This window comes from Carcharhinus amblyrhynchos, chromosome 7 (genome assembly GCF_965287045.1).
Source record: "Carcharhinus amblyrhynchos chromosome 7, sCarAmb.v2.hapA, whole genome shotgun sequence".
Classification (NCBI taxonomy): domain Eukaryota; kingdom Metazoa; phylum Chordata; class Chondrichthyes; order Carcharhiniformes; family Carcharhinidae; genus Carcharhinus; species Carcharhinus amblyrhynchos.
Window position 1 is genome coordinate 4,419,273 of NC_137330.1, and position 133,342 is coordinate 4,552,614.

The 133,342-nt window shown below is 42.9% G+C and overlaps 8 protein-coding genes and 1 long non-coding RNA gene across 10 annotated transcripts; 5 read left to right on the forward strand and 4 right to left on the reverse strand.

Annotated features, from left to right (window-relative positions):
* Nucleotides 1-21,691: 21,691 nt before the first annotated feature.
* Nucleotides 21,692-22,080, forward strand: LOC145345396 (late histone H2B.L4-like). The gene has a single exon (XM_080193212.1). It carries the CDS (start codon nt 21,692-21,694, stop codon nt 22,067-22,069), a length of 378 nt encoding a protein of 125 aa, XP_080049338.1. The 3' UTR covers nt 22,070-22,080.
* A 1,193-nt stretch (nt 22,081-23,273) lies between these two features.
* On the forward strand, nt 23,274-23,996 carry LOC145344727 (histone H2A-like). The gene has a single exon (XM_080191834.1). The coding sequence runs from the start codon at nt 23,413-23,415 to the stop codon at nt 23,797-23,799; it is 387 nt and encodes a 128-aa protein (XP_080047960.1). The 5' UTR covers nt 23,274-23,412; the 3' UTR covers nt 23,800-23,996.
* Nucleotides 23,997-24,667: 671 nt separating this feature from the next.
* LOC145345327 (histone H3) lies at nt 24,668-25,078 on the reverse strand. Its single transcript, XM_080193143.1, has one exon. It carries the CDS (start codon nt 25,076-25,078, stop codon nt 24,668-24,670), a length of 411 nt encoding a protein of 136 aa, XP_080049269.1.
* Nucleotides 25,079-26,655: 1,577 nt separating this feature from the next.
* Nucleotides 26,656-26,967, reverse strand: LOC145344729 (histone H4). The gene has a single exon (XM_080191836.1). The coding sequence runs from the start codon at nt 26,965-26,967 to the stop codon at nt 26,656-26,658; it is 312 nt and encodes a 103-aa protein (XP_080047962.1).
* Nucleotides 26,968-27,856: 889 nt separating this feature from the next.
* Nucleotides 27,857-28,512, reverse strand: LOC145345328 (histone H1-like). Its single transcript, XM_080193144.1, has one exon. It carries the CDS (start codon nt 28,510-28,512, stop codon nt 27,889-27,891), a length of 624 nt encoding a protein of 207 aa, XP_080049270.1. The 3' UTR covers nt 27,857-27,888.
* An 18,906-nt stretch (nt 28,513-47,418) lies between these two features.
* On the forward strand, nt 47,419-47,796 carry LOC145344737 (histone H2B type 1-B-like). The gene has a single exon (XM_080191845.1). It carries the CDS (start codon nt 47,419-47,421, stop codon nt 47,794-47,796), a length of 378 nt encoding a protein of 125 aa, XP_080047971.1.
* Nucleotides 47,797-48,843: 1,047 nt separating this feature from the next.
* Nucleotides 48,844-49,230, forward strand: LOC145344735 (histone H2A-like). The gene has a single exon (XM_080191842.1). The coding sequence runs from the start codon at nt 48,844-48,846 to the stop codon at nt 49,228-49,230; it is 387 nt and encodes a 128-aa protein (XP_080047968.1).
* Nucleotides 49,231-50,102: 872 nt separating this feature from the next.
* Nucleotides 50,103-50,414, reverse strand: LOC145345397 (histone H4). The gene has a single exon (XM_080193214.1). The coding sequence runs from the start codon at nt 50,412-50,414 to the stop codon at nt 50,103-50,105; it is 312 nt and encodes a 103-aa protein (XP_080049340.1).
* Nucleotides 50,415-51,485: 1,071 nt separating this feature from the next.
* On the forward strand, nt 51,486-86,653 carry LOC145345398 (uncharacterized). Of its 2 annotated transcripts, none has more exons than XR_013887056.1 (4): nt 51,486-51,552; nt 56,731-56,871; nt 58,574-58,740; nt 86,534-86,653. It is a non-coding gene; the product is annotated as an uncharacterized LOC145345398 (long non-coding RNA). The 2 variants fall into 2 exon arrangements; XR_013887057.1 differs by lacking the exon at nt 86,534-86,653 and adding an exon at nt 75,139-75,338.
* Nucleotides 86,654-133,342: the final 46,689 nt, after the last annotated feature.

Below are 133,342 nucleotides of genomic sequence, written 5' to 3' on the forward strand. Positions count from 1 at the left end.
ATCGATGAAATGTTCCCCACAGTTCCAACTTCCTTTCTGGAACTGTGAGGAAATTGAACAGGGGAACTGAGGAAATTGGAACAGAAACAGAAAATGCTGCAAATTCTCAGCAGGTTTGACAGCATCTGTGGAGAGAGAATGGGGCGAATATTTGGAGCCTTCCTCTTCCTAACTGGAAACGTTGGCTCTATTCTCTCTCCACAGATGCTGTCAGAGCTGCTGAGATTTTGCAGCATTTTCTGGTGTAGTTTCAGATTGCAGCATCCGCTGTATTTTGCCCTTTATATTGACTCAGCAAATTGCATTTGTTCTCGGAATGATTGTGGAGAGAGAGGCGCATGCGCCATGGTGCACGGCCCTCAGCCCGGATGCCCTGACGCATGCGCGCTGCCCTCCCCTGGCCCCGCCCATTTCCTCAGTCAGCGGAAATCCTTTGTTTGAAACTGACTGAAATGGAAATGTCAGCGCCCAGGTCAGCGAGGGAACAGCGTTCACATCCCAGCAGCACATCCATTGGGGAGTGTGGACACAGAGGGGCTCAGAGATCCTCACTGACTCGGGGGAAGTTCAGGGAGATTCGGGAGCTGTTTGTAAGAGGCAGAGCGGAGCAGGAACCTGTTCCGGGATTGGAGTGAGCCGGGGGGAATGGAGAGGAGTTCTTGGGACTGTGTGAGACACTGCTGAGGGAGTCACAAGGTGAATAAGCTGCTAGTGAAAATGACCGGGCTTTTCTCTGCTCAAACCTGTGATGTATAATCCCGGTTCAGCTCCTGTTTCAGCTTGTTTGTTGGCATTGTCCAGTGAATGGGGGAAAACAGGCGGGACAGTGAGGATGGGAATAATTGCGGTAGACAGAGGGGAACCGGTGGATGTGGTGTTTCTCGATTTTCAGAAGGCGTTTGATAAGAACATAAGAAATAGGAGTAGGAGTAGGCCATCTAGCCCTTCGAGCCTGACCCGCCATTCAATAAAATCATGGCTGATCTGTCGTGGCTCAGTTCCACATTCCCGCCCTCTCCCCATAACCCTTAATCCCCTCTCTTATCAAAAACCCATCAACCCGCTTCTTAGAAATATTTAGCGAGGTAGCCTCCACCACTTCAACGGGCAGAGAATTCCAGAGTGCATCATCATGTATTATCTACTTGGAACCACAAAGCAGGACAATATGTTGTATATACAACATGCAACCACATCCTAATATCAGCATTCCACATTTAGGCAGGTCTTACAACAAGATTGCATTATAAAAATTTAAAGATATACTAAAATATCAATTACTACTTGTGGTAACATGCCTTTTAAGGGGCAATCCTTTGCAGGCCAGGTGATCGGGTCCTATGGAGAGGCTGTATGGGAAGTCAGTCCAACCTGGGCGCACATCCTGGGAGGAGGAAGACCTTCAGTTGGAGCTAGGGAGGAGAAGAGAGTATTCTTTGTCAGACACCTATATTGTATACGTAAGTTATTATTAGCTAATGAACCCTTCGTTGTTGGAGCGACATCGAGTCGCCTCCCTCTATTACACTGGCAACGAGAAAAACTCAGCCGTTGGGAGATCGCAGTGTGCATTTAGAGGGGGAGACAGGTCCAAATGCCCTTCAAATGACTAATTGGAAGATAGAGTCTTTTGACCCAGAAGTTGAAAACTGAGGACATTATATATCGAAAGGGTGCATTATTTCTTCAGGATCACTACAGGTGATACTACTGTCTATGGCCTACAAACCTACAGATTGGCAAGGAGCATATACTCTGATGCCCTGGAAATAAACGTGGCATTTTCCCCTCCCACCCACCACAAGAATTGTAGTGTGTGGGACTTGGATGATCCAAAGTTCTGTTGACCTAAGAACATAAGAAATAGGAGCAGGAGTAGGCCATCTTGCCCTTCGAGCCTGCCCCGCCATTCAATAAGATCATGGCTGATCTGAAGTGGATCAGTTCCACTTTCCCGCACTCTCCCCATAACCCTTAATTCCCTTGTCTACCAAAAACCTATCTACCCGTGACTTAAATATATTAAGTGAGGTAGCCTCCACCACTTCAACAGGCAGAGAATTCCAGAGTTTAACCACTCTTTAAGTGAAGAAGTTCCTCCTCAACTCCGATCTAAACTGCGCCCCCCCCCCTTATCTTGAGGCTGTGCCCTCTAATTCTGCTATCCTTTCTAAGCAGGAAGAATCTCTCTACCTCTACCTTATCCATCCCCTTCATTATCTTGTACGTCTCTATAAGATCTCTCCTCATCCTTCTAAACTGCAATGAGTACAGACCCAGTCTATTTAGTCTCTCTTCATAGACCAACCCCCTCATCTCCGGTATCAGCCCAGTGAGCCTCCTCTGCACTCCCTCCAAGGCCAAAATATCCTTGCGTAAGTGCGGCGACCAAAACTGCACACAGTGTTCCAGCTGCGGCCTCAGCAGTACTCTACAGTTGCAGCAAGACCTCCCTACTTTTATATTCTATCCCCCTCGCTATAAAGACTAGCATCCCATTCGCCTTCTTGATCACCTCCTGCACCTGCAGACTGGGTTTTTGCGACTCATGCACAAGGACCCCCAGGTCTACCCGCACCACAGCATGCTGCAGCTTTTCTCCCTTTAAATAGGAATCCCTCCTACTATTATTCCTGCCAAAGTGGATAACCTCACACTTGCTAACATTGTACTCCATCTGCCAGGTCCTCACCCACTCGCTCAGCCTATCCAGGTCCCTCTGCAGACTTTCCACACCCTCCGTACAATTTGCTTTTCCACTCATCTTTGTGTCATCAGCAAATTTCGTCACCCCACACTCAGCCCCCTCCTCCATATCATCTATATAAATGGTAAATAGCTGAGGCCCCAGCACCGATCCCTGCGGCATTCCACTGGTCACCATCCGCCAATCAGAACAGCACCCACTGACACCAACTCTCTGCTTCCTATTAGACAGTCAATCCTCTATCCACGCTAACACCTTACCCCCAACTCCATGCACCTTAGCCTTCTGTAGCAACCTTTTATGAAGCACCTTATCAAACACCTTTTGGAAATCTAAAAACACCACATCCACCAGTTCCCCTCTGTCTACCGCACTAGTCACATCCTCATAGAAATCCAATAAATTCGTCAAACACGACTTCCCCTTAACGAATCCGTGCTGTGTCTGCTCTATCAAACCATTCTTTTCTAGGTGCCTCGCTATTTCTTCTTCGATGACGGATTCAAGCATTTTTCCAACTACAGATGTTAAACTAACCGGCCTACACAAAAGGTTGCTTCAGAAGGTTAGGGGGCATGGAGTTGGGGGTAAGGTGTTAGCGTGGATAGAGGATTGGTTGTCTAATAAGAACATAAGAAATAGGAGCAGGAGTAGGCCATCTAGCCCTTCGAGCCTGCCCCGCCATTCAATAAGATCATGGCTGATCTGTCGTGGCTCAGTTCCACTTTCCCGCCCTCTCCCCATAACCCTTAATCCCCTCTCTTATGAAAAACCCATCAACCCGCGTCTTAAAAATATTTAGCGAGGCAGCCTCCACCACTTCAACGGGCAGAGAATTCCAGAGATTCACCACCCTTTGAGTGAAGAAGTTCCTCCTCAACTCCGTTCTGAACCGCCCCCCCTTTATCTTGAGGCTGTGCCCCCTAGTCCTACTGTCTTTTTTGAGCGGGAAGAGTCTCTCCACCTCTATCCTATCCATCCCATTCATCATCTTATACGTCTCAATGAGATCTCCCCTCATTCTTCTAAACTCTAACGAGTACAAGCCTAGTTTATTCAGCCTCTCCTCATAGCTCAACCCTCTCAACTCCGGTATCAGCCTAGTAAACCTCCTCTGCACTCCCTCCAAGGCCAAAATATCTTTGCGCTGCTGCGGCACCCAAAACTGCACACAGTACTCCAGCTGCGGCCTCACCAATGCCCTATACAGCTGCAGCAAGACCTCCCTACTTTTATATTCAATCCCCCTCGCTATGAAGGCCAGCATCCCATTCGCCTTCCTGACCACATGCTGCACCTGCAAGCTGGGTTTTTGCGACTCATGCACAAGGACCCCGAGGTCCCTCTGCACCGTCGCCTGCTGCAGTTTTTCACCACGTAAGTAATAGTCCTTCCTACCATTCTTCCTACCAAAGTGGACCACCTCACACTTGCCAACATTAAATTCCATTTGCCATTTCCTGGCCCATTCGCCCAGCCTATCTAGATCCTTCTGCAGACTCTCCACACCCTCCACACAATTTGCCGGTAACTAATGGAGTGCCGCAGGGATCGGTGCTGGGGCCTCAGCTATTTACCATTTATATAGATGATCTAGAGGAAGGGGCTGAGTGTAGGGTGACGAAATTTGCTGATGACACAAAGATAAGTGGAAAAGCAAATTGTACGGAGGGTGTGGAAAGTCTGCAGAGGGATCTGGATAGGCTGAGCGAGTGGGTGAGGACCTGGCAGATGGAGTACAAGTGTGAGGTTATCCACTTTGGCAGGAATAATAGTAGGAGGGATTCCTATTTAAAGGGAGAAAAGCTGCAGCATGCTATGGTGCAGGTAGACCTGGGGGTCCTTGTGCAAAAACCCTGTCTGCAGGTGCATGAGGTGATCAAGAAGGCGAATGGGATGCTGGTCTTTATAGCGAGGGAGATAGAATATAAAAGCAGGGAGGTCTTGCTGCAACTGTACAGGGCATTGGTGAGGCCGCAGCTGGAGTACTGTGTGCAGTTTTGGTCGCCGCACTTGCGCAAGGATATTTTGGCCTTGGAGGGAGTGCAGAGGAGGTTCACTGGGCTGATACCGGAGATGAGGGGGTTAGACTATGAAGAGAGACTAAATAGACTGGGTCTGTACTCGTTGGAGTTTAGGAGGATGAGGGGGGATCTTCTAGAGACGTATAAGATAATGAAAGGGATGGATAGGATAGAAGTAGAGAGATTCTTCCCGCTTAGAAAGGACAGCAGGACTAGAGGGCACAGCCTCAAGATAAGGGGGGGTGGTGGTGGTGGGGGGGGGGGGCAGTTTAGAACGGAGTTGAGGAGGAGCTTCTTCACTCAAAGGGTGGTGAATCTCTGGAATTCTCTGCCCGTTGAAGTGGTGGAGGCTACCTCGCTAAATATATTTAAAACACGGGTAGATGGGTTTTTGACAGACAAGGGAACTAAGGGTTATGCGGAGAAAGCAGGAAAGTGGAACTGAGCCACTTCAGATCAGCCATGATCTTATTGAATGGCGGGGCAGGCTCCAAGGGCTAGATGGCCTACTCCTGCTCCTATTTCTTATGTTCTTGTGTTCTTAATCGTGTAACTGACACGGATCGGAGGCATCAGCTCATTCAACTGAGAAAGGAGAAAAAAATGTGTTAGCAGTGGCTGTTTGTTTCACTAAATGGTGAGTGCAATGGGAAATGGAGTGCAATGGGTCCACTTTGGTAGGAATAATGGTAGGAAGGATTATTACTTACGTGGAGAAAAACTGCAGCAGGCGATGGTGCAGAGGGACCTCGGGGTCCTTGTGCATGAGTCGCAAAAACCCCGCCTGCAGGTGCAGCAGGTGGTCAGGAAGACGAATGGGATGCTGGCCTTCATAGCGAGGGGGATTGAATATAAAAGTAGGGAGGTCTTGCTGCAGCTGTATAGGGCATTGGTGAGGCTGCAGCTGGAGTACTGTGTGCAGTTTTGGGTGCCGCACCTGCGCAAAGATATTTTGGCCTTGGAGGGAGTGCAGAGGAGGTTTACTAGGCTGATACCGGAGTTGAGGGGGTTGAGCTATGAGGAGAGGCTGAATAGATTAGGCTTGTACTCGTTTGAGTTTAGAAGAATGAGGGGAGATCTCATTGAGACGTATAAGATGATGAATGGGATGGATAGGATAGAGGTGGAGAGACTCTTCCCGCTCAGAAAGGATAGTAGGACTAGGGGGCATAGCCTCAAGATAAAAGGGGGGCGGTTTAGAACAGAGTTGAGGAGGAACTTCTTCATTCAAAGGGTGGTGAATCTCTGGAATTCTCTGCCCGTTGAGGTGGTGGAGGCTGCCTTGCTCAATATTTTTAAGACGCGGGTTGATGGGTTTTTGATAAGCGAGGGGATTAAGGGTTATGGGGAGGGGGCGGGAATGTGGAACTGAGCCACGACAGATCAGCCATGATCTTATTGAATGGCGGGGCAGGCTCGAAGGGCTAGTTGGCCTACTCCTGCTCCTATTTCTTATGTTGTTATGAAATCGTAACTAGATCTGAGGGAACCTCACTCTCCACCCGGGTAGTGACATCCTCTGAACGGTACTAGTGTGGAGATTCTAAATGTTGTCAAGTGTTATCAAAACACCAAAACTAACGGATGGATTGAGGTTGTGTGTGGGGAAGTAGAATCAGAAACCTTTCTTATTGCTGGTTATGATTCGTAGAACAGTTTTTTTCATAACTGATTACCAATTGTAAAATGTTCTTGTACCTTTCATTGGCATCGACTGAGCTTGACTTAAAAGATATATATTTTCTTTCTCTAGGTGAACGTATGAAGAAACAATTTCCAAGTTGTGGATTCATCACAGAAAAAAGTAAGTTGCCCTGTCTCCTTCTAACTGCCAGTAGGTACAATATTCATCTTAAAGTGCGGAGATACAGACAGAGCATCAGTTCCATTGTAACAGAGAATATAAAAGGTCAGAATTTCATTGCTGTCAGGTTCTAGGTAAACATATTCAATCCTACAATCATGTACTAAAGTACAGGTGGAATATTTTTCCACAGTTCACTACTGGTTAGTATTACTGAGGGCAGGTCAGTCAGTGTCAATCCAAAATCATAAGCATTATCACATAATCATAGTATGCAGAAGTGGCCCTTTGTCCCTTTGACTGTGGACCAACAAAACTAAACCTTCAATAATCCCACTTTCCACCCTTAGCCCATAAGCTTGACAGTTATGACATTCAAGAGTTCATTTTAATTGTTGGCTTTTTCCCCACCTCTACTACCCTCCCAGGCAGTGCATTTGAGACTCTCAACTCCCTCTGGGTAAACAAATCTTTCCTCGAGTCACATTGAAAGGTGGATCTATCGTCCCACAAGTGTAGACCTTCAGCTGGCAATAAAATACCAGATTGATTGAAATGTACAGAATTAATCCAAGCATTCTACCTAGTCACCACAAAAAGCAACACATTAAATTCCATTGCACGGATCTCAAATTTTGTCTTCAAGTTTCATATTGTTTCACCTGCAGTAATACAGCATAAGCCAGCTCACAGTTCTCACTCATGGTCATAATACCGGAATACAGCAAATTAAAAGGAATGTTATATTAGAATTAGCTCAACAGATTTAGACTGGTACAGAAATTAAAATAACATCAGTCACATAGGAGAGATAATCTGATGGAAAATAAACCCCATTTCCCATAATAAACACAGACAGTTACAATGCAAAACCAATATACACATACTAGAACAGAGAGATAGAACAGACATTGATGGCTGCAGTGAAAAATAAAATGTATTGAAAAGTTTCTAGTGCACATCATGATGGAGAGCAGTCACTTGCATACCAGAAGCTGAGGTTGCATTCTTATACCAAGGCTCCTGTGTGAAATGTTCAACAGAAGCAATTGATTCAAATGTCATAGGTAAAGAGCAAGGCCACACACACACCACTATGAAATATTTTTATGTTTGCTGATAAGCATGAGCATTCACAGATTGAATACTGAGTTGAAGATAAATGTCTGCACACCAATAATAGTTCACAGATATTAATGGAACACACAAATTGACAAGAACAAGACATAAACATGTGTGCATAACGGCACAGAAAACATCAAACATTTAATATTAAATGCAGAATTAACTTGGCACTCATGCAAATTGTATGAAAGGATGTAAAAAAAAATGCCCAGAATTCAGACATTGAGAAAGGGGGTGATTCATTGATATTCAAAAGCTACACAACATCTAAAACTGACAATTGCTGACTAAAATCAAATCTACATATCAGTGATTGACAGATGCAGAATGTACAAACAAGGCTCTGATTCAAAACAGAACAGCTCCTGAAAACCAGAAATGCCCAGGGACAATGAAACACCAGCCTTCAATTACCAGGAACTGACAGGGAATTTGAAAAGTCACATTTGGACGTCAGAAACTGAGATGTGATAAATGCAGAAATATATCAATTTCACAAAACTGAATATTCTCATGACAGTTCTGAACTTACATCCAATGTTATAAAGTGTTATGCCAGGTGTTATGTACTGTTATGACAGATCTAGATCACAATGCTATAGACAAACAAAGGTATTTATTCTCTTCTGTCAAACAAGATTGGACATTTTCATATTTTAGGATAGTCAGACATTGCAAAAACCATCACATGCACTGTAATAAGACCAAAGACAAGGGCATTGAAGCAAAATCACTCTTCCTTCCCACAAAACAAGAGATACAGAGTAAAATACATAAATGTAACACAACGACTGAGAGGTAGAGAACTAAGGAAGGCATCTGTCAGAATGATGAAGAGAGAAAGCAAGCCCTCATGGCAGAAAATGATCGACACAAAATGAGTAAAAATCAGAACTGAAAACTGATAGTGATGTTGCAACAAGTACACAACATGAAATAAGACCAGAAACATGGCTGATGAGGCTGACGTACACAGACTGAACGCAGATTCCAATGACATCGACAGACAGCCACAATATTACACCCACAACACAGACAAAGAGGTGCAGAATGAAACCACTCGTCCACAACATAAATATGAATACAGAAAGAAAACACTTCTCAAGATAAGAAGGATAAAGTTAGTCCAAAAGCACACATTGATGGCCCTGATACAACAACTATTAAACATGTACATACAACTGTAATGTGCACAGTGAATGGGAAGCACAGTTGAGAAAGGTGAATATGCACAGTATAAATGGAACTCGAATATCAGATGTTGACAATAAAACTGAAAATGATAGTTATGAAGTAAAGGCAATACCCACATACCAGAATCCAACAAGCAAAGATCAAACACCTACAATCTCAAACCAGAGATTGACAGTAAATGATGAATTCATTGACACATAGAAGAAAGGATCAGGAGGAGGCCATTTGACCTTTCAAAACTGCTCCCCCATTCATTATGATCATGGCTGATCATCCAACTCAATAGCCTCATCCTGATTTCTCCCCATAGCCTTTGATCCCATTGCCCCAAAGTGCTATAACTGGCTACCTCTTGAATACATTCAATATTTTGGCATCAACTACTTCCTGTGGTAATGAATTTCACAGGCTCATCACTCTTTCGGTGAAGAGACGCCTCCTCACCTCTGTTCTAATTGGTGTACCCTGAATCCTCAAACTGTGACCTCTGGCTTTGGACTCCTCCCCCACCGGGAACTACTCCTTACATCTACCCTATCTAGTCCTGTTAGCATTTTATAAGTCTCTATAAGATTCTCTCTTATTCTCTGAACTCCAGCAAAAACAATCCTAACCTCATCAACCTATCCTCACACATCAGTACTGCCATCCCCGGAATCAGCCTACTAATCCTACTTCGCTGCATTCCCTCAAGAGCAAGAACATCCTTCCACAGAAAAGGAGACCAAAACTGCACACAATACTCTAAGTGTGACCTGAAACTGCACACAATTCTCTAGGTGTGGCCCAAAACTTCAGTACTATAAGTGTAGCCTCACAAAGGCTCTGTACAATTACAACAACACAATCCTGCTCCTGCAGGCGAAAGCCCTGCAATGAAGGCCAACATACCATTTGCCTTCTTTATCGCCTGCTGCACATGCATGCTTACCTTTAATGACTGGTGCACAAGGACACCAGGTCCCACTGCACATTCCCCTCTCCCACTTTACAGCCATTCAGGTAGTAATCTGCCATCTTGTTTTTGCTTCCAAAGTGAATAAACTCACATTCATCCTTCTTCATTATCCAAGAGACACAGGATAAATTCATGGATACATATTGACCCTGGCATTTACAGCGTATGTGCAATTGTAGTACAAAACATAATGTCAATTAAGCACATAACTCTTAATTAGCACATTATTTGCAGAATATCTGCCACATTTATCTTGCAGAGAGTGGTAAATGCAGAATAATACTCACATTCAATGACACATATATCAAATTGTTGCATAGGAGTAATTAACAATATGCAAGGTAAAATTCCTGTACAAAAACATAATGTTCAAAATCCACAGTAAGATAATGGAACTTGACAGACACAGAGGGATCCCCCATTCACTTGGCCTCATTTTAAAAGATGTAGAAGAGAAAACATTCTCCAAAACCAGAAAACAACACGTACAGAAATTTCAACCCCGCTGTACACACATGCACACGCTAGCTCCAAGTGCAGCATCAGGCCGACTGTTTACCAGTTTGTGTTCACGGATGACAAGATTCAACTTTTTGTGGATTGTTGTTGCCATCTGCTGGTTGAAAATGAGCACTAGGTACATATTCATTCAGCAAGAAAGGACTTGGAATAATGTAACAGGAAACCGGTACTATTAGATTAACCTGTTCGCAAACCCTTATATTAATCAAATTTAGAGTCCTAAAGATCGAGGGTATGAAGCATTTCTATAAATGTAGAGCATGTAGTTTAGTGTGAAGTCAATGATCAGATAGCTGTGAGAAGGGTTGCCTTCCAAGCCACTGACCATAGTTTGATTTCCAGCTTTTGCAGTGATCCCATTTTTTCTATAGTTTTAATGCATTCAATTAAAATATTTCCAGCATTGAAATAGGTCGCTTTTAAAATAAGAACAACAGAATAATCTTATCATGAATATGTTTTCAATGTAAAAGTATGTTTGTTTCTTGAATAGAAATGTTTTTATAACAAAAATATTGGCCTGCAAATTAATAAATGAATTTGAAGAAAACATAATTGTTTAAATAGTAAGTTATTGAAACAGACAAGAAAAATTCAAGCAAACCTGTACAATGAATTCTTCTGATGTCTTCTGAAGTTTGTAATTGACTTATTTTTAAGACGCGGGTTGATGGGTTTTTGATAAGAGAGGGGATTAAGGGTTATGGGGAGAGGGCGGGAATGTGGAACTGAGCCACGACAGATCAGCCATGATCTTATTGAATGGCGGGGCAGGCTCGAAGGGCCAGATGGCCTACTTCTGCTCCTATTTCTTATGTTCTTATTATGTTCTTATAATAGTATCAATTTAAAAGACAGAACACCTGAAATGGTGAGTTAATTCTGATACAATGTGGATAAACTGACACTGACAAATTACACAGATACTGCCAGATTATCAGGCCCAATGTAACAAAGAAAATAATTATTCAGTCCCACACTGTGCCCAAGGTCAGAGATCACTTTTCAAACCAAGAGTAAACTAGAATGCCATTGGGTGACTTATTAAAATTTCCCTGTAACGCAGGTAAGAGGTGGAGACATCAATCATAGAATTTAAAAACACCAGATTGAAATATCCTGTGTGATATTGGTTAGAAAACAAATAGCTGTTCTAGAGTGGACAAAATAGAACCTATAGACAGGAGCTGTAAAAATTTCAATGAAGTACCCAAGAATTCAGCCAAGGCCACACGTTGCATACCAGTCCAATGTAAAAAAAAACACATAATAGAGAATTGAAAGGGAAATGCCAGTTCCTTTCCTGCAGAATTACATGTGGGATCAAGGTTCTGATTGACACATCCACATTCTATTATGCACATAGTTTCAAAGAACAGTACAGCACAGGAACAGGGCCTTTGGCCCATTAAGTCTGTGCGGATGCAGATGCCTCTCTGACCTAGTATTTTCTTGCCTCTATGTGGTCCATCTCCATCTATTCCCATCTATTCATGTATCTATCCAGATGTTTGTTGAACATTTTGAGAGAATCTGTTTCCACCACCGTCTCTGGCAGCACGTCTCAGGCATTCACCACCCTCTGTGTGAATAACTTGCCCTTTACATGTCTTTTAGATTTTTTCCCTCTCAGTTTCAAACTATTCCCCCAAGCAACTGGCCCTTCAGCTCTGGGAGAAAGGCTCTGAATGTCCACTCTATCCAAGCCTGTCATAATTTTGCAAACTTAGATGCTCCAATGAAAATAATCCAATGTATCTCCAGAGTCCATATCCTCCAAACCAGGCAATTTCCTGGTAATTCTCTTCTGCACCCTTTCCAATACATGAACGTCCTTCCAGTAGTGTGGCAAGCAGATTTGTACACAATACTCCAAAATGTAGCCTAACCAAAGTCTTTTGCAGTTGCAACAATATTTTCTAATTCCCATGCTTAAAGCCTGGACTGGTGAAGTCCAGCATGCCATATGCTTACTTGACCACATTGTCTGGCTGAGTTTATATCTTTAGAGAACTGAACTTTCAAAATGAATACCATTCCACAACTCAAATACAGCTAGTGAGATTAATCTCTTACTATAACACACACCAAATCCATAATATAATTTATAACAAACATATATTGATATGTTGCAATGTTAAACAAATAGTTTCCAGTAGAATGCATGATATAAAAATAAAATTCAGATACAGAATATCCTACACTCATATACAACAAAAACAGATACAGATTGAAAACTACACTTATATAGATAGGCAGAGAATCAAATCTGTAAAATGAATCTGCCATTCACATTTTTGCCTCAGACAGACACAAGAACAACACCTTCCAAAACATACCAGAGAGAGAGAGAAAAAAAGCAATATAATGATTCCTACGCATGCTCACGGTACTAGTGGCTGACAGATTGAGGATGCAGCCCTTAGTTATAGAAACTGCCAAGACTGAAATCTACATAAGAAATCCCAGGGTCACATATACTCTCTGAAACTGAAGAATGGGGGAAATGATTTTGTTCATAAAATCTGCATGCATACAGAATCTATCCTCCAATCAAATACAGTGTGGTCCAAATATGATGGAATATGTCAGGCACTGAAAGATATAGACGGTAGCACGTTAACACCCAACGGCAGAAACATAAGATGTTTAAATGAATCATACACTCACTGTCAGCTGGAACTTGATGAGAACTGAATTAATCCACACTCATATTTATGTTGAGAGAAATAGAACCAAGCCCATGCTTTCAGAAGACCCCAAAACTGGCAAGTCATGCAATAATCTCACCTCATTGAGATTACGAGAAAAACACGCACAGAGCTGTAGCCACAGTAATATTCACAGTCAATATTTTTCAAAGTCCAATAGACACAGGTCGGAATCCGTAGTGAGTGAAATAGCATGCCACAGATTGAATGACACTTAATAAATCGAACACAAATGTTTTGACTGAATCACAATCAACTTCAGCTTTACAAATTCAAATGTGCAGGTTAAGTGGACTGTCCATGTTAAATTGTCCCTTAGTGTCCCAGGATGTGTATGTTAGAGGAAGTGATGGGGTAAATATATGGGGCTTTGGGAATAAGGCCTGGATGGGACTGTTTTTGGTGCAGACTCAATAGGCTAGATGGCCCCTTTCTGCACTGCAGGGATTCTAAGATTCTATGGTTCTATTTGTCCCAGACAGATTCTACTGGAACCCACTCTCACAGGTTCTACCAAGTAAAGGGTGGTTTAATCCCAGTTTTGCTTCATTACAAGTACTGAGTTATACACAAAGAGGTACAATACACAACTTCACAAATGCTAAGTGAAAATGGTCTGTACAAAGTTGTGCAAATTGTTCAGCATTCAGAGGGAGGAGAAAAAATTGAACAAACACATATGATGCAATTCTTGAGAGCAACCATGGAACAAAAAGATTTCTACTCTCGAGAATGGAAAACAACATGCAGAGTACCATAGACTGATGGATATAGAAGGAAACTATTATTCTGACACTGAGACAAATAATATCACTGCCCACTTGCAGAATGATAAATTCTAAAACTGAGAATCCCATAAAAAGGTCTGAGAGCCACTTTGCTCTAGCCACTTTTCTCTAGCAACTAGTTTCATCACCCAAGTTTCCAACTGATATAGATCAGTTGGAGACTTGGGCAGAGAGATGGCAGATGGAGTTTAATTTGGACAAATATGAGTTAATGCATTTTGGAAGGTCTAATACAGATAGGGAATACACAGTAAATGGCAGAACGCTTAAGAGTATTGATAGACAAAGGGATTTGGGTGTACAGGTACACAGGTCACTGAAAGAGGCAGTGCAGATGGAGAAGGTAGTCAAGAAGGCATACGGCATGCTTGTCTTCATCGGCCGGAGTATTGAGTTTAAAAATTGGCAAGTCGTGTTGCAGCTTTATAGAACCTTAGTTAGGCTGCACTTAGAATATGGTGTCCAATTCTGGTCACCACACTACCAGAAAGATGCGGAGCCTTTGAAGAGTGTACAGAAAGATTTACCAGGATGTTACCCGGTATGGAGGGCATTAGCTACGAGGAGAGGTTGGAGAAACTTGGTTTGTTCTCTCTGGAGCAACGGAGGTTGAGGGCAGACCTGATAGAAGTCAACAAGATTATGAGAGACATGGACAGAGTGGATAATCAAAAGCTTTCTTCCAAAGCGGAAGAGTCAGTTACTAGGGGGCATTGGTTTAAAGTGAAAGGGGCAAGATTTAAAGGAGACATAGGAGGCAGATTTTTTACACAGAGAGTAGTGGGTGCATGGAACTCGTTGCCTGGGGAGGCAGGGGAAGTGGATAAGGTAGTGATTTTTAAGGGGTGTCTTGTCAAGTACATGTATAGGATGGGAATAGAGGGTTATAATCCCTGGGAGGGTAGAGTGTTTTAGTTAAGTTGGACAGTATGGTTCATGTAGGCTTGGAGGCTCGTAGGGCCTGTTCCTGCACTGTAATTTTCTTTGTACTTTGTTCTTAACAATACTCACATTTGAAACTGTCAGCAAATGTTTACTAAATTTGTACTGGGTTCAGAGTGTCCTCTGATGAGTGACTGAATTAATTAGGATCATTTTCCCTAGAGTTTGCTCTGTTAAGAAGCTGAACGACATGGGACAACAGTTTGATAAATCAGTATCAAATCCAACATCATTCATCTTTAACTTTCAACAGCCCTCTCCAGCAACTGAATTCAGACAACTATTTTTCTCAACTCCTTTTTCTTGTATCACATATGACTATATGGCCCTGTATACCTCACCCAGGTTTCTATTACATTAATCAAGAAAATACCACAAGATCCTCTTCTTCAAGGCACTCAAATACATGAATAGGATGGGAATAGATGGATACAGTCCCCAGAAGGGTAGGGGGTTTTAGTTCAGTCAGGCAGCATGGTCTGTGCAGGCTTGGTGGGGCGAAGGGCCTGCTCCTGTGCTGTAATCTTCTTTGTTCTTTGGGAAACAAAAGCTTATTCAATCTTCTGCTAAATAAGGATTTGCATGATTAAAAAGGAGTAATTGTTCTGCTTTCCAGCATCTGCTGTATTCCTTTCAAACAAGCCGAATATTCATAACGAACCCTTGAATTTTGAAGCAGTTCCACTTAAACATAAAATATAGTAATAGCGTAGTATCATCACACCAAGGAATGGATATGATTCTATCCTCTCCATTCTGAGTATTGGCTTTGGAAGTTTAAGAATGGAGCAAAAAACATCATTTTTGTGAACTTCAGTCCTGCAGTAAAATTGGACAAGTCCAAACTTCCTTGGAAAAGTGACGCCTAAGAGGAGGTCTAGTAGAGGCTTTCAAAACCTGAGGGGCATGGGCAGAGTTACTTCTGAGAAATTACACCCCCTCGTCCCCCCACAATGCCAAAATCAGGAGAGTGGGGACACAGAACTGAAATGACTGCTTGTCAATGTGAATGAAAAATATTTTGATGCAGGGCATGGTTACAGACTGCAATGCACTGCCTGAAAGCATGATAGAGACTGGCTCAAATAAAGAGTTTGTATTCAGAATAAGCTCTGATATGAAAAGAAAGATTGTGCAATGTTTCTAAGGGAAGGCAGGAGATTGGGGACTGGGTGAGTTGCAGACCTGGAGACAGTATAGACAGGATGAGTCAAGTGGCCCACTACACTGCCAAACTTCTGTCATTCTGACGTTGCAAGAAGTCTCACAACACCAGATTCGAGTCAAACCAGTTTATTTGATAGTAATCCCACAAGCTTTCGGAAACGGTGTTCCTTCGTCAGGTGTGTGGAAGGTTCTGAACAAAGAACAAAGAAAAACACAGCACGGGAAATAGGCCCTTCGGCCCAACGAGCTCGCACTGCTATCTTAAAAATGTTTTTCCTCCTCCACCCTTGACCCATGTCTATGCTTATGGTACCCCCATTGGAAACCAGATTAAGGGGAGAATAATTTAGGGATAATTTGTTACACCAGTCAGCCTAAGAGCACAGCTTTGGGGTGTGGGAGGAAACCGGAGCACCCGGAGGAAACCCACACAACCACCGGGAGAACGCGCAAACTCCTACAGACACTGGCCCAAATCCATGTATCTGCACAGCTAACGGTGATAGTCACTGAGCTGTTGTGCCCACCTGCTGGTCCAGTTTATTTGATAGTAATCCCGCAAGCTTTCGGAAACGGTGTTCCTTCGTCAGGTGTGTGGAATGTTCTGATCAGAGAAACACAAATGCCGCAAAGTACTAGGCTACTCTCGATACATCCAACAGTAGCCCATGCACAACCCATCATGTGCATGCCCCTCATTAGACAACACGGTGGACCGACACACCTGTGGAGTAAAAGAGAAAAACATCAACACGTAACGGTTGATTTCCAGGAACGTCCTGAGGCTCTGATCCTTATTTAAAACTGTCTCCTATAACCCTCCATCCCTGTTTCACTCATGTGTCTATCTAAGTAAACCTTAAACAAGTCCAGCATGCCTGCCTCCACCACCTTACTTGGCAGTGCATTCCATACCCCCACGACCCTCAGTGTGAAAAACCTTCCTCTAGTATCCAAATTATACTTCTCTCCCCTCTCACCTTAAGCCCGTGGCCCTTCGTGATATTTGTCTCCAATCTAGGAAAAAGCCTGCCACTGTTTACTCTACCTATACCCTTCATTATTTTATACACCTCTATCAGATCCCCCCTTAATCTCCGTCTTTCTAAGGAGAAGAGCCCTAGTTTACCCAATCTTTCCTCATAACCCAGTCCTTTCATACCAGGCAGCATCCTGGTAAACCTCCTCTGCACTGTCTCCAGGGTCTCCACATCCTTCCGGTAGTAAGGTGACCAGAACTGGACGCAGTACTCCAAATGCGGTCTAACCAACGTTCTGTACAACTGTAGCATTAGACACCAGCTCTTGTACTCTATACCTCTTCCTATAAAGGCTAGTATGCCATAAGCTTTCTTTGCAACCTTCTCCACCTGTGTTGCCACCTTCATAGACTTGTGCATTTGCACTCCCAGGTTCTTCTGCATTCCTACACTCTTAATTGGTCTACCCTTTATCATGTAACTCCCCTCTACATTATTCCTTCCAAAATGCATCACCTCGCATTTATCAGGATTAAATTCCATCTGCCATCTATCTGCCCAATATACCAGCCTATCTATATCCTGCTGTGTCACCTGACAGTCCTCCTCATTATCCGCCAATCCTGCCATCTTGGTGTCATCTGCAAACTAGCTGATCACACCACGTACGCCCTCTTCCAAGTCATTTATATGTATTATGAATAGAAGAGGTCAGTCACCTGTGGCACACCACTGGTGACTGACCTCCAGCTAGGAAAGGACCCTTCCACTACTACTCTCTGTCTCCTGTTACCAAGATGTGGATGTGCCGGCATTGGACTATTACCCAGCCAGTTTTCAATCCATCTAGATACCTGTCCCTGTATCCCATGAGCCTTAACCTATAATAATAGAGGGAGTAGGGGGCGTGAGTATGGTTGGTGGCGTTGCGGCAAATAGGGTCCAGGTGAAGGCTGGGATGAAAGCGCTTTATCTGAATGCACGAAGCATTCGGAATAAAGTGGATGAGCTGGTGGCGCAGATCGACACAAATGGATACGATCTGGTGGCCATTACAGAGACGTGGCTGCAGGGTGACAGGGACTGGGAGCTGAATGTACAGGGCTATCAAGTGTTTAGGAAGGATAGGCAGGAGGGAAAAGGGGGGGGCGTAGCTCTGCTGATTAAGGACAGCATCACGGTGGTAGCAAGGGATGATATTGGAGCCAAGGAGCAGAGGGTGGAATCGTTGTGGGTGGAGATTAGGAACAGCAAAGGGAGGAAGACGCTGGTGGGTGTCGTCTATAGGCCCCCAAATAATGATCTGGAGGTGGGGCGGGCTGTTAACGCGCAAATAAGTGCGGCGTGCAGGAATGGGACGGCCGTAGTTATGGGGGATTTCAATCTGCATATTGATTGGTCGACCCATGTTGGACGCGGGGGGCTCGAGGAAGAGTTCTTGGAATGCTGCCGGGATAGTTTCCTCGAACAGTGTGTGTTGGAGCCGACGAGGGAGTGAGCTATCTTGGATCTGGTGCTATGTAATGAGGCGGGTAGAATTAGGGACCTTGTAGTGAAGGATCCTCTTGGGGAGAGTGATCATTGTATGGTGGAGTTTCTGGTGCAGATGGAGGAGGAGAAAGTGGGTTCCCGGACACGCGTCCTTTGTTTGAATAGAGGGGAGTACAGTAGGATGAGAGAAGAATTGGTGAATGTGGACTGGGGGAGCGCGTTGGAGGGAGGGTCTGTTAAGGAGCAGTGGAGGATCTTTAAGGAGATCTTTCTTGGTGCTCAGTGGAAATTTATTCTGATGGTCAAGAAGGATAGTAGGAGGAGAGGTAATAAGCCGTGGATAACGAAGGAGGTGAAGGAAAGTGTTAAACTAAAAGCGGAGGAATTTAGAGTAGCAAAGAGTAGTGGGCGAGAAGAGGATTGGGAGAGGTTTAAATGTCAACAAAGATTGACAAAGAAGTTGATAAAGAAGGGTAGGAGAAACTATGAAGCTGGGCTAGCGCTTAATATAAAAAAGGATAGCAAGAGTTTTTATAAATATATAAAAAGGAAGAGGCTGGCTAGGGTGAATGTTGGTCCTTTAGAGGATGAGAAAGGGGACCTAGTGGTAGGGGATGGGGATATGGCTAAGGTATTGAATAACTTTTTTGTTTCTGTCTTCACGGAGGAGGACGTGAATAATTTGCCGGGTGTTAGCGATGGAAAGGTGGTAGTACTGGAGAGTCTTAATGACATTACTGTTACTAGAGAGGCGGTGCTCGACAGACTGGAGGGGCTGATTGTGGACAAGTCCCCAGGACTGGATGAAATGCATCCGAGGGTTCTGAAAGAAATGGCGGAGGTGATAGTGGATGCCTTGGTGGTTATTTTCCAGATGTCGCTGGATTCCGGGGAAGTGCCGGATGATTGGAAAACGGCTAATGTTACGCCGTTGTTTAAGAAGGGTGCCAGGCAAAAGGCGGGGAATTATAGGCCGGTTAGTTTAACGTCTGTGGTAGGTAAAATGTTAGAATCTGTCATTAAGGAGGAAATTGCGAGGCATCTTGAAGGGAATTGCTTGATAGAGCAGACGCAGCACGGTTTCGTTAAAGGGAAGTCGTGTCTGACAAGTTTACTGGAGTTCTATGAGGATGTGTCTAGGGCGGTGGATAGAGGAGAGCCGGTGGATGTGGTCTTTCTAGATTTTCAGAAGGCGTTTGACAAAGTACCTCCCAAGAGGTTATTGCAGAAGGTCGAGGGACGTGGGGTTGGGGGTAGGGTGTTAGCGTGGATAGAGGATTGGTTGTCAAATAGGAGGCAGAGAGTGGGGGTCAACGGGTGCTATTCGGATTGGCGGATGGTGACTAGTGGAGTGCCCCAGGGGTCAGTGCTGGGGCCTCAGCTTTTTACCATTTATATAGATGATCTGGAGGAGGGAACCGACTGTAGGGTGTCGAAATTTGCTGATGACACCAAGATTGGGGGAACGGCAAATTGTGCGGAGGGTGTGGAGAGTCTACAGAAGGATCTAGATAGGCTGGGCGAATGGGCCAGGAAATGGCAAATGGAATTTAATGTTGGCAAGTGTGAGGTGGTCCACTTTGGTAGGAAGAATGGTAGGAAGGACTATTACTTACGTGGCGAAAAACTGCAGCAGGCGACGGTGCAGAGGGACCTCGGGGTCCTTGTGTATGAGTCGCAAAAACCCAGCTTGCAGGTGCAGCAGGTGGTCAGGAAGGCGAATGGGATGCTGGCCTTCATAGCGAGGGGGATTGAATATAAAAGTAGGGAGGTCTTGCTGCAGCTGTATAGGGCATTGGTGAGGCTGCAGCTGGAGTACTGTGTGCAGTTTTGGGCGCCGCACCTGCGCAAAGATATTTTGGCCTTGGAGGGAGTGCAGAGGAGGTTTACTAGGCTGATACCGGAGTTGAGGGGGTTGAGCTATGAGGAGAGGCTGAATAAACTGGGCTTGTACTCGTTAGAGTTTAGAAGAATGAGGGGAGATCTCATTGAGACGTATAAGATGATGAATGGGATGGATAGGATAGAGGTGGAAAGACTCTTCCCGCTCAGAAAAGACAGTAGGACTAGGGGGCACAGCCTCAAGATAAAAGGGGGGCGGTTTAGAATGGAGTTGAGGAGGAACTTCTTCACTCAAAGGGTGGTGAATCTCTGGAATTCTCTGCCCGTTGAAGTGGTAGAGGCTGCCTCGCTAAATATTTTTAAGACGCGGGTTGATGGGTTTTTGATAGGAGAGGGGATTAAGGGTTATAGGGAGAGGGCGGGAAAGTGGAACTGAGCAGCGACAGATCAGCCATGACCTTATTGAATGGCGGGGCAGGCTCGAAGGGCTGGATGGCCTACTCCTGCTCCTATTTCTTATGTTCTTATGTTATGTTCTTATAACCTTTTCAACCAACCTACCATGAGGGACTTTGTCAAACGCCTTACTGAAATCCATATAGACGACATCAACAGCTCGTCCTTCGTCAACCGTTTTTGTCACCTCCTCAAAAAATTCTACCAGATTCGTAGGGTAAGACCTCCCCTTAAAGCCATGCTGCGTATCCCTAATCAGGTCGCAATGCTCCAAATGCGTATACATCCTATCCCTAAGAATCTTTTCCAACAACTTTCCTACCACTGACATCAAACTCACCTGCCTATAATTACCAGGGTTATCCCTACTGCCCTTTTTAAACAGCGGTACCACATTAGCTATCCTGCAGTCCTCTAGGACTTCACCTGTGTCCAGAGACAAAAAGTCACACACAGTTTACAGAATACTGAGTAGAATGCAAGTCTTTACAGCTAATCTGTTATTCAAGTCTTAAAGATGCAGACAATGTGAGTGAAGATAGCATTAGCATAGGTTAAAGAGATGTGTATTGTCTCCAGACAGGACAGTGACTGGGATTTTACAAGCCCAGGCAAGTCATGGGGGTTACAGATAGTGCGACATGAACCCAGATCCCGGTTGAGGTCGTCCTCATCTGTGCGGAACTTGGCTATGAGACTCTGCTCAGCGACTCTGCGCTGTCGTGTGTCGTGAAGGCCGCCTTGGCGAATGCTAACCTGACATTCTGACAGTGTGGCTGTGACAAGCAGTGAATCTGATTGGTTACTTTCCATAGCCAATCAGTGACAGATAGCACATTACGATTTGACATCAGCGTGAATCAGCCAATGGGAAAATTGTCCTCCCCGATCCTTTATTTGCATTGAGCCTTGTCTGAGTCTATGAATAGTGAGGTCCGGGGCTTTTCCTGGCTGTTGCGTTTCTGAAATCGAAGCTGAGAATGGCAGAAGATAAGAAGCAGCAAATTTCCAAGAAGGGCGGCAAGAAAGCCCTGAAGAAACCGACAACTAAGACTGGCAAGAAGAAGAGGCGAAGCAGGAGGGAGAGTTATGGCATCTACATCTACAAAGTGATGAAGCAGGTTCACCCCGACACCGGCATCTCGTCCAGGGCCATGAGCATCATGAACTCCTTCGTCAACGACATTTTCGAGCGCATCGCGGGCGAGGCTTCTCGACTGGCCCATTACAACAAGCGCAGCACCATCAGCTCCCGGGAGATCCAGACCGCCGTGCGCCTGCTGCTGCCCGGGGAACTGGCCAAGCACGCCGTGTCGGAGGGAACAAAGGCCGTGACCAAGTACACCAGCTCCAAGTAAAACTACACAATGCACTGAAAAATAATAAAGGCTCTTTTAAGAGCCACCCACAACTTCCATTAAGAAGCTAAGCCTTTTTAGTAATTCGATGTTAATTTTTCAATTAAACACTTTGAAATTGATTTTCTATAATGAGGAATGCAGAATGAGAATTCGGTGCATCTTTGTATCCTGTTTGTAAACTGTCAGCATTTAGTGGCTGCTCGGTGACTCTGGCTGCGTTCTGATATCTGCTCTTGACGCTGGCTTTGACAGACAGCGAATAGATCGCGAAAGAGTCCATTTCTGTGTTCGACTACGCTCACGATAGTCGATCAGTTTATTAAACTTCAACCTTACTGGTGTCGAAACTTCAATCTCCATACTGACAACAAAACGAAAACTCCGCTTTTGACACTGAATTTGTAACCGATTTCAAACTGGATACAATATTGGCCTGTTACCAGAATGAGACATTCTGCCGCACGACCAGAGTGTTTTAAATAACTGCCAGATTAATATTGATTAAACTGCGGATTGTAAAAATGAATTTGGAATTTGTGATTAAAATTTAGACCATTAGAAAGAGGGAGGAATACATTATAAAACTTGTTGATTCAATATTTAAACTTAGGGCTAAATCCGCTTGCAACTTATTCCTTAATTTACAATTATATCGACGGCTGACTTTTAAATGTTTAGGTTCTGCCAGTTTGGCGCCTTTATTTTGGGTTTGAATTAAAACTCAGAATGCCGGATAAACTCAGCAAGTCTGGCAGAATCTGGGGAGAAACAGAATTAAGGATCCGGATTGGAATAACCCTTGTGAAGATCTCAAACATTAATACAGTTTCTCCATCGACGCTGCTGGGTTTATCCAACATTATCTGATGTTATTCAGATTTCCCGCAGTATTTTACTGCAATTAATTTTCGGCTTCTTGTCAGTTGCAGAGAAATTCCACTCAAGATCAGAAACTTCCTGATAAAGGAAAATTTTAGATGAGGAAGAGAAATGGAATGTATCTAATCTTGAACTGAAATTTAAACTACTTATCAACGTTTTTTTTAAAAAAATCTTGATCCAGTTCGCCTGTGTATTTTGGCGCTCATTTAAAATTTGAAATAAAGAATCGGTTGGAATTTGAGAATTTGGCGCCCTTACTTTCCGCCCTCAGCACCGTGGCCTTTCCCGATTGGTGCTTTAAACAGATATCTGATTGGACATTGTGGAGAAGGTCTCATTAGGGTTTTCCCCATAGCCAATCAGGAATGTGTGCACCGCCATCCCTCCCCAAGCTATAAGAGAAGTGAATCTGGGCGGCTTTTCTCATTCTCTGTTAAAGTCTTTGTGAGATTGTGATAATGTCTGGAAGAGGAAAGACCGGTGGCAAAGTTCGAACCAAGGCTAAGTCTCGCTCCTCCCGGGCTGGACTGCAGTTCCCGGTGGGCCGTGTTCACAGGCTCCTGAGAAAGGGCAACTATGCGGAGCGTGTGGGTGCCGGAGCCCCGGTCTACCTGGCTGCTGTGCTCGAGTATCTGACGGCTGAAATTCTGGAGTTGGCCGGCAACGCGGCCCGGGACAACAAGAAAACCCGCATCATCCCCAGACACCTCCAGCTGGCCGTGCGCAACGACGAGGAGCTCAACAAGCTGCTGGGAGGAGTGACCATCGCTCAGGGCGGAGTGTTGCCTAATATCCAGGCCGTACTGCTGCCCAAGAAAACCGCCGCGGCATCGAAGACCAAGTAAAGCGACAACTCTGAAATTTAACAATCCCAAAGGCTCTTTTCAGAGCCACCCACTTTCTCTGAAAGGGCGACCCATTTTCCATCCGACTCTGACTAGAATGAGCTGCACTGATAAGCTATCACTTTGTCCGTGAAAGAGCGGGGAAAATCACTGCTTTTGAAAGTAACAAAATGTTTGAAAATAAGCGCGGACGTGCTTCTGTGTCAGCCACTCAAATTGAACGTATGTGTTAAACTTAAGTCTCCATCAACACTTTGCAGCTATGTATGTATAAATCAATATTGTGAACCACCCTCCATTCATTTATTATGTCTTGTTTCTCTTACTGGAAATAACATAGGGATCATTCTGCATTTCTCAGGCGGTATTAAGGAAGGGATGATGAATTCTGCATTGCCTAGTCTCTGGACCGGATTCTTAAATCGTTATTCATATATCTGACCCCAGGAGTCCTGGGTTTAGGAAATCTTACAGCCGACAATTTTCTGTATTAGGAACACAACTCGAGCTGCGTGTAAAATATTTTCCATCGGTATAAAATATCCAGGCTACATAAGCGCGGGAAAAGCAATTTGCATCGATCAGTTTCAAATGTGTATTTAGTAATCAGATATCTGACCATGGGTGAATGTGGGACCCAGTGAATGTTTATATCTCTGGTGCTCGATGTGAATAGGGGGGGGGGGAAGGGTGTCATTTTATTAGGAATTATGTTTTAAACATCAACCTCTCAGCAGATAACAAACCTATGACATAGTGAGATAAACACAACTTCCGTAACGATATACAATCCGTGCTGCAGCTCTTTTTCTGAAGGACTTGGTGGCTCTGAAAAGAGCCTTTGTTTGATTGGGGTTGAACTGAGGCTTTAAGCTCGCTCCCCGCGGATGCGGCGGGCCAGCTGGATGTCTTTGGGCATGATGGTGACTCGCTTGGCGTGGATGGCGCACAGGTTGGTGTCCTCAAAGAGCCCCACCAGGTAAGCCTCGCTGGCCTCCTGCAAGGCCATGACGGCCGAGCTCTGGAAGCGCAGGTCGGTCTTGAAGTCCTGAGCGATCTCCCGCACCAGGCGCTGGAAGGGCAGCTTGCGGATCAGCAGCTCGGTGGATTTCTGGTAGCGGCGGATCTCCCGCAGAGCCACAGTACCGGGCCGGTAGCGGTGAGGCTTCTTCACTCCGCCCGTGGCTGGAGCGCTCTTGCGGGCAGCTTTGGTAGCCAGCTGCTTGCGGGGAGCTTTCCCGCCGGTTGACTTGCGCGCTGTCTGCTTGGTTCGGGCCATCTGTTCAAACGCAGTAACTCGGAATGTCAGAGCGGCTTCCAGCCTCCCTTTTTCAACCGGCTGAAGCACCGCCCGCCGCCACTGATTGGCTCCCGCCACAGCCCCTATCCAATCACCCTCATAGCAACCACAGGCTGCCAGCTCTGATTGGCTGAGCTCGGATGGCGCCTGATTTTCAAAATTCACCGCCAATTTCACTGCAAACTTTTCCTCACTGCCTCAGCACCAAAAATACATTCAGATTCATTCCGTGATAGACCCAGAACAGGCTGGGAGCAAACTCCCAGAGAGAGGCGCAAAACAGTGTCTCACACACACACTTCACCGTGAAGGATGGCTTCTGTGTATGGGGGTGGGGGGTGGGGGGTGGGGGGGGGGGATCCTGTGGATTCAAAAAGTGGTTAAACAAGCTTTAGACGGTCGAAGGGAGGAAAATTGCTGCAGGCCGATTGAAGGAATGGAATAAAAGATACATCAGCTTAAAATATTCACAAGTGTGAATGGTAATGAATGATTAATCGAAAAGTGCAACAAATTTTGCAATCTGACACATTGTGTTCACTATTTTTCTATCCCAAAGTCACTGTACCTTTCCATCCTCACACACATTTTGAACCCGGCAGCAATAATTGTCATGATGTGGGTCTGCCGGCGTTGGACTGGCGTAAACACAGTAAAAAGTCTGACAACACCAGGTTTTAGTCACTAAAACCTGGTGTTGTCAGACTTTTTACAGCAATAATTGTCACATTGTTGTTTAATGGGACACACAAACGGTGAATGCGCAATGTACCGATTCAGAACAGTTGAAATATAATCGAAAAAGGCGATGCTGCGAAACATTTAAATACTCGCCCCTGCTTCTAAATGTGAGCGGTCTGGAACAAGCGGCAATGATGTTGATTGCTGTGTAACGGGATTGTCACAGGGACAATGCAGAATAACCCGATTCCTAGACATGAGAAAACTGCATGAAATTCTATGTATAGAAAGAGCCCGCTGCTGTACGGAGGTCAGTGCTCTGAATGTGAGGATGTACGCGGCTCTGAAAAGAGCCTTTCGGTTTTGTGAGAAGTGGGTGGATTTGTTCAGCCGCCGAATCTATTGAGAACGTTTTAATATTAAATGATCAACAGGAAATTACAGCAATAATATTCTATCCATTATTATTCTACCCCGCAGCCAAAATATGTTTTCTATCAGATACACATGCGAGAATCCGACATACTCATTTTAACAGGCGCCAATAACATTCAGAATAAAAAAGGGCTGCGCATGCTGGGGTATGAAACAAAAACCGCTAAGTGCTGGAAAATTCCGGGTCTGACACTATCTGTTGGGATAGAACACAGCGCTGGCGAAGTCACGGGTGGTCCAACGCTTAAATGGTTAGATAACGGAACAGGAGACAGCTTCACTCAAAATGCTCCGATTCCTTAACAGCTAACACATGACCAGAAAATTGATTATGACAAATGTGTCGAATTACTACTGTACCAAGGTCAGTACTCTCAATGTGAGAATGTGGGTGGCCCTGAAAAGAGCCTTTGGGTTTTGTGAGAAGTGAGTGGATTTGTTTAACCGCCGAATCCATAGAGAGTGCGGCCCTGGCGTTTCAGAGCGTACACCACATCCATGGCGGTGACCGTCTTGCGCTTGGCGTGCTCGGTGTAGGTGACCGCATCCCTGATCACATTCTCCAGGAAAACCTTCAGCACCCCGCGGGTCTCCTCGTAGATCAAGCCCGAGATCCGCTTGACGCCGCCACGGCGAGCCAGGCGGCGGATGGCTGGCTTGGTGATGCCCTGGATGTTATCACGAAGCACTTTGCGGTGCCGCTTTGCTCCGCCTTTCCCCAGTCCTTTGCCTCCTTTCCCTCTGCCAGACATGATTCCTCTTCAGTCAAATCGTTGCTGAATGAAAGAGGAGGTGCTGCAGCTCCCTTTATTATACAGCTCACCCCGACCTGACTGAGAAAGAGAGAGAAAGGCGGGACGGGGAGGAGACTGAGAGACAGACAGAGCAGTGAAATGTCTTTCACCATCCAGCTGCTCCTCCTCCTGCCCGAACCGATATTTTAGATTCAAATTCAAACAGAAGTGAAAAGAGCGCGAGGAACAAAACGTACAAACTGGAATATCAGATACAAGCGAGTTAGAAACCCGGGTCTACTCAATCCAGACAAGTAACAAGTCGAACTTCCTGACCCCATTTCAATCCCAGCTCCTATTCTATTCCCGACAACTCCTCTCACAAAAAAAAATCACTGCGGATGCTGGGATCTGAAACAAAAAGAAAATTCTGGAAAATCGCAGATCTGGCAGCATCTGTAATGAGAAAAAATGACGAACTTTCCAGTCCTGATGACCCTTTGTTAAAACTGCGCTCCCAAACAGGTTGAGAATTTTATTCAGATCTCTCCCAGCGGATAAAATGTGTTTGGGGTTTGATTTGTGAGGTGGACTTTCTCGCCAGGATTCCTTTGACACCCTCACCCTGAATCTGTGAATAAATAACACAAAGTGTTGAGTGTTCCCCCGGAGCCATTCCTGGGTTAGGGAGAAGCAGCAACATCCCTGTGTGTGAGTGCAGATTGAGGGGGGAGGGGGGGGCGGGCCTAGAACATGTCAGCGAGTGAGCGGGAGTACTGGATTAACATTTCTATCTGAAATCTGCTCCCAGCGCGGGGGCAGCGATTCATTGGCCGCGGGGGGGGGGGGGGGGGGGGGGGTTCAGCTCTTCCCTGAGAGAGGTGGGTGGCTCTGAGAAGAGCCTTTGGGTTCACAGGTTTGGGATTTGCTCGGCGAATTTCACTTCTTTCCTGCTTTCTTAGACTTTGCTGCAGCCGCTTTGGGTTTGGCCTTCGATGTCTTTACCTTCGTGACCTTCTTCACAGCAATCTTTTTCTTGGGGGATGCTTTCTTCACGCTCTTTTTTGGAGTTGTCGTTTTCTTGACTGTTTTCTTGACTATGGCTTTCTTGGCTGCTGGTTTCTTTGTTGCCGATTTCTTTGTTGCTGGTTTCTTTGTTGCTTTCTTGGCCACCGCTTTCTTCACTGGGGTTTTCTTGGCCGCTCCTGCCTTTACCTTCTTGACAGTTTTCCGCTCCGCTGTTTTCTGAGCGAGTTTGTAGGAGCCGGAGGCGCCAATACCACTCAGCTGAGTCAGCTTTCCATTTTCCACATTCCTCTTTAAACTTTGCCTGATCTGGCTCCCCCGCTTGCCCACGTCCACCCCTTTGCCCCGCAGCGCCTTCTTGATGGCGGCAGTGGACATCCCCTTGCGATCCTTGCATTCCGCCACTATCTGGAGGATCAGATCGCCCACACTGGGACCTGTTGCTTTCTTCCGGGAAGCCGCTGCCTTCTTCTTCTTGGCTGCCTTGCCTGTGGCGGCTGCTGCAGGAGCCGTTTCGGCGGCTGCACTGTCGCTCATGTCCGGAACTCTTCACCAAATCTCTCCGTCAATGTGAACTGGATGAGAAATGAAGCGTTTGGTGGCGGCACTGAGCAACTTAAAGGCAGCGAGCGGACGGGGCGGAGACAAGCTGCTGTCAGCTCCAGGCTGCTGCTGCCTTCTCTGTGTTTCTCTCTCGTCCCAAACTCTCAATTTCCACTCAAATTCCGGCTCCACACTGGCCCAGGTTCAATCCTCATTGTGTCTGACACCTTAATGCCTGTTGTGGAAAAGATTCCACCCGGATTGAAGGCTGCATTTGGGAGTAAATCCCGTTTCTCTGCTGTACTGTTCGCCTCTCTCACGCCATCGCCGTCATCTCCCTTACTTTTGGACTGAAATCTAAAAATCAACATGGAAATTACACTGAAATCTAACTTTGAGAAGTATTAGGGATACAGGGGGACAATTTGATTCAAAAATATGTTTGTTTCACATGGGAATTTTGCGGAGATCTCACAATCTGAACGGACACACAAACACAGTGATATTCTCCTGTTTCCCCCGCCCCTATCACACACTCTCTCCTGCACAATATTCACATCTACACAATCCCAGGCTAAAGTATTTTTGTAATTTAAACTTCCCAGGGCATACTGTCCCTCCTTTCCACACTTTCCGTGTTATGTTGATTAATTGTAAATTCTCCCTTCACTTTGTTAGTCTCTCTGTATTTCCTGCCCCACATACTGTGTGTTAATCTCACTCCCCAGAGCAGCCAATCAGATGTGTTTTCATGAATTTACACTGATCACGCATCTTTCTTCAAGGTGAAAATACAAATGATTTCTTCACTAAAACTCGAGGTTTTCCAGTTTGAGTTTATCCTCCTGCACTGCTCAGTATCACTAAACCCTATACTCAAACAATAGAGAAGACCAGTTAAAGATCAATCCCAAAGCCGCTGATAGTGGAGTTGTTGACAGTCACAGGTAAACACGAACCATTCCGATTCGAACTGAAGATTTAAGAACTAATGATTAAATCTGGGACATTCTGAGAACATGTGACAGAGACCATCTCACTCCAAACACTGCAGCAATGTTCACGGTATGTGCTAGTGTTACACATGTTAGCATTTTGTCCACAACCCATGCAGTGACATACTGGAAATGACAGAGAGAGAAGAAGGGGCACGAAGAAAGAGGCAAGAAGAGAGAAGGGGAGATGGAGAAAAAAGAAATAGGGAGATAGAGGAACAATGAGGCAGACAGTTGGAGAAAGAATGAGAAAGACATCAAGAAACACCAAGGGATAGAGATAGAGGGAGTGATAGGGAGACAATAAGAGATACTTACAGTCAGAGAGAGAGAGAGTGGGAGGGAGAGGCAAACACACGCAGCAAAAGATTAAGACAGAGAAAAACGAAACAGAGAGATAGGGGGCAGGAAGGCAAAGACAGAGAATGGGAAACAGAGAGAGACAAACAGAGGCAGGGAGAGACAGAGTGTGAGAGATAGTGAGACAGTAGAAACGCACATAGAAAGACGTTGAGAGCCACACAGAGATGGCAGGTACAGTGATAGAGAAATGGAGATAAATTGAGAGAGGTCGAGCAGAAGAGAGACATATGGGGATAAAGAAATGATCAAGAAACTTAAAGAATTAGAGACAAGGGGGGGGGGCGGAGAATAAAACTTCAATATTAATTTGAAGTTAAACGTGTCACAAGTGAACTTAAGAAAAACACTGTAATGAGCTTTCTGTGAAGGTCCCCGAATTGCCAAACTCTGGTGCCTGTTTGAGTACACTGAGTGATAATTAAGCATAGCCAATTCATGTAACCACCACGCCTTTCAGACTGTGGGTGGAAACCGAAACACTCGGAGGAAACCAGTGCCAACCTGAGGAGAACGTGCAAATTCCTCACAGTGACCCAAGGTGGGGATCGATCCCAGATCCCTGGCACTGTGAGGTGGTACTGTATTCCTGTACCGGGCCCTGTATCAATATCAGAATGAAAAACCATATTACAATCACAAATGCATTACTAGAGGATGTTACTTGAGGTATGAATAGAACACTAGAATACATACATATCACAGTCCATAACTGCATCACAAGCATACTCAAAGGGGGATAAATTGTTTTGGGAACAGATCAGAGTCGGGAACTTTGTAAGCCAGGGGACTGTATATACCAGGAGAACATTTAAAACCAGGGGACTGTGTCAAAAAAATGAGTGTGCAAACGAGGGGACTGTCTACAAATGGGGGAAATACAAACAAGGGGACAGTTAAATACAGGGGTATGTATCAATGCATGGAAATATGCAAAATCAGCACAGTGCACAAATTAGGGGAGTTTGCATCCCTGGGAGTGTGCACACCAGGGAGGAGCATAAACCACAGTAGTGTGCAATACAGGGGAGTGTATAAACTGGCAGGTTGTGTAACACAGAGGAGAATGTAACCTAGGGATTGTGCAAACCAGAGGAATGTGTGAAACAGTGGAGTGTCTGAAGTCAGGGAATGTGAGTCTCAGGGGAGTGATTGTACCAAGGAAACGTGTAAAGCCAAGGGAATGTATTTCTCAGGGATTATTTATCCCGAAGAGTGTGTGACCCTCGGAGATTTACCTATTGAATTCAAATTAAAATTGGAAAAGGGTGGGAATTCAAATAATAGTCCTAGTTTTTGACAAGGTTGCATATGGCAGACTACTCTGTAAAGTTAAAGCACATGGGATTGCAGGTAATGTCTTGAGATGGAAAGACACTAGTTAGCAGATAGGAAGGAAAGGGTTGGTATAAATGTTTCTTTTTCTGATTGGCAGCGACTATTCGTGTTCCACAGGGATCCGTGCTAGGACCCAAACTGTTCACGATGATTTGGAAACTGGAATTGAATGTATTCAGTCTAATGTACAGAATCAGGGACTGAGAGACACAGAAATAATCCTGCATTCACACACAAAGAAAGAGACTGATTGAGTCAAGGCTAACGTATTTCACTTCAGACAGAAGTTAAAGAAAGCACAGAATGAAACAAAAGGTGTTTCAGAGAATGACATTGTGTCTCTACTTTAGACTTCCGGAAGACTTTTGACAAGGTCTCACATACCAGATTATTATGTGAAGTTAAATTGCAAGGGTTGTGGGTAGTATCTTGAGATGGAGAGAAAGTCTTTTCACAGGTGGGAAGCATAAAGTTGGCAAAACTGGATCTTACTCCAATTGACAAGCAGTAACTAGTGGGGTATCAATGGGATCTCTGTCAGCGCCCCAATTGTTCAGATTATATGTTAATAATTTGGAAGATAATAAATATATAATATCCAAATTTGCAGCTGATACAAAGTTGTGTAGGAGAGTGTTCAGTGTGACTTGGACAGGCTGAGTGTGTGGTCATGTGAATGTCAGTTGCAGTGTAATGTGTATAAATGTGAGGTTTTTGATTTGATTTATTATTGTCACATGCATTACCGCAGTGAAAAATATTGTTTCTTGCAGGCTATACAAAGCTTACCGTTTATAAAGAGGGAAACAACAGAGTGCGAAATGTAGTGTTACGGTCAGAGCTAGGGTGTAGAGAAAGATCAGTTTAATGCAAGGTAAGTCCATTTAAAAGTCTGACAGCATCAGGGAAGAAGCTGTTCTTGAGTCAGTTGGTATATGACTCAGACTTTTATATCTTTTTTCCTTAAGGAAGAAACTGGAAGAGAGAATATCCGAGGTGTGTGGGGTCCCTAATTATGCTGGCTGCTTTGCCGAGGCAGCAGGAAGCGTAGACAGAGTGAACGGATGGGAGGGGGGGTGTGGGGGGAGGGGTGGCTGATTTGCTGGATGGATTGGGCTACATTCACATCCTTTTGGAGTTTCTTGTGGTCTTGGGCAGAGCAGGAGCCACAAAAGCTTTGATACAACCAGAAAGAATACTTCCTATGGTGCAACTGTAAAAGATCATAGAATCATAGAAACCCTACAGTGCAGAAAAAGACCATCTGGCCTATCGAGTTTGCACCAACCACAATCCCACCGAGGCCCTACCCCCATATCCCTACACATTTACCCACTAATCCCTCTAACCTACGCACCTCAGGACACTAAGGGACAATTTTAGCATAGCCAATGAAACTAATCCGCACATCTTTGGACTGTGGGAGGAAACCAGAGCATCCAGAGGAAACCCACACAGACACGAGGAGAATGTGTAAATTCCACACTGACAGTGACCCAAGCTGAGAATCGAACCCAGGTCCCTGGAACTGTGAAGCAGCAGTGCTACGGTGCCCAGGAGACACCAGATTAATCCCAAACTACTGCAATGTGTCAGAGGATGAGGTCAATAATGTTTGAAATGTATGACTAATATTCTCCGCAATTATCTAGAATATTTTGATCAAATTTTTTGATAGATGCTCAGGGATCAACATTATCAATCTGACTAAATTAATCTAAGCTATTCTGATCAGATATTAACTTCTGTGATATCACAGCAAACACACCAATTCGGACTGAGGATGTATTGGTGAGGATGCACTGATGAACAGTAAAGACAATGCAGAGAATGATCTCCGTTTGAATTTCAGTCAGGGATTATCCAGCAGTTTGAACCGTTCTGTGCATTCCCCTCACCGCCCAGCTTCCTTTGCTCAAACTGCGAGCAAATCAAACCGGGGAACCGATTAAATTGGAACAAAAACAGCAAATGTTGGAAATTCTGGGCAGGTTTGACAGCATCTGTGGAGGGAGAATAGAGCGAATGTTTGACGCCTTTCTCTTCCTAACTCGAAACATTGGCTCTATTCTCTCTCCACAGACCTCATCCTCTGACACATTACAGGAGTTTGGGATTAATCTGGTGTCTGCCTGAAGTACAGGATCGGTAAGAGTTGTCACAATTTCTCTCACCGCTTCAGAAGCATCCAGAGTGAAGTGAGCCTGTTTAAAGCAGACTTATTTTTCAATCACAAAATTCTCAACTGATCCGGGAGAGTTTTGCAGGAATAGAGTAGGAGCCGGGATTGAAATAGGAGAAGACCTTTTAATTTGTTTTAGAATCCATTGTACTTAGGCGGGAATGTTACTGACAAGTCTGGATTGAAAGGATCCTGGCTTCTAACTAGCTTGTCTGATATTCCAATTTGCACGTTTCGATCAACACACTTTTTTACCTTCTGTTTAGAATTTGATGCTGTCAGAGCTGCTGAGATTTTGCAGCATTTTCTGGTGTGGTTTCAGATTGCAGCATCCGCTGTATTTTGCCCTTTATTATAACTCAGCAAATTGCATTTGTTCTCTGAATGAGCGAGGAGAGAGGCGCATGCGCGATGCTGCCCTGCTCGCAGCTGTGATGCCCTGACGCATGCGCGCTGCCCTCCCCTGGCCCCGCCCATTTCCTCAGTCAGCGGAAATCCTTTGTTTGAAACTGACTGAAATGGAAATGTCAGCGCCCAGGTCAGCGAGGGAACAGCGTTCACATCCCAGCAGCACATCCATTGGGGAGTGTGGACACAGAGGGGCTCAGAGATCCTCACTGACTCGGGGGAAGTTCAGGGAGATTCGGGAGCTGTTTGTAAGAGGCAGAGCGGAGCAGGAACCTGTTCCGGGATTGGAGTGAGCCGGGGGGAATGGAGAGGAGTTCCTGGGACTGTGTGAGACACTGCTGAGGGAGTCACAAGGTGAATAAGCTGCTAGTGAAAATGACCAGGCTTTTCTCTGCTCACTGGCAAATGGAATTTAATGTTGGCAAGTGCGAGGTGGTCCACTTTGGTAGGAAGGACTATTACTTACGTGGCGAAAAACTGCAGCAGGCGACGGTGCAGAGGGACCTCGGGGTCCTTGTGCATGAGTCGCAAAAACCCAGCTTGCAGGTGCAGCAGGTGGTCAGGAAGGCGAATGGGGTGCTGGCCTTCATAGCGAGGGGGATTGAATATAAAAGTAGGGAGGTCTTGCTGCAGCTGTATAGGGCATTGGTGAGGCCGCAGCTGGAGTACTGTGTGCAGTTTTAGTCGCCGCACTTACGCAAGGATATTTTGGCCTTGGAGGGAGTGCAGAGGAGGTTTACTAGGCTGATACCGGAGTTGAGGGGGTTGAGCTATGAGGAGAGGCTGAATAAACTAGGCTTGTACTCGTTAGAGTTTAGAAGAATGAGGGGAGATCTCATTGAGATGTATAAGATGATGAATGGGATGGATAGGATAGAGGTGGAGAGACTCTTCCCACTCAGAAAGGACAATAGGACGGGGGGGGGGGGCGGTTTAGAATGGAGTTGAGGAGGAACTTCTTCACTCAAAGGGTGGTGAATCTCTGGAATTCTCTGCCCGTTGAAGTGGTGGAGGCTGCCTCGCTAAATAATTTTAAGACGCGGGTTGATGGGTTTTTGATAAGCGAGGGGATTAAGGGTTATGGGGAGAGGGCGGGAATGTGGAACTGAGCCACGACAGATCAGCCATGATCTTATTGAATGGTGGGGCAGGCTCGAAGGGCTGGATGGCCTACTCCTGCTCCTATTTCTTATGTTCTTATGTTCTAAACCTGTGATGTATAATCCCGGTTCAGCTCCTGTTTCAGCTTGTTTGTTGGCATTGTCCAGTGAATGGTGGAAACAGGCGGGACAGTGAGGTTGGGAACAACCCTGTAACTGACCCGGATCGGCGGCACCAGCTCATCCAGCTGAGAAAGGAGAATGAAATGTGTTAGCAGCGGCTGTTGGTTTCAGTAAATGGTGAGTTCAGTGGGAAATTGTAACCTGATCTGTGAAAATCTCACTGTATCCCCGGTAGTGACATCCTCTGAGCGGTACTGGTATGGACAGATTCTAATTCTTGTCAAGTGTTATCAAAGCACCAAAAATAACAGTTGGATAGAGGCTATGTGTGGGGTAGTGGAATCAGGAACCTTTTTTATTGTTGGTTATGATCTGTAGAACACATATTTCTTACTGATTATCAATTGAAAATTGAATTTGACTCTTTCATCGACGTTGTTTGAGCTTGAGTTACAAGATATATTTTCTTCCTGTAAATGAATATATAAACAACTAATTTCAAATGTGCAGATTCATCGTAGAAGAATAAAGTCCCCTGTCTCCTTCTAATTGCCTGTAAGTACAATGTTAATCCTAGAGTGCAGACACAGACAGAACATCAGTTCCAATATTGCAGAGAACACAAAGAGTTAGAATTTCATTGATCTCAAGTGCTAGGTAAACATATTCAATCCAACAATTGTACCCTATTGTTTTCCCTATTCACTCCAGCTCACTATCAGTGAGCGCAGGTAAGTCGCTCTAAGTCCAAAGTCCGAAGAATTATCACATAGTCAGAGTGCACAGAAGTGGCCCTTTGGCCCACTGAGTCTAGTCCAGTAAAACTTTGACAAAGGGTCATGTGGATTAGAAACATCAGCTCTTTTCTCTCCATACATATGCTTCCAGACCTGTTTAAATTTTCCAGCATTTTCTCTTTTTGTTGCTAACAAAAACTAAACCTACAGTAATCCCTGTTTCCAATCCTTTACCATAACATTGACTGTTATGACATTTAAATGTTCATCCAGGTACATTTTAAAAGATTCAGTTTTACCTGCCTGTACTACCCTCACAGATACTGCATTCCAGACTCATCACCATCTGGGTAAAAGAATCTTTCCACAAATCACATTGAAAGCTGTTCCTGTCATCTCACAAGAATAGATCTTCAGCTGCCAACAAAATATTAGATATTTCAGCTAATTGAAATGTACAGAATTAATCCAAGCATTCTACCCAGTCATCACATAAAGCAACACATTAAATTCCATTATAAGGATCTCAAACTTTATTTTGATATTGTTTCACCTTCAGTAAATGTGCCACATCACTATTCTCATTAATGGTCATAATATCAGATTACACCAAATAAATATGTTATATTGGAACTTGCTGAGCAGATTCTTGATTAATAAGGGGATCAAGGGTTATGGGGAAAAGGCAGGAGAATGGGGATGAGTAAAATATCAGCCATGATTGAATGGTGGAGGAGACTCGACGGACTGAGTGGCCTAATTCTGCTTCCATGTCTTATGGACATGTACAGAAAGATAAAATAACATCAGTCACATAGGAGAGATAAACTGATGGAAAATAAATTGTGGTGTTTGGGGTAGTGGAATTAGAAACCTTTTGTTTTATTGTTGATTGTAATCTATAGAACATGTTTTTTTAACTGGTTGTAAAATAATCTTGTACCTTTCATTGACATCAACTGAGCTTGACTTAAAAGATATATTTTTTTTCCTCTAGGTGAATATATGAAGAAATAATTTCCAAGTTGTGGATTCATCACAGAAAAATAAGTTCCCCTGTCTTCTTCTAACTGCCAGTAGGTACAATATTATTCTTAAAGTGCAGAAACACAGAAAGGCATCAGTTCCACTGTAACAGAGAACATAAAGAGTCAGAATTTCATTGATCTCAGGTTCTAGGTAAACATATTCAATCCTACAATCATGCAGTAAACTACAGGTGGAATATTTTTCCCCAATTCACTCGTGGGTAGTATCACTAAGGGCAGGTTAGTCAGTTTCAGTCCAGAATCCGAAGCATTATCACATAAACACAGTATACAGAAGTGGCCCTTTTTCCCATTGACTGCGGACCAACAAAACTAAATCTACAATAATCCCACTTGCCACTCCTTGGCCCATAAGCTTGACAGTTATGACATTCAAGAATTCATTTTAATTGTTAGCTTTTTTCCCCGTCTCTACTACCCTCCCAGGCCGTGCATTTGAGACTCTTCCCATCTTCTGGGTGAAAGAATCTTTCCTCAAATTACATTGCAAGGTGGACATATTGTCTCAAGGGTAGATCTTCAGCTGCCAATGAAAAATCAGATTCTGCAGCTGATTGAAATGTATAGAATTAATCTGAGCATTTTACCCAGTCATCACATAAAGCAACACATCAAATTCCATTACAAGGATCTCAAACTTTATCTTCAATTCCCATATTGTTTCACCTTAAGTAACACACTATGTGCCAGATCACTATTCTTACTAATAGTCATAATACCACATCACAGCAAGTAAACACATGTTATACTGGAGCTTGCTCGACTGGTTCTTGATTAATAAGGGGATCAGGGTAATGGGGAAAAGTCAGGAGAATGGGGATGAGAAAAAATATCAGCCATGATTGAATGGTGGATGAGGTATGATGGTCTGAGTGGCCTAATTCTGCTTCTATGTCTTATGGACATGGTCTTATGTCTTATGGAATAAAATAACATCACTCACTTAGGAGAGATAATCTAATGGAAAATAAACGTGGTTTCTGATAATAATGACCAACAGTTACAATGTGAAACCCATACACACATGAGAGAGACAGAGAGATAGAGCAGTCACTGATTGCTGTAGTTTTAAAAAAAAACTTATTGAATAAGTATTGAAAACTTTCTCAGGCAAACTAAAATGGAGAACAATCACACTTGCACACTAGAAGCTGATTGTTACGTTCTTATCCCAAGGCTCTTGTGTGAAATGTTAAACAGAAATGTTTGATTCACAATGTCACAAATACAGAATAAAAACACACCACCATGAAATAATTTGATGATAGCTGAGAAACATGAACACTTACAGTTTGAATGCTGATTTGAAGACAATTGTCCATACACCAATAATAGTTAACAGATATTAATGGAGCACACACATTCACAAGCACAAGACACACAAGTGTGTGTGCACAAGGAAACAGAAAACATCTTGCATTTACTATTAGATGCAGAATTAACTTGACAATCGTACAAATTAAATTAAAGAATGCGAAAACATGCTTTTACTTCAGACACTGAGAAAGCCAGTGATTCATTGATATATGAAATAAATGCCGAATGAAACCAATTTCACACAACTGAAAATTCCCATGACAATTCTGAACTTACATCCAACGTTTTAAAATGTTATGTCAAATGTAACATAGTGTTATGACAAATGTAAATCATAATGCTATGGACAAACAAAGGCATTCTCTTCTGCCAAACATGCTTTGACATGTACGTCTTTTTAGGAAAGTCAGACATTGCAAAAACCATCACATGCAGTATAATAAAGTCAAAACAAAATCAATCATTCTTCCTTCCCACAAAACAAGAGGTACAGAATAAAATACATAAATGCAACACTGACTGTGAGCTAGAGAGCTGAATAAGCAGGGCATCGTTCAAAATGATGGAGAGAGAGAAAACACACTGTCATGACAGAAAATGATTGTCTCAAAATGAGTAAAGATCTATAATGGAAACAGACAGTGATGTTACAATGAGAAAAGTACGCAGCATGAAATAACACCACAAACACAACAGATACAACTATCAGCTACAGCCCGAACCCAGATTCCAATGACATAGACAGACATTCACAATGTGAAACCCACAACACAGACAAAGAGGTGCAGAATGAAAACACTTATCTACAACATAAATATAAATACAGGAATAGCACACTTCTCAAGATAAGAAGGATAAAGTTAGTCCGAAAGCATTTATTGATAACTATGGCAAAATAACAAGTAAACATGTACATACGATGTAATACATAGAGTGAACTGGGAGGCACAAGTGAGAAAGCTGAAATTTTTTTTTTAAATAGTTTTCAAAAAATTGGCAAGTGATGTTGTAGCTTTAAACAACCTTAGTAAAGCTGCACATGGTATTTTCATTCAGTTCTGGTCACCACATTACCAGAAAGGATATGGAGGATTTGGAGGGAGTACAGAAAAAATTTACCAGGACATTGCTGAGTATGGAGGGCATTGGCTATGAGGAGAAGCTGGAGAAACTTTGTTAGTTCTCACTGAAACAATGGAGGTTGAAGGGAGACCTGATAGATGTCTACAAGATTATGAGAGGCATGGACAAAGTAGATAGTCAAAAGCTTTTTCCCAGGGTGGAAGAGTCAACTACAAGGGGACATGGCAATTTTTTTTGTTAGAGAGAGAGGTTGGTGCCTGGAACTCACTGCCAGGGGAGGTAGTGGAAGCAGATATGATAGTCTTTTAAGGGGCATCTTGACAAATACGTGAATAGGATGAGAATGGAGGAATATGGTCGCCAGAAGGATAGGGGGGTTTACTTCAGTTAGGCAGCTTGGTCAGTGCAGACTTGGAGGGCCAATTGGCCTCTTCCTGTGCTGTAATTTTCGTTGTTCCTTGTTCTTTGAATGCTCACACAGTAAATTGGAAAGTTGAACTCAAATATCAGAGGAAATGACAGACATGAAGTAAAAGCAATACCCACATACCAGAATCCAATAGGCAAAGATTAAACCCCTACAGTTTCGTACCAAAGATTCACAGGAAATGATGAAATCCTCGTTCATTCACTATTACCCAAAGGATACAAAATAAATTCATGGACACATGTGACTCTGACATTTATAAAGAGAATGTACACTTTCAGTTATATATCAGAGAGTTAAAAATGCTAAATGAAACCCACACATATACATATCAGAAACAGTGAATTAAAGCATGTTAGCTCCTAATGAGGCACATTATTTGCAGATTAACAACCATATTTATGTTACAGAGAATGGTAAATTCAGAATAAAACTCCCAGTCATTGACACATATATCAAATAAGTAATTGTTGCACAACAGCAACCAACAATGTGCAGAGCAAAATTTCCATACAAAAACATGTTGTTTAAAAGCCGATAAAGGAAATTGACAGACACAGAGAGATCCCACATTTACTTGGCTTCATTTAGAAATGTAGAAGAGAAGATGTTCTCCCAAACCAGGAAATAACAGGTGCAGAAACTCCAACCCCCAATGTACACACATGCACGCTCCAAGTGCAGCATCCGGTCAATTGCTTTCACAGATGGACAGATCAACTTACTGTAGACTCTTGTTACTATCTGATGGTTGAAAATGAGCGATAAAACAATGTACCTATTCATTCAGAAATATTTTAACCTGGAGTGAAGTAACAGGAAACTGATACTGTCAGATTCAACTGCTCACTAAACATTATGTTCATCAAATTTAAAGTTCTAAAAATCGAGGGAATGAAACAATTCTATAAATGTAGTGTGAGGTACAATGATCAGATAGCTGTGAGAAGGGCTGCCTTCCAAGCCACTGAGCATAGTTTGATTTCCCCATATTTTCGTTACTTCTAATTTATTTAATTAACTATTTGCAGCATTGAAGTAGATCACTTTTAAAATAAGAACATCAAAGTGGTCTTATCATAAGCATGTTTTCAATATAAAATTGTGTTTGTTTATTGAATAAAAGTTTTATTGTAACAAAGGTACAGGCTTGTAAATTAATAAATGAATTTAAAGTAAAAAAAACTGTAATTGATTGAAACATGCAAGAAAAATGCAAGCAAACTCAGGCAATAGATACTCCTGATGCCTGCTGAAGGCAGTAATTGAGAGAGATACATAACAGTATCAATTTAAAAAGACAGAACTTAAACACCGGAAATGCCGAGATAACTCTGACACAATGTAGATAAAGTATCACTCGCAAAGTACACAGATACTGCCTGATCATCAGGCCAATGGAACAAAGAATATAATTATATGGTCTGATGCTGTTCCCATGGTAAAGAACAATTTACAATCAAAGAGTAAAACAGAGCACCAATGGGTGACTTTTGAAAATTTCCCTCTAACCCAGATGAGGGGAGAAAACTTAAATCATTGAATTTAAAAAGCTAGATTTAAATATTCTGTGTGATATTGGTCAGAAGTATAGTAATCTGTAGCTAAAATAGATAAAGTATAATTTACAGACAGAAACTGTATAAATTACTCAAGAATTCGGCCAAGGCCTTGTGTTCCATACAAGTGCAAGATTAAAAAAAAATTGCAGTACGTTATTGAAAACTGAAGGAGAAATGACAATTCCTTCGCTGCACATTGTGGGAATTACGTGAGGCCATGGATCTGATTGACATATCCACATTTTATTATTCACATAGTTTCAAAATGAATACCATTCCACAACTCAAATACAGCTAGTGAGATTAATCTATTACTATAACATACATCAAATCCATGTTATGAATTATCACAAACAGATATCAATGTGTTAAGATGTTGAACAAATAAATTCCAACATAATGGCAGGTATAAAAACGAAGTTCAGATACATGGTCCAAAGATGATGCAATGTATCAGGCACTAGAAGACATAGATGGCAGCATATTATCACCCAATGGCAGAAACACAATATATTTAAATGAATCATACATCTAATGTCAGCCTGAACTTGATGAGTACTGAATTAATCCACATTAATATTTGTTTTGAGAGAGTGACAGAAACAGATTCATGTCCACGCTCTCAGAATCTCCAAGAAACGGACAAGCCATGCAATAATCCACCTCATTGAGATTATGAGAAAAATGCACACAGAGCTATAACCACAGTAATATTCGATACATTTCAAAGTTGAATATACACAGAGCTGAATCCACAGTCAAATAACATGCCACAGACTGAATGACACAAAAGAAACCCACCTCAATGGCTTTGACTGAATCATAATCAACATTTGTTCCGGACAGATTCTATTGGAATCCACTCTCATAGGATGAGCAAAGAAAATTACAGCACAGGAATAGGCCCTTTGGCCTCCAAGCCTGCACTGACCATACTGCTCAACTGAACTAAAACCCTTCTGGGGCCCATATCCCTCTATTCCCCTCCTATTCATATATTTGTCAAGACACCCCTTAAAAGCCGCTACCACATCCATTTCCACTACCTTCTCTGGCAATGAGTTCCAGGCACCCACTACTCTGTGTAAAAACTGTCTCACATATTCCCTTTAAACATTGTCCCTCGCACCTTAAGCCTGTGCCCCTTCGTAATTGGCTCTTCCACCTTGGGGAAAAAAAGCTTCTGACTATTCACTCTGTCCATCCCTCTTATAATCTTGTAGACTTCCATCAGGTCACCCCTCAACCTCCATCGTTCCAGTGAGAAGAAAACAAGTTTCTCCAACTTCTCCTCATAGCTAATACTCTCCATACCAGACAACATCCTGGTAAATCTTTTCTGTATCCTCTTCAAAGCTGCTATCCTTCTGGTAGTGTGGCGACCAAAATTGAATTCTATATTCCAAGTGCGTCCAAGCTACAGTTCTATAAAGCTGCAACGTGACTTGCCAATTTTTAAACTCAGTGCCCCAGCTGATGAAGTTAAGCATGCCGTATGCCTTCTCGATTACCTCCTCCACCTGCATTGCTATTTTCAGTGACCTGTGTACCTGTACACCCAGATCCCTTTGCCTATCAATACTCTTAAAGGTTCAGCCATTTACTGTATATTTCCTATCTGTATTAGAACTTCCAAAATGCATTACCTCATTTTTGTCTGAATGAAACTCCATTTGCCATCTCTCTGCCCAAGTCTCCAACTGATCTATATTGTGCTGTATCCTCTGATAGTCCTCATTGCTATCCACAAATCCACCAACCTTGCTGTTGTCTGCAAACTAATCAAACTAGTTACATTTTCCTCCATATCATATATATAGCTCTGATCTCTGAGGAATGCCACTTGTCACAGCTCTCCATTCAGAAATGCATCCTTCCACTGCTGGCCTCTGTCTTCTTTGGCCGAGCCAGTTTTGTATCCACCTTGCCAGCTCACCTCTGATCCCATGCGACTTCACCTTCTGCACCATTCTGCCATGAGGGACTTTGTCAAAGACCTTACTGAAGTCCATGTAGATACCATTCACTGCCCTACCCTCATCAATCATCTTCATCACTTCCTCAAAAAAAAAATCATGTTTGTGAGACACGACCTCCCCTTCACAAAACCATGTAGTCTCTCGCTAATACGTCACTTATTTCCAAGTGGGAATAAATCCTGTCTCAAAGAATCCTCTCCAATAATTTCCCTACCACTGATGTAAAGCTCACCAGCCTGTAATTACCTGGATTATTCTTGCTACCCTTCTTAAACAAAGAAACAACATTGGCTGTTCTCCAGTCCTTTGGGACCTCCCCTATAGTCAGTGAGGATACAAAGATTTCTCTCAAGGCCCCAGCAATTTCCTCACTTGCCTCTCTCAGTATTCTGGGGTATATCCCATCAGGCCCTGGGGACTTGTCTATTTTAATGTTTCTCAAGAATCCCAATACCACCTCCTTTTTGATTTCAACATCCTTTCCCAGACTCATCATCCAGCAAATCCTTCTCTTTGGTGAATACTGACACAAAGTACTCATTTAATACCCCACCCATTTCCTCTGGCTCCACGCATAGATCATGGAAGTGTCAGTTACTAGGGGGCACAGGTTTAAGGTGTGAAGGGCAAGGTTTAAAGGAGATATGAGGCATATCCAGGTTATACTGGATAATTTTAGAGACTGATTTAATTCCAGTTTTGATACATTACAAATAATGAGTGATACACAGAGAGATAAAATACACAACTTCACGTATAAAATGTGAAAATAGTGTGTGCAGAGTAATGCAAACCATTCAGCATCCACAGGGAGGAGAAACCAGAAAATGAACGCCCTATTATACAATCCTTAAGAACAATTATCAATCAAAAGAATTTCTACTCTCAAGAATAAAAACAAAACATGCAGAGTACCACAGAATGACTGATATAGAAGTAAAACTTTATTCTGGCAGTGAGACAAACAAAAGCAACATCCACTTGCAGAATGATAAATTCTAAAACCCAGAATCCCATAAAGATATTTGAGAACCAGATTACTATTGTTAACAATACTCACAAGGTGTTGATTAAATTAATACTTGGGTTTAGGGTGCCCTATGATGAGAGACTGAGTTAATTAGTATTTTGTTCCCTAGAGTTTAGTCTCTTGAGAAGATGAAGGATATGGGGCAGTGAGAAATCCAACATCATTCATGATCACATTGAATGGTGGGGCAGAACTGGTGGGCCACGTGCTCTAATCCTATGCAATTTATTGTTTTCCTGTAACAGGTACACTGTACAACCCACTTTAAAAGGCAAGAAGAAAAATCCATTCACAATTGAGGGAAGGACAGTGAATAATGGGCATATCCACATTCCAGAGAGAGAGTGATAGAGTTTGAAAAGCCTCAGTCAATTATAGAATAAATGCTTGCAAAATTATGACAATTATGATGAAGTAGCTAATAGGTAGAGAATAAAATCCAGACACAGGCAATCACATACAAGTGAAATTTTACTCTCTCATGCCAGAAAATCACAGATATTGAGTACAATCACAATCAGTGAACCAAACTGATTAGGGAAACTCAGCATGGCTTTAAGTGAAAAATCATGTCTCAAGTTTAACTGAGTTTTCTGAAGGGGTAACCAAGAAGGTAGATGAAGGCAGTGCAGTTGATGTTGTCTACATGGACTTTAGCAAGGCCTCTGACAAAGTACCACACAGTAGGTTGTTGCATAAAGTTAAATCTCATAGGATCCGGGGGTGGGGGGGGGATGTGGGGGAGGGGGTTGTGGGGTTGGGTATCTAAATGGATATAAAATTGGCTTCTTCACGGAAGCCAGAGAGTGGTTGTAGAGAGTTGCTTTTCAAACTGGAGGCCTGAGACCAGCGGTGTGCCTCAGGGATCAGTGCTGGGTCCACTGTTATTTGTCATTTATATTAATGATTTGGATGAGAATATAGGTGGCATGGTTAGTATTTTGCAGATGATACAAGATTAGTGGCATAGTGAACAGTGAAAAAAGTTATCTCCGATTGCAACATGATTTTGAACAATTGGGCTAGTGGGCTGACAAATGGCAGAGGGTGTTTAATTTAGATAAATGCAAGGTGGTGCTTTTTGGTAGATTGAACCAGGGCAGGACTTATTCAGTTAGTGGTAGGGCACTGGGGAGGGTTACAGAACAAAGAGTTCTAGGGGGTACGTGATCATAGCTCCTTGAAAATGGAGTCACAGGTGGACAGAGTGCTGAAGAAGGCATGCCTGGTTTCATCGATCAGAACATTGAATACAGGAGTTGGGACATCTTGTTGAAGTCGTACAAGACATTGGTAAGGCCATGCTTGGAACACGGTGTATGGTTCTGGTCACCCTACTATAGAAAGGATGTCATTAAACTAGAAAGAGTGCAGAAAACATTTACTCGGATGTGACCCAGACTTGGTGTTTTGAGTTATAAGGAGATGCTGGATAGACTTTTTTTTGGAGCGTAGAAGGATGAGGAGTGATCTTATAGAGATCTATAAAATAATAAGGGGCATAGATCAGCTTTAAAATCAATATATTTTCCCAAAAGTAGGGGAGTCTAAAACTAGAGGGCATAGGTTTAAGATGAGAGGGGAGAATTACAAAAGTGTCCTGAGGGGCAACTTTTTCACAGAGGATGGTAAGTGTCTGGAACAGAGGTAGTAGTCGAGGCTGATACGATTTTGTCTTTTAAAATGCATTTAAAAGTTACATGGGTATGATGGGTATAGAGTGAAATGGGCTAAATGCGAGCAATTGGGATTAGCTTAGGGTTAAAAAACAAGGTGGCATGGACAAGCTGGGCCAAAGGGCCGGTTTCTATGCTATAAACCTCTCTGACTCTCTAAAAGATGACAAGGTTTGGAACCATTACAATTACTATTAGAAACCAAAATGAAATAACATACTCTCACACACGTGGATAACTGTATCAGGTTGGCTCACACTGCCATAATTATCAAAGTCTGACAGTGACAGAGAACATCCCACGTCTTCTGTGCACTGGCATGAACAGAGTTTAAAAAAAAACATGATTTGCAGCGACTGGTAGATTCATTTCAAAACACCCAGACACAGAACCATAGAATCCCAACTGTGCAAAAAGAGGCGGCACCAATCCTCCAAGCATCCTGACCAAACACTACCCTCGACCCTATTCCCATAAACCCATTTACAATGTTTAAGTTATTTAATTTGGAAAATGGGAGGAATCCAGAGCTCCTGGATGAAACCTGTGGAGAAAGAGAGTTAATAATGAAACGTGCCTGTTAGAGATTGTAAATTGTGGAATAGTATCGGTGGTAATAATGAAACATAGAAAACTAATGCAAAATAAAAAGACATATATGCTCGAAGGTCGGATAGATGGCAGATTTTTTTTCAGTCAGATTTTTGTCAATGACCCCATACCCGTGTCAGCTTGTGTCCAATATGCACATGAGCCGCAGTTTCATTATGTAAATGCTGCAGTACAGAAGCAGGCCATTCGGCCCATCGAGGCTCTAACTACTCAGAAAAAATATTTTACCCACATTCCTTTCTCCGTAATGTATTTACTCAGTCAATCCTCTATCAAACCTACACATGTTGGGACACTAAGGCAATTTAACATGGCCAATAAATCTAACCTGTGCATTTTTGGATTGTAGGTATAAACCGGAGCGCCCGGGGGAAACCCATGCAGACACAGTGAGAACGTACAAACTCCACGCAGGCAATTACCCGAGGGCGGATTTGATCCCGGATCTCTAGCGCTATGAGGGCGCAGTGATAACCAGCTTTTGGGATTGAACCCAAATATTCTGGACTGCGACGTCCAGGCGACATAATGAAAAAAGGAGCAGTTTTTGCTGGTGAGGAAGGGAAGAGAGATGAACGGTGTCAGCAGTATTTTATAGAGCGATGTGGTTTTACCAGCAGAGAGAATGCGCTGGTATCGCCAGAGAAATTGAGAAAGTTTGGGAATTGTTTGAATAAGGAGGCGGCAGGGGGAGTGAAGGATGGGACTGCAGAGTGAATATGTGGATGTGAGGAGCAGTAACTGTGATTGGTTAATTCGTATAACCAATCAAGTAAGCAGAAAACCCCGCATCATTACAGATTAGCCAATGGTGAACAAGTCTATCGTCCATCCCTCATTTGCATACTTGTCTGGGTTAGCCGATAAATGAGAAGTTGAAGCTGGTATTTTGCTTATTCTGTGTCTGCAGTCTGAGAGCACCATGCCTGAAGAAAAGAAACTTCAAGCTTCCAAGAAGGGCGCCAAAAAAGCCCAGAAGAAGCCGGTAACAAAAAGCGGTAAGAAGAGGAGGAAGTCCAGGAAGGAGAGTTACGGCATCTACATCTACAAAGTGATGAAGCAGGTTCACCCCGACACCGGCATCTCCTCCAGGGCCATGAGCATCATGAACTCCTTCGTCAACGACATCTTCGAGCGCATCGCGGGCGAGGCTTCCCGCCTGGCCCATTACAACAAGCGCAGCACCATCAGCTCCCGGGAGATCCAGACCGCCGTGCGCCTGCTGCTTCCTGGGGAACTGGCCAAGCACGCCGTGTCGGAGGGAACAAAGGCCGTGACCAAATACACCAGCTCCAAGTAAAACTGTACAATGCGCTGAAAAAAAAAATCCACAACCAAACGGCTCTTTTAAGAGCCACCCACAAGTTCTGTGAGAAAGCTATCCTATTTTCGTTTTTGAAATCACTTAAAATACTTTTTGCATTTGCGTTTCAATCAAAGTCCAGGATAGAGAACTCACCTGTTTGGTTATGAGTCTGTTAACTGTTTCTCATGAATAATGTGGTTGCTGACTCCCTGAGCACTTCTCAGAGCAGCCGATATTTGCATATGGAATATTCGGTAGGAAGCTGACAAAGTGGCCCTTGACTTTACGCCCTCCGATTTTCAATTCGGATTTCCCGCAGTCTGTTATTTCAATTCGGCTTCTTGCCAGTTCGAGAAATCCCACACACAGATGTACAGCATGATGGTACATTAGTACTGCCTCACAGGGACGCGGGTTCAATTCCAGCCTCGGGTCACTGTCTGTGTAGTTTGCACAATTTCCCTGTGAATACGTGGGTTTTCTCCTACAGTCCAAAAATCTTATGGCGGGTTAAGTGGATTGGTTATGCTAAATTACCCCTGAAGGTCGGGGGATTAACGTGGGGTTACAAAGGTATAGCCTGGGTCGCATTGTTGTCGCTGCAGGTTCACTGGGCCGAATGGCCTCCTTCGCACTGTAGGGTTTCTATGATAAATTCAGAAACTGACGAATAAAGGCAAACTTTTAAATTAGGGACAGAAATTGAGTGTATTATAATCTTGAACTGAAATCTGAATTACGCCTTTTTAACAATTCCGAATCGACCTTTCCTGAGTATTTTGGCGCTCATTTGAAATTTGAAATAAAGAATCGGTTGGAATTTGAGAATTTGGCGCCCTTACTTTCCGCCCTCAGCACCGGGGCCTTTCCCGATTGGTGCTTTAAACAGATATCTGATTGGACATTGTGGAGAAGGTCTCATTTGGTTTTCCCCATAGCCAATCAGCGATGTGTGCACCGCCATCCCTCCCCAAGCTATAAGAGAAGTGAATCTGTGCGGATTTTCTCATTCTCTGTTAAAGTCTTTGTGAGATTGTGATAATGTCTGGAAGAGGAAAGACCGGCGGGAAAGCTCGCACCAAGCCCAAGTCTCGCTCCTCCCGGGCTGGACTGCAGTTCCCGGTGGGCCGTGTTCACAGGCTCCTGAGAAAGGGCAACTATGCGGAGCGTGTGGGTGCCGGAGCCCCGGTCTACCTGGCTGCTGTGCTCGAGTATCTGACGGCTGAAATCCTGGAGTTGGCCGGCAACGCGGCCCGGGACAACAAGAAAACCCGCATCATCCCCAGACACCTCCAGCTGGCCGTGCGCAACGATGAGGAGCTCAACAAGCTGCTGGGAGGAGTGACCATCGCTCAGGGCGGGGTGCTGCCTAATATCCAGGCTGTGCTGCTGCCCAAGAAAACCGCTGCGGCACCGAAGACCAAGTGAAACGACCATTGTGAAATCTTAACAACCCCAAAGGCTCTTTTCAGAGTCACCCACTTTCTCTGTGAAAGGGCGATCCATTCTCCGTTAGATTGGTGGCGATTATTTGAGAATTCCTCACAAAAGAGAAACGAGCAGGATTGAGAAGCTACCAGTTTATGTGACATGGCGGGTTAAACGTGTGGAACTTGATGTTTGTACAAGAAATTACCGCGTGTGAAAGAAACAAAAAATGTTTGAAACTTTGTATTGATACGTTTCTGTACTAACCCCTCAAACTAAATGGGTTGTGAGTCAATTTTCCCACAACTCCTTGCAGCCACTGAATGTCAGAGATATTGGATAAAACCCAATATGCACCATTATCCTGTTATATTGAGATCCACTCTAACGTCCATTCAGTCCTGTCATGTTCTTGAGTCAATAATCTCAGCAATATGTTTAATGTTTCGTCCCTGTCACTGGAAATAACATTGAGTTAATTCTGCATTTCCGAGGCAGTGTACATCGAATCCTGCAAGGGACCAACTTCCAGAATGAATGTGCACTGTAAATGGTGATTCATATATCTGACTTAAGGCGTGTGTGAGAATTACGGAATCCTTATATTCCTGATTCGCGTAGTAATCGAGTGTTTCTCCGCATAACATATTAACAATTGCAATTGAATTACTTTCCTCTTCATACATAACAAATGCACGTCACAACAATCTAAGAATGAGAAAATAAACCACCGAAATATAATTCAAGTCTTTACCTGACAGACACACTGGCTCTGAAAAGGGCCTTTGTTGGACTGGGGGCTGCTCTCAATGTGAGGATATGGGTGGCCCTGAAAAGGGCCTTTGGGTTTTTTGAGAATTGGGTGGATTTGTTTAGCCGCCGAATCCATAGAGAGTGCGGCCCTGGCGTTTCAGAGCGTATACCACATCCATAGCGGTGACCGTCTTGCGCTTGGCGTGCTCGGTGTAGGTGACCGCATCCCTGATCACATTCTCCAGGAAAACCTTCAGCACCCCGCGGGTCTCCTCGTAGATCAAGCCCGAGATCCGCTTGACCCCGCCACGGCGAGCCAGGCGGCGGATGGCTGGCTTGGTGATGCCCTGGATGTTATCACGAAGCACTTTGCGGTGTCGCTTTGCTCCGCCTTTCCCTAGTCCTTTGCCTCCTTTCCCTCTGCCAGACATGATTCTTCTTCAGTCAAATCGCTGCTGAATGAGAGAGGAGCTGCCGCAGTTTCCTTTATTATACAGCTCGCCCCGACCTGACTGAGAAAGAGAGAGAGAGGCGGGACGGGGAGGAGACTGAGCAGTCTGTGAATTTTGAATAGTTACTGAGAGCAAAAATTCATTGGTTTACGTTACTGCATGTTTTGTCGGACAGAGTAGGGTAAGAAGAAAGGTGAAGCTTTTACATGAAGATACCTCTGCGGCATTGTGACACAATGGTTAACACTACTGCCTCACAGTGCCAGGTTCGATTCCTAGCTTGGATCACTGTCTGAAGTTTGTACATTCTTCCCGTGTTTGCGTGGGTTTCTTTCGGGTGCTCCGGCTTTCTCACTAACTGGTGAAATCGACTAGTTACATCCTCAAAAAATTCCAGTAGATTCGTCATGCGTGATTTCCTTTTGTAAATTCACGCTGACTTTGATTATATTTTATTGACTTCTGCTCCTAATTAAGTTTCGCCAGTTAGAGAAACGCGGCAGTGCAGATGAGCTTCCAAGGCTACCTTTGCCTGGAGAATAGGCTGAAATGTAAAGATATAAATGTACTTAATAGAAATAGCCTGAACCTCTGTTTCTCCCTCTCTCTTGTCCCTGAACCATTCTTTCTGTTTCAGTCTCTCTGAACCATTCTCTCTGCTTCACTCTCGCTTCACTCTCGATAGGTTTTTTCAAGAGACTTCTGGATGAGTACATGGAGCTTAATGCAATTGAGGGTTATAGGTAAGCCTAGTAGGTATGGATATCATCGGCGCAACTTGTGGGCTGAAGGGCCTGTTTGTGCTGTAGTTTTTCTATGTCCACTCTCTCTGAGCCACTCTCCTGGTCCACTCTGTCTCGTCCCTGAACCATTCTCTCCATTTCACTCTCTCCCCCTCTCTCACTCTGTTGGGTTTGAATGGTTGATTGACATCTTGATTCGCCAATCAGCTGGGAAAGTGGTGATTCCGCCCATCGACCCGTTCGTCCGCGGCAGTGACGTCACCAGAACTGCGCATGAGCAGAATCTCACCAGAAACAGGTAAGGAGCGGCGTCGATTCGCGCGCATGTTCAGCACTGCTGTTTGAGGGTGAGGGCGAGCGGTTTGAAATTCAGGGTGAGAGTTTGAATTAATTTAATCTGAATACAGAGAATTAACCGGGTTTTCACACCGGGTATATCTGGGGTTACTGATGATGTTTGAAAACATAGACTATTTCTGGAAATTAATCTTCAGCCTGGAGAGAAAATGGCGAATTTCCGCTTTTTACAAGAAATGAAACAAAATCTGAGACAGAAAAACAGTAAATCATCCGACAGCCGGTAACCCGGGGAGGAGCCGGCGTGTGAGCCGAGAGTATTTGATTTGATTTATTATTGCCACATGTATTCTATACAGTGGAAAATATTGTTTCTTGCGCCGTATAAAAAAGCATACTGTTCAACGAGAAGGAGAGAGTGCAAAATGTAGTGTTATGGTCATAACTAGGCAGGAGAGGACTATCAACTTAGTGCGAGGTAAGTCCATTCAAAAGTCTGACCAGCAGGGGAAAAGCTGTGCTTGAGTCGGTCGGTATGTGACCTCAGAGTTTTGTACGTTTTTCTGAGGGAAGGAGGTGGAAGAGGGTATGTTTGGTGTTGCGTGCAGGCCTTGATTATGCTGGCTGCCTTTCCGAGGCAGTGGAAAGTGTAAACTGAGTCAATGGATGGAAGGCTGATTTGTGTGATGGATTGGGCTACATTCACAACTAGTTGTAGTTTCTTGGGCAGAGCAGGAGCCATATCAAGCTGTGGACAACCGAAAAGAGTGTTTTCTATGGTGCATCTGTAAAATCTAATGAGAGTTGTAGCTGACATGCCAAATTTCCTTCATCTTCTGAAAAAGTAGAGGCATTGATAGGCTTTATGAACTAGTGTGCTGTCGTCAGGGGACAAGGGCAGGTTGTTGGTGATCTGGACACCTAAAAACCTGAAGGTCTCAAGCATTTCTATTTCATCCTGATTGATGTAGCCAGGGGCACGTTCTCAGTACGCTTCTTGAAGTTGACTATCTCGTTTGTTTTGTTGACATCGAGGAAAAGATTCTTGTTGTCACACCAGTTCACCATATTCTCTTTTTCCTGTCTTGTCATTATTTTAGTTCCGACCCACAACTGTGGTGTCATCAGCGAACTTGAAAATTGAGTTGGATGGGAATTTGGCCACACAGTCGTAGGTGTATAAGAAGGGGGTTGAGGACATAACTTTGTGTGGCACTGGTGCTGAGGATAATTGTGAAGGAAGTGTCGTTGCTGATCGTGGTCTGTGTGTTAGGAAGTTCAGGATCCATTTGCAGAAGGAGGAGCAGAGCCCCAGGCCACATAGTTTGAATCCAAAAGAGAAAATGCTGAAAAATGTCGGCAGGTCTGGTAGTGTCTGTGAGGAGAGAAATTGGCTGATGTGGAGTCTAGATGACCCTTTCTCAAAGATAGCTCTCTAGCTTTGACAAAGGGTCATCCAGACTCAACATCAGTTATTTGCTCTCCTTACAGATGCTATCAGACCTAAGATTTTCCATCATTTTCTCTCTTGGTTTCAGATTCCAACATTGCTGACATTTGCTTTTGTTCACTGAGTTTGGAGATGAGTTCCATAGGAAGAATGGTGTGTAACCCGGAGACAATGAAGTCAATGAGATCAAATTGTGTGTGGGAACGTCGGAATTAGGAGCGCAAGCAGTCAATTCAGCCCTTCGAGCTGAATCAGTTGTTTCAACAATCAAACATTGGGACAATGTTGGGCATTGGATTTGCCTGTGTAAACCTCTTGCGGTCCTATCCCTCACTTAGGACCTTCCCAAACTAGTTGATGAACATATCTTAAGTCACTCTTCCTCTTGTTTTTTTTTCTGAACACGCTAATGCTTTTATTTTTATTGAAAGCATCTCAGGTACTGCTGGGATCTAGCCAAGAGTGGACAACGGCGCTCTGATAAATATGTTTTTATCCAAACTAGCTACTGGAGAGATCCTGGGGGTCTGGCGTCTAGCTAATGTTAATCTCCTGGGGTGACACAGTGGTCAACACTGCTGCCACACAATGCCAGGGACCCAGGTCCAATTCCGGCCTTGGGTCTGTGTGGAGTTTGCATGTTATCCTCAGGTCTGCATGGTCCAGTTTCTCCCCACACTCCAAAAATGTGTGATTTGGCCATGGTAAATTGCTCCATAAGGTTAGGGAGACTAGCAGTTCAAATACGTGGGGGTTAAGGAGATAGGGTCTGGGTGGTATTGTGATTGATGCATCCTTGATGGGCTGAAGGGCCTTCTGCACTGGAGAGATTGCATGATTCTGTTGAAGAAAAGAAAAAGAGATAATCCAAAAAATTATAGATTGGTGAGTCTCATATTGGTGGTTAAGAAGCTTTTGGGTAGGTTTCTTAAGGATAGGATTTCTGCACATTTGGAAAAGCAAGGCTTAATTGGGAAGGTTGGGGATAAGACCTGGGTGGGATTGGGAAAGGCTCTGTGCAGTGTTGGTCACATCTTACTAACTTGATTGATGTTTTTGAAGATGTGTTGAATACTGGATGTTGTGTACATGGATTTTAGCAAGGTTTTCGGCAACACAGGCTCATCCAGAATGTTAAGATGCACGGGATCCTCGGTGACTGGCCACTTGGATTCAGAATTGGCTTGCCCATTGAAGCCAGAGAGTATTGATGAAAGGGTATTTTTCTGGCTGGATGTCTGCAGCTAAAATTGTTCTGCAGGTAAATGTACTGGGACCTCTGCTGATTGTGATATATTTAAATGACTTGGATGAAAATGTAGATGGCTGGGTTAGTAATTTTGCAGATGACACAAAGAGAGGTGGAATTGTGGGTAGTGTAGAAGGTTACCAAATGATGGGATATAGATCAGCTGCAGATATGGGTCAAGAAAGGGCAGATGGAGTTTAACCTGGGCAAGTGTGGAGTGTTGAACTCTGGGAGATCAAATATTAAAGGTAAGTATACAGTTGATGGCAGGGACCTGAACAGCGTTGATGTCGGGAGAGAAATTGCCCCCTGTAAGTGGCCACAGAAGTAGATAGGTTGGTAAAGAACATGTGTATCATGCTTGCCTTTATTGGGCAATAAGTACAAGAGTCAGAATGCCATTTTGCAGTTTAATAAAACTTTTGTTGGGCTGCATTTAGAGTGTTGTGTTCAATTCTGGTTGTCACATTACAGGAAGAACATAGAGGCTTTGGAGACAGTGCATAGGAGTATCACCAGGTTGCTGTCTGGCTTATAGGATATGAGCTGTAAGGAGAGGCTGGACAAGAGTCATTTTCTCTGGAGAGTCAGAGGCTGAGGGGTGACCTGATGGAGTTCTATACAAGTATGAGAGGCATAGATAGGGTTGATAGAATCTTTTTCCCAGAGTTGAAATGTCTAATATTCGGGGGCATGCACTTGAGATGAGAGGGGGAAAGTTCAAAGAAAATGTGATTGGCAAGTTTAGAGTGGAAGGTTTCTGGAACACACTACCAGGGATGTGTGTGCAGGCAGATACAATACCTAAGGTGGTGGTGTAGTGATATTACCCTGGACTAGCAATCCATAGACCCAGGGTAATGCTCTAGGATGCAGTTTCAAATCTGACTACCACAGGTGGTGAAATAAATAAATGTAGAAGTCTAACAATGACCATGAAACCATTGTTGTAAAAAAAACAGTTTGGCTGACTAATATCGTTAGGGTGGCACAGTGGTTAACACTGCTGCCTCTCTGCCCCAGAGACCCGGATTCTCAGTGTAGAGTTTGCACGTGCTCTCCTTAAATACGTTATGGGGATAAGACCTGTAAGGGATTGTTGTCAGTAATGGCTTGATGGACAAATGGCCTCCTGCTCTGTCAGAATTTTATGACTATATGATTATGTCAGTATCAATGTGAGTAAAATATCAGATAATTGAATGTTACATGATCTGAAACTTGAATATAACTTCATGCTAGGGAACAGTTTCAACTAAACTTGCAGAATTTACTGATTTGAGACTAAATAACATTTGCACATTTGATAAATGAAAGGACTGATTGAGAGCTTAGTTGGAGACAAGGAGATGTGCAACGGCATGGTATGACACGTGAAATTTCACATCAGCCCCACACCTGGCCTGTGCCTCTGAAGCCAATGCCCACAATCTGAGTTGTCTTGTGGAAATACAACCTCTCTCTATGCCGTTCATTCCACGGCAGGCAGAGGTTGCTTGCATGGTCTTCTGCATACCTGTCATTTCCTTTCTGTGAGCTTCACTCCCTCCCCCCTCACATTACTGTTTAGGTCCCTGTTGGAGGGCTGTCAGTGTAGGAATCATCCTCACCATTGGAGACTTTGGTTGGAGGCATGTTGCATGCAACAATCTTTTCAAACTGCAGATTCAGTCAGTTTACAGACATCCACAATGCTTGCTGCTTTTGCAGCCTTTCAAATTCTGTGGATAACCATTAGAGTAAATTCTCCTAATCTGCACCCATTTTCTGGTTTTCTGAAAAATCCATAACTTTGTTTATGGTTGCAGTTCTGCCCCGTGTTTCTAATCTTGGTGCACCCAGTATAAAAAAGGTTGAGGGGCAGGGGGGAGCTCCTTGTGGGCCTGCTCCCAGGCTGGGCTAGATGGGCTAGGTAGAGGAGATTTGATGGAGTTGTCCTTCAGATAATTTATGCCTTTTCTGTGGTCGTGTTAGTTGCTGGTTTCCCATGGAAAAGGAACTCGACGTATCTACTGACGTGATCAAGGAATTCCTTACCTGGTGGGCATTGCAGGGACTGTGATGCAAGGATGCGCAGGAGCAGGTGGAGGATAGCTTGTTTGCATCGTGAAAAGAGAGAAAAAAACAACAAATAATGTCATGCTGGTCTTTATATCCAGAGGATAAGAGCAGATAGGGGGAGAAGTTGCGAGACAAGTTCTAAATAGATTACTCCTGGGCTGTGTTGCTTTCAGTGAAAATAAGGCATGACCTTTCCGAAGTGAAATTTGAAAATGATTTTAAGCATAGACATTTCTTGCACAAAAGCAATTGATACTGGAAATTTGAGATGGATCGCTTCTCATTAACCAGGGGTATTAAGTGATTTGGAGCCAAATTGGGTATACGGGCTTTTGTCACCAATTATAACAAAATATTACTGAATGTTTTTCGAAAGATGATTGATAATGTGGCTCACAGGACGTTTTAGTGTGTTGTTATAAGTTTTACAAAGAATTAAAACAGCCTAAATAACTCAATCATGTGTTTCTTTTTTTTTCCCATTTGTGTTCACAGATCCAAACTCTAAATCACTGAGTTTTTAACAAACTGTGATGATGACCAACTTTTGAAGTTGACAAAATTCTACCGGAACAGACTAGAACAAGCAATTGATGAATTGGCGAGACCCTGTCTGACTTTAACAAAACAAGTCACGTAAGTGCAGGATATAGTGGGTTTAGTGATTTTCTTTTGTCCATTTTAGCATCACAGCTCTGATAGAATTAGTGAAAAATAAGTTGCTGGACCACAGGAAAATAAAATCTCTCTTGCTGCTCTAAGACATTCTGCTCCAGTTTAGCTGTGACACTGGCATCTACCCAACCACATGGAAAGAAAAAGTTAAAGTTTGTCCCCTCAGAATAGGACAAATCCACCTGGAAAACTGGCATTCCATCAGCCTACTCTCACTGAGTAGCAAAGAGATTGATATGATTGACAGTGCTTTAAAGTGGCACATACTCTGTAATAACATGTTCATTTTAAGTACTGCTGGGGCACTTGGCTCCTGATCTCAGCCTTGATCCATTCATGGAGCAACACGATTATTTTCCACCAGATGTTACAACATTTTTTAACCAAACAGCACCAGGAAATGCCAGTACAATGGAGTCGGTGTGAACTGTGTAAAGCTCTGCGATAGCTGCAATCACGCCTAGCACAAAGATGGCCATGATAGTCTGAGGCCGATAATAGTAGACTCATGACAGATGCTGGAGTTCATCAACATTATGCATTCTCCACAAACATCTCCAGCTGCTTCATGATCTTTCCGCCATCAAATGGTCAGAAGTCGATGTTTGCTGATGATTTTAAAATGTGCAACTCAATTTGTAACTCCTTCGACAGAGAAAGCTGGATAAGTGGTCGGTGATAGTCCTGCCACACAACTCCATCTTTGCTTGCTATTCAGGCACATGAGCGTTGTTGAATCCCCCACCGTCACGAGGGTTACTATTGATGAGAGTCACCAGAAACGTAGCTAGAAGGATCAGATAAAAACAGCAAGTACACGAGGAGGCTGGAAATTTTGATGCAATTTGCTCACTTCCTGATTTCCCAAAGCCTCTGAGTCATCCACAAGCCACAAATGGGGAATGTGATGGAATATTCCCCACTCTCATGGTTTGGTGCAAATCCAACATTCTCCAAGAAGCTAGACATCATTCAGGATAAAGCTACCCACCTGATTTGCATGCGATCTGTTCTTGTAAACATTCTCTCCACCCAAGACAGACACTGCTGTAGCATGTGTACCATATGATGCACTTGAGCAACTTGCTAAGTCTCCCCTAACAGAACCTCCAAAACCCAGGAATAGAAAAAGCTGCAGAATATTCCAAAGTACCCAGTAATTCCTAATCTAATTCCTTCATCCAATTGCTTTCTTCAATAAGTATTTTGAACTGAGACATCTTGGTCTACACGATCACATCAGGAAGAAAAAAAATACTTTGATTTACGTGTTTTTTTGTGTCTACCAGCCATCTCAAATCTACTTATAATCAATGAACTACTTTTGAATTGTAGTCATTGTAATGTACGAAACATAGCAGCCAATTCTCATACATGAAATTCCCACAAGCAATAATGTGACAATGAATCGATGATGTATATTTTTACAATGTTAATTGAGGAATAAATCTCCGACATGTTTCTGAAATAGTCCAATGCGATCTTGTACATACACTAGAATGGGCAGATTGTATCTTATGTTGATGTTTCATCTAAAAGACAGCACTTCCAATAATTTGTTTTTGAGTGTCTCTGTTATTAATAATATGTCCATGTTATTAATAGTATTCTTTAAAACACTGGCAATTTACCCTCATTTGTTATTTTTCTCTCTGATTTCCAGTGTGAACAGTAATACCCTCACAGATTCTTGTGCTGAGGATCTCGCCTTCACTCTCATTACAAACCAGTTACTGAGGATTTTGAACCTGGATACAAATTCCTTCACAGACCAATCTGTCCCCGCTCTCTGCAGCCTCTACAGACCTGCTTGAATCTGGAGCTGATTGCGTGAGTGTTTGTGTTAATTTTCAGTGTAATTGTTAAAATATAAATGGGATTTTAAAATATGTTAGCCTGAATCTTACAGACAGTGGCAATGATAAGTGGATTGCCACTGTGCGTGAAAGTTCTCCCATCCTGAAACTGCTATATATTTCTCCCAGAACCTTCAGGACAGTGACCAGGGAGCTCTATCAGAGCAGAGTAGAGCCGGGGAAGAGACCAAATACACTCCTATTTAGAGCATAGTGACCCCGGGGAGCTCTATCAGAGCAGAGAAGAATGGGAAGAGAGAGAGAGTACATGCCCATTTACAGCAAAGTGACTCCAGGGAGCTCCATCGGGGCATCATGGAGTCGGGGGAGAGAGCACACGCTCCCTATATATAGAAGTAGATGCTGTATAGTAAGGATAAAGGTCCAGATATTTCATTAATGTTAGTTGTAGGTGGAGTGAATGGTTTGGTTTGTAGGTGGATGAATGGCTAGTAACGGGGCCTGGAGAGAGGTTGGCAGTATATTCAGCATGTCAGATGAGTGGTTGGGTGATAGTCCTGTTGGCTTTTGAGTTTAGTCATGGGTTTTGCTGATGGTTGGGGTTTGTAGAATAATGGAATCGCTAAAGTGTGGACGAAGGCATTTTGGCCCATTAAGTCTGGCCTGACTCCCTGAAAGGTTATCTTATATAGGTCATTTGCCTGTTGATCCCCCTAACCTGCACTAAGGGGCCAGTCCACACAAGCTGGTTATGCAGTTGGAGTGTAGTCAGACCTGTTGAGTGATTGGGGGTTGGAGAAGGTAGAGGTGATAGGTTGGATCAGGAGTAATGAGGATAACTCTGAGGCGCAGTCAGGTCAGGGTAGTGTGTAGTGAAGTTTGGAGGTTTATCTGATTAACTAAATGGGAGTAGGGAAGTAGTTGGGGAAGGTAATTGGTTGGTGTGTTGGTTGGGGGTAGTTGAGGTGAATCAACAGGCTAATTTGATTGTGGGAGGTGTATTATGTGATCAATGGGGTTGGGGTTAGTGATTGAGAAAGACGGTTGGGGATTTATTCAGTTATTAGGCCAGTGTGCTGTCTAACATTACCTGAGCAACTATCTGGGTAAGTTGCGTGGACCTGTCCCAATTCTGTGGCTCTATCTCAGAGTCAGAAACATGCACACAGGGTCCTGGGCAGCAGGGGAATTCATCAATAGCTATTTAAACCATTAAGGACAATTCTCACCTAGATTCACATGCCAGGACATCCACAGGACCCTGATGCTCGTCATCAGCTGTATGTCTGGCCTCTGATCCAGCGACCTGTAGATTAGTCCCATTAACTCCAGTCTCCTATTATTTAAATTATTTTTCAATCTGTTTATTTCCTGTTTCATTTCTAATCTGTTTCAACCTGGAGGAGAATCAGTTCAGTTCAAATGGGAAAAAAAACACCTGGAGTCACTGCAGGAATCCAGACGGAGATTGCGCGTGACAGTGTGAACATTTCAACTGCTAAACATTGCTGCTCCACCGGTTACAGTGAATTCCTGAATTGTGAAGATCTTCAATAGCCCCTTCCAAACCCTTCATTCCTGCCCGCTTCCCTCCCTATTTCATCAGCCCCTCCAGCTAGGCTGTGAATTTTCTGCTTAACTGGTTTGGTTGAGATTCCCAGCTGGAAAACTCTGTGCAGTTTTAGTCTCCACGTTGGTTTCCAGCAATCTTTCATTCATTGTTAAAACAGCAATGTGTTGTTAGTGTTCCCAGCACCGAAGTCTTCACCCTCCTTTCAAAAGGGAGCTGCAAAAGTAATTCTGCTCAGAAAGAAATGAGTGTGTGTGATTCTGACTGTATCCAGCAGGGGATGGATTGGTAAAGGCCTTGTCAGAGATTTCTCTCTTATCGAATGGCTCCACAAGTCTCGCCTCACTCACTTATGATTAAAGTAATACAATACCCCCATCTGCTGGTAGCTCACAGCTACTGCATGTGTATTCGTAAGCCTCAAACGAGTTCAATAACTCCCATGACTGCATCCGGTTGTTGAGCAAATACCGAAGAATATTGTCAGGGATTGGAGTTTGCAGCATGAACCTCAGCTGGTGCATTTATCCTTTATCACCAGACACTGTACATGAACTCTGTTCCCTCATTCCCCATGGGAGATATTGTCTGCAGTTTCTTGTAGGGGATTAAAGAGAGACAAAATAGATGGGGGTGGGGAGGTTGCAATACTGATTAGAGAGCACAGCAGGAGGGGTCTTATAGTGAAGAATAATGGGTGGAGCTCAGGGATAGGAAGAGTGTCATCACAACATTGGGAGTGTATGATAAACCTCCCAACAGTCTGCTGGAGTTAAAGGAGCAGTTAGAGGTATAGAGGTTTACAGCATGGAAATAGGGTCTTTGGCCCAACTTGTTCATGGCACCCTTTTTTAAGAAAAAACCCTAAGCTCATCCCAATTGCCCACATTTGGCCCTTATCCCTCTATATCCATTATACCCATGTAAATATCTAAATGCTTTTTAAAAGACAAAATTGTACCCGCCTCTACTGCTGTCCCTGGCAGCTTGTTCCAGACACTCACTCGTGTGGAAAAATTGCCCCTCTGGACATTTCTGTACCTCTCCCCTCTCACCTTAAACCTATGCCCTCTAGTTTTAAATTTCCCTACCTTTGGGAAAAGATATTGACTATCTAGCTGATCTGTGCTCCTCATTATTTTATAAACCTCTATAAAATCACCCCTTAGCTTCCTATGCTGCAGAGGATAAAGTCCCAGTTTATCTAGCCTCCCCTTATAACTCAAGCTGCCAAGTATCAGTAGCATCCTACTAAATCTTTTCTGCACCCTTTCTAGTTGAATAATATCCTTTCTACATTAAAATGACCAGAATTGCACACAGTATTCCAAGCGTGTCCTTACAAATGTTTTGTACAACTTCAACAAGATGTCCCAACTCCTGTATTCAATGTTCTGACCAATGAAACCACACACGCCAAATGCCTTCTTCACCACTCTGTCCATCTGTGACTGCACTTTTAAAGAGCTATGAACATGTACCCCTAGGTCTCTTTGTAACTACAGGCTGGTTAGCTTAATGTCTGTAGTTGGGAAAATGCTGGAATCCATCATTAAAGAAGAAATAACAGGACACCTGGAAAAGTATAGTTCATAGAAGCAGACATGGCATGGATTCATGAAGGAAAAGTCGTGTTTGGTGAATTTACTGGATTTTTATGAAGTTGTAACCAGTGCCGTTGACAGAGGGGAACCAGTGAATGTGGTGTTTTTAGATTTCCAGAAGGCGTTCGATAACGTGCCTCACAAAAGGTTGCTGCAGAAGATTAAGGTACATGGAGTTTGGAGTAAAATGTTAGCGTGGATTGAGGATTGGCTATCTAACAGGAAGCAGAGAGTTGGAATAAATGAGTGCTTTTCTGGTTGGCAGTTGGTGACTAGTGGTGTGCCGCAGGGATCGGTGCTGGGGCCTCAACTGTTTACCGTATACATAGATGATCTGGAGGAGGGGACTGAGTGTAGGGTAACAAAGTTTGAGGATGATACAAAGATGAGTGGGAAAGTGAATTGTGTGGAGGACGCAGGAAGCCTGCAGAGGGATTTGGATAGGCTAAGTGAATGTGTGAGGATCTGGCAGATGGAGTATAATGTTGGCAAGTGTGAGGTTATCCACTTTGGAAGGAATAATAGTAAAATGGACTATTATTTAAATGGTGAAAAGTTACAACATGCGACTGTGCAGAGGAACCTGGGGGTCCTTGTGCACGAATCACAAAAACTCAGTTTGCAAGTGCAGCAGATGATCAAGAAGGCAAATGGAATGTTGGCCTTTATAGCGAGGGGGATAGAATATAAAAGCAGAGAGGTCTTGCTGCAATTGTACAAGGTACTGGTGAGGCCGCAACTGGAGTACTGTGTGCGATTTTGGTCCTCTTATTTGCGAAAGGATACATTGGCCTTGGAGGGAGTACAGAGAAGGTTCACCAGGTTGATTCCGGATATGAGGGGGTTAGCTTATGAGGAGAGATTGAGTAGGTTGGGCCTGTACTCATTGGAGTTTAGAAGGCTGAGGGGAGATCTGATAGAGACATATAAGATAATGAAGGGGCTAGACAGGTAGAAGCAGAGAGATTATTTCTACTTAGAAAGGAAAGGAAACAAGAACTAGAGGGCACAGCCTCAAAATAAGGGGGAGTCAGTTTAGAACAGAGTTGAGGAGGAACTTCTTCTCCCAGAGGGTAGTGAATCTTTAGAATTCTCTGCCCATTGAAGCAGTGGAGGCTACCTCGTTAAATGTGTTTAAATCACAGGTAGATAGATTTCTGACCAATAAGGGATTTAAGGGTTATGGAGAGCAGGCACGTAAGTGGAACTGATCCACTTCAGATCAGCCATGATCTTATTGAATGGCAGGGCAGGCTCGAGGGGCTAGATGACCTACTCCTGCTCCTATTTGCTATGTTGTTCTTACTTTGGTCCCCATATCCAAATCATTGACATACATTGTGAAAGCTGGGGTTCTAAGTACTGATCCATGTGGTAGCTTGCTAGGCACAGCCTGTCAACGTGAGATTTTCTGTTCTCTGCCCAATACCAATGCTTAATCCATGGCGCAATTTTTCCTCCTATCCGATATGCTTTAATTTTCCTCACAACCTCCTGTGAGTGACTTTGTCAAAAGCCATTGGTCGAAGTGTCCATTTTTCATGTTCTTTGGAATAGATTCTAGCATTTTTCTTACCATTGTTGTATGTTTAAATGTCAGTAATTCAAAGTTTTGTTTCTCCCTCCCACCTTAAATAGTAGGGTGACATTTGTTAACTCCCAATTCACATGAACCGCTCTGCCATCTTTAACATTTTGGAGAAGGATCACCAATGCATTCACTAGCTCCACCACTACCAACTACTTTCAACATAGAATGTCTGCAGTAAACCAGAGAGTCTGCTCTGCAGACTGATGGCTGGCTAATCAATGCAGCTTTTGTGGGTTTGGGGATTGAACGCATGTGCAATCCCTCGGGGATCGTTCCGTGGCCAGGGGGAATGCGTGCAAGTCAGTGGCAACTCCTAACCCAAGGACACCCAACTGTAAGGCCTTGAATTAAATACAATCAACGTCCTTTCATGTTAAAAGTAATCATTCCAGTAATTTCATTTTTAAATTTTCTATCTCTTTGAACAACATGCTAAAATGTTAATACTGCTCGATTACTTATACAAACAGCTGTTCTATCTGTTATTAAGTCAATTCCTATATCTAATTCCACCTATACCCAGTCCCATCTACTGTAAAATTCTATCTACACAGCGGTGCCTGTTATTTGACAGAAATTTGTAGTGAACCTGTTTGCTACATTCTGATGAAATGTGATATTTGCACGCTTATCTTGATTTTATTTTCTCTCTTCTCCTTCCCTACGTCTCCTTGTAAGTGTCAGTTGATCACGCTCTCTTATTCTGTCTCTATTTGCTCCCCCTCTCTTGTACCATTTGTTAGGTTCTTAAAATTATTTTATTTCAGAATTTAGCTTCAAAATGTTGCAAGGTTTTGATCTGTAGCTCACGAATGCAACAGTTGAAACAAAAATGGGTGATGTTTTAGTGTTTTCCCTTTGCATCGCCATTCCCTCTTTTTCTAATGTGCTTACTTTGGAGCTCTAGGCTCTTGCCCGATCACATGCCCCCTCATGTCATCTATCCACCTCCCTCAAACTATTCTCAAAAGTGGGGAAAAGGCTGAGTGGTGGGGGCCTGACTGTTTGTAGAAGAGGTGTCGCAGCCATCGCCCTTTCAAAGATGTGCGTTTGAAATGCTGGATTCAAACTCAGTAACTAATATTGTGCCACACATTGAAACATGTCTACAAGGAGTATTCGACTGAAGATCCAACGGGGCCACATTGGAGCATCCTCAGCTTCGGAATCATTGAGACATAGAATCCGGACGGTGCATAAGGAGGCCATGCAGCTCATTAGGTCTGCAACAACCACAGACCTGTCCTCAGAACTTTCTTCCAGTTTTACTATGTGCAAGACAGGATGGAAGCTGGAGATAGAGGAAGGTAAATCTAAAACCTGAACATCGTGAAACTGAGTCAAAATTTAGGTGTAGACAATGTCTTAGTGATATTGTCGCTAAATTATTAATCCAGAAACTCAGCTCATGTTCTGGGGACCTGGCTTTGAGTTCCACAACAGATGGTGGAATTTGAATTTGATGAAAAACATTTGGAATTAAGAATGTACTATTGTCAATTGTCAGAAAAAAGATATCTGATTCGCTAATTTCCTTAAGGAAGGAAATCTGCTGTCCTTACCTGGTCTGGCCAGAATGTGACTCCCGAGCCACAGCAATGTGATTGACTGTCAACTGTCCTTGTGAACTAGGCAGGGCAACTGCCCTTGTGAAACAATGAATGCTAACCAGCTAGCCATGCCTCTGCAAAAAATAACCTCTTTAAATCAACTGTCAGATTCATGACCCTGTATCCTATTTTTGAATTCTAACAAGCTTTCAGAGTGCTACTTATTACAGGTATTAATACCCTGTTTATTAGCTTGCCAATGATTATTGCTGCCATGATTAATTGCAAGACTGGGCTATATAAACTCAGGACATAAGAAACAAAAGGAACTGGTCCATGTGAGGACCAAAACTCTAGTAACTGTTAGCGATTGAAACTAAACACCGATCATGGTAATGAAGAAATACAACTTGCAAGGATCCAGCCTATGGAACAGGAAAAAGAGGATCCATTCTCTGGACAACACACAATATCCAAGCTATCATATAGCTATCGTCACAATTAAAAGTCTGAGGACAATGAGCAGCAGAAAATAATTGATGAAAATAGGAGAAACAAGTTCTAAGAAAAACAGCACAGCAAGATCCTATGCCCCGCTTCTCAATTACACACTGTCACTGAAATTAAAATAGAAAAAAGTCACAATTATGAACCAGAGGTTATTAGTATTTAGTAACTGTTTCTGCCGCCTGTTTTTCTCTCTGCAGCTTTTCTACTATCTTGTTCATGTCTCAATCCCCCTTTCTCACTATTTCTATGTCCCTCAGAAATTAAAAGTCAACTTCAGTCGGTGTAATAAACACACACAACTCACCTGGCTGAAGCCTGTGGACCAGGATACGTAGCCTTCCCCTTCTGAAAGATACTCCTGTAAATCTCTCCCATCTCAATCCCCATCACAAACTTTCTCTCTTTGAATCCAAATATTTCAGTTTCATAAATCGAATGTTTCAGGGGGAGAAAAAAACAAAACAGTGAATTAATAAGGTGAACAAAATAGCGCAGCAAGGTTTAGATTTCACACTCCAAACTCAATATCTTTGTAACAATCCAATACCAAGTCTAATCAGAGGTGGAGACCACATTCAGAAACGAGGAACATAATGCACACAGAAGCTGAATGGAGAATATCATGGTTTGGGACTGGAATCCCATGTCACATTCATCCTGAGTCAGCAGTTTGCACATTCCACCACAAAAGTTTCTGGATCTTTTGCAATATATCTGCTCTTCACCTGTCCATTGATGTGTAATTCCTAGGGCCAGAAACCTTCCACCAGTGTGATAATTCCAGCAGATTCCACTATGCTCCTATTGATACCTTGATGCCAGGAATGTAATTGGTTCAGAACTGGCTCATCATTAATGTCTGTTTAATGTTGAAAGGATGTTTCTTGCCACTGTTGGTGATCTCACTCCATTTCCAAGACATGATTACTCAAAAGCTGCACACACACTCATGGGAGTGGGAGAATGGGACAGGGAATGGAGATTTTTTTTCCCTGAGATTATGGCTGGATTTTTATTTCTGCCAATTTCACTGTAAATTGTGCAGTGGTGTTTGTGTCTGTATGTGTATGTGTCTAAAGTATTCCCGACAGTCCTATTTATCACTCCACACTGTGAAGGTGCATGCAGAATGTGAGTTATAAACGAACAAAGAACAAAGAAAATGACAGCATGGGAACAGGCTGTTTGGCCCTCCAAGCCTGCTCCAAACATGCTGCCCGACTGAACTAAAACTCACTACCCTTCCAGAGATCAAATCCATCTATTTCCATCCTAGTCATGTATTTGTCAAGATGCCCCTAAAGAACCACTATCATATTTGCTTCCCCCAGCAGCCAGTTCCAGGCATCCGCCATCCTCTGCGTAAAAAGAAAATGCTTCATACATTTCTTTTAAACATTGCTACTTGCACCTTAAACCAACTCCCCCTAATAATAGACCCTTCCAACCTTGGAAAAAGTTTCCGACTATTCACCCTGTTCATGCCCCTCATAATCTTGTAGACTTCCATTAGGTCGCCCCTCAACCTCCGTTGACCAAGTTTCTCCGATCTCTCCTCATAGCTAATGCCCTCCAAACCAGGCAACAATCTGGTAAATCTTTTTTTATACCCTCTCCAAAGCCTCCACACCCTTTTGGAATTGAACACCATAATCCAAGTGCAGCCTAACTCAGGTTCCATAAAGCTACAATATGACTTGCCAATTTTTAAACTGAATGCCCCAGCAGATGAAGGCAAGCATGCTTTGTGCCTCTTGACTATCTTCTCCACCTGCGTTGCCATTTTCAATGATCTGTGTGCATGTACACTGAGATCCCACTGTGTATCAGTACTCTTAAGGATTCTGCCATTCCCTGTATATTTCCCATCTGTATTAAGCCTTCCAAAATGCATTACCTCACATTTTTCCAAATTAAACTCCATTTGCCATCTCTCTACCCAAGCCTCCAACCAATCTATAGCCTCCTATATCCTCTGACTGTCCGTATTACTATCTGCAATTCTATCCACCTTTATGTTGTCCACAAACTGACTGATTGAACCAGTGACATTTTCATCCAAATCATCTATATGTATTACAAATATTATTATAATTATATCATATATATATATATATATATGATAATCACAATTTTGTTTTCCTCCTCCTCCTCCATTTTAAAGTGATAAACATTTTCTTAGAACTCAAACAAAATTTTCAGACAAATAAAGCCCAATTTTAACAATCACGTATTAACGTGTTTGCTCACAAACTGCTTTATTCAATGAGCAGCCCATGCAAATTTGAATTTTGTTTAACATTTACCTGTAAAGTATTTAATAAATAAGGATGTTGCTGCACTGTTATTATTTGTTTCCTCCAGGGAATGAATTGTCTCTTGGAGCAGTCCTTCGATACCCTTTCACTGAACGTCCTCTCATTTCACCTGTGGATTGCACCGTGTGTGTGTGTGTGTGTGTGTGTGTGTGTGTGTGTGTGTGTGTGTGCGCCTGTATCTTTTGTGTGTGTATGTGTAAGTATATTGTGTATGGTGCATGTGTTTGCATGTATGTGTGTTGTACGTGTTGTATGTGTGCTGTGTGTTTGTGGTGTGTGTGTGTGATTTGTGTGTGTGCTTGTAGTGTGTACATATTTGTGTTTTGTGTATGTTGCATGTGTATGTCAGACTATTTGAGTTTCTTTGTGTACATGTGTGAATGTGAGTATGCATGCATGTGTGCTGTATGTGTTTGCTTCTGTGTGTGACCCTTCTGCACTGATTCTGGTGGCTTCTTTTCTAAATATCCATTGGGACATCCTGTGATTGTGTGTCTTACTTGTGTGCTTCTGCTCCTGTGTATGTGTCTGCGTATTTGTGTATGAAAGTGTACATGTGTACGTTTATGTGTGTGTGTGTGAATGTGTGCATGCATGTTTCTTTTGGGGTGAGAGAAAGTTTGCATGGTGTGATTGAAGGTGTGTGTGTGTGTGTGTGTGTGTGTGTGTGTGTGTGTGTGTGTGTGTGTGTGTGTGTATGTGTATGTATTTCTTATTCTCTATTCTATCTGGGTGTGTATGTGAACGAGCCTCTGTGTGTATGTATGAATGAGTCTGCCTCTCTGTGTGCTTGTGAGCTACTCTGTCTTTCTGTGTGTGTATGTGAGCGAGCCTATCTTTCTGTATATATTTGTGAGCAAATGTGTATTTCTGTTGTACACGTGAGTGACACAGCCATCCTTTCTTTCTTTGTCAGCAAGTATGTCATTGTGTGTGTGTGTGTGTGAGCGAACCTGCCATCCTCTGTGTTTCAATCATTGTGATAGATTTTCATTTCAACCATTGTGATGAAAGTGAGTGTCTCTTACTGTGAATATGTTTGAGCCAATGTGAGTTCGATTGATGGATTTGTCAGCATTTACAGAACAGATATAGGCCAATCACCCATTGAGTCAATGTCAATCAATAATGATCTGAAGACACTAATCTCATTTTCCAACACTTTGAGGTGATGGCAGTGCAAGTTAATAGCCAAATACCATTCAACAATTTGCGACTCAACTACCCTTTCATACAATGGGTTCTTTTACCTTATCATACTCTAAGTGAAAAGGTGTTTCTTCAGCTCCCTTTGTAGTGTTCCAACTCTTAACTTAAAACTATAGCCTTTGGTTATCCACCTCTCCAAAAATGCAACAAGTGTCCTCCTATCCAACGTAGGTATTTCCTTGTTGTCTTATGTATCTCTATCAGGGCCCCAATCAACCTTCACTGCTTCAAAGAAATACCCCCAGACTATCCAATCTTTCATCATAGCTAGGACCCTGCAAACTCAGGCAACATCCTAATAAATCCCCTCTATCCCTTCTCTACAATAACATTCTTCCTACAACGTGATCATGAGAAGTATGAACAGTACTCGTGTTGTGGCCTAACCAATGTTTTATACAGTTCCTGACCTCCCTGTTTTTTTTATTCTTCACCTTGACAAATAAAGGCAAATATCCCATATTCCCTTTTCACTGCCACACCTACCTGTCCTGCCACCTTCAGAATCTGTACACAGCATCCCAATGTATGCTTGCCTTCAGTATTTTCAGGAGCCTACCATTCATTGTTTCTTTGATCTTTGTTAGACTCCACAAGTGCATTATCTCTCACTTTTCCAGGTTGAATTCTGTTTGCCACATTTCTGCCTACCTGAAGAGTCAATTTAAATCCTTCTGAAGCTGGTGGCTACCCCTCTCAATGATTGCCTCCTTACCAATTTTCACGTTGTCCACAGAAATTTTGATCATATCGTTTTACATTTAAGCCCAGATCATTAATCTAGTCAATGTTGTAAGGATGTATTAGCCCTGAGCCCTGTTACAACCCATTAGAAATAGACTTTTAGTCACAAAAGTATTCCTCTACCATTACCCTACACTTCCTGTCTCTCAGTCAATTTTGGACCTAATATCGCACTTTGTCTTAGATCCTAACTGCCCTTGTTATCGTTAAACATCTATCATGAGGAATTTTATCAAAAGCCTTTATAAAGTCCATAACGACCATTCCAGATTTATTACCCATCAAGACTCCTGGTTATCTCCTCAAACTTCCAAACACAACCTTCCCTTAATAATTCCATGCAGACTATTCATGATTAATATCTATCAATCCAAATGCAGGTGAATGCTATCCCTCAGAATTCTTTCTAGTAAATTCCTGACTACCAAGTCTAATCTGACTGGCATCTAACATCTTGGTCAACCTCTAATTCAATGTTCTTAATAATGGGACAATATCAGCAATCCTCCAGTGCCCTGGCACCACACCTCTAGCCAGAGAGGATTTGTAAATATTTGCCAATGTCTCTGATATCTCCTGGGTTGTGTCCTTCAGCAGCAGGGGATAGAACTAATCCAGGTCCCAAGTTTTATCCACTTATTTGGTTGCTAAGCCTACTTGTACCTTCACTTCATATGTTGTTTTGTTTAATATTTCATACTCTTTCACCCTGATGTCCACACGTGTGTGGTCTATTTGCATTTTGAAGATCGATGGAAAGTATTTATTGAGCGCTTTCCCCATGTGTGTCAAACTCACACGCACACACACAAGTTACGTGGCCCATAATTGACCCTAAAATTTCCCTGTTATTCTCTTGTTCTTCACATCTTAAAGCAACTGTATTCTACCTGCCGAAGTTTAGTGCATGCATTCTCTTTCGCTTTCTGAATTTGCAGCTCAGATTAAAACAGCTCAAATTGTACATACCCCACGTCACCCAGAAAGAGTCCCAGTGCCCCAAGAATCTAAAGTTTTCCACCCTACCCCCAGCATCTCTCCAGTCGCACAATCATCTATTCTGTTCTTCTGTTCGTATCCTCACTATGGTGTGATACATAGAGACCTTGGGGATTACTACCTTTGAAGGTATGCATTACAATTTACACACTCATTCCCTAAAGTCTGCTTGCAACACTTCAACATCTCTTTCTTCTAATATCATTATTCCTGCCATTGACCATGATCTCTGATTGTTCACATTCCAACTTCAGAATGTCCTGCAACAGTTCTGTGGCATACTGGACCCTAGCACGTGGAGTCTGTCTGCGGCTGCTCAAGCGTCTATTGACTCCTCTCACAAGTGTATATTCTAACACTATTGCTGTTCTCCACAACTCTGACCACATCACCACCCTCAATGGAGCTGCTGGAACGCCTGCAGTGCCATATCCTTGGCTCTGGCTTGTCTCCGAGGAGGAACCATCGCTCTCACTATTCCCTAAGGCTGAATAACGGCTTGCAAGCAGTATGTAATCGGGATATTCCCTCAGTTCCTTCCTGGATCATTTCCCCTGCCTGGCAGTTACCCATCCTTTCTTTGCCTCAGCTCCCTTAAGCATAGCTGCAGGTGGTGACATCCTGCAATGTGCTGTCAATACACTTCTGAGACTTATGAATGCACTGTTGTTCCACCAACTGTTACTCAAACAGAAAGAAAACAGATTTCATGTAGTTCCAGCTGGAGGCACAAATGCTCATGCAAACACACAGAGCATCAGGGGTTTCCCATCTAGTGCGATATGTGCAAATCACTGGACTGAGTTTCCTACACATAGCTAGGGTGGCAAGGTGGCAGATTGGTTAGTACTGTTGCCACGTATTGTCAGGGACTGAGGTTTGATTCTGGCCTCGGGCTGACTGCATGGAGTGTGCATGTCCTCTTTATGCCTGCATGTTTTTTTTCCCTTGATCTCCAGTGTTCTCTTACAGTCGAAAGATATGAGGGTTAGTTGGATTGGACATGTTAAATTTCTCATTACAGCGATGGGGTTTGGTAAGTGTGTAGGGTAAGAGGGTAGGCCTGAGTGGCATTGTTGCTGGTGCAGCTCGAAGGACTGAATGACCTCCTTCCACTCTGCAGAGATTCTATGATTCTACATGGAATGCATACATTTTCTTATTTATATCATTTGAAACCTGTGAGTGTGTGTTCTTCTTTCTGTGTATGTGTCTGTATGCATGTTTATGTTTGCAAGTCCATGCGTGTGTGCGCGAGCGGTGTCTGTCTATATTCATTTTTATGTTTGCATTGGTACACACGTGTATTCACTTTACTTATTTATTAGTATCACAAGTAGGCTAACATTATCACTGCAATTACGTTACTGTGAAAATTCCCTAGTCCCCACACTCTGGCACATGTCTGGGTATACTGAGGGAGAATTTGAAACGGCCAATGCAACTAATCAGCACATTGATCGGACTGTGGCAGGAAACCAGAACAGTAAACCAAAGAGGAAATCCACACAGACGTGGGGAGAAAGCGTGGACTCCACATAGACAGTGACCAACATCAGGAATCGAGCCCAAGTCCCTGGCGCTGTAACACATCAGTGCTAACCACTGTGCCACTGTCTATGTGTGTCAGCGTGTGTGTGTGTGTTTAAAGGAAGGTGCATGTCCATTGTGCTTTCAGTGTATGAATGTGTTTGAGCCAATGTGAGTTTTTGTGTGTGTCTTCATGTTTTTTGTGTCACGTTCTTGTGATGGAAGTGGTGTATTTGACTGATTCTGATATTTGTAATGTTTGTGGGTGCATATGAGTTTGTGTTGTTAGGGTAATAGACCAGTAACCCAAGTTACGTTCAGACGCCAGACTGGACCCCCTCCCCGCCCCGGTATGTTTCTTTTTTTGTCATTTTGACATAAATGTAAGGCAAGATGCTTCACTCCAGGAATAATTCCAATGACAAATTAGGGAGCTTTTCTAGTAAAAACAAACTTAATTTAATAATAGTTTAAATATAACTCTATCAAATGAAGCGGCTTAACCATTAACATTTGAAAACAAAGAAAAAAAAACGTTCCAACTGCTTCAGTTCCAGATTAATACAAAAAATTCCTCTCAAGCCTTTAATGCCACTTTAAATATAGTTAGCAACTACAAATATATGTTCTATAATGAGGGCAGGAAGTCTTGAAGTTTCCAGAGAGAATTTTCTTTCAGAGCTCCATGTAGAAACCTCTGTCTTCAACCAATTGCCAACTAGAACTACAGCAATAAACAGCAAAGTGCTCTCCCCTCTGCTGGAGATCCAGCTCTGCTCATTAAACACGCCATCACAAAACTCTGTCAATCAACTTCCAACACAAGCTTTCGCATAAACAAAAGTTCATTTGCTTAATGAAAGTAAAAAAAAAAATCCTAGCTTAAACGAGTATCCTCCTTTTGCAACACCTGAGCTATTTTTGTTCTAGGCATACTGACTTCTTGTAGAATACAGCTGACTGTTAATCACTCCCCTTCAGCGTTAAGGCAACTATAAATGTGTATTACACAGATCAGAGATATTGTGCTAATATAAACAATTTGAGAGCATGTGTACGTATGTTTTTGTGTGTGTTCATGTGCCTGCTTTCCTCACACTGGGGAAGGAGTCCTCCTTCATGTCCCTCAGCTGGGAAAGAGCGTGACTGTGAGCTTTTCATGGTGGCGTGAGTGTTTGTTTGGATGTGCATATCCGTCTTCCATGTGTCCTCTATGCATTTATCTCTGGGCCTGTTTCTATATTAAAAAAACCCCACTAAAATGCAGGATGAATCCCTGCATCCCTTCGAGTCTTCAACAACTTTTTGGCAGAACACCTCAGCCAGCCCATCCATCTGCTTTACCCCCAAGCAAGGAGCAATTTAGCAAGACTAACCCAGCTATCCTGCACATATTTAAACTGTGGGAGGACACTGGAGCATATAGGGAAAATTCACACAGATACAGGGAGTACAGGCAAACAGACAGCCTGTCAAGGTGAAAATGTTACCTGGGTGCCTAGTGCTGTGTGGCAGCAATGCTAACCATTGTGCCAAAATGCCACCTGGTGTGTGTGTGCATATGCGTGTGCGTGAATGATCATGTATTTCGTTGTGCTATTGTGTTAGGAAATGTCTGAAACTCTGTCTTTAAATGTTAGTGTCTCTATGTCCATGTATGTGTGTTTGCATGGTAGGGTGACATTGAGACCAAGGAGAGCCTAAAGAGTTGAGGTGACGTCAAAGAGGCGGAGATGACTGGCGTTTTATTGTCAAAAATGTTGGATCATTTCTGCTGTTTTGCCTTCTCAAATGACAGAGAAAAATAACTTTTCATTTAAATGTAATAGGAGAGAAAAATATTTATCACCGTTTTACTGCATGAGGTAAATTCTGAACAGGGCTATTCAATTTCCCAGCAAAAACGTCTTCCATCAGGATTTTCCTCATTTATAAAATTAACCAGCTTTCAGATTTTCAAAAATATTCTAGTCGTTCAATGTTTCAAGCATTTCCACTGAACAATGTCAGTTATCTTTTGTTTATCTCACACTGTGTCCCTGCTCTGTGATCGTGATGTTGGGTTTCCATTTTCAGCCATTAAACATTCCCTTTATAAACAACTTGTAAATTATTTTCCATCCCTCCGACAAGTATCATGGGAAAAACACGAGTACAGAGGAGAGGTGAAAGGACAGGGAGTTTTGACTGATGGGGAAACCAAGAGTGAAAGTGAAAAGTTATGTTGTCACCTCGCCTTGAAACACAAGCTGAAACACAAACGCTCAATCTGAGAGAACGCCAACCCAGCAGCCATACAGAAAGATGGTGGCTCCACTAAAATGATGCTGGTACTCAAACACAAACAAATACACACACACACATGTCTGTGCAAATCTTATTTGCCTTCCATAATAAAAGCCTATATAATGTTTATAATTTATTTTGTTTAGTATAATAAGTAGGCTTACCTGAACACTACACTGAAATTACTGTGAGAATCCCCGAGTCACCACAATCCGGCACCTGTTTGGGTACACTCAGGGAGAATTTGCATGGTCAGTGCATCTAATTAACACATCTTTTGGAATGTAGGAGGAGCGAAAGCAACCGGAGGAATCCCAGGCTCAACAAATTTCAGCTGCTTCATCAATAACATTCTGTCCATTCCTATGTTCAGGACTTGGAGCATTTACTGATGATTGCACAGTTTGCAATGCCACCAGCCAGTCATCAGATACACTGGGTACACTCAAGGAGAATTTGCATGGTCAATGATTCTAACTAACACATCTTTTGGAATGTAGGATGAGCCAAAGCAGCCGGAGGAAACCCATGCAAACACGGGGAGAAAGCGTGGACTCCACACAGTCATCCAAGCTGGGAATCAAACCTAGCAACAGTGCTAAGAATTGTGCCAATGTGCCACCCAACGTTGTCCAATTCTTGCTGCATTTGAATATGAGCAACTGAAATTTGTTGGGCCTGGGATTCACAGTATTGACGATTTTATGCGATGCTCCTAAATTTATTGTAGATGTTGTAAATGAAATAAAGCATAAAACAAGAGATAACCATGATATTGTTAATGGTGGCAGGTAATTCGAGGGAAACTACTTATATTCGTTAGGACCTTAAAATTTGGTCCATTCTGGGTCACTGGATAAATCATAATACAAACAAATGTGTTTCCCTATGTGATTGAGGTCTAAAGGAGAAGACTAAGGAAACATGTAGGCTGAATTAAAGAAAAACAAAATGAGACATGATAGGTACGGGGACCCATAATGCAAGTCAAAATCCATCACATTTGTTCGATAGTGGCAAGTTCAGTGAGGTTGTTTATTTCAGAGAGAAAAAACCCTGATGTTATTGCCATGCGAACTGGAAGTCTGCACAAGTGCACCTCCTGAAATTATAAAATATGCAACTGCTATTCAAGATATTGCTGCTTCAACTGAGACAGAACAAACCACAAAGCTGAGACGTTCTCAGCGAATTCAGAAATCTCCTATTGGACTAAAAGATGACTATTACTGAAACATTATTCAAATAACTTCATCATCTATTTTTGAAAATAAAAAGTTTTCTGTTCATAAATTCAGTTATGAAGAACTAAAAGGGAGAGGATGACCTACGATGTAGATAACGCGGATCGGTGGTGGAGCGAAGGGCCAAGAGCACCCAGAAGTAGTTGAACTTGTCTAAAATTGCATACACAAACACAGAAAAAATGTCCACAAACACATTCATAAATTCACATGCACACAGGTGCACCCTCTCTCTCCACCTCACATGCACACACTCACACCAGCAACAGACACATATTTGCATACACAAACCCAGACTGTGCACAAACACAGTCACAAAGTCACACACACAATGTGTGTGCACAATGTCTCGCCACCTCTCACATGCACAAACACACATGCATGTGCATCCATTAGCTCACCTTGGAACAAACACACATGCTCACACAGTCTGTCACAAGGATGAGCTGAAAGATGGAAAACTGACCAAAAGATGCACATGCCTATAAGAATGCACTCACTCTCGCACAGATAGACCCAGAAGGCTCACAGACAGACATAAAAAAAAAGACATTGATGTAAAATATAAATAAACACAAACCCAGAAGAGGTGGGAGCACAGTGTGATATAGGTGGGAGGGAATTATCAAAGGAGTTCTTAACATCAACTCTGGACTCCATGAAATTTCATGGCTTCAGGTTAAACATGGGCAAGGAAGCCTCTTACTGGTTACCATGTACCATCCTCCCGTGGCTGATGACTTAGTACTCCTGCATGTTGAGCAACGCTTGGAGGAAGCTCTGAGGGTGCCAAGGCTGAAAATGTACTCTGGTTGGGGTATTTCAATGTCGGACACCATGAGTGGCTCGGCAGCAGCACTACTGATCGAGCTTATCAGGCCCTACATGATATAATTGCTAGACTGGCTCTGCAGTAGGCAGTAAAGCAACCAACGTGAGGGGGAAAACATACCTAACCTTATCCTTACCTTTTTCAAGGCTGCAGATGCAACTGTCCATGAAAGTGTTGTTAATAGTGACCACTGCATAGTCCTTGTAGAGAGAATGCCCACCATCACATTGAGAACAACCTCCATCATGTTGTGTACCACCATCACCGGACTGAATGGGATTGATTTCAAACAGATCTAGCAACACAAGATTGGGCATCCATGAAGCACTGTGGGCATCAAAGGCAGCAGAACTGTGCTCCAGCACAATCTGCAACCTCATGGCTCTGCATAGCCCCCACTCAACCATTACCATGAAGACAGGGGTCAACTCTGGTTGAATGGTGGTGCAGGACAGCATGTCAGGAGCAGCACCAGGCATTCCTGAAACTGAAGTGTCAACCTGGTGAAGCTACCAAAGAGGACTACTTGCATGTCAAATGGCAAAAAAAACAAGTGATAGAGCTAAGTGGTCCCACAACCAAATGATCAGATCTTATTTCTGCAGTCCTGCCACATTCAGTCGTGAATGGTAGTATACAATTGAATAGTTTGCTGGAGGAGAAAGCTTCACAAATATCCACATCCCCAATTATATAGGAGTCCAGCACATTAATGCAAAAGATAAGGCTGAAGGATTCACAACAATCTTCAGTGAGAGGCGTTGAGTGGATGATCTATCTTGGTCTCCTCCAGTGGTCCCACACATTTCAGTTACCAGTCTCCAGCCAATTCGATTCACTCCCTGTGAGATCAAGGAATGGTTGGAAGCATTGGATACTGCAAAGGCAATGGGCTCTGATAACATTCTGGCAATACTACTGAAGATGTGTGCTCCAGAACTTTCTGCTCCCCTAGGATCTCCCCTTCCAGTACAGTTACAACTGGGATCTACCCAACAATGTGGAAGATTGTGCAGGTATGTCCTGCACACAAAGCAGGACAGATCCAACGCAAGCAATTACCACCCAATCAGTCTACTCTTGATCATCAACAGAGTGATAGAAGGGGTTATCAACAGTACTATCAAGCAGCACCTGCTCAGCAATAACCTGCTTATTGATATCAAGAAACAGTTGGAGACACTGGATACCGCTAAGGCAATTGGCCCTGATAACATTCCGGCAATAGGACTGAAGACTTGCACTCCAGAACTTGTTGATCTCCATGTCAAGCTCTTCCAGTACAGTTACAACATTGACAAATACCACACAATGTGTAAACTCGCCCACGTATGTCCTGCGCACAGAATGCAGAAAAAATCTAACCCAGCAAATTACCGCCCAATCAGTCTACTCTTGATAATCAGTAAAGTGATGGAAGGCATCATTAACAGTGCTGTGACTCAGCACCTATTCAGCAATACTCTGCTCAGTGACATCCAGTTTGTACTCACCAGGCTAACTCAGCTACTGACCTTATTACAGCCTTTGATCAAACATCAACAATAAAGCCCAATTCCATTGGTGAGGTGAGAGTGAGAGCCATTGACATCAAGGACACATTCGGCCAAGCGAGGCATCAAGGGGCCTAGCAAAACTGGAATCAATGGGTATCAGGGGCATACTCTCTGCTTGGAGTCATACTGGCACATAGGAAAATGGGTTAGTCATCTCAGCTCCAGTACATCTCTGCCAGAGGCCCTATATGTAGTATCCTGGGCCGAACCATCTTCAGCTGTTTCATCAATAACCTTAATAAAATGTTCATGCCACACAGGATAGGCAGGAGGAAAAAGAGGGGGGCGTAGCTCTGCTGATTAAGGATAGCATCAGGGTGGTAGCAAGGGATGATATAGGAACCAAAGAGCAGAAAGTGGAATCGTTGTGGGTGGAGATTAGGAACAGCAATGGGAGGAAGACGCTGGTGGGTGTCGTCTATAGGCCCCCGAATAATGATCTGGAGGTGGGGCAGGCTGTTAACGCGCAAATAAGTGCGGCATGCAGGAATGGAACGGCGATAATTATGGGGGATTTCAATCTACATATTGATTGGTCGACCCATGTTGGACGCGGTGGGCTCGAGGAGGAGTTCTTGGAATGCTGCCGGGATAGGTTCCTTGAACAGTGTGTGTTGGAGCCGACGAGGGAGCGAGCTATCTTGGATCTGGTGTTATGTAATGAGGCGGGTAGAATTAGGGACCTTGTGGTGAAGGATCCTCTTGGGGAGAGTGATCATTGTATGGTGGAGTTTCTGGTGCAGATGGAGGAGGAGAAAGTGGGTTCCCGGACACACGTCCTTTGTTTGAACAGAGGGGAGTACGGTAGGATGAGAGAAGAATTGGCGAATGTTGACTGGGGGAGCGCATTGGAAGGTAGATCTGCTGAGGAGCAGTGGAGGATCTTTAAGGAGATCTTTTTTGGTGCTCAGCAGAAATTTATTCCGATGGTTAAAAAGGACCGTAGGAGGAAAGGTAATAAGCCATGGATAACAAAGGAGGTGAAGGAAAGTGTTAAATTAAAAGCGGAGGCGTTTAGAGTAGCTAAGAGTAGTGGGCGAGAAGAGGATTGGGAGAGGTTTAAATGTCAACAAAGATTGACAAAGAAGTTGATAAAGAAGGGTAGGAGAAACTATGAAACTGGGCTAGCGCTTAATATAAAAAAGGATAGCAAGAGTTTTTATAAATATATAAAAAGGAAGAGGCTGGCTAGGGTGAACGTTGGACCCATAGAGGATGAAAGGGGGGACTTAGTGGTAGGGGTTGGGGAAATGGCTGAGGTCTTGAATAACTTTTTTGTTTCGGTCTTCACGGAGGAGGACGTGAATAATTTGCCGGGTGTTAGCGATGGAAAGGTGGTAGGACTGGAGGGTCTCAATGACATTATTGTTACTAGAGAGGCGGTGCTTGGCAGACTGGAGGGACTGATTGTGGACAAGTCCCCAGGACCAGATGGAATGCATCCGAGGGTTCTGAAAGAAATGGCAGAGGTGATAGTGGATGCCTTGGTGGTTATTTTCCAAACGTCGCTGGATTCCGGGGAAGTGCCGGAAGATTGGAAAACGGCTAATGTTACGCCGTTGTTTAAGAAGGGTGGCAGGCAAAAGGCAGGGAATTATAGGCCGGTTAGTTCAACGTCTGTTGTAGGTAAAATGTTAGAATCCGTCATCAAGGAGGAAATAGCGAGGCATCTTGAGGGGAATAGCTTGATAGAGCAGACGCAGCACGGTTTCGTTAAGGGGAAGTCGTGTCTGACAATTTTATTGGAGTTCTATGAGGATGTGTCTAGGGCGGTGGATGGAGGAGAGCCGGTGGATGTGGTCTTTCTTGATTTTCAGAAGGCATTGACAAGGTACCTCACAAGAGGTTATTGCAGAACATCAGGGGACATGGAGTTTGGGGCAGGGTGTTAGCGTGGATAGAGGATTGGTTGTCAAATAGGAGGCAGAGAGTGGGGGTGAACGGGTGCTATTCGGATTGGCGGTTGGTGACTAGTGGACTGTCCCGGGGTCGGTGCTGGGGCCTCAGCTATTTACCATTTATATAGATGCTCTGGAGGAGGGAACCGAGTGTATGGTGTCGAAATTTGCTGATGACACCAAGATTGGTGGAACGGCAAATTGCGCGGAGGGTGTGGAGAGTCTGCAGAAGGATCTAGATAGGCTGGGCGAATGGGCCAGGAACTGGCAAATGGAATTTAATGTTGGCAAGTGCGAGGTGGTCCACTTTGGTAGGAATAATGGTAGGAAGGACTATTACTTACGTGGTGAAAAACTGCAGCAGGCGCCGGTGCAGAGGGACCTCGGGGTCCTTGTGCATGAGTCGCAAAAACCCAGCCTGCAGGTGCAGCAGGTGGTCTGGAAGGCTAATGGGATGCTGGCCTTCATAGCGAGGGGGATTGAATATAAAAGTAGGGAGGTCTTGCTGCAGCTGTATAGGGCATTGGTGAGGCCGCAGCTGGAGTACTGTGTGCAGTTTTGGTTGCCGCACTTACGCAAGGATATTTTGGCCTTGGAGAGAGTGCAGAGGAGGTTTACTAGGCTGATACCGGAGTTGAGGGGGTTGAGCTATGAGGAGAGGCTGAATAAACTAGGCTTGTACTCGTTAGAGTTTAGAAGAATGAGGGGAGATCTCATTGAGATGTATAAGATGATGAATGGGATGGATAGGATAGAGGTGGAGAGACTCTTCCCGCTCAGAAAGGACAGTAGGACTAGGGGGCACAGCCTCAAGATAAAGGGGGGGCGGTTTAGAACAGAGTTGAGGAGGAACTTCTTCACTCAAAGGGCGGTGAATCTCTGGAATTCTCTGCCCGTTGAAGTGGTTCAGGCTGCCTCGCTAAATATTTTTAAGACGCGGGTTGATGGGTTTCTGATAAGAGAGGGGATTAAGGGTTATGGGGAGAGGGCGGGAATGTGGAACTGAGCCACGACAGATCAGCTATGATCTTATTGAATGGCAGGGCAGGCTCGAAGGGCTAGATGGCCTACTCCTGCTCCTATTTCTTGTGTTCTTATGTTATGTAGATACTAGGCAAAGATCATCACCAATAAGGGAGACTGGACCTTGGCATTCAATTGTGTTACCATCACTGAATCCATCATTGTCAACATCCTTGGAGTTGCCATTGACCAGAAACACAACTGGACTCGCCATGTAAACATAGTGACTACAAGAGCAGATCGGAGGCTAGGAATACTGCAGTGAGTAACTCAGCTCCTGAGACTGGAAAGCTTGTCCACGATCTTCACGGCACAAGTCAGTAGTGAGATAAAATACTCCCCACTTTCCTTGATGGGTGCGGTTCCAACAACACTCAAGAATTTTGACACCATCCCAGACAAAGCAGCCTGCTTGATTAGCACTACATATACAAACAGGCACTCCCTCCACCACCAACGCTCAGTAGCATTAGTGTGTTCTTTTGCATGATACACTGTAACAAATCAGTAAATATCCTTCGCCAGCACCTTCCAAGTCCGTGACCACTTTCATCTAGAATGACAAGGACAGCATATACAAGGGATCATCTCCACCTGTAAGTTCCCCTCCAACCTAATCACCATTTTGATTTGGAAGTATGCAACAGTTGCTGGTTCAAAATCCTGTAATTCACTCCCGAATGACATTGTGGGTCAACCCACAGCGCGGGGACTGCAGTGAGTCAAGGTGTTGGGCCACAACCACGATAAGGGCAACAAAAATGGGCAATAAATGCTGGCCAGCCAGTAACATCCATGTCAAACAAATGATTAAAAAATAAACACAACCGGTTACCCAACGCTGGAATCAAACACCAGTCCTTGATGTTGTGACTCAGAAGTGCTAATCGTTGTTCGACGGTGCCGCACAGAATAACATACTTGTGCAAAGACTAATAGGTGCATAAAACATCACACACACACAGAGATACAAAGCTTGCAAATAGACACACATGTGCACGTAATCACAAACACATGAATAATCACACACATACACAAACATTCATAGAGGTACAATGCACTGATACAAACACAAACATTGGCAAATATGGAATCACACATGCACATATTCAGCCTTAATAACACACACTAATTAATGTCCAAAATCCTTCGCTCTGTTTCAATCTTAGGCAAGCTTTCAGAATTACATCAAGCATCGCACAGACATGATTCCTCATTTCCAAACACAGAGTCAGATACCGCCATGTGCATTCTGTCATTTTCGCTCTGCCTCTCTCCCTCTCTCTTTCTCACACACACATGCACACACACACGTGCGCACACACAATCAAACACACCGAAGTATACATGCAGAAACAAACAGAAATACAGACACGCACATGCAAAGAAATAATTCATATTCACGAACAAACATGCATAAAGAAACAGAAAAACATGCAAATGTGCATGCACATTAGCACAGTACAATGGAAATAGAAGCAAATAAAACTCACGTTTCATTGAAAGGACATAGAATTGTCCAGTGCAGAAAGATGCCATTTGGTCCATTGAATTTGAACCAAACACAATCTCACCCTTGCCCAGTCCTGCAAACCCAAGCTCCACCCTAGCTAGTACCCCTGATACTAAGGAGCAATTTAGCATGACCAATCCACCTAAAGTGGACATTTTCTGACTGTGGGAGGAAACCAGAGCACCTGGAGGAAACCCACGCAGATGTGGAATATGCAAACTCCACATCGACAGTGAGCTAAGAACCTGAGTCCCTGATGCTGAGGTAACAGTGATAACTATTGTGTCACTGTGCCAATATGCATATAGCCTCTCACACACAGGTATGAAGGCATACACACATATACACAGACACAAAAAACACAGAAGAATAAAAAAAGCATGCACAGGCACATGATCATACAGGCAAACACACACACACACAAACACACACATTCTGGATCAGAGACAGGCAAGCGCACACTCGTGCAAACAATCAAAAACATGCAGATTGAGATGTGCAGAATCATCCTCGAAAATATACAGAAAAAAGATAGAGACACGCATGCAAGATAACACACGCACTGCTTACAGGAAATTAGGCACATAAGCAAGAACTTGGACATCCTTGACTGAAGGTGAGTTTGGAGAGGAAGCAGTTTGTCACAAATGTGATAAGAAGGTCTGTTCGTTGGTGTAAGGCAGGAACTGACATACACTCTATTACCGTTATATTTGCATAAATTGATTTTTGAAAAAAATACATAGTTATTACAGACCATTCATAGTGTGAACCTGAAAGGGCTTGAACGATGAAACTATCTTTGAATGTTGATGGTTCATTTTCTTTTCTTGAGAGGGAGATATGATTTTAGTTTTTTTTTCAGAAAGTTTATTTTCTAATCACGATTTCAGCAGCTCTTACAGCATGAGTGGTTTCTTAGATCATAGCTTCAGTGACGTCATTGTTGCTGACTTGACTGGAATTGTCCTTTTGTTGCATTTTATGTGGCGTAAATGGGATTGTTTGTGTTTACTCTGGGATTAGATCTACAATCCAGTATTGTTAGGAGCAAAGGTCATGTGTTTTTGGATTTTTTTTGTTTCCAATGAGTTAAGATTCAGTTTTGAGAGTTCTGAAGCTGACGTTTTTGTTTTAGTTTCAGCAAAGGCATTAAGCAAGAAAAATACTGAAGTCTCTGTCTCTCTGCCTCCCTGTTTGAGTTGGAAATTCTGCTGGTTATCTCAAGGCAACGATTTGCCTTCCGGAAGGGAAGACCAGCCTTTGAAATGACTCAATTCCACATAAGCTATTGATTATGGTGTCTGACTTTCAAATATATGGTAATGTTATGTGTCCATCTGGGATCATTTTGCAACTGAATGATCACAAACCTCTTCCACGCTCATTACCTGAATGTCTGCCTAATCACTCCACCTATTAGTAATCTGTCAGACACATTGCCAACCCGATTATCTGTGCTTACTTACTGCTTATTTTTAGATTGTGTCTAGTTTAAAACAAAACATTACCTACATCTTTGTGTTTCCAAACATGGAGTCAATGAAATAAATGTATAAAAAAAAATAAATTTTCCAGACACGGAGCTGATGGACCTAGAAAATCATGTCACTCTTAAGATTGCGAGCAGTGTTTGAACATTAACACCAAACACAATGTACAACATTCATGTACAACACCCAAACATTCTATCACCAGAGCTGGACGAATGTAGCCTTGTTACATGGATTCTGTGATCGGCAATTCATTGCCCAAGATCATTATTCATCACCTTAACATGAAAGCTGTTTGCTGATCTCCACTCGATGTAGAAATGTAATGTGTGAATCGCCGCACCGAACCCTTCTGAAGGAGACCTGTCCTCTCATCAGCAAAAAAAATAAAGAAAACAGTAGGAGATATTACAATGTCAGTTACTCTGCCATGTTAGTTTGTGCTTGCAGGATGCGCTTTACCGTGAGATTATTAATGAATGCTGGTTCATTAGTTATTCCTAAATGGAGTGTTGTCTGTTTCTCTCAGTTGTAAGGTATCTTGTCTCAATAAATGATTCTGGATTCAGAGCTACCAATTCATTGATTGTACAAAAATTCTAATTGACCCCAGTAGCCGTGAGGCTTGGAATATATTGCTAATTCTTCTGTTAGTGGTTATTGTTTGTGTGTATTACAGAAAAGGAACATTATGTGTCTTAATAACATAAGAACATGATCGGCCATCTGGTACAGCCACTGCTCTTCTGGTGATCGAGGCACATCCACTGTGATGGCGAGAAGGATTTGCAAGATATTGACCAGGCGGAAGTGATGAAATGGCGACATAGTTCCCCAAGTCAATATTGTATGTGGCTTGAGGGAGAAATGCAGCAGCTGCATTTTCTGTGTGTTACCTATTATTTCATTCTAGATGGTACTGATGATATATTTGTAACGCTTTGTCGATGGGTTGCAAGGAACAAAGTAAAAAGAACAAAGAAAAGTACAACAGAGGAACAGTTCCTTCATGTGCTGATCATGAAGACTACTTGAACTAAAAAAAACCCTACTGCCCTTATATGGTCCATATTCTGCTATTCCCTCCCTATCCAATCAGAAACCTTGTAAATGTTGCTCATGTGCCTGTTTTCATCACATTCTCTGGTAGTGTGTTCCAGGCACAGATCACACTCTGCGTGAAAAAAAAAATTCCTCTGCATATCTCCATTAAATGTTCCCCTTCTCACCTTGAAGATGTGCCCCCTTACAATTCACACTTCCACCCCAGGAATAAAGCCTCTGATTATCCACCACTGTGTGTCTAATAATCTTGTGGACGACTATCAAGTCACTTGTCAGTTTCCATTTTTCCAGTGAAAACAGTTCTAGTTTATTCAAACTTTTCTTATAGTCAACAACATCGAGACCATGCAGCATCCTGGTGAACCTTCTTTGCACTTTTTCCAAGACTTCCATGTCCTTCTGGTTGTGTGGTGATCAGAATTGCACACCATACCCCAAATGTGGCCTAAGCAAGATTTCATACATCTTCAACATGATTTTCCAGCTCTTGTACTTAAAGCCCCAGCAGATGAAGGCAAGCATGGACCCTATTCATTCTTATTTACCTTGGCTACCTATATTGCCACTTCTTGGGACCTATAGGCCTGTGCACCCAGATCCCTCTGTATGTAAATATTAGGGTTGATGCAGTATGTCTTGTAAATGAGATATACTGTTGTCATTGTGCACCACTGGTTTCGGGAGTGAATGTTCAAAGTACTGGTAGCTCTTGCTTATCAAACAGCATTTAATGTATTATTTTTCAGCCAGTGAAAATGAAGGGATCACAAAACAGTGCCAACTTAGTTAAATATGACTTGGCAAGGAATCAGCAGCTGTCTGTTTTTCAGTGCCTTTCTTGCTGTTGTCATTCACTGTTTTGTGGAATTTATTGAAGGCGCCTTGGCAAGTTGTAGATGTCAATGAGGTGGGCAGAGTGGATGGTCTATGTCATGAATGGTACAAATCTTTATGTATTTTTGTAATTGCACTCAGCCCCAGTGTGATAAACTGCAAGGACAGAGTGTGTTTTTGCTACTGAAAGTGAACAAGTTTATATGTTTCCAATAAACATTTCTGAAACTGCGCCTGAAATGGTAATTCTGAGAGAGCTCATCGGCCTGAACTTTAAAATAAAATAAAAACATCTTCAGCACTGAAGAAGAATAATAGGGACTCGGGAATTTAACATTGTTTCTTTCTACATTGATATTGCCAGTACCGATGTGTTTTCCAGAATTTTTTTCATACTGATAACCTGAAATTTTATTCTGATGTTTGCTTCTGTCCAGGTATTTCTGGAGCTGCAGGATGTTTCCAGAATTTTCTGAATAGGATGATATCTAACACGAAGTGCAGTTTCTCCTTCATTTGATTTCATTACATTATTGTCTTGGACTGAACAGAATATAAAGAAAAGGTAAGAGTGGGAAAACGCGAACAAAATTCAAATTTGTATGTTAGTGGTTCAGGAGTACCAAATGTAACTGCACTATGAGAGAGCCGGATTGTTTTCCTGTTATTATATTACAACAATCTGTTTCCTAACTGAATGCAAACTTGCTTTCAGATAACCATTTTAACAGGTATATTGTCACATCTCGGGTTTGGTTACATAAGGCTCTGGATGGATGAATAATTATGATTAAACTGTGACCCCCATTACAGAGTGATTTTCTGTGTGTTTGTGTGCTATTTCAGAATAATGTAACGTGCTTAATCATGTTACTTCTCAGTTGATTTGTACGTACCAGCAATGTGTATAAATCAATTTAAGATTGATGAAAAAAAATCAAATTAGTAAATAAATCCTGGTGGTTGTGCTCCTAGGTTTCTGTTCTTGCTGATGGTAACAGTTGTTTGTTACGTGCTGCTGAAGGAATCTTGGTGTGCTCTTGCTGTGCATCTTGTAGATGGTGTACATGGCTGCCACAGTTCATCCGTGGTGGAGGGATTGAGTGTTTATGGAAGTTATGCCAATCAAGCGGGCTGCTTTGCTCTGGATGGTGTTGCGATTCTCAAGTGAAGATGGAAATCCACTCATCCACAGTGGAGAAAATTCCATTTTTATTCTGATCTGTGCCTTGTAGATGATGGACGGGCATTTGTGGCCTGCAAGTGAGTTAATTGCCATAAGATTCCTAGCCTCTTTCCTGCCCTGAAAGGCACAGCATTGAAATGGCTTCTAAAGTTCAGTTGCTGTTCAATGGTTATCCAGGATGTTGATGGTGCGGGTTTCAGTGATGGTATTGTCTTACATGTCAAAGGGATGAGTTAACTTCCTTCTTGTTGGAAAAGATCATTGCCTGGCATTTGTGTGGTGGAAATGTTACTTACCACTGGTCAGTTGAATAATGGCATTGTCCTGGCCTTGCTGTATTTGGACATGGAATGCTTCAGTATCTGAGGAGTTGCAAGTAATGCTGAATATTGTAGTCATCAGGAAACACCCCACTTTGGCCTAATGAAGGGAGAAATGTAATTGATGAAGCAGCTGAATGTGGTTAAGCCGAGGACACTACCCCAAGAAATTCCTGCATTGATGTCCTGGACCTGCAATGATTGACCCCCAACTGCCAAAGTCATCTTCCTTTCTGTTAAGTATGTTTCTAACCAGTGGAAAATTTTACTCACAATTTCCATTGCATTCAGTTTTGCCGGTGCTCATTCTTGCCATACACAGTCAAATGTTACCAACATGTCACTCTCACCTCACTTTTGCCATTTGTCTGTGTTGTCCAGGTTTGAACCAAAGCAGTAATGAAGTGAGGAGCGGAGTAACCCTGGTGAAACACATTGAGAGTCAGTGAACAGGTCATTGTTGACTAAGAGTCACTTGATAGTCCAAATGATGGCTCATTCCATCACTTTAGTGATGATCAACAGTAGAAAACATAACATCAATTGGCCAGGATCAACATATCCAGATTATTGTGTAAAGGACATACCTGGGCAATTTTCGTCATTGCCGAAAAAAATTGAACCAAAAACAGAGCACAAATGCTGTCTGTTACCTGGAGTCTCAGGTTCAAAACTTGATGCACCATTTGCTCAGCCACCCACACTGAATTCAACCGCCTTGCTCCAGCTGTTTCACTGTCTGACAATATGCATCACAGTCCTTTACATTTCCTTCCTTGAGTAAGTCCCCATCTCCAGCAAATTTCCCTCAGAGAGACTGGCAACCTCATTTTGGCTTCATTTCTCAAATCTTCAAACTTGCCCCCATGTCTCTTAAAACTGTAATGTCTTCTCCTACTCCTTCAGATGCATGAGTAAACTTTGCCCAAGCAAGTAAATACTTTAAAGAAAACTAGTGCTGTATTATCAACTAACCCTTGGCTGTGCTTTATATTATATTGCACCACTTTATCATCAGAGGGGCTTTTTGTTAGCACTTTAAAAACTGCACTGACTTATCCTGTTTTGCCACATCTTGATGTGGAGATGCCGCCGTTGGACTGGGGTAAACACAGTGAGAAGTCTCACAACACCAGGTTAAAGTGCAAAAGGTTTATTTGGTAGTAAACACCACTAGCTTTCAGAACACTGTTCCATCGTCAGGTGAGTGGAGAGTTCACCTGTGAAATAATGGTGATGTGTAGATTGAGATGTAAAATCATATTATGGTGTTGTATAAGTTGAGATGTTTAGTCATATTGCGTTGTTATTTTAAATTGAGATGTAGAACCGCACTTTGTTGTTGAATTAGTTGTAGATAATTTATTGTATGAACTCTGTGTAGAGGAGTCACATATTTAGAACTGAATGTTATAGAAAATAACTGCATCACAGAATAGATCGGAATAGTGAAACTCTAGCATTGAGAATTTAACTTTTGGAAAGTTCTGGCCAGGTGAAGAACAACACTGAAGCGAGATAAAATCTAAAACTGTGGTGATAAAGATGACAGCACCGTTAGCCTCTCATTTTATTCAATAATAAATGCAATTATTATTTTCCAGTCTTTGAAACACGGCAATTCAATCTGAGAAATAAACACATTACACACCCTAAATCGGTGTTGTCATATGTTTGTTCATTTTAAGACAAATCTAGCTTGAGTGATGATGCAATGCCAATTCCCCAGATGTGATTCCACACTGCATAAATTCAGGTCTTTATGAATATACCACTTTAGAGTAAATACTGAGAATATCTGCAGACCTAAGGGACACGTCACTTCAAACTCAAAATGACATTTCAAATGGTGAAGGAAATTTTCTACACTATGCTGGGTGTTATTGGTGTACCTGGTAAGTGACTGCAATCAATGAAGTTACCAAAATCTGCTAGTGACCTAATTCTCCCCAGTTTACAGACACCCGAATAATAATATTTACTGTTCCAGGGAATGATCTGCATTTGGTTAGTATCTGATCCCAAAGAGTCTGCATTTGGGTAGAGTCTGATCTGGGAGAGGGACTGAGCATGGTTAGGGTCTAATCCCTGTGGAAATTTCTGAAAGTGATTGATGTCTGATCACAGGAAGTTTTGAATCTATTTAGTGTCTGAAATGGGGAGGGTCCGAACCTGGTTAGTTTAAGAACAGGGGGAGGGTCTGCACCTGGCAAATGTCTGATCTCGGGGATGGTCTGAACATGGTTGTTGATGATCCCTGGCAAGGTCTGGAGCAAGGTCAATGTCCAATGTCAGGAATGTCTGAATTCCGTTAGTGTTTGATCCATGAAATCACCTAAGCCTGGTTAAAGGCTGATGCTGGAGACGGATTGAAACTACATAGTGTCTCATCTGGGGGTTTGTATGAACCCGATTAGAACAAAGAACAACCCAGCACGGGAAACAGGCCCTTCGGCCCAACGAGCCCGCGCCGCCGCATCACCCTACACCTATTCTACCCTGCGTGTCTACAAATGGAACCCCTAACTTAGCCAGATTCAGGGAAGAATAGTGTCAAGAGATTAGTGTCTCATCCCAGAGAGGAGCTGATCTTGTTAATGTAAGGTGGGAGTTGATAGTCTAGTGGTATTATTGATGGAGTATTAATCCAGAAACTCTGCCAATGTACTGGGAAGCCGGGTTCGTATCCTGGAACGGCAGTTAATGGAAGTTGAATTCAATAAACATAAAATGGAATTAGCAATCTACTGACGACCATTCAACCATTGCCAATTGTCGAAAAGTCTCATCTGATTGAAGAATGTACTTTAAAGAAGAAAATCCAGTATCATTATGAGGTCTGACTTAGATGTGACTACAAAGCCGCATCAATGTAGTTGACTCTCAACTGTCCTCTAAGGCGAAGTAAGGCTGGGCAATAAATGTTCGCCAGCCAACAATTGCCACGTCCTAGGAATGAACAACAAAAACATCCTTTTACGTGGCGACGAGGGTTGCAGATGATAATTCAGCTATGCTCAACTACATTCTATAAAAAGTCCAAAATGATCTCCCTTCTTTTGTAATCTATACCTCTATTGGTTATTGCTGGCCTTCATAGCGAGGGGGATTGAATATAAAAGTAGGGAGGTCTTGCTGCAGCTGTATAGGGCATTGGTGAGGCCGCAGCTGGAGTACTGTGTGCAGTTTTGGGCGCCGCACCTGCGCAAGGATATTTTGGCCCTGGAGGGAGTGCAGAGGAGGTTTACTAGGCTGATACCGGAGTTGAGGGGATTGAGCTATGAGGAGAGGCTGAATAAACTAGGCTTGTACTCGTTAGAGTTTAGAAGAATGAGGGGAGATCTCATTGAGACGTATAAGATGATGAATGGGATGGATAGGATAGAGGTGGAGAGACTCTTCCCGCTCAAAAAAGACAGTAGGACTAGGGGGCACAGCCTCAAGATAAAGGGGAGGCGGTTTAGAACGGAGTTGAGGAAGAACTTCTTCACTCAAAGGGTGGTGAATCTCTGGAATTCTCTGCCCGTTGAAGTGGTGGAGGCTGCCTCGCTAAATATTTTTAAGAAGCGGGTTGATGGGTTCTTGATAAGAGAGGGGATTAAGGGTTATGGGGAGAGGGCGGGAAAGTGGAACTGAGCCACAACAGATCAGCCATGATCTTATTGAATGGCGGGGCAGGCTCGAAGGGCTAGATGGCCTACTCCTGCTCCTATTTCTTATGTTCTTATGTTCTTATGAAGTCAAGTGTCGTATATATCTATTCGCCAAAATGCACTTATTTCTTCAGAAACCTATGGACAAACACGCCAAGGTCCTTTTGTTCTTCAGAACTTCCTGGTCTCGTGCTGTTTATTGAATTCTTCGTTGTCTCAAAACCCTTTTCGAAAATGAACCATCTTTCACTTTTTCGGGTTAGAATTGTCTTTTATCTGTCCATTTTCCCACTTGTTTTTAAGTTTCTGTAGCCCAAGATGCTCAACAACAGACTTAACTACCTGGCCAATTCTTGTGTTAACTTCAAACATTAATTCTATGCTCATATCGTCATCTACGTTTACAAATTGTTGTTGAATAGTAGTAATCCCAGCAAAGATCCCTGAGAAATGCCACTGGACACGGGTTTGCTGTCACTAAAGTACCCTTCTGTCATCACCTTCTTTCCAACAACTGAGCCAGTTTTGAATCCACCTTATCAAATTTCCCAGTATTCCATGTGCATTTGTGCTATTTGTAAGTTTTGCATGTAGGATCTTATCAAAGGTTTTGGTGAAATCCCTATAAACTACGTGAACTTTCAATCCTAATCTACACAATTGGTCACCTCCTTGGAAAAAAATAAATCAAATTAGTTAGGCATGACCGCCTTTGACAAAGCCATGCTGACTATCGGTGATCAAGCCTTGTTTCTTCCAGGTGCAGACAAATTCTCTCCTTCAGAATTTTCTCCAATAGTTTCTCAAACACTGCCTTGAGATTCACTGATCTGTAGCTCATGGGATTAGCTCTACAAAACTTCTTAACTACTGGGGCCATATTAACAGTTCTCCAGTCCTTTGGCACCTCTTCTATGACCAGAAAGGATTGAAAGGTTTGGGTCAGAGCAACGACAATTTCTTCCCATGGCTTCTACAGCAGCCTGGGACACAATTCAGTGGACCTAGACATTTGTCCACTTTTACACCTGCTAACACCTCCAATAACTTCTCTTTCTCTGTGCAAATTTGTTCAAGAATCATGCATTCTCTCTCCCTGAGTTCTATAGCTTTATTCTCATTTTCCAGGGCGAAGATGGATGTGAAGTATCGCTCAGCTGTCCACTGATGTGCTTTGGCTCCAACAAAAAATGGCCTCTTTTGTCACAAATTGACCCTAATCTTTTCCACGTTATCCAACTCCAATTGAAATACTTGGAGCACATGTTGAGAGTTTCACTACTTCCACCAGATATAGCCTTCTCACATCCTCTCTTCACTCTCCCAGTTGCCTCCTTATGATCCATCCTGTACTTTCTGTGAACCATTCATTCTTCCACATTTTTGCTCCCATTGTACCGACTAAAAACCTCTCTCTTTTCTGTTCCTTTTCATCTCATCCTAAACATACTGTTCATCCAGGTTCTCTGGGCTTGTTAATCCTTCCTGTCTCCCTAGAGCAAACATGTTGGGCCTGCATATTTCCTTTTGAACACTCCCTAAGCTCTTCTTAGACTTGCATATTGGTTGCTGTCCCCGGTCTACTTAAGCTAGATCCTGCCTTATGTAACTAAAATCCAATCTCCCTCAATCCAAAAGCTTTGTTTTGCATCATGTTATTTATTAGTCCATAATAAGCTAATTTGTATCAGGTTGTGAGTGCTATCATTACAGTGCTCCCTCATCACCAGCACAACCACCTATCAGGTTTCATTCTCCAAAATTAGGTCCAGCATTGTGCTGCCCCTTGTTGGAGCCTTTATATTTCACCTGAATCATCTTCCTTCGTACTTTTCAAGAAATGCATAACATCAAGACTTCAACACTGTGTTTATCCTGATTAATGTTGAGAAAGTCAAAATCAGCAGACATCTGATTATAATATTGTATCTTGAATGTAATACTATGAAATGTGCACATATTTGCTCCTCACTTTCTTGCTGACCATCTGTGGAAACATAATAAACACCTCGCAATGTGGCTGCACCTCTTTTATTCCCAATCTGTACCCATACAGTTTCACTTGAGGCCCGCTCCGAGATAATATCTTTCTTTGCAGCAGTAACTAACTCCTTGCCAAATAATGCAATGTCTCCTCTTCTTTTATGCCCTCCACTCTCTTCTGAAGCTTTTAACATCGAGAAATTTGAACTGCCTATCCTGCAACCACAGCCCCCTCAATACATCTCTGTGTTGACTGCAAGGTCACAATTCCATGCGTCAAGCCTTAATTATCTGTTTTACTTGTAATACCCCTAGCGATAAAGGAGAATTCATCTAGCCTTACCTTCTTCCCTTGAAATTTGATATGGTTTTACTACCTCCAACCTGATTGTTTTACAGTATTATGCTATGGCCCTTTTTTGTTAATGGTTTATGTCCCAGCCCCTTGTTGAATTGGTTTAAACTCCTTCCAACAGCACTAACAAATCCGCTGGCAAATATGTTCTTGCCACTCGGGTTTAGGTATCGATAGTGCTGTTTGTACAGACCCCACCTTCCTCAGAAACTGACCCAGTGATCCAGAAACCTAAAGCACTCCCTGTTGAACCAACTCTTAAGTCAGGGATTCACCTACACTGATCTCCTGTATCTGTGCTCCCTAGCACTTGGCACTGCAAGTAACCTAGAGATTACAATACGAGGCATCCTTTTTTTTATAGTTTATTGCCTTGTCATTCTCTTCTTGATGCAAGTCCTCATTCCTGTTCTAGCGAAGTCATTGGTAACAGCAGATACCATGACTTCTGATTTATCACAGTCACTCTTGAGGGTGTCCTACACCCATTTAGGTGGCACCCTGCACCCTGGCGCAAGAGAGACGATATATCAACCTGGAGTCACTTAGACACAGTGCTGCCTATCTGTACTCCGGACTGCAGAGTCTCTTTTACTATTGCTCTTCCTCTCCTTCTCTCCTCCCCTACAGACCGGCTGTGTGGGTGCCGGAAACTTGGCACTGCCTATACTCTCTGGCGGTACCAACTCTCTAATCAGCCTTCAAAAGGGATACTGATTTGGGAGCAAGTAAGGGGATTTATGGACTGTTGGTTTCTCTTGGACTGCCTGGTGGTCACACATTCTATTCCTTACACAAGTTCTTTCAGCAGTGGTACGAGTACCTCTCCAAATATGCTATTTACAATGCTCTCAGACTCACGGATGCTCAGCAGTGTACTAACCACCATTCCAATTCTAAAATCTGAGCTTGCAGGAGCTATGGCTGGGTACACTTTCTGCACACATTTTTGGTCCCTGGCACTAAAACTGTGCCAGGCTTCGCACACAAAAAGCAGAAAGAGCAAATTATCACTCGCTTTCCATGCTTAAATTAAATCTTGGTAGACTTCTTAAAACAGAATAAACTAAGTTACTTCCTGATGATTGACAATTTAACATGGTTTGAAAATACCCATCAGGACTTATTCACCCATCAGCTGCTCCCTTAGTTCACTTTTACCTCAGAGCATCACTGCCTATGTTACCGATCACTTTCCCTGCAGCTGGCAAAAAGGAAAGTGGATCAGGCCTAACTGTTACACTCATTTGTACTTCCCTGAATTATGCATTCTCCCCCTAGGTCTGAGATCTGTTACCCCACAATTTGTGACAGTATCTTGCAGGAGGAGTTCCTGAAGTGTATACAGGTTGCATTTCTCGACCAATGCATTGAAGAACAAAATATGGAACATTCCACTCTCGATTGGAGGAGGTGTAACGGGAAACTAATGAATTACAGTCAAGTTCTGCGAGACACCTTGGGAATGAGCAAGTAAAATATGATAGAATACTTCATTTAGATGGAGAGTGACACAGTTGATTCTGACATTGCAAGAATGTCAGAATTCTTGTCTTGTCTTTGTGCAAAAGTGAAAAGGGGAAAGTGGCCAAACCATGCCTTACAAGGGAGGATAGAGATATTGTTGAATCTAAGGAAGAAGCATACAAGTTGGCCAGAAAAAAAGAGAAAAACAACAGATCTTAGGATTTAGCAAAGAAATTGATTAAGAAGGGGAAAATTGAATGAGTGTAAGCTTGTGGGGGATATAAAAGCTTTCCGTGCAAGTTTCAACAAGTATGTGAAGATACAAAGATTGTGAAGATAAACGTAGGTCACATACATCCAGAAACAGAGGGATTTATAATTCTAGAACAAGAACATGGCTGCACAACTAAAACATACTTTACTTCTGTCTTCACAAAGGAGGATGCAAATAACAAACTAGAAATCTTGGGGAACAGAATGGTTAATTAGAAAGAGGAACCAAAGCAAATTATTAATAATTGAAATGTCGTGTGAGGAAAATAGATGGGATTGAAGATTGATAGATCACCATAGTGCTGTTGAGGCCTCAACTGCAATGTTGTTTGGTCTCCTTATCCGAAGACCGATTTTCTTGCAAAAGATGGAGTGCAGCAAATGATTATCAGACTGATTACTGGGATTCTTGATGTATGAGAGGTGATTGAGACAGTTAGGATTATAGTCACTCTATTTCATAGCAAAGATGGATAATCTCCTGGTAATGTGCAAAATTCTAACAGGGCAAGGTAAGGGAGATATTGGAAGCATGTTCCCAATGGTGGGGTTTCCAGAGCCAGAAGTCATGGTCTAAGGATATGGGGTGAACTATTTAGAAATGATATAAGAATACATTTCATCTCTGTGAGAGTTTACTACTGCAAGAACCAGTTGAACCAAATTGTTGTAAGTTTTCAAGAAGGAGCTTGATATAGCGAAGGGGATCCAAGCCTACAGGTGGAGAACAGGATCAGAATATCAATTTGGATGATCATCCACAGTCATAATGAAAGGCGGAAAATGTCTGAAAGGCTAATTTACCTACTCTTGAATCAATTATCTATATTGCTATCTTAACCTGATCATTGGCTGAACCTGGTGTGTTTCTGAACCAAGTGTGTGTCACAAGCTGGGATTGGTCTGAACCTGCTGTTGATTTGAGCCTGGTGTGTTTCTGTACTTGGTGAGTTTCGAAGCTGGTGTATGTCTGAACCTGGTGTGAGTCTGAGCCTGGAGTTATTTTATATATATTTGGTATGTTTCTGAACATGTTGTTGGTCTCAACCTGGTGTGTTTCTGCATCTGGTGGTTTCTGAACCTGGCATGAGACTCAACATGCTGTGTGTCTGAAGCTAGTCTGTTTCTTAACCATTTATGGATTTGAATTTGGCTTGGGTCGGAACCTGACGTGTGTTTGATTCTGACCTGTGCCTAAACTTAGTGCGGGTCTGAACCTGGTGTGGGATTGAACCTAGTGTGATTCTGAACCTAGTATAGCTTTGAATCTAGTATGGGTTTGAACCTGGTGTTGTTCTGAACCTACTGTGGGTTTGAATCTGGTGTGGATTTGAAGTGGGTATGGATCTGAACCTGGTGTGGGTCTGAAACTGTTGTTGGTCCGAGCCAGGTGTGGGTTTGAAACTGGTGTTATTCTGCAGCTGTTTCTTGTTTGAACCTGGTGCAGGTTTGAACATGATGTGTTTCTGAACCTGGTGTGGGTTCTGAACCTGTCAATTCTCTGAACCAAGTGTGAATCTGAGTCATGTATGGTTCTGACTCTGGTGTGAGTCAGAAAATGATGCGGGTCTGAGACATGATTCTGAACCGGGTGTTCATCTGAAGAAGGTGTGCATCTCTTCCTGGTGTAGAACTGAAACTCTTGTGAGCTGAGCTTGGCTTAGGATTTAACCTGATGTGATTCTGAACCTGATGTGGGTCTGAACCTGGAGTGGATTTCAACATGGTGTGCATCTGAATCTGTTGATTTGCTGAAGCTGTTGATTGACTGATCTTGAGGCAGATGTGAACTTTGAAATGTTCTGGACCAATGAGTCTGTGAACCTGGTTAAGCATAGGTGTCAGGTGTGGTGTAAACCTGGTTAAGCATATGTGTCGGGTGTGGTGTAAACCTGGGGAGGGCTTTAGACCAGGTAGAGCACTTTGTCTTCCTCCAAACGAACAACTTAACCACTTCCATCACTACCCAAACCTTGTCAAGCACCTCAAAGCACCACCCCTAATTCCACACACGCTTCAATATATCCAAGAGTCCCTACATCCACCCGTATCCCACACCTGCACTCACAGTTGTGTCCCCCCCCCCCGCCCCGAATCATGTCCATTCCAAAACCAAAAAGCCATCTGCCGCTAACTCACTAACCCCACATGGCAACTGCAGGACTTCCCTACACCACTTCCTCATGCCCTTACCTCTTCACAGTCCACCAATCAACATCTAACCTACACTTCCACCTTTCTTTTTTGAACACAATCGAGCCAAATTGATGACTATGTCCTGGCTTTACAATCCGTATCGAGATGTGTAATTGAGTAATTCTCAGTCTTTATTCCCTTTTCTCTTGTACAGTTAACATATTGGCGATTTTTATCTTAACCCGGGGGAAGTGTGGCCTCTCCACTTGCACCACTCGCTACCTGGTGGCCATGGCGATGTCGGACCTGATGGTCATTATCACTCAGGTCATACTGTGGAGGCTCAGTTATTACTATTTTGGATATACTTTCCTGGACATCACCCCTGTGTGCAGTGTTCACACTGTCCTGTTTAGTGCTGCCATAGACTGTTCTGTCTGGTTCACTGTCATGTTTTCCTTTGACCGATGTGTAGCCATCTGTTATCAGAAGCTGAAATCAATATATTGCACTGGGAAAACTGCAACTGTCATTCTAGCAACAACTGGCATCCTGCTCTGTGCAAAAAATATTCCCTGGTACTTTACATTGGAACCTGGAGAGATAATCGACAATGTACCATGGTTCTGTATTGATAAACCAAGTTATTACTCTGATCCCAGATGGATAGGTTATGACTGGTTTGATTTGGTTTTAACCCCATTGCTCCCACTCAGTTTAATCCTGTTGATTAACACAGTGACAATCAGATACATTTTACTGACGAATCGAGTTCGGAAGCGACTGAGGGCTCAGAGGAAGGATGAGAAGCACAGTGACGCAGAAATGGAGAGTAGAAGGAAGTCTGTGATTTTACTGTTCAGCATATCTGTCAGCTTCATTTTCCTATGGTTGTTGTTTATTATAGAATTCTTATATTATAGCATTAGTGGAACAGATCCCAATGATTATAACAATTCTGAACATATATTTCAACAATTCGCATATATGCTGCAGAATTTGAGTTGCTGTACAAACACATTTATTTATGTGGTGACTCAGTCCGACTTCAGGGAACAGATCAAGATCATGGTAATGTCTCCACTCACATCAATTATTCAATTAAAGAATAAACAAATCAATTGACAACAGACTTCCAAATGGCGTAAATTTTCCACTAACTGCATGCATCAAACCTGAGACACAAAATTATTTCAAAACCATTTTGAATGAAATGTCTCAACAAAATGTGCTCTTTAAGCACAACAATGACATTTCAGATACAATTGAGGTGAGAATCTAAAACAATATAAGCGAGGTTTAGCCAAATCCTATCAAAGTAATTTTAGAAATGAGATTCTACCAGATTTCAAATCAGATGTTTTGCAATTTCAGCTGAGATTTGGGGACAATACTTTCATCATTGTGACAAAAGGAGGATATATTACTGCTGAGCATCTTGGTAAAGATAGGAACAGTGGCAAACCCCATGAGTTCCATGGAGAATGAGAAATCGATCTCCTTGTGGGGTTCAAAGAATACAAATTTGCTGGGAACAGTCAATTGCCTATCCAGATGGAAATCACCACCTGAGACCATTATGAGGCAGACCCACCAATGACCTGCAGAAATGACCATACTGTCGGGAGTTGATGTTCTTGATAATTGGAGCTTTCTGGATTGAAATCAGCTGCTAGCATTCAACCACAATCTGCTACTGCTGATGCTCTTGAATTGGATGCTGCTTAGACTGCTACTGAGCCTGGGTGCAACTGAGTCTACTACTCACCCTGTGTACAGCTGAGACTACCACTGACCCTGGGTGCAGCTGAGACTGTTATTGACCTTGGGTACTGCAGCTGCTGCCTGAAGCAGCTCACTTTCTGTTGCAGGAGTCTGGAGGACAGCTGTTGTGTAGAGTGAGAGCGGCTGAGAAAACTGCCTGGAACCTGAGGCCTGGGGATTGAAGGATTCTTCAACCTACCAGAGAACAGAGGAAAGAACTGAGCCAGGATTTGGTGTCCAAAGTATCATCAGAATTCAGTACCTGCTTTTGGAAGGGAGGAGCTGTGTTTTTGTTTTGCTCCACATATGTGCGGGAGGTGAAAAGCAGTTAAGAATTCACTGCTTGGCCTCTCCTGGGCTACAGACCAAAATCATCATGTCCAATCTGTCTCCATTGGGCCTTAATCATCAGTATCATTCTGTCCCTAATATTCTCCTTCCACCTTCTTCATGGTTACTTTTCCTTATTGAAGGATCGTTCCTTGTCCTGAGCTGGCTTCATTGTGAGATGTTTCCAGAACTCCAGATGTTGGAGGATGCTGCAAACTACAATCATATATGATTGCGCGGCAGATGCGAAAATGAGCGACTCCATAACATTCGATGATTGATACAATACCAAGTGCTTAGATTTATTGATTCACTTGTGACTTTGAATGTATCCATCTTTGAAATTCTAAGAATAAAAATGACGTGATTTTAAAATTGTTCTCAGACTCCTGTTTGTGTTAGTAATTCCTTGCATGTTTTTATTATTTAATTTCCCTGACAAAGATTTTTATAAGGCATCCCAACTGGAGACTCAGGTTCCATCTATTCACTAGTAATTTATTTATGATTTGATCCAGATGTATAAACCACTAAAGTCGCAATAAAACCAGGAATCGTTACAAACAATTGCAACAGCCTCAGCCATGTAATAGCAAGATCTATAACATTGAGGGTTCATGTGGAATTGACCTTAGTTTCATCAACACAACACTGAAAGAACGTATATATCTGAGAGCTCGGGACAGTCTGGAGATGGACAGACAAGGGACATTATTGGAATCAGCTCCATAGCGTTACCTTCTACCTCATATGTTCAAATACTTATGAACAATTAATGAAACATTGCTGGTAATAAGACTTTTAAGCCTAAATCTGGATTAGGTGGAGGGGCACAACCTCAGAAGATTCATTTCAGTGGTGACAAGGTAAAACACGGTCACCATGTGTTGGGCCTAAGCTGGGATAAGCCACCCTTATACATCATCTCTTTATTCAGAAGACTTGACTCGTCCAATCCTGTCATCTAAGACTGGCCCAAATCTGTGGAGCGCATGTGTTACTTGTTTATACAGGCAAACTGTATTACTGCAAAAAAAAATACAATGGCTAATTCTCCTGCCTGCTTGTGCATCTTCAGCATTTGCTGTCATTTAGAATGTAATTTTCTCTGAGGCACGAGATGCTAAAAGTTTTCAAAAAATGGCTAAGTTGGTGGACATTAGAACCAAGAACCACCTCTCATTCTGAAACATTTTAGGATTTACTTGGCAGCCGAGAGCCAGTGGAATCTGTTACAGGTTTCCTTACTGATGTAAGACGACGGTGGAAGCATGCAAATTCGTTTTAACCCTTATCGAGATGCTTAGGGATGGTCTGGAATGTGCGATTAATAACGTAACCATTCACAAACGCCTTCCAGTTGAAACTCAGTTGAAGTTCAAATAGGCTTTACAGCTGACCATCTCATTGGGAAATGCTGCAATTGGGGCATATTGTTTGCAAGGTACCCAATGGAGATGGACACACATGCCAGTTCGACTGAGTTCAGAGTCAAGGACTTGAGCACATGTGATTACATTGCCTCACTAAGGAAGCATGCAGATGCATGTGTTATCGGACAAGTTTTATGAAATTGGGCACACAAAATGGAAGCAAACTAAAGCTATCCTCAGAGCCTTCCACTAAAATCACAAAGTAACAGACACTGATCAGTAGGCAAGAGCATGCTTTTAGAATGCAAATGAGGGCTAGCACATAAGGGAAGTTGGACAGGATGGCACCTACAGGAACTAAATTAAAGAACACATCCCCACCCCATCAAAATCAGCACTTCTAAACAGTCAAACAACCCATGGAGACACCTAAAATTAACACAGTTAAGGAAACGTTCCTGGCCCCTCAAGACTCTTGAGATCAATAACATACCTTTGGTTCAAACGATTAACACACACTTAAAACAATTGCTTCCAACACTCGAAAATATCGAGACAGAATGGCTGAAGTCAAATACTGTAAATAAAGGATTAGCATTTGAAACGCGAAATTCAGGTATAACTGTAGCCCGTTGTGGGGGAGTCTTTAGAGCACTTTCGGGACAGTCCGATTGTATGTCCTGACTGCGCTTCTCCGTCGACGTAAAAAGAAAATAAAGCTGTGCCGTTATTGAACTTCACCCTGAGTCCGTAGAGGTCGTTTCGCCCACTCGCGCTAACACATGTAACCCCCGGTGTGCATACAACACAGCCCCAAAGCAAACCCCTTTAGAATCCCGCCTGGTAGCGCATTGCAATTGTTGCCAGTATGCGGAGCCAAAACAGCAGAGGAGCCCAACAAGAGCAAGATTTACAAAACAACCCATAGGTCGGTGTCCAGGAGAATTTACAATCTGGAACGAACACCTATATCAGAGTTAGAACAAGTAAAATATGTAGCAATGTCCAAATCGGCTACATTCAAGGTAAACCTACGGTTAAGTGGACATCCGGTATTGATGGAGATTGATGTGGGAACAGCTGTATCGGTGGTTGGAGAATTAATATTCCACAAAGCTCACTCTGGGCTCCATGCCTTAACTTCCATCAGAACCTAAACAAGACGGGAAACCTAAATGGGGGAAGCTTTGCGAATTGGACATACAAGCTCTGTCCTTGCCTTTCATAAAACAATGCTAGTTTGATTACGAATGATCACAGTTGGAGGTCTGGGGGCCATGCCTGATGAAGCAAAATTCATTGCGAGAGGTCCACCTAGATTGGTTTAACATTTTCAGCTCGAGAATGACCACCTTAGTGAAGTCTTTTTAAATACCCAGATATTCCTGAAAGGAAGAAATAATGATGGCAATGAATCTTTTGTAACTTTCAAAGGGGGAAGCAAATGCTTCTTGGCTGTGGACACCAAAGATCACGTGCTGGTAAAACGGAAGCAGATTGTGGTGGCGGGGAGGGGGGGGCGGGGGGAGACCGTTACAGTCCACATCCCACCTATATAGATGCAGCAGTGAGCATCCTCCTTTGAAGACACCACACTCCTTCCGGGCTCCATAGTTGCCGTGCCGAGCCAGGTCTGCGGTTCAACCGTGGCCCGCCAGGAGTGACAAAAACGGAAATGTTCATTACGAGCTATGTGTGGTTGTCAGGAATCCATACGGACACAACCACACTTGTGATTCAGTATTGACAATGCTAACAAGGGCAGAAACCATCAACAGCAGCTTCCCTGTAACCTTGAACTCTCCATTCACCTGACGAAGAGGCAGTCCCCTCGAAAGTTTGTGAGTATTATCAAATAAATCGGTTGGACTAAAACCTGGTGTTGTCAGACTTTTTACTGTGTTTACCTTGGGAGCAGCCAGGAAGGCCAAGAACGTGGCTCTACATTGACCATCGCTGTCTATTCATGGGTTCAATGTTCATTGTAATGGTAGATGCCCACCCAAAATGGATGAATGCGCACAGAGGGTGAATTCATCAAGCATAAATACAACAGTACAGGCACGTCATGTCTCCCATGACACACGGGATCCTCGAGGTTCTGGTTTCTGTAAATGGTCTATCCATTTACAGCCACGAATTCTCGCTTTTATGAAGTCGAATGGAATTCAACACGTTGGGTCGGTGCCGTATCAGTCATTGTCTAATGGCCTTTTGGAAAGAGTGTTCCAGTGTTAAAACAGGTTTAAAGAAATAGTCCAGTAGCCTCCTTGGACAATAAGTTGTCCCGATTCATTTTCAGTTACAGAATTACAGGACGACGCCCCCCCGCCACACACACACACACACACACACACACACCCTCCATACAGCTACTAGTATAGTCCCAGATGTGTTGATTATAGACAGACAAGCCCGCACAATATTGAGCCTGATATTCCCAAACTTGGGATGGGGGGGAGGGGGTGGGGGGCGCAGAGTGTGGTAATGATCAAGAAGCCTAACACCAGCCGTGACAGACACTTAAATGTGGATGTTAGGGTGCAATTAAAGAATCGCAGGAGTGACCCCATGTGGTTACAAGGCACTGTCGCTCAAGGAGAGGTCATGTTTCTTGTACAGTCCACGTGGGAGATAGCATTCTACGAAAACAGGTAGATCATTCAAAAGCGGTTAACCCTCAGGCTGTGCCTGAAGAACCTATACCCACACGTTGAGAACCACAAAATAAATTTCGGGAGCTGATAGCTCCAGCTCTCCTGTCTGTTCATTAGAACCTCTCAGAGTGAAATGTACCGACGGACTTAGTTGCGTCGACTCCTTTGTCACACGATGAAAATAGCGAACGTATGTTTTGATGCACAAGGCAATATAGGTGAGCGTAATAAGTTTTGCACCTGGGAGCATTTCTATTTCCCATTCTGTCAAATTGGCCTTCTAACTTTCCCAAACGTTAAAATGATTTCATTCACCTATCGCTCTGCTAAGTATCTCCCTGCCACGATTACAATTGTGTGCATCTTTTATCTGCACTCTGCCCTACCTCTGTCTGTGACCCTGATAAAACATCCGCTCAAACGTGAGTCTGTTTCATTTATATGCCAACGCAAACCCAGTGAACCGTAAGTATTGTATGTGTAAAACTTAGCCTGATACACACAAAGATTGCAAAAGCTGCGAATGTCCCACCAATGATGCAGGGCCAGGAGAGGTTTTGCAGCTAATCCAACGCGAAACGCTCAGTTTTAACCTTCGGTACAACTCTGAATTCCCATTTCCAACAACCGGATTCTTGAACTACTTGAATCAATATTATCACTGCGCTAACAGCACACAGGTGTGTGTGTGGGGGGCGGGGAGACGGGGAGACGGGGGTGGCAGGAGGAGGCTGATGGGTTCAGTCAAGAATCATGGGGCACGTTCTTAAGTTAACATTTGGAAATTAAGGCTAGGATGTGGAGAGATTCCTTAAGAAAAATGACAGTTTTTTTTTGAAATTTTCAACTGCCAAGCTGTTACAGTTATAATGATTTGAAATAGATTCTTTATTTTAATAGATTATAAGAAGATACTGTATGAAGGTAGAGATTTGCAATAAATTAGGCAGAATTGCATTCAATGAATGTGAAAAATCGTGCGAAACAACGAATGGTGTGCTGCTACTTCTTTCTCGTATGTTCACACGTTTCCGATATCCTTCCTACTGCCTAAGTCCTGATCAGATAAAATATCCTTATTCTGTCAACAATTCAATGTAACTTAAACACATCCGTGAAATTCAACATTTAAATCAAACTTTGGATATACCGAAGCATGGTTTCCAAACTACTGGTTGTATTTTCATTTTAGATCAGATTATTTCTAGCCAAAGCGTGATGCAGAGCAAATCTATATGGCAGACTGTATCATTGCGGTGCATAGTAGTCACATCCTGCCAATGTGGAAATGACCCAGTTTTTCCTCTTTTTTTTATGCCGATCAATCATACATCCATCAATATCAGGATATCAGTTTCAGTGTCCAGGTTTAATATTTGTAGTGACTGCTTACGTTTAAATTAAGCAATGAGTTTCTGAAATTCTAAATATACAATATCCACGTGTCCACACTCTCTATTTTACCAATTGTATTATCCAATAAAACAACACTTGCAACTGCAGGCATGAACAAAACTTCCCTTTCCACAATTCATGTCCCCGCTACCAAAGCTTACCATTAATTTCCACGTGCCTATATGTGCTCAAGTCCGTCAGTGCGTTCCAGTAATCAAACGTTAAACATATTCTGAAGCAGTGAATTTAAACTTACAGAGAACAAGAAAAATGTTCAGCCAGATTCCTCTAAGTTGTTCCGATTCTCGTTATATGCGGAGTTCCCCAGCCCAGTGAAGAGCAGATGTTGTGTAATTGAGAACATTCCGCAAATATTTGAATTGTTTTTTTGGATATTAGCTGAGATTAAAAATGTTTTTGCATAGTATGATACTTGCAGTTCAGGCAAATTATTAGATTGCACCCCTTTATTGTGGAGTCCACTAGATGTAGACAAAAGTCGTAGGTAGAAGAAGGATTGGAACGAGGCTGAGGGTTAAAATGGGCGGCGCGGGCTTGGAGGGCCGAAGGGCCTGTTTCCTGTGCTATGTTGTTCTTTGTTCTTTGAATGAGGACGACATCTGGTAACACCGAAAGACTGACATTCAGCCTTTAGCAGCAGTTCTGTCAGTACATCATGGTCAGGCAGTGGCAAATGATCTCTCTGAGCTCCTGCAGGTCTTAATGTCTGGTAGGGCGTTGGTTTAAGGCGTCCTGCATTAGTACCCAATATCCAGCAAGAAATTAGCCAAAAGTCTGCTGCTTCATCTTGTATTAAGACGGCCACTCCGCAGCCTCGTGTCTGTGGGGACATTTTTTGTTTACTGCAACATATAAAAACTCAATTCCTGTGACTTCGAACAGCTGCAGCAATTACCTAACGACAGGCACACTTTTAAAGGTGCATGGTATTGGGAACATGAACCAAGCAAATGTGTTGCACCCACTTTCCAGCCTTCAATAAATCAGTAGCAGTCATTCCTCTTCAGTGGAAACTCGCATTCATGGTAAGGAGGCTGTAACAGAAATGTGAACATTTTTATGGCCTCAGTCTCGGTGAAGAGAGTCACTTCCCTTGTTTCTATATGAGTATAAAAATCATAACACATCCGAATTGATATAGAAAGCACGTCCATTCCTATATTCTTCCAGCCAACACTGAAATAATCCAACAAAGATGAAGAAAACACTGTCCGTTGTCTGTCTAGTTATGATGGTAACTAAGCCGCATTCTAAAACTAAAGAGATCAAAAGTAATCATCTGTAAATGTTTCCAATGACTCAGCACTCAGTTTTTAGATAGGTTCATTTTCGAATTACGATACTTCGCTCTTGATGTTTTAACTTAAGATAATAAGAACATAAGAAATAGGAGCAGGAGTAGGCCATCTAGCCCTTCGAGCCTGCCCCGCCATTCAATAAGATCATGGCTGATCTGTCGTGGCTCAGTTCCACTTTCCGGCCCTCTCCCCATAACCCTTAATACCCTCTCGTATCAAAAACCCATCAACCCGCTTCTTGAAAATATTTAGCGAGGCAGCCTCCACCACTTCAACGGGTAGAGAATTCCAGAGATTCACCACCCTTTGAGTGAAGAAGTTCCTCCTCAAATCCGTTCTAAAACGCCCCCCCCTTTATCTTGAGGCTGTGCCCCCTAGTCCTACTGTCTTTTTTGAGCAGGAAGAGTCTCTCCACCTCTATCCTATCCATCCCATTCATCATCTTATACGTCTCAATGAGATCTCCCCTCATTCTTCTAAACTCCAACGAGTACAAGCCTAGTTTATTCAGCCTCTCCTCATAGCTCAACCCCCTCAACTCCGGTATCAGCCTAGTAAACCTCGTCTGCACTCCCTCCAAGGCCAAAATATCTTTGCGCAGGTGCGGCGCCCAAAACTGCGCACAGTACTCCCGCTGCGGCCTCACCAATGCCCTATACAGCTGCAGCAAGACCTCCCTACTTTTATATTCAATCCCCCTCGCTATGAAGGCCAGCATCCCATTCGCCTTCCTGACCACCTGCTGCACCTGCAAGCTGGGTTTTTGCGACTCATACACAAGGACCCCGAGGTCCCTCTGCACCGTCGCCTGCCGCAGTTTTTCGCCACGTAAGTAATATATTGTCCATATAACTGAAAGTTCCCGGAGGTAAAAGTTTTGTTAATTTATCCCCAACCTGAGTAATTAGAGACAATGACAGGTGCTTTAGCATGGACAATCAGATGCGAAACGAAATAGAAACTAGTGGTTGAAATAGAAAATACTTCCATTCCTAATTTCTTCCAGCCAACGCTGAAAAAAAGTCCAGCAAAGATGATGCAAGCATTGTTCGTTTTGCCATCCAGTCGCCACAGCCCTAATGCCACACAGAAGGACAATTTGAAATTGGCTTTATTGCCCATGTCGTACAGAGAGGTACAGTCAGGCGTTGCTCCGGATCAATGTTATCTGCAATGAATGAGGATATGGGGTGGCATTGAGGTCTGGATCACAGATAGGCTCTTCCCCACACTCCCAAGACAGTATCGCAAATAAAGAAGTAAATTTGGGAGTTATACTTTGGGGTTCTGTGGAAAGGACCCTCAAAGAGGAGTCAGTTCTTTTTTTTCATGAAAAGGCAGCCGAAGTGTATTAAATATATATTCAAATTGACAAAATTACTGAACCTGTGCGATAACAGATACAGTCTTAATTCCCAATTTGCTTAACACGGAATGCATTGAGTGTAGATGTCACTCCCGTATAAATCATCCACAACACTTGAAGGTGGCACGGTTGGAGGAAATGTGAAACCGAGACATATCTTTCCATACCTGAGATAATAGATATTGGTGTATTATTAGGGGAGTTGTGATTCCTATTAATCTGTTGGAAAAACATAATTTCGTCAAACACATTCATAAAAATCTCAACCTATTGAGCCTTCTGGATTATTTGTGCAATGTTGTTGTAAGCAGATTAGCTGCAAGGTTTCCTGCAAAGCAAGGTCAGCGCTCCAGAAACAGCTTATTATGTGTGAAACTCAATAGACATTTTTCATGAAGGTATATAATCGGTAAAAAAAAAATCCATATCTTTGGTTTCACGCTATATGGTCTTAATTCCGAGCGTTATGCTGCTCACATTGATGATTTTTCTTCAGAACATTTCTTCAGGACAATTACCTCGTAACTGATTTCACTAAAAGTTGACTGGTCATGTCGGCTGAGCATTGTCTGCCCTGCCGTCCATGCAGTTCTATCCGGCTATCACCAGATTGCAGCCAGCCCGTCAACTACATTAAAATGTCATTGCCCATAACACAGAATCGTTCCTAAGCTGGACATTTCCAATGGAATGGATGCTGGGTCCTAACCCTGGACACGGAATTCCAATGGAAATGTGTCTTTACAATTTGGAGGAAAATATGCCTGAATGAGAGACCCTCAGTGGTTTCATAATAGTCCGGCATCTTTAATCAGAATACGACCAAGGTCATAGGTGGGTTTGACGTGGCGGAGACAGGAGGAGTTTACCGCAACATGTAATTGACACCCTGTTAGCACTAGTGGATGTGAGAACTGATACGAGTCATTGATGGGGCGGGTTAGAGGTTAAATCCGCAGAGGCACAATTAAAACAAACAGTGGTTGCCTATTTGGTAAGCATCTAATAAATCAGGGGAGCGAAATCCGACCTCCTCAGTGAAAAAAAAGTCTATTTTGACCGTCCCAGTTCCGCCAATGGTCCCAGAAGCATAGTGGTTCCTTTGTCTGTTTAATTATTGCCGGAATTTTATGTAAAATTCTGCAGCGATGGCAGACTAATTTAGAACCTGTTCAAAGGCGAACTTTCAGTGAGGTGTTGCAAATCACAGAATGGACCGATGAGTGTGAGGCTGGATTCACCTCTAGCGACAACTCCAGCACTAGAACTGCTAGGCCTGACTTGCCTATTTCACATATGTTGCAACAATAATAGGAATTACTACACTAATGTAGTAACTCAACAGCACGGATACCATACTCAAGCCGTAATGTATTATCCAGACAAGAAACTAGCAGTTGTTGTGGGGTTAGCCAGGTGCACTAAAACCTTGGATTGGGCAGCATGAGCAATCAGGGTAAGCGAACCAATTTCCGTGCACGGTGAAGGAGCATCGTATTCATAAAACTCGTTTGTGCAAATTCTGAATGCGAGAATGCTCAAAACCGAGAGGGATGTGAGGTGAAATCAATGGAGACGCCTGCTCCTGTCAACAAACTCGTGAATTACCGTAGTATGAGACGATGGAAATGACCCAGCAGGCTAAACGAGCATCAATGGAAAAGACCATATATCTGAGGTGTAGGCCAGAGATGAAGAAGTGAATTTAGTGATGGAGGAACCAATGGGACAGGCAGGTGTGACACTGTTTGCAGATGGCTCATGGCGGATAGAGGTCACAGAGCCAAGGGCGGGATAGGCAGTCGTAAAGCAAGGCAGGACAATTAAAATGAATGGCAGACTGTTGGGCAGTAATTCAGCATAGGTAGTGATCCCTGACAGGAATGCTGTATCTCTCCTGTATTAAACAATTTAATGTCTACACTGATGACCAGTATGCTTTTGGAGTAGTACATGATTTTGTGGGTCCACGCAGGAGCCGGGGGTATGTTAGATCTAGTGGGGAGCCGGTCCAACATGAAGAGTTAATTCGATAATGTCAGCTGGACAATTCATGATGCACGGGACATTGCAGTAGTCAGAATCCATTAGAAGATTCATGCTCCAGAATTCCTAGGGAGCGAACAGGCCCATAGGGTGGAAAATGAAGCAGCAGGGCAGGATGAAGAGGACGGTGCAGCCATTTCCAGTGCGAGGAGGAGAGAAAAATATAGTGAACTTACACGCCGAATCGAGCGAAGATCAAAATAATGGGAAGTTTTGATTAACCCCAGAGAATGGAGGAGCGTGGGCAATAAAAGTAGTAGTGGCCACAAGAATATCAGAAAACAGTTCTTGGGGATTCACCATGCGGCACGGAATGGATGGTGCAATATGTTAGATATAATAGGCCATTGCTGGTGGTGGAAAGCCATGTGAAGGGTAAATGCTCAATTTTGCCAGCAATGTACAACGCGTGCCAACTACAACCCGGGGATATAATACAAATAAAACTAAAATACATTCATTTCCCATCCAACCACCCCCACCCCGCCGTACTAACTAGTTTATTATCAATCAGTGAGATGAACATGGTCTCGACTGGGAGGTACCACGGGAAAGTAGATCCAACTGGATCTTTTAGAATATTTGCAGATTCAAATCATTAGGAACAGAAGAATAGCGACATTCACCGCGTGTGAATGATGCATGTCCCACACGGCCGTTTTAAACATTAAGGTTTAAGTTTATTTATTGATATCGCAAGAAGTCTTAAAACATTAAAACTGCAGCAGAAATATTGTGAACGTCCCTTGTCGCCATACTCCGGAGCCTGTTTAGATACATTGAAAGAGAATGTAACATGGCCAATGGACCTAAAAAGCACGTCTTTCAGAACAGATATACCAAACCGGAGCACCTGGAATAAATCAATATAAATACAGGGAGGACATGCAAACACTGCACAGATAGCGACCTAAGCTGATAATCGAACCCAGGCCACAGGCGCTATTAAGCAGTAATGATAACCACTGTGCCACCATTTCGCCCGGCCGGGCTGACATATGTGAGCACGTCAGAATGCAGAATCGTAGCATCGCATATGTGCTTTCTGAACCCTCATACCCCCATGGAACACCAGTAAGACAATCGTTAATATCTTACAATTGAAGGTGGTATTGAAATCATGCAGGTTAGCCCTACACAGTGTTGCATATTCAGCCCAGAGACAAATGACCGCATTTGTTGTTTCATTTTGTATAAATTATCACTTTTTTTTTGCCTGGAAGTGACAGAGTCAATGCCTGTGGGAGGGTTCCAGTTGTCTGGAAGGAAAAACAGTCGGACGTTGCCGAGTGGGATGAAAGTTTGCACGTTGAAGAAACATTGGAAATGTCCATAGGGGCAGGGGTAATGCTATTATGGGCCACCACAATGTGTGATTGTCAAAGATAATGAGCTATGCTGCCTTCTCCGGCAGTACTTTGCGATGCTTGTATGGCTCCCTGTAAGGAAGAAGAATGGGGAAATATGAAAGTTACAGCAGAATAGCCCCTCGACATCTGGGCGACCGGTTAATGTTTCGTTAAGGTGTTTTATTTAGTCACACAACGGCCGAAGGGGAGAAGCTGAGCGGAACAATTATCCATTCTTACGATTATGCAGGGAGATAGCAATGATATGAATAACTCTGCCGCGCGAATATGTTAAAAGAGGGAAACCACATGGAAAAAAAGCTGCATACACTACAACTGCAGAGGCATTCATATCAGCATACTTCGTTCCAGGCTGCTAGTTCCAGTCAAAAATAACTGTGCAAGAAACAGATGTCACCTTCGGATAGTGCAGTGAAGAATGTCCCACAGTGTGGGATTGTTTATCTCTCAGTCCGGGAGAGGCTAAGAAGGCAGACATTTGGTCAAGGAAGGACTGATTTGTGATCTAAAATTCAGTCACTGCTGGTGTATGAAAGATAGATTGAAGAATAACTTATTGGAGTAATTAAATTTCATGCCGATTGAATGTTGTATTTAATCCAGTGTGTGATGCTTGCGATTGGTTCTAATATATACAAAATAAGGTCATACCTTAGTTGGGATACCCTAACTATTTATAATCGAATATAGAAATGTGTTTTCTTGTGTACTTCTGAATTCTGTACTCTGACTGGCCTTCACCACCTTTTCAGAGTCTTGTTGCTATAGAAAAAAATAATTTTGAAACACGCCAAGTCTTTATCAGTGGAACAAAAGTTAAAACGTCATTAACAGGTGGAACATCATTCATTAGGAACCCCACAACAATTGGCCTCGCTTCAGACAACATTCAGTACCATCACCATGGAAGCACAGTAGCCGCCGTGTGTACCATCTACAAGACGCATTGCAGGAAGTCACCAATGTTCCAAACCCATTTCTATTATGCTAAATGGCGCAGGCCAGGAATTACAAAGAAAGGCCACCGATTACAAAATCCTTCTTGGTCGCTGACCATCTTGACCCGGAACACTCGATTCACTATTGCCGATTCGCCATCCTGAAAATGTCTCCATTACATCACGCTGGCTGTACTTATCCCATGGACCACAGTGATTATTGAGGGGAACTCTCTAATACTTTAACAACTTCATTACAAAGGACAATTAATGCAGATATTAATTACCCTTTATTAATTGTATAGAATGGAAATCTGCGTTATTTGGTACAACTTTGCTGAACTTAATTTCCCTGTTTTACTGTGCTAATTTAGCTTTTGCAACTGACTTAAGTCAGCAGCGTTGCCCTTGGTATTTTTAGGACACTGTCACCAGAGTGGACTGCTTTCTGCTGCTCGGGAGAGGAACCTTTGAATTTCCGTGCTGATTATTCTAAAATTTGGTGTCTTGATCATACCGTGCTAATTATATTACATGATTCATTGCCATAACAATATATGTTTTGAAGGTTTTACACTGCATGAAGTCAGACTCGATTGCTTTTGTTTATTTACTAACAGTTTCTGTGTCTGTTTATGATGGGCGTTCATCCAAGTTAATAGTTCATTTGGATGGTCTGTATCAGTTAGAAACATAGAAAAACTACAGCACAATACAGGCCCTTCGACCCACAACTTGGTGCTGAACACGTCCCTACCTTAGAGATTACTAGGTTGACCGAAAATCCTCTATCTTACTAAGTTCCATGTACTTATCCAAAAGTCTCTTAAAAGACCCTATCGAATCCGCCTCCATCACCGTTGCCGACAGCCCATTCCACGCAGCCACCACTCTCTGAGTGAAAAACTTACCCCTGACATCTCCTCTGTATCTGCTCCCCAGCACCTTAAACTTGAGCCCTCTTGTGGCAGCCATTTCAGCACTAGGAAAAAAAACCTCTGACTATCCACTCGATCAATACCTCTGAACGTCTTATACACCCCTATCAGGTCACCACTCAATTGCAGAGTCTGAATAGGTATCATTTCCTATAACTGTTGTAAGAGCTTTGAAGGATTTGTGTCAGTTGGAGTTTCTGAATTTAGTTTGGTTGGGGGGAGGGGCACCTTGGTGTTCAGGCAATTTGTGGGTAAATGCCACTTTCTGTATCTCTTTTGACTGGAATGTTTGTACCAATTGTTGTGCTTGCATGGACCTGTTGAGTTTGTTGGAGAGTCTGTGTCAGTTGGAGTGTACGTAATAGCTCTGGCAGTTTTATCATCTTACAGGTACAGTGGCCTAATTTTGATACTGGTTAAAAGGAGTGATTTGTTTAAAGTGTTATGATACATTGAATACTGTTTGGTTTAGTTTGAAGAGAATTAATGTATTGACACCCAAAAGCTATTTAGATTTGAATTAATGCAGACGATGTATTTGTTTTAATTTCCAATATATGTTCAGAAATATCCTAGTTTAATCACTCGCGCATATGTCCACAGTAAAGACAGAAGTTAGATGTCGGAGTATAATAGTACGTCCCTGAGCAAAATACTTCAACATTTTACATTGAATTAGAGAATGATCACACTCGATGGAAAGGCAAGGCTGAAACGGTATGAGACATAGAGATGACAGTGACTGTGCTTAAGGGACAGCCTACTTGCTTTCAGAATGCAGCATCTATCTTATTTGCTAATTAATGTGCTCAGATTTACCAGTCTCCATCAGTGAACTCGATGTCGTCATATGCTTACTCAATTAAAATCAAATACAGATTAACAATATTGCACCATCAACATCTCAAGGCGATCCACCAGTTATAAATTAAAACCTTTGGGCATCCGGTACCTCAGAGTTTAGTATAGAGAAACTATAAGCGGTAAGAAAGTACTGATCACTTCACCCAGGAAAATGATGGAAACATTTGAAATGATCGCCAAAATATTCTACCTAATTTTGGCTGTAATTGGTGTTCCTGGTAAGTGATTATAGCCATTGCATATGTGTAAATTTGTTTATGCGATTTTTTTTCTGGTTTTACTATGAGTCATATTTTTACATGCTGACCCCTTAGGTTCCTATATCCAGAAATCTAGGTCAATATATTTTGCTTCAGCTCGTTAATCACAGGCTTCCTGAATTTTAATTGCATTTTAGCGGAATATGCTCGAATGTTGAATCAGATCGCAGTGAAAGTAAGCTCTCTGAAGCAATGTATTGACGGGAATCAGATTAAAATCACGGGATGTCCCTGCACAGTGCAACATAACTGGCACCAGAGACGCGATACTACTGAGAACATATGCCAATGTGGAATTGCACTGAGTGTGGGTAACTGACCAGAATCTACAATTTCAATCAGTTGTGCGTCTCCTTCTACAGAAAGTTACTGAGTGTAGGTCACTGATGGAAATAAATAGGCGAGTTCTGCTATGAAATAATACATTTCCTTGTTGCATACATAGTGTATTCCACGGCATGATTTCTAAATTATGCCAAGAGTATCGAGATAAAACCTGAAGTTATATTCTATTACAAAAAAACAGAAAATGCAGTATAATCTCAGTAGGTCTCATGAAATCTATGGAGAGAGAACAGAGCTTAGGTCTTGAGTCTGGACGGTGCTTCATCATAGCTGAAGACAATAGAAAATAGGAGATTTTTATTATTGTGTTGAAGATACGGGGGGTTATGAGTGCTAAAAGAGGACCAGCTGTCGATGGCAGAGATATTGAAAAATCTGCCATGGACAAAAAAAAGGAAAGGGAATGTAAATGCTGATGAGCATGGTTAAGAAAGCTGCTGATAGCGGTCATTAAGAAAACAGAATGTGCCAATGCCAGGACAAATGTAATCCGAGTGGGAAATGTCAATCTTAAGTAGCTAACGGCTGGCCCGATTGGAGTGGTTGGGGGTAGTGGGGGAGAGGGGTGAGGGGGGCGGAGGGTGTAGAGGTTAAATAACTGTGGGGGGAAAATGTGTAAGCGAGGATTAAATAAAAATAATTGTTAAAAAACGGAAGAATGAAAATAAATTCAATAACAAATAAATCAAATGTAACTAAGTATGAGAAATTGATGGAAATGGAATGAAGGTGGAGGATAGAACTAATGGCCTGAAGTTTTTGAACTCAATGTTAAGTCTGCAAGGTTGCAATTCCTAATCCGGAGATCAGATGCTGTTTCACGAGTTGGCAATTTGATTTACTGGATCATTGCAACAGCCCAAGGACGGACATGTTGAGAAGAGAATATGATGGTGCTTTTTTTTATTGGCAAGTGGCACATATATTCTGTTCATTGAGGAAGACAGTTCGTGTGTAACTTGACATGTCTCCATATATTTGTGCATTTTATTCAATTGCTTCAGCAGAAACTGTCATGATCTACTTCCTGACATTTATGCAAATTTAAAGCTGTCTTGAAATCCTTTTTCTTTTGTTTTAAATTTCTCTTCCAATCCTCAGGAAATTAACTCTTGTTCATTGCTTGGAATGTTATGCTCCTTTAGAACAAGTGATTCTGCTTTCAGTATTTTTCGTGTATGTTCTCCAGAACTTTAAAAATCTGTGACCCCAATTGATACTTTGTTTGCAGGAATTATTCCGGGAATATATTGTTCGGGGCAAACTATGGTGCTTAGCTTTGAGTTGTGTTGAGTTTATTGAAGCTTTCCAAATTTCAGTGTGTGTGTGAATTCATCATTCTTAATACGTTGAACTGTGTTGTGACTGACAAGCTTTCGCTCCTGTCACTGTATTTCTTGGCTGCACTCTCAACTTTGTTTCTGTGTTTTTTATTGCCTTCTTTTCTCCTAATTCCCATTTTGTTTATTTAAATGTGAGAAAGAGAGTGATTGCAGGGACTTAAGGAACAGAACTTTGCATCTTATACCGATTTGTATCTGACCTTTTGACCAATTCTCTCTAGTTTAATGCTAATATGAAGGGAACCTTTTATGCTTGTTTTTTTTGCTTCTGTTCTGAGATTAGTAATAATTCTGGCATGTTGTCAGTTGCTGAGTAACTTTTACTAGGTTAAACTGACTAACACCTGTTGTCCTGAGATATCTTGCAATTCAAGAAAGAAAAAGGGAGGTGCGGTGTTGCATTGGTTAGCACTGCTGCTGTGCAGCACAGTGGATCTAGTTTCAATTTCACCCTTGGGTGACTATGTGGAGTCCCTATGTTCTCTCTGTATTTTCCTCTGGCTGCCTCATTATCCTCCTACAGTCCACAAATGTGCGAATTATGCAGATTGCCAATGGTAAGTGCGCTGAGGCAGAAGGGTAGAGCACGGGAGGGCCTCAGAAAGATATAATTTCTGAGAGTGAGTGTTGATTAGATAGCCGAAAGGGTCTCCATTTACTATGCAAGGATTCTAAGTTCTATGGCCAGAGAACTACTTTAATGCTGTTGCTTTTGGAATATCTACTGACTATGTCTCCAGTTTTTGGGTATGTTCTATCCTTAGTTTTAAACAATGTGAGAATGGCTATGGTTCTAAGACAATGTGACCTCAGTGTCATGCTTCCCAATATGTAGTAATACTTTGGCTTCAGTCAGCCCAAGCAGTAGTTATGTTAATCAAGGCGTCACATTCCCATGAAAAGATATCTGATTCTGGTGAGGTATGTCTGTTAGTAAGGATGGAGTCTGATCCTGAGATGAGGTCTGTAGCTCAGGAGTGTCTGATCAATTTGGGAGTTTTAATGTCAGGAAGGGTATTCTACCAAGTGCAGGGCGGGAGTGAGTGAGAACGATATCAAAGGGAACCTTAAATTAGGTCTGGTTTTGATTGATTCTGATCATCAGATTGCTTCTGATTCCGAGAGTTGAGGTTGTTTGTCTGTCAGATCGAAGTGATGTTCTATGATCATGAGTGGAGTCTACTCCTGGAGTGGATTACTGATGTGGAAGGGGTAAAATGCTGATTTTTTAATTATTATTATTCGGGGTGGCACCTGACATTCATGGGCTTTCACAGCCAGGAGTCAGAGTGTTTGTAATCCTCAGGTGAGGTCTTGCAATGTGGTTGGGGGAGGGTTTTCTACTGAGAAATGAATGGACTCAGTGAGACGAGAGGTGACAAATCTTTTCTGCAGTGGGGCTGGTGGAATTCTGTTGCTGGATGGGAGAGAATGTTAGTCTTGAGCAGGACCTGACCATGATTGGCTGATCCTGAGGAGATTCTGAGCACTGAGCTTTGGGTGAAGATCAGGGGAATTTGCTCAATCTAGTGATATTGCAGGACATATCTTGGTGTTGTAATGATTCTCAACGGGAATTGATTATAGGAGGAATAGAATCCTTGCAATTGTGAGATGTTTTCTGAATGTTGGCCTGCCCTTGAGTGGGATCAACTCATCAGAGGATAAGTTTGTACCTAATGAATGAGGTCTAATCCTAAAGAATGTTTGTTAAAGACCGGGAAGAATCGTGTGGCATCTGATCTGAATGTACAGGGGCTCAGGAAGATCTTATCCTGTGTGTTGACCTGATCGCCGGTAGGGCGCTGTGATCCTGATTGGAATCTTAAGTGGAGAGGTTGACTCTGAACCCAAGATGATGGAATAATCCTGAGGGGATATTGAACCTGAGGTTTTTTTTTACTCTGCGGGGTTTCTGTTGGGTGAAGTTTTCTGATGCTGAAGAGGGGATTTTATGACCATGAGGAATTCTTGAACCCAAAGTAGAAAACTTGCAACTGATGGAGTGCAAGCCGCTATGTTGATCCTGTCCAATATGGCAGATTAATACGAGTAATGGGTGAAGGTCTTAAAATACAAGTGTCTAATCCTCTGGATGCAAGATTCCAGGAAATTGAATCTGATGCAGGTGGCGGTGCTGGAACTTTTAGTAGATGACATACTATGAAAGAAATCCAATTTCTTCATAGGACTGGCCAATTTCTGAAAGCTGGATTCTGCTCGGTGGTAGGATTCTTTTCCTGAGGATTGCCTGGCCTTCTTCTTTGTCCGAAACCCAGTCAATGTTCAGTTTGAGAGAGTGCTGATAATCGTCAGTAGATGGCAACGTTGATCAGCTGGCAAGGTCATAATCTGGAGTGCGGGATGATGTCGAGGATAGTTCCATAATTCCACTTTATGGTGCTGTCTGTAATCATTAACTTCGGGTGTTTGTGTGTGTGCTTCAGACTTATGTTGAGATTTTTACCCACAGTTGAATATAGGTTATATTATCAGGAAGAGCCAATTCACCCACTAGAATCTGCTCTTTCATTCAGAATGGCATGGTCAATCTTATTCTGTCATCTCCACAATCAAATATCATTTATGCCATTAAGATATAGAAACATATCAACTTCTGTCTTGAGCATGGTCATTGATTGAGCAGGGGGAGGTGATGGCCTGGCGGTATTATCGTTGGACTATCAATCCGGAAACCCAGATAATGTTCTGGGGACCTGGGTTCAAATCCTGCCATGGCAGGTGGAAGAATTTGAATTCAATAAAAATAAATATCTTGAATTAAGAGTCTATTGACGACCATTGTAGATTGTCAGAAAAGCCTATCTTGTTCACTAATGTACTTTAGCAAAGACCAATCTTCCAGTTTTCTCATCTGGCCTACATGTGGCACAAGAACCACAGCAATGTGGTTGACTCTTAACTGCCGTCTGAAATGGACTAACAGGCTGCTCAGTTGTATCAAACACTACGAAGTCTCAACAAAGAAATGAAACTGGACGTACAACCTGGCATCGACCTAGGCACCGGTAAAGACAACAGAAAACAAATCAGCCCTGTCAAGCCCTGCGGAGTCCTCCTTATTCAGATTTGGGAGCTAGTGCCAAAATTGGGAGAGTCGTTTTGTCGACTAGTCAAGCAACATAGTTATTCTCACGGAATCATGCATTAGGGATAATGCCCCAGACACCACCATTAGAATCCTGGGATATGTCCTGCCCCACCGGCAGGACAGACCCAGCAGAGGTGGCAGCACAGTGGTATACAGTCGGGAGGGCGTTGCCCTGGGGGCCTTTAACATTGATTCCAGACCGCAATGAAATCTCATGGCATCAGGTTAAATGTGGGCAAGGAAACCTCTGACCACGTACCGTCTTCCTTCAGCAGATGAATCAGTATCCCTCCGTGTTGTACAACACTTGGAGGAAACACTGAGGGTGGCAAGGACACAAAATTACTCTGGATGAGGGATTTCAATGTGCACCACCAAGAGTGGCTCGGCTCCAGCACTACTGATTGAATCAGTCGGCTTCTAAAGGATATGACTGCTAGACTGGGTCTGCAGCAGGTGGTGAAGCAACCAACCAGAGGAAATAACATACTTGAACTCCTCCTTACAAATCTGCCGGCTGCAGATGCATCTGTCGAAGGCAGTACCGGTAAGAGTGACAATATTGGCAGTATCAGTAAGAGTGAAGGCTTGTGCTCCACAACTTGCCGCTCCCCTAGCCAAGTTCTTCCAGTAAGTTACAACACTGGCATCGACCCAACAGTGCAGAAAATTGTTCAGGTATGCCCTATACACAAATCCAATCTGGCCAATTATCACCTAATCAATCTTCTCCCAGTGATCAGTAAAGTGATGGAAGGGGCCATCAGCAGTGCTATCAAGCAGCTTCTGATCAGCAATAACCTGCTCAGCAACGCCCATTTGGAGTTTTGCCAGTGTTACTCAGCTCCTGACCTCATTACAGCTTTGGTTCAAACAGGGAAAAAAGAGCTGAATTCCAGAGGTGAAGTCAAAGTGACACCCTTTGGCATCAAGGCCGCATTCGGCCAATTGTGCCATCAAGGAGCCCTAGAGAATCTGGAATTAATGGGTGTCAGGGACTAAACTCTCCGCTGGTTAGAGTCATACCCGGCGCAGAAGAAAACAGTTGTGGTTGTGGAGGGTAAGTCACTTGAGCTCCAGGACAGCTCTGCAGGAATCCTAGGCCCAACAATCTTCAGCTGCTTCATCAATGACCTTCCCTCCATTATAAGGTCAGAAGTCAGGATGTTCGCCAATGATTGCAGAATGTTCAGCACAATTCATGACTCTCTAGATACTAAAGCAGTCCATGCTCAAATGGAACAAAATCTGGACAATATCCAAACTTGGGCTGAGAAGTGGCACATAACATTTGCGCCACACAAATGACAGGAAATGACCATCAACAATAAAAGACAATCTAACCACTACCCTTTGACATTCAATGATGTAACCATCACTGAATCCCCTATTGTCAACATCCTTGGAGAAACTCAACTGGACTCACCACATAAGCGCAATGGCTAAAGGAGCAGGTCAGAGGCTAGGAATACTGCAGGGAGTAACTCACCTCCTGACTCCTCAGTGCCTATCCACCATCTACAGGGCATAAGTCACGAGTATAATGGAATACACCCTACTTGCCTGGATGGGTGCCACTCCAGCAACACTCAAGAAGCTTGACCCCTTCCAGGACAAAGCAGCCCGCTTGATTGGCAGCACATCTACAAACATTCGATTCCTCCACCAGTGACGCTTAGTAGTAGCAGTGTGTACTATCTACAAAATGTACTGCAGTATTCACCAAATAACCTTAGGCAGCACCTTCCAAACACAAGACCACTTCCACCTAAAAGAACAAGGACAGCAAATAAATGGGAACATAACACCTGCAAGTCCCCCTCCATGCCATTCACCATCCTAGCTTGGAAAAATATTGCTGTTCCTTCATAGTTGCTGGGTAAAAATCCTGGAATTCCTTCCCTAATGACATTATGGGCCAAATTACAGAACATGGACCACAGCGATTCAAAAAGGCAGTTCACCATCACCTCCTCAAGGGCAACTAGTGATGGGCAATAAATGCTGGCCCCTGCCCCGTGAATGAATTAAAAAAAAATCAGTCTCTCCAGGGTAGAGTTCTAGATTTTTGCTAGCACTGAATGACAAATCCCTCATGAAAACCTCCTGCTACTTAGTGCTCCCGGATTCTAGATATAACAACCAATGGAAATGGTATAACCACTTGTATTTTATGAAGTACAGCAATAATGGCATAAAGTTTACTGAGTGCACCTCTTCTGCTACAGAACTCCAGAGAATAAAGAACGATTTATGCAGTCTCTCCTCGGAAGGCAATTCGGCTCAACTCAGAATGAGTCCACCGAATTGACTGTATGTACTAATGTATCAGGTATATCATCCCTTCGAAAATTAAACTGAAACTTTAAATAACACTGGAAATTTGCTTTCAAAGATCTCCTTGAATTTGCAACAGAACATATTTAATGAAACATTCACTTTCAAGGTAGGTGGATATATCGATTGTCCTCCCAATTGTATTTTCTTTTTCATTGTGTGCTCAAGAGTAAGGGCACATTCATGAATAAGATCACACTCAATGATAAGGATACACTTATGGATAAGGTCACACTTATGAATTAGGTCACACTCATGAATACAGTCATGATCATGAATAAGGACCCAAAGGTCCATTTAGACAATGGCAATTCTCAAACACTCACTATTTAATGAAGTTATCCCATTTCATTATTGGTCTACAAAGTGGATAAGGGCAAAGCAACGCACAGCACAGAAACAGGCCCTTCGTCCTCCAAGCTCCTGCCGATCATGATGTCATACCTAAAAAAAAGTCCTTACTTTGACCTGAACTCCCTTATTCCCTCCCTTCTCACATACCCATCTAGATGCTTCTTAAATGTCGCTCATGCGTATGCTTCCACTGCCTGTTTTGTCAGCACATTCCAGTCACTGACCACTCTATGCATGTAAAACTTCACGCACACATCTCATTTTAATTTCTCTCCCTCACCTTGCACCTGTGCATCCTCATCGCAGGTTCATCCATTCCGGGATAAAAGCCTTTGACTATCAACCCTTCATATGCTCCCATACGTTTGTAGACATCTTTCAGGTCTCCCCTCACCAACCCTAGTTTATTCAATTTCCCATCATATTCAATGCCCTCGATGCCAGGCAATATCCTGCTGAACCTTATTTTCCATATATAAAGCTTTCTCCTGCTTCTGGTAGCATGGCGACCAGAACCGCAAGCTAAAAGCAAAATGTGGTAACTGAGATTATATAAAGCTACAACCTGACTTTGGAACACTTGTATCCAATGCCTGGCCAATGAAGGCAAGCTTGCCATAAGTTTTCCTAATCACCTTGGTCACCTATGTTGCCTCTTTAAAGGAACTGTGGACATGCATGCCCTGATTGCTCTTAGGGTTAATTTCCTAAGGTTTCTGCCATTTTCAGTTTAATTGACAAATACATTTGATTCTCCAGAATGCATCACCTGGCATTTATCTGGATTAAACTACATCTAAGTTGAATAGATACGTTGATTGTTTAGTCACAAGTAAACTTGCATTGAAGCTACTGTGAAAATCCACTGGTCACCACATTCTGGCGCCTGTTCCGGTACATAGAGGGAAAAATTAGCATAGCCAATCTACCTAACCAACAACTGCTTGGACTGTGGGAGGAAACCCACTCTGACACAGGAAGAACGTGCAAACTCCACACAAACCATGACCCAAGCTGAGAATCAAACCCGGGTCCCTGGCACTGTGATGCAGCAATGCCTACCACTGTGCCACAGTGCTGCCCTCTGCAATGTCTGTGCCCAAGCCTCCAGTCTATCTATATACTGTTGTGTTCATTGGAAAACTCCAACACTCTCAGCATTTCAACCAACCTCCGTGTTATCCACAAACTTACTAATCATATAACCCACATTTTTCTCCAGTCTAGAGCATTTACACATGATGGAGCATAAATACTGCATGTTGAGATTTAGATACATACTACAAGCAAGAGGTCCTTGAACTGGTCCCTGCAGAAGACCATGAGCTATAGTTTTACATTCTGAAAAACAGCCTTCCACCACTCCTCATTGGCCTCCTTAGCAAAGCCAGTTCTGTATGCATCCAGCTGGCCCACACCAAATCCCATGTGATTTTTGTTTTTTTATCAGTCTGCCATGTGGGACCTTGTCAAAGGCTCGACTAAAGTCCATATTGATTATATCTACTACTCTCCCCTCTTCAGTTATCACTGTCATCTCTACAAAACCTCAATCAAATTGGTGAGACATACTCTTCACCATAAAAATCAATGCTACCTGTTACTAAATGGCCCATTTTATTTCAAATGTGAATATATCCACCCCTTCAATATCTTTTTTAAAATGCTTCTCCACCACTGATGTCAGGCTCAGTGGTCACAATTTCCAGGATTACCGCTTCATCCTGTCTGACAGGAAGTTCACAACTATTACATTGCATTCCACCCCCCCACCGCTGCCGCCGTCCCCCCCCACCCAGCATCTGGGATTGCACTTTCCTTGCTCTTTTTCTATTCAGGAAAAAAATCGGATGTACAACAGTTTTTTTTCCTGAAATTCCATGTTACCTATTTAGAACTCCAAGTTATCTGTGAGGAACATAAACAGTTGTAGTCAAATCATTGATCTTTCTGGTACATCATTACTATTTGCCTACAATGCTGAGGTTAACCCTTTTATTTCTACAATTTTTTTTTAATTCCTGTAAGCCATTTGGCATTCCATAACAGTGTATTTTCCTCACTCCCATACTCTCTATAACTGTTCCAGTTCGGCTGTGTGTAACTTTATTGAAAGGTTTCCACAAGTCAAAATGCACGAAACACATTGGGGTTTCATTTTAATTGATACAAATAGCATTCTCCAAAAAAAATCAGCAGGTGTGTACAACATTACTGTTCATTCTCATATCCATGTTGATTGTACTCAGTATGTTCATTAATTTCCCGGCATCCAAATATCACTTGCTTAGTAACAGATTCTAACATTTTCTCTACAATGGAAGTCAAATTTACAGGTCTGCAATCTTTTGTTTTCTCTGTTGATCCATTCCTCATCAGCGAGGAAACGTTTAAAAATATCTAGTCTGCAGTTTTGATATCTAATACTATCACCCCTTTCCGCACTCTGTTAAGATGTGTAGGTGTCAAGTGTGGAGCAAATGTGATCTTTATTTTTTTCTTTATGATTTTTTTTCTCTCTTACAGCTAATGTATTGGCAATTCTGATCCTGTCCTTGGGGAAGTGTGGCCTCTCTACTTGCACTACATGCTACCTGGTTGCCATGGCGACGGCAGACCTACTGCTCATTATCACAGATGTTATTTTGAATCAGATTAGTACATATTTTTTCCCATTGAATTTTCTCGACATCACCCCTGTGTGTAGCGTTAAGGGTGTCCTGCTGAGTGCAGCCAGAGATTGTTCTGTCTGGTTCACCATCATTTTCTCCTTTGATCGATTTGTGGCTATCTGTTGCCAGAAGCTGAGGATGAAATACTGCACCGGAAAAACTGCGGCTGTCCTTCTAGGAACAAGTGGCATCCTGCTTTGTGCAAAAAACGTCCCTTGGTACTTTACATTTGCACCTTATGCGATCATAAACAATGTTCCATGGCTCTGTTATACAAAGGTAATCACCTTGGTTGACCCTGGATGGCGAGGATTTCAATGGTTTGAAAGGGTTTTAACGCCATTGCTCCCATTCAGTTTAATTCTCTTGATCAACACTCTGACAGTCAGACACATTCTAGCGGCCAGCAAGGTCCGCAAGAGACTGCGGAGTCAAAATAATGGAGAGAATCGCAGTGATCCAGAGATGGAGAGCAGAAGGAAGTCTATGATTTTACTCTTCAGTATATCTGGCGCCTTTATAATTTTATGGTCAATGAATGTTATATTTTTCTTGTATAAACAAATTAGAGGAGCAGTTTATTTAACCGATTCTGAGACGATATATCAATATACTGGATGGATGATGCGAAATTTAAATTGCTGCACAAATACGTTTATTTATGGAGTGACACAGTCCAAGTTCAGAGAGCAGGTGAAGATCGTGGTAAAATATCCGGTAACATCAATTATTCAGTTCATCAATAAACAAAAATTCTAAGGGGATTTCAGAGCGGACAGTGAGTTATTTCGGGGCACGTATCCAATGTTCATTATGAACGCAGAATGCACACATTGAAGATTAAAGAGCAGAAGAGCAGTGAACCCTTATGCAACGATGTTGGGTTGGATTAGTGGATGACACGTCGACCTCCACTGCGCCAATTCTCATTCATCGAGGGCTATCCGCCGACAACCTCCTCCTTCTTCAATCGGGGAGCACCGTTCAGCTGAACGAGGGATCATGCTATTGAATGTGATGACCAACCATAATGGAATGGAAATGCAGCGTTTGCTCGAAGATTCAAATAGCCTTCCCCTCTGTCGATTTTCTATGTTTCTATGACTTTTTGGCATCTGATCCAATACGAACCACCGCCTGCTGATCATGCGTTGGTCAGCCAATCAGCGTTCTTAAACAGTGACCGACAGCTACATTCACCAATGAAAGAGCTCTGCCTGCAAACTGCCATATCCCACCAGCTAATTCTGGAGATTCAGTCAGCAGGAAGCAATCAGGCAAGCAAAGATTTGAGAGCGCGATCTGTCTCACAGCTGCATTCAGCCATCAAGATGTGCTGCTGTCTGCTGATTGACAGTATGTGCAGGCAACCTGCGACCGTCGGCTGTCTGTCGTTGTTTCACTCATGACAACCATTTAATCTTCTCATTTTGTATGGCTGTCTTCAATCCTCCCCACTCAGAAGGACAAGTTCGATCTTATTCTGGACCCGACTTAAATTTATACCATTTATTTGGTACTTCAATTGATTTTATTGCTATTAAATAAATCGCTTCTCACTTCTCTGCACTGAAATTTATCTTGCACCTGTAAACTGGTTACATTTAATTTGCATATGTCTGAAAACTTAATCTGTCATCACCATGGTTCACAACAGAATCAGATTTTAGTTCCTTATCATGATCCATTCAGAATTACATGCACCTTTTCCCTCAAGAACAATACACAGACGCAGTACAAACGCAGTACGCAGGCCCAGTACAAATCTGTGGTTGTATACGCTATATATGTGTTTCCATGGCCATTTCATAATACGCAGTAACCATATCCCTCTGTGCATAGGCTATTATGTTCTAAATGTAAACTTTCGAGATAATTCATTCTGACCTAACATTGGCTGCTATGGGACATAACCTGTCAGCAAATTGCTCACCATTCTCCTCTATAATATATACATTTCATTCAGATTGCCCATTCCTTCGAACTCAGACTCTCATCATAGCCCTTTTATCCCAGGGACCAGATAAAGAGCGAAGCTGCATCATCTTAAAGGTATGAAAATATTCAGTTTGAGAGACGGACAAAATTGCATGCAGACTTGACTTGTGCTTTGATGAAGTCGACTGACAACTGGGGGTTTCGAACTATTAGTTTTCATTCGCTCGACAACACATGTTTTTGAAACAGTTCGGGCACAAGTTACCCAGTTATCACATTTCTGTGAGTTGCACATTTTGACCACTCACTGGATACATTCATTCTTGGAGAATGGCCTGTTGAATTTTGATATTTGGTGATTGTCATATATTACCGTCTCTACTAGTGGTCTTAATGGCTGCTCTGTCCGAACTAATCATAATGTCAAGTAGATTTATTAGAACCCCAGTTATACCCTCTATGTGAAACAATTTGTTTCCTACACATAGTCAAATTCTATGTGAAAAACTCACTCATATTAGCACAGATGCATCTGGATGTGCCATGTGTCCTTATTTCTGGTTCAGCCCCTCTAGGCAAGTTTAAATTGGGGTCAATGCCAAGTATTACAAACAATACCAAATTCTGGCCACTCAGGCTTCTCTAATCAGGAAATCACACCATTTTTGTTCTCGCACCATAGCCCAAATGCTGTGTTTATCAGTGACAGGAGTGATCTTTGATCGCCAAGCAGTGCGTAGCTTGTGTATTGTACACACAGATTTGGAACTGAAGTGTTGGGAAACGTCATGGAATGCTTTGTTACAGAATATAACCTTTTCTTTTCAAGACCCTCAGACACAATGGGAACTTATCACTGGTCAGTTATGCTTTTCTGCTGAATATTCCATCAAATGATATCCAACTAGGCTGAGCGTTGCTGGCTACAGCTCAGGTAGCCCATCGCAGACAATAGTGTTCAGCCACACTACATTACACACAACTGCGTCAGATTAGCCATTTTTTAAAGCATGGCTCTGAATAGTATCCAGCTGTTCCTGAATGTGTTGGCCAAATTAGAGACTCAGTAAAATAAATCCATCATGCATTGTTGCAATGAAAAACATTCAGCAAGTAAATTCCATGAGGCCAGAAGCCCTTGAGGGATCCTTGGATAATACAGCCTTTGGAAAAGGTGTGGGTACCATGAGGGAGAAGTGAATTAATTAGGAAAGTTTTTTAAAAAAGGAGGCACTGGCATTGGAAAATAATGAGATAGTGGGCCAGACTGGATTCAGGACTTTATGAGTTTAGTGGAAGCGACGTCTCTGGATTAATGAGGGTGTTGGGGTAAAAATTAAGACTGTGACCTTTGAATGCTGACACGTGCATAACTGCAGGACCAGCTGCACCCAGAACTTATCCTGTGGTTAACAAAGATCAATCAGTTGCTGACTAAATAGCAAACTAACCTTTGAGCTACATCCTGTTATTGTATAAAAATGTGGAACAGACAAAAAAAATCAGAACACGAGGTCCAGATGGTCAGCTTAGCTGAAGATAAAGTGCAATTAAAACAATAAGTTGTGGTTTTTTTGTTAATAGTTGTGTTCGAAGGAATGTGATTGGACGTCAATTGTTGCTAGGGGAGCCCAATTGGATAATGCATGTAAACACCCAAAGCTAATGACGAGATAACCGCTAATGTCTGTATGATTAAAGTGTATAAACACAGCTAGCTGCTGCTGCAAATTGAGAAGTTGACTGCGAGCACCATGGAGTGCTGGGACTTCTCCCAAAGCTTTGTTTAATAAACTGCATGTTGAATCTTTAAGTCTGACTCCGAGTGGTGATTTCCCACAACAAGGGTAACAATGAATGGCTCAGTCCAGGGTAATGAGTGCTCAATTGAACGTGTAAAGGACACGGTCTAGCATGCCTGAGTCCCAGGAATTTCCCAAGATTATACAGGTCATTGACTGTAAAACCCCGTCCAACATGAAAGACTAATTATGAGTACCTAGATCACGTTCATTGCAACACTTCAAGAAGGTGACTAATCATCACTTTCTCAAGGGCAAGGACGATAAAAACATTGGCCTAATCAACGGGAATTAAATCCCATTAATTACACAAAACATATTTGCAGGCACGCTAAAATAGTCTCCAAACTGGCCTTTGGACAGATGTCTGCTTCAACAATACTTCATGTTATTAAGTAGTATACAATGCTGTTTTCTGTCAGCCAACAGACGAAAGTTTGTGCTGCATCCCCAAGAACAGACATCGAATTTCTAGTTTATGTTTTGAGAGAACTCATTTCTGACACCTTTATGCACGACATCGGACAGACTGCTGACTGGCGACAGGGCAGTTCCGCTTTCAAGAAAATACATAAGATACGGACAACTTCTTGAAATTAGAAATATTTCACAACTTAGCGGAATAAATCAGGCAAAAGTTGAGCAACACTAATGTATATCATTAAAGGGAAATGGGGAAAAGAGTAAATAAATCCGCAAACAGAAAAAAGGAAGACGGGAAATATATTGTGACAACATGATGTCTAGAGTGACTGTCCAAGAGAAGGAAGAAGTTGAGAGAATGGAGAATGGGATATTGGTGGAAGATGGATCGTGTGAGAGGGAGTGAGATATAGGTTAAATTTTACGATATATTTCCCAGCTCTGTGTTATCGTAGAACTCAGGTTTCTGCTCGGCAGATGAATTATTGTTAACAGATAATGAACGTTGCTATTTCCAAGAATCATCAATGAGTTTACGACCAGGAATTCTGTTTTAGTGCTGTTGATCAAGGGATACACGCTGGTCTCACAGCCTGCAATTCTCCTTCTCTCCTTGTTATTGTATATCTATAAAAACACTATTGAGCCTCCTATTGCCTGGGGAGGAGGTGGGGGGTGGGGGTGGGGGGGGGGGGGGAACTCCTCTGTCTCTACCAGTGGAAGCACTGACATTTGGATCCTCACCAGTGTGCCATTTGTGCATTTTCAACGTAGACAGGCAATGAGTTATTGGATTATTCGTGAACGCCAGGTCATCACTGTTTGTTCAGGACATAATGGCAACTGATCTCTGGCCGTATACTTCGCTGCCAAACAATTATTTAACAGATGGATATTACCTGTTCAATATTGCAGTCACATGTCTGAACTCACATAGGCAAAATGTAATGACTTGCAGTTGCAAGCCCGACAACGCATTGCAAACCCGACACCTGCAATATTTTGCACACTGATTGTCCTAATAATTCCACTGCTCTGGTCCCGCAAAACACCCGATACAGTTAGATACATAATGTGTTGCGGTACAGGAACACATTTGATCCGTTGAGTCCGTACATGAAGAAGGCAGAGGAAAGTCATTGGCATGATGTAATCCGGAAAGGACATTTAGTCATGGTGTGGTTATTCAATAAATTAGAAATATTTGTGAAAGGAATGCAAGCACCAGTGTTCAGAGACTACTGGCAAGTAGGCGAGAGAGGATATTGGGAATGTTAATGTGGAGGAAGATGTATCTACAGGCTAAATCAAGGAACGACTGGAGAATCATTCGGAGGATTGAAAAACATACTGAAGAGATAATTGACACACTTCTGATGCTGGACGCAGTCCGAGGACATGCTACCAAAAGAGATATGCAGGGCCCTCAATGGAAATTTTCCCTGAACACTGTGCTTACAGCTGCATTGTATGGTCTGTACCGGTTCAGGAAGTTGCCTAATCATCTCTTTATCAACGACAAAAGGGGATTAGTAATCACATTGTCGGCCTACACAGTGGGACTCAAATCCCATGAAATCTACTGAACCCCTAAAATATTCACTGGATTTGACTTTTTTTCTTGCTGCATACTCGTATAATCTGCTCAAAAAAATTAAAGCAACATTTCACTCTATTAAATTAATTACTATTAGCTGGAAAGAATTGGTATTCCTGTGACCTGCACATTGCCGCCAGAATTGGTAATGACGTTAGAAAGATACTAATTTACAAAAGTTGAATTGTCCGAATAACTGAATGCAAACAAAAAAAAAACATGGCGGAGCTCTTGGGAGCAGGTCGGATTCAATACGGATAATTCTGTGACTCGTTCAAAAATCAACCGTAGCTACGCTCGGTCAATTCGCTCCAAACACTTCGAATGTTTCTTTTACGTCTTTACCATTCAATCATTACATGGATGTGAGACTGTTCATTAAGAACAAACAAAAAACAATTGATTGGGATTCTGATTTCAGAATGGAGCTTATCCTCGCCTTCTGCAGGTGATTAGTAACTACATAATTGCACGTGGTTATGAACTACATAACAGCCGCCCTGTTTAGGTAAAGAACATCAGTGCTCTGGTCACCTGAATGCGACTCTGAGGAGCTGGAGATAAAAAATGGAAAGCACTGTCACTTGTTCTTCAATGCTTCTTTCTTACCGGACATGAGTCATACAGGGCCTTATGTAGAGCAGAGTTTGGTGGAAGACAGGGAAAGAATGGAGTGCCCTAAACCTATACATTCGTTTTAGGTAAAATTCGTTGTAGGTAAAATGTTAGAATCCGTCATCAAGGAGGAAATAGCGAGACATCTTGAGGGGAATTGCTTGATAGAGCAGCCGCAGCACGGTTTCGTTAAAGGGAAGTCGTGTCTGACAAATTTACTGGAGTTCTATGAGGATGTGTCTAGGGCGGTGGATAGAGGAGAGCCGGTGGATGTGGTCTTTCTGGATTTTCAGAAGGCGTTTGACAAGGTACCACACAAGAGGTTATTGCAGAAGGTCAGGGGACGTGGAGTTGGGGGTAGGGTGTTAGCGTGGATAGAGGATTGGTTGTCAAATAGGAGGTAGAGAGTGGGGGTCAATGGGTGCTATTCGGATTGGCGGATGGTGACTAGTGGAGTGCCCCAGGGGTCGGTGCTGGGGCCTCAGCTATTTACCATTTATATAGATGATCTGGAGGAGGGAACCGAGTGTATGGTGTCGAAATTTGCTGATGACACCAAGATTGGTGGAACGGCAAATTGTGTGGAGGGTGTGGAGAGTCTACAGAAGGATCTAGATAGGCTGGGCGAATGGGCCAGGAACTGGCAAATGGAATTTAATGTTGGCAAGTGCGAGGTGGTCCACTTTGGTAGGAATAATGGTAGGAAGGATTATTACTTACGTGGGGAAAAACTGCAGCAGGCGACGGTGCAGAGGGACCTCGGGGTCCTTGTGCATGAGTCGCAAAAACCCAGCTTGCAGGTGCAGCAGGTGGTCAGGAAGGCGAATGGGATACTGGCCTTCATAGCGAGGGGGATTGAATATAAAAGTAGGGAGGTCTTGCTGCAGCTGTATAGGGCATTGGTGAGGCCGCAGCTGGAGTACTGTGTGCAGTTTTGGGCGCCGCACCTGCGCAAGGATATTTTGGCCTTGGAGGGAGTGCAGAGGAGGTTTACTAGGCTGATGCCTGAGTTGAGGGGGTTGAGCTATGAGGAGAGGCTGAATAAATTAGGCTTGTACTCGTTAGAGTTTAGAAGAATGAGGGGAGATCTCATTGAGACGTGTAAGATGATGAATGGGATGGATAGGATAGAGGTGGAGAGACTCTTCCCGCTCAGAAAGGATAGTAGGACTAGGGGGCACAGCCTCAAGATAAAGGGGGAAGGGGCGGTTTAGAACGGAGTTGAGGAGGAACTTCTTCACTCAAAGGGTGGTGAATCTCTGGAATTCTCTGCCCGTTGAAGTGGTGGAGGCTACCTCGCTAAATGTTTTTAAGACGCGGGTTGATGGGTTTTTGATAGGCAAGGGGATTAAGGGTTATGGGGAGAGGGCGGGAATGTGGAACTGAGCCACGACAGATCAGCCATGATCTTATTGAATGGCGAGGCAGGCTCGAAGGACTAGATGGCCTACTCCTGCTCCTATTTCTTATGTTCTTATTAGCATGTTGCTGATACGTGCTTAACCCGACACACGTAATGTATTTCAGTAATTGTTAAGAACCCGCTATAAATTTAAACCCATCAATTTCAGTGTTTGCAAATCTAAATGAACATTTTATTTTCTTCAAGGTTTCACATTTTTCAGCTGTATCCCTGTGGAAGTTGTATTTCTCACCTACATTCTCTCCCCCTGCGATGAATTCCGTATCAGGAATTCAACACCTTTTCCCTTCCTTTCGTTCCTCGCCGCTGTGATTTCCTCTAATCCACAGCTCTGCGAGACAGCCGCGGCAGACACCCGAGCATCTTTAAGTCAGCCAGACTGCACATCCTCGGAATTTAATCTTTCATTATTTGTTATTCATAATTTCGGCTGCAGGGACTTAACCATATGAATTCCGTACCCCGTCCTATTTATCTTAGTGGGTATTTCTTCCAATTTGTTCTCATTCATTATGTGGATGGTTAAACCAGAGGATGGGTGGCGGGGTGGGGGAGGGGGGGAGAGGTGGAAAAACCTACCTTCCTCTTCGGAATTAAGGAAGGGCAGGTGAAAGAAGTGTTCGTGTGGGATCACTTTGGGACCAACCATTCACTTAAAGATAGCTATGGAGAATGATAAGACTGGCCCAAAAGTTAAAATTCCAATTTGGGCCCAGCGAATTTCGATGGTATTAGACAGGAACTTTATAAATTTGATTGTTGGGGTCTCTGGACAGGCAGAGGGTAAGTATAATGTTTTCAAAAGTGTGTTAACTATGATCCCGTGAGAGCACATTCACTTTAGAGTGAAGGGAAAGGTTGGTGGCAGCGGTAAACCTTGGATGACTCGGGATGTCGGTCTGGTCACAAAGAAGAAGGAGGCATATGACAGCAAAGGCAGCCTGGATTAAGTGCATCCCTTGAAGAGTACCGAGGGTATCGGAATAGGATAAAGAGAGAAACCAGGGCGCCAAACATGGGCCAGAAATTTTCTTTTGTGGATAGATCAATGGAGAATCCAAAGAGCTTCTCTGAGAACAAAAATGTCAAAGAAGATCTGGGCAGAAAATATAACCTCTTAATTGTCAACAAGGTCGTCTATGTGCGGATCTAAAAGAGATGAGTGAGGTCCCAAGTTCACTATTTCGTCAATTCAGCAGCACTCCACCAAACTTCCTCTAAATGAAATTGATGCAACAGAGATTTAATCTCATCACATTCCAACAGCGAAAAACATAAATGCGCTGGAGTCA

Coding starts and splice junctions, on each gene's coding strand:
- LOC145345396 (XM_080193212.1), top strand. CDS start 21,692: ATGGCAGAAGATAAGAAGCAGCAAATTTCCAAGAAGGGCGGCAAGAAA.
- LOC145344727 (XM_080191834.1), top strand. CDS start 23,413: ATGTCTGGAAGAGGAAAGACCGGTGGCAAAGTTCGAACCAAGGCTAAG.
- LOC145345327 (XM_080193143.1), bottom strand. CDS start 25,078: ATGGCCCGAACCAAGCAGACAGCGCGCAAGTCAACCGGCGGGAAAGCT.
- LOC145344729 (XM_080191836.1), bottom strand. CDS start 26,967: ATGTCTGGCAGAGGGAAAGGAGGCAAAGGACTGGGGAAAGGCGGAGCA.
- LOC145345328 (XM_080193144.1), bottom strand. CDS start 28,512: ATGAGCGACAGTGCAGCCGCCGAAACGGCTCCTGCAGCAGCCGCCACA.
- LOC145344737 (XM_080191845.1), top strand. CDS start 47,419: ATGCCTGAAGAAAAGAAACTTCAAGCTTCCAAGAAGGGCGCCAAAAAA.
- LOC145344735 (XM_080191842.1), top strand. CDS start 48,844: ATGTCTGGAAGAGGAAAGACCGGCGGGAAAGCTCGCACCAAGCCCAAG.
- LOC145345397 (XM_080193214.1), bottom strand. CDS start 50,414: ATGTCTGGCAGAGGGAAAGGAGGCAAAGGACTAGGGAAAGGCGGAGCA.